This window comes from Oreochromis niloticus, linkage group LG1 (genome assembly GCF_001858045.2).
Source record: "Oreochromis niloticus isolate F11D_XX linkage group LG1, O_niloticus_UMD_NMBU, whole genome shotgun sequence".
Taxonomy (NCBI): domain Eukaryota; kingdom Metazoa; phylum Chordata; class Actinopteri; order Cichliformes; family Cichlidae; genus Oreochromis; species Oreochromis niloticus.
The window spans coordinates 13,464,603-13,571,452 of NC_031965.2; the positions used below are offsets into that span (position 1 = coordinate 13,464,603).

General features: G+C 41.3%; 7 protein-coding genes across 11 annotated transcripts in view; 4 read left to right on the plus strand and 3 right to left on the minus strand.

Moving 5' to 3' along the window:
• The window catches only part of tmod2 (tropomodulin 2), a 14,641-nt gene extending 6,514 nt beyond the window's left edge, over window positions 1-8,127 (minus strand). The window contains exons 1-3 of the mRNA XM_003458189.5: window positions 7,984-8,127; window positions 2,394-2,613; window positions 1,164-1,320 (exon numbers count right to left, since the gene is read on the minus strand). Coding sequence (XP_003458237.1) covers window positions 1,164-1,320; window positions 2,394-2,519 — 283 coding nt within the window. The 5' untranslated portion in view covers window positions 2,520-2,613; window positions 7,984-8,127. The remainder of the gene's footprint in view (window positions 1-1,163; window positions 1,321-2,393; window positions 2,614-7,983) is intronic.
• A 3,033-nt stretch (window positions 8,128-11,160) lies between these two features.
• leo1 (LEO1 homolog, Paf1/RNA polymerase II complex component) lies at window positions 11,161-20,746 on the plus strand. Of its 2 annotated transcripts, none has more exons than XM_005463173.3 (14): window positions 11,161-11,314; window positions 12,575-12,726; window positions 13,055-13,335; window positions 13,542-13,750; window positions 14,013-14,114; window positions 14,224-14,318; window positions 14,550-14,698; window positions 14,803-14,887; window positions 14,984-15,078; window positions 15,178-15,312; window positions 17,525-17,660; window positions 19,831-20,023; window positions 20,153-20,250; window positions 20,461-20,746. In XM_005463173.3, exons 1-14 carry the CDS (start codon window positions 11,257-11,259, stop codon window positions 20,572-20,574), a joined length of 1,902 nt encoding a protein of 633 aa, XP_005463230.1. In that variant the 5' UTR covers window positions 11,161-11,256; the 3' UTR covers window positions 20,575-20,746. The 2 variants fall into 2 exon arrangements, with proteins under 2 accessions (XP_005463230.1, XP_003458246.1); XM_003458198.4 differs by having other exon boundaries at window positions 13,551-13,750.
• A 21,267-nt stretch (window positions 20,747-42,013) lies between these two features.
• On the plus strand, window positions 42,014-56,128 carry mapk6 (mitogen-activated protein kinase 6). Of its 3 annotated transcripts, none has more exons than XM_003458191.5 (8): window positions 42,014-42,227; window positions 46,103-47,009; window positions 47,129-47,446; window positions 51,993-52,137; window positions 52,534-52,698; window positions 52,835-53,030; window positions 53,210-53,327; window positions 53,698-56,128. In XM_003458191.5, exons 2-8 carry the CDS (start codon window positions 46,773-46,775, stop codon window positions 54,793-54,795), a joined length of 2,277 nt encoding a protein of 758 aa, XP_003458239.1. In that variant the 5' UTR covers window positions 42,014-42,227; window positions 46,103-46,772; the 3' UTR covers window positions 54,796-56,128. The 3 variants fall into 3 exon arrangements, with proteins under 3 accessions (XP_003458239.1, XP_025764540.1, XP_005463231.1); XM_025908755.1 differs by lacking the exon at window positions 42,014-42,227 and adding an exon at window positions 43,599-43,808; XM_005463174.4 differs by lacking the exon at window positions 42,014-42,227 and adding an exon at window positions 45,165-45,313.
• An 11,881-nt stretch (window positions 56,129-68,009) lies between these two features.
• Window positions 68,010-73,418, plus strand: LOC102082713 (ubiquitin carboxyl-terminal hydrolase 22). The gene is made up of 7 exons (XM_005463176.4): window positions 68,010-69,577; window positions 70,005-70,220; window positions 70,310-70,505; window positions 70,618-70,833; window positions 70,939-71,081; window positions 71,943-72,078; window positions 73,077-73,418. The coding sequence occupies exons 1-7, from the start codon at window positions 68,364-68,366 to the stop codon at window positions 73,263-73,265; spliced, it is 2,310 nt and encodes a 769-aa protein (XP_005463233.1). The 5' UTR covers window positions 68,010-68,363; the 3' UTR covers window positions 73,266-73,418.
• Window positions 73,419-73,785: 367 nt separating this feature from the next.
• On the minus strand, window positions 73,786-85,154 carry usp8 (ubiquitin specific peptidase 8). The gene is given in 20 exon segments (XM_025908710.1): window positions 73,786-75,118; window positions 76,464-76,596; window positions 76,720-76,862; window positions 77,077-77,313; window positions 78,815-79,025; window positions 79,120-79,220; window positions 79,222-79,260; window positions 79,262-79,343; window positions 80,249-80,547; window positions 80,688-80,762; window positions 81,407-81,886; window positions 81,982-82,268; window positions 82,477-82,618; window positions 82,718-82,880; window positions 83,047-83,218; window positions 83,320-83,362; window positions 84,230-84,371; window positions 84,486-84,571; window positions 84,679-84,823; window positions 84,978-85,154. Coding segments are annotated over 20 exon segments (3,243 nt in total). The 5' UTR covers window positions 85,082-85,154; the 3' UTR covers window positions 73,786-74,959.
• Window positions 85,155-91,508: 6,354 nt separating this feature from the next.
• hdc (histidine decarboxylase) lies at window positions 91,509-95,752 on the plus strand. Of its 2 annotated transcripts, none has more exons than XM_005463177.3 (12): window positions 91,509-91,595; window positions 91,705-91,877; window positions 91,988-92,101; window positions 92,179-92,301; window positions 92,397-92,534; window positions 92,607-92,750; window positions 93,274-93,340; window positions 93,457-93,619; window positions 93,745-93,835; window positions 93,920-94,018; window positions 94,120-94,221; window positions 94,493-95,752. In XM_005463177.3, the coding sequence occupies exons 1-12, from the start codon at window positions 91,568-91,570 to the stop codon at window positions 95,273-95,275; spliced, it is 2,025 nt and encodes a 674-aa protein (XP_005463234.1). In that variant the 5' UTR covers window positions 91,509-91,567; the 3' UTR covers window positions 95,276-95,752. The 2 variants fall into 2 exon arrangements, with proteins under 2 accessions (XP_005463234.1, XP_013121543.1); XM_013266089.3 differs by having other exon boundaries at window positions 91,539-91,595; window positions 91,687-91,877.
• Window positions 95,603-101,557, minus strand: LOC106097780 (very long-chain acyl-CoA synthetase). The gene is given in 11 exon segments (XM_019367124.2): window positions 95,603-95,776; window positions 95,866-95,996; window positions 96,240-96,337; window positions 97,338-97,536; window positions 97,612-97,702; window positions 98,827-99,021; window positions 99,182-99,306; window positions 99,520-99,678; window positions 100,519-100,728; window positions 100,992-101,182; window positions 101,184-101,557. Coding segments are annotated over 11 exon segments (1,926 nt in total). The 5' UTR covers window positions 101,537-101,557.
• Window positions 101,558-106,850: the final 5,293 nt, after the last annotated feature.

The following is a 106,850-nucleotide window of genomic DNA, read 5'->3' on the forward strand; positions in this document are numbered from 1 at the left end:
TCTGCCAAATCAAACGCATGCGGAGCTCTACACTGTTAATAAGGGAGCAGCTAAAAGTAGCCTAATCGATCATACATCGCCTGCTCGTTTTCTACAGATAACACATCGTAGACAGAGGAATAAACAACAGAAAAGATGGATTATGGAGAAGCGACAAAAACAACTACAACAAATTCAGCTGCGAGAGGGTTAAAAACGGTTACCATGGACTCACGCTGGCTGTTTTCCTCAGAAATTAGGTAAAGTTTGAAACTAGAGACATAAACACTCATGACCACATTAGTTATCAGCAGGGGGTGAGTCTAACAATGAAAAGAGAATCAGCTGCATTCCACAGAACCACAGTGATGCGAGTTTTCCATGTTGTCACTGCAAACACAAACACACACACACACTAATTTCCAACAGGCCATGGTTAGGTCAGGGGAAGCCATCAGTCCATATTTCCTCTCTGGTGAGAGAGTAGCTTTCAGATTCATATCTGTGGAGATCCCGACAAAAAGGAGCTGCTTCATCTCATAAAGATTTTCCTACTTTTCCCACTGAGGTTTCTTCTCTACTCACTCGTCTGCATTTCTGGCTTTTTGCCACATAAAGAATTTCACCTTTTGTTTCCTCTTAGAGGTGGATAAGAGTGTCACAAGTATGTCATAAAACCCATCAGAACAAGTTTCACATGAAAAGATTAGGATATATCAGTTTGACATTAAACCCATACGGTTTAGCAGACAATCATACTACTATGCTGTGAGTTCAAGCATAGTGTATACTATATACTATACTTTGTATAGTATACTTCAGGCCAACATGGTTCATAAATATGTTTCAGGCTTGCATATAAACCAAGAAAAAAAACGAAACATATCTATTAAAACAAACAATTAAAACATAGTTTCAAAATGTAAAATCCTTCCTTCCTTCTTTAGTATTAGCACACACTCCCAGCACTGCTCTATGTTGAGCAGACATGCTTACATGTAAGCACATGTAATATCTGCAAACACAGCTGTAGAATAATTACTGCTAGGTCTGCAGGTGCACCCTGAATCTCCATCCCCTGAGTAATACAGCACTAACATATAATAGTACCTTGTTACCGGTGTTATTGGTGATTAGTTGGTCGCATTGTCGAGAAAAAACAAAAAACAAAAAAAACAACGCACCTTTTTTCTCTCCAGTGAAAGGCACTATATCATCTCTGTCCTTATACTCCATGGCTTCCTTCTCCAGGTATTTGAGCAGACGTTCTCTGTTGAACGGTCCGGAAGCTGTCTTAGACGTCTGGTCTTTTTGACGTAAACCTGCTGGGAGAAGAGCATTCTGGGAACAAAAGACAAGGAGCCACATTAGAGCTTAAGACCTCAGTGCACTTATGCACCGTAATGAAGCGGCAGGACAACTCCTTGTCCGGACTTTCATCAAATCCATTTAAGCAGGCTTTAAAAGCCTTTTCCACACATTGAAAAAGCTGCACAATCCAAGCTAAACAATATTTGGCACCATTTGTTAGAAAAAAACCCCCAAAAAACACTTCTGCTACTGTATCCTCTGCATCTTCCGGCCTCTGTGTTAGTTGCCAGAAGCAGGAGTTTGACAGTCACGTGAGAAATTAAAACATGAAATACAAGCTGCTCAAAAAGGAAGTAAAAGAATACCTATACCGGTTGAACTTGATGCTCAGGAGATTAATCAAAAAATGCAGCTTGTGAATATTTTGTTGTGGGTGAAATAAAAAAAAATAAAATAAAAAAACTTGGCAGAGAGCAAACAAGGCCGTGTGTTAATCTATACACACAGCAACAAAACAAAATTCAGTGCTTCGTTTTGCATCCACACCAAATGAGATTTCATGTCTTTACCGACATGAGACCCAGAAATGATTATTTTCCCATTGCTGCTGACTGTTTCCTGTGGGCCCCATGTGGTCGCCATGTAGGCCGATTTGCCTCACTGGATGGAAATTAAAGAAAACGTCCAGGGGCTTGGAAGGGATTTCATTACGCTGTACAGCTCTTCTCACAAAGACTTGGCAGCCTGAGCTGCTGCAGCTTTAAATTATTTTCCAAACCATAGAGACTTTGGAGTGGGGAAAAAAAACACCATTACATGTGAATTAGTGAGGTTAAATGCATTCTGGGGGGAAATTTCCTAACCATTAACCTGTCACAACCAGGTCTACTTTGCACCATTTGGCACTACAACCACAACAAGAGACGTAAAGTTGGAAAAACGATTAGTCATTTAACAAATCTAATGACCCACTTGTGTGTGCATAGAGTGTTTTTTTTATTTTGAGATAAGACAATAAATCCCCTTTAATAAATCCCTTCTCTAAATGAAATTCCTCCCACTGAGGAGCCCTGGAGCTCCTCCAACCTGCACTGAGCCCTGACCTCAGGGTCCATCTCCTCGAGGGCCGTCTCCAGCTGTTTGAGCTCCTCTGCCGACAGTTTGTTGAGGATTTCATCTTCATCAAGATCCTTGTATTTATCCAGATCCTTCTTGTAGGACAACGCCATGGTACCAGCTATAGCTTGCTAAGCAACACCAAACACCAGACCGCAGCCACACTGCTCTTCTCAGGATTACTGCTCCAAACCAGGAAGACACTACCTGAAAACAAGCACACACACACACAAATTAATTAGTGGTGAGGGGTGGATGGTGCATCATTTCATTTTATTAAGCTGACTCACAAAAAGACAATTTTAATTGCATGCTGTTAACTGAGATAAAGATTGTTTATCTCATTGCTGTGAACCAACACTTGATCACAGCTGGGCTGGATAACAAGGCCTTGGGATGATGTAATGATGGGTGAACACACCCAACACACACAGAGCTGCAACAAAGAACTTTCTCAGGCTTGGACAAAACATCTGACCAATCCCATAAGGATCAACTACAGCTCTTTGCAAATAGAAATTTTGAGAAAGTTTATAAAACATTATCACGACAGAAGAAGAAACAAAGGAAGCTTTTTCTCAATAAGAATGAGGAAATGCATGTGTCGCTCTGTCTTTTGGGACTGAAAGGCTGACCATAACATCGCAGTTCAGTTTAAATAAAGCTCAGATAAGCGAAGGAGTTAGTGACTGAGTGTGTATCCTTTCAAATAAAATCAAGAGGCAGTTCCCTCTCCCACGCCACAGTCCGAACACAGAGCGACCTCATGATTTTCCAAACTCCCTGCAGGACTCCACAGATGCTACTTCTCCAAATAATTGGTGTACACTTTTGGAAACAAACTTAAACTTGTATTCTTTCAAAACAACTGATTTTTGTCACAGTGAAAAGAAAAACAGTTGTGCTCCTCTTTTGCAAGAAAAACAACTGTGCATGTAGGTGTATATTCAGAATAGACATTCGTTCGTGGTTGCTCCAGTAGTGTACAAGCAAATAAACCAAGGAACCTCATTGCAGTTGTTACCTATAGATTAGTGCCACATCCATTATTACATTCTGACCGGATTCTCAAGTTTGTAATAAGAATTTATGACTCTGTCACTTTCCAGTAAAAATATTACAGCAAACTCCTGGTAACCAGAAAATTGTTTACAAGTAGTTGTACTGACCAACAGTCACCCTGATGTTGAATGTGCAACACACTCAACTGTACATGTCACCCAGTGGGAGGCAACCTGCCTCCAGACCATCGCAGTCTGACTCAGACTGTAATCACTATCAGGCTGGTGAAGGTTTGCAAATAATTGCTCATGCAACCAATCTGAGTCAGTCTGTGCCAGTGACACGACTCGTCTCTGATGCGTCTCTTTCCAATCGAAGACTCGACTCTCTGGTTGCTAGGTGTTTGCACTCTGATTCTTTTCCTAAATAAACATAAGGCTGCTGAGTGCCTGTGTCATTTTACAATTAAATTGCCATTCTGCAGTAACAATGTCACTGCTTGTGGAGAAATTTCTGAATTCTTTGGATCCACGAAATTCTGGCTGGACTCTGAGTGTAAGCACCAAATGTAAATTTCTGTTTAGCAGACAGCAGCAAGTTTGCAGTTTTTGGCAATCACAGTTAATAACCATATTATCAGAATTCATGTAATTACCAGCTAACTGGCATTCAACTGCAGAATGATAACAGACTGTCTCCATCTTATTGCTGTTTTATTGCCATTTTGACGCACCACAGTCATCCTGAAGACAGCTGACTGTGAGTGGTCTCAGACCTGGTCCCCCATCTTTAAAGTAACAATTTCAAATGCAACACAGGATGTTTTTCAACCTCTGTTTTCCCAAGTGTGACTGAGCATTACAGAAAGAAGAACACATGCGTGCACATTCAAAGAAATTATGCAGTTGCCACAACAAAAATTAGTAATAAACATTCTGATTCAAATGTTGCTGCTTTTGTACGTTTTAAGGATCAAACTAACACTTGAAGCCACATCATTTACAGACATTCCCACTTCTTTTGTTTTATAGCAATTTAGCCAAAAGTCAAGTCCGCTAGAAATATTCAATTCATTTGTTTAACAAAACAGATAGATTCTCCAGTCAAGGGAATTCCCGAGAAGTCCAACAAGGCCGGTGTCTCTCACACCGTTCAGTTCATTGTCTCAACAATCCAGGCTCTGTGCTCGGCTAATTTTTCCCTTCATCTCCTCCATTAGTGCGGTACAGCTACACACATTTATTTCTGAAATGACTGCAATAGTCATCGCAGGGGCATTTACAAGTGCGAGTTCCAGCAGATGAAGCTCAAATGTCTTCAGTGATGACTGGAAAATCAAAGCTTACAAATATAATCATCTACACTACACTGTTATCTTGTTAACAATCCTATGCTAATCAATCCTATCACTGCTAACAGTAAGGTGGTGAAGCTAAGTTAACGGTGCTCCTCAGGTAAGGTGATGAAGTGGTCATGCAAGTTTATAAAGTTCATTTTTACAAATTAAACGCTTAGGGAAGAAAATCCAAGAAACTGCATGAGAGGAAAACAGCAATGTTGTTGAACACAGTTTGCGCGCTAAACTGCAGCAGTAGTTTTACCTTTTAAATTTTATGTCACAGGACAGAAAAAAAAATCCCATGCATCCAAATCATATGAAAATCACACTGCATGCTCCAAATACCACAACAGTCGCCTGGCCTGTGATCATGGAATGGCACTACGATACGTTTCTTGTGACATCATCACAAGCTTTAACTCGCTTGTTCTGGAGGAGGAGGAGGGCTATTGTTCATTTTTTATGATCAACACTGAGTGTGGGGGAAACAGGCATTTCTGTGGCTGGGAGTATAACCTGATTTTATGGCTTTGCAGATGTCTTTCCTTTTACTTGTTCTGGAATCCTAACACTATTTATCTAGCTTTCTCTCACTTTCCACTTCGCTGAGATTATTGAACACATTAGAAAAAAGACAGACAGAAGAGAAATGGAGCACGGAGACAGAGATAATGATGACAATAGGTCAGCTCAGGCTGAGCTGGAGACAATGGAAGGATCCATTAGTCCAATCTGACTGATTCCTTTCTCCTTCACCTCCTCGTCTGCTAATCCTTCAAGAGAACAACAGATGGCTCAAGGCCAACAACACTGCAAACCTGTCTGCATGCTACACTCGCCTGTCCACTCAGGCTACACACAGACCCATATAAATATAACAATGTAAATTCACCTGGAGGTCTCCCCCCTGCAGTAGACATCTGCAAAGTTAAACTAAAGTTTTATTCTTGAGAATCTGTATCACTTCAACCATAGTTTCATGGCAACTACTCTGTGCTCCAATTTTACAGCAAGAATAGTGACCCCATTCTTCAGGATATTAAGTCAGACAAATGGAGAGAGTGCAATGTAAAATATCTGGTTCTACCTTTAGCACTATCTCAGTGTCAGGCCAAATGTGGGGCACTATCCTCTTTCCAAAAGTGACAGCGTCTGATATCTAATTGCGTACCTGCTGTGATACGATATCAGACACCATCCCAGATATGCCTAGAGTAAATGTTATAACCTGATGGCAGCTACAAGAAAACACATGAAGTTCATCTCAGTCGAGTCTAATTCTTGCCAGAGCGGTTTCGATATCAGCAGGCAGAAGCTGCACAAATAGTAATTTGCAGCTCAAAGATGAACAGGAAGCACTGACTGGTATTGCATTATTACAGAACACCACCCCAACTGCAGCACAAAAAGACTATAGTTAGAATGACCCAGCTATGCTACTCATGGGAAACAACTCTTTACTTCCACCTCCCACCTACTCTCCTCCAGTTTTACACTCTGCTGTTCCTCTCTCCACCCTGCTGTTACTCACTTTGTGTGTGTGTGTGTGTGTGTGTGTGTGTGTGTGTGTGTGTGTGTGTGTGTGTGTTCAGTCTCTCCAGGTGCCTGAAAGTGTTTGAAATGATAGAAAACAGATGGAAAGAGACAGAGAGCAACAGCAGGCTTGATCACACTGGTACTGAAATATGTTCATTACTATGCTTATTAAAGTAAAAACAGTCATTGATATAGGAGTCAGGAGAAGGAGAAAAAGTGTTTGAAATATGATACTGCCAGGGTAATAGTTTCATTTTTTTATTTAATAGCTAAAAAGCTAAGTCATAAAAACAAAACAAACTTTACCTTGAGTCATCCACTCACACATTGCTTCCTAACAGCTCCTTTACAAAGCTGACAAGGGTGAGACAGGAAGTGGGGTGTTACTCTAACAACCATACATGATTTGTGTATTCCCTCTGACCTGCCCGCACACTCCAGACACACCACATTATTATATAAAGGGAACGGATTCAAGGAGTGGCCTAGCCTTTAGCTCACGGGGGCTAGAGTATGAACACAGGCTCAAGAAAACTCATCACTTCTTTGTAAAAACTAAAGCCACCATTCATTACCTTGGCTCAGAGCCAGGTTTCACCCTTCAGTGAAAGGTATGCGGGGTAAACAAAACCTGTCTGAGAAGCCAGTTTATCTGCAATACTGCAGTGGTGGCAGTGCAGGAAAAAAAGACAAGTCAAGTCAGCAACCACCACAACATTATTATTTGGTTACAAATCAAGACTTTCAGATCCAGGAAGGAGGCCACCTGCCCTGGGGCTTAAAAGGAAAAAACCACAAGTACCCAAGCTGACGTCTTGGGCCACACCCTTCATTCACCACTGAGTCCTGCTTGGTGAAACTACCATTGTGAGCACACCAATAAATCCTAACGCTAAATCTTGAGCAAAGAATGTGTCACAATACTTGCGATATAGGTAAAATGACTTTGCACTTTAATGACAAGAAGTACAAAGTCTTCCCTTAACCTCTAACAATGGTGTGAGCCATCCCACCAAAGGTATGTCCTTTAAAAAAAACAACAAAAAAACAGAAAACAACAAACAAAAAAAAAACAACTCTTGTCTCGGTCAAATAGAGAGACACAGGCACTATTCATACCCCGTTTCTAATGAATTGTCTGGCTGGCAGGGATGGGCAGCTCACATTATATTGGACCTACCTACATTCTGCATAGCATTAGCAATACTCATACATACAGAAGAAAGAAGACCCCAGGTTAATCTGCAGTTAGACCACATACCACACAGCACTACTAACATAATAAATATCAAATATGCTACTTTTGGTATAAACTTAGCTCGTCATCTTCTGGAGACACAGCGGGCTACGGAACGGCGTTAGCTAACCCGTTCTTGACATGTTTATGATTACCACGCTGACAGCAGCCATAATGATTGTAATTATCACCGCCTAGAAAAATCCGCCACACTTCAGTTCAAGCCAGAACAAGCGGTTTATGGGGCACTTGCTCTGCTAACTTAGCTGCATGTATCGGACGGACTCTACCATGGGAAACAGCCCGATGAAATGTAGAAGCTAACGCGCTAACCTTTGCGGTTCACTCAAGTTGCTAGCCGTTTAGCAGCCACAGTGAACATACTACAAACGACAGCAGGCAAAGCTATACGGTTGTTCATGATGAGTGATTTCCAACCTCAAACAGTCGTCTGTTTCCTTACCTGAGGCTGATGGGACCAAGCTAGGGAATGTCCAAATAGCACCAGTCTTCCCAACGCGATCTCTTCTGTGCTTGACTCCTCACTTAGGGTAAGGGCGGTAACACAGGAAAAGAGAACCGAGCAGTATATGAGTGACGTCTGGTTGAACGAATAGAATGGTAGTATCCCAAGCCTCAACCAATAGCACTAATAAACCCGCCCTTTCTCCTACAAGAGACCAATCATATGAAACATGGAGGAGGCAAACTGAAATAAAATAATAAATAGAGTAAAATAAAATAAAACAAAATAACATAAAATAAAATTTCTCTATTTAAACAAAAAATATATTTAAAAAATGAAATAGAAAAAGAGGGATTATTTTGACCAAATTTGGACAAGAATTGAAATGCACTGAGACGCTGAGATAAGCTCTGGATGATTGCCACTGCTAGTCATCATGATAATTAAATATGACGTCTTTACAATAACTGAGTAAACTCCACCAAGTGTTGTAAACTTTAAGAGCATGTTCATTTAAGATGAAATTCTACTAGGCTGCATTTAGAATCATATTAGTATATTATACTTACTATTCTATATTTTATCATTTATTCTCATTGTTCCACTATTATTAGATTTTGATGCAAATCAAACTTCCTCTCTTTCTTTCATGCAAACACAGGCATTTGCACAAAGCTTACACTGTGTACCAGGGCTGGACTGGGACAAAAAATCGGCCCGGGCATTTTGACTAGAGACCGGCCCACCAGGTATTATAGGAAAAGCCATAAAGCCTTTGAATGAAAAGAAACAGTGTTGTGATGGTGATGTACACTGTCTTGTTGGTATATATGTATGATTAAATTTTACATCAGATGACCACTTTGGTTGTAAGATTCAGTTAATTATTTATCAAAAGCTAGACATATTAAATGAGAATAAGAAAGAAAAGTATTTCTTTGTTTGTGCCCCCCTCTCCCTGTTAATGCCCTACCTGGCCCCCTCGCAAAACTTTGCTCGACCCGCCCCTGCACAGCTGTCAGCTATGTATAAAATGATCCTGGTGTTATTTGTCTCTCAGAAACAGCTCATAACTTCTCTTCAACTCGTTCATGTCACCTAAAAGGTAAACCTGTTTCTCCATCACCTGTTCAGCTCTGATGTTTCAGTAAGGACATCTCCTGGTTTCATCTTCATGTTTCCCTCTCACCAGATTTCCAAACCGATATTGTGACCAGCAGCTTGTACGGCTGTGGCTCCAGCAAACATCAGCTGATACTAGAAAGTAATATTAAATAAATTCACAACAACAACAGCTTATCAAGCTTAAACGTGCTGCTGTTGTTCAGCGGACATCCGCTGTTTTCCTCTTTCTGGCACAAAGTGTGCGATAAACAAACAAGAGAGACGGGACTTGCTACAGAAAAGCCGATCAGCTGATCATTGATCAGTCTCACGATTGAAGGAGCAACTAATTAATTAACTAATTAAAACTGATAAACTGGATTTAAAGGAGGGAGCGATGGACACTGAGTAGCATATGAGTCAGTGTAAAAACAGGCCGTAAGATTCAGGTACAGGGGGATAATTTGCTTGTGATCATTTTTGATCTGATTCAGTGGTGCTGGGTTAACTTCATCTTTCCTTTACATGCAGGTCACTGATGTAGAATAGAATAGAATAGAATAGAATAAGCTCAAAACTGTGGCTTTTTTGTCTCATTGTCTGGGCGTCATAGTGGAGGCAAGTGATGTCCAGATAAAGACATCTAAGGACCCAAAGGAAGGAGGCAGCAGCAGCAGGTCTCTCTCTTAAACATGTATTTTCACCGAATGGTCATTTCTGTCTGTCAGTGTGTCATGCACTTTTCAAGATTAAAGATCTTGGCAAAGAAAAAAAAAGTTGCCGGCTCCAGCTCCTGGAAATGCATATAGCCTTCATATCAATATTATTTTCAGACAAAAATTAATTATGTTAATTCTTAATAAAAAGCCTTCTACCTTGTTTTAGACCTCTGTTCACTCTGTCAGTTTTTTCGCACTTACTGCTGTTGAGGAAATACTACACTAAAAGCCATACCTTGCTAAATTGTGTGTACCTTCTTGGCTCACATAAAACTGTACACGCAGTTTTATAAGATGCCTTGTCCGTAACACAAAAACTTCAGCAAAAGATGAGGGTGCTGAGACATGCCTCGGTTCCCTATTTCCTAAAGCTGTTAAGATAAACAGCTCAAGAATTTGAGCTGCACTGAGGCGCAGAGAGGAACATGACTTTTAATGCAATCAGCTTTTCTTCATTCATCAACACATTGCCTGAGAAAGGGTTAACTGTAAGATGTCAGAGCACTTGGCTGTCGTTGTGATTTGCTCCAGTGGTGTCAGACATGAGCTCCTTCCTCTAAAAAACAAAACAATGCAGGGTGGAGCAGGTTTCACATGGATTTTTGCACAGATGTTATCTGAGAGGAAAATAAGCCTCACTGCTTTAGCATCTGGTAATAAACAAAGGTTAATAAAGGCTTACAGATGCTGTCAGGTGGCTCCCAGCACTGACACTGACACAATAATTCAACCAGTATAGCCAGAAAAAAAAAAAGAAAGACAGCAGCTGGTAAAATGTGCATTCAAACTTAAGCCATAACTAAACATCACTGTAATATTCCTACCGGTGTTTTTGCAAGTCTGTCATATTGATACATTCATGAATTCATCAGACGTGCTTTTTTTTTTTTTTTTAATATAGCTCTCCACAGCATCACAACGAGTGCTGTTATAAAGTGAACAATAGCGTCCAGTGTCACACAGCTGCTATTCCCAGACACAAAGCCACATTATATGTGTGCCATTGCAGAATTTATTGCAAGCAAAGTAAAGTAATGAAAAAAGACGACAGAACAAGGAAAGGAGACCATAAAACACTCCAAATAGCCAGGTTTTAAGTTTAACCAGACTTTACTATCTATGTACACGTTTAAAATAAATTAGACCCTTTCCTTCTGTTATATCACTGGGTATTCAGTGATTTTTATATATTTGTGTTGTGTATTTAGTTATCTGTTAGGGTTCTTTTCTTCTGAAAAATGACTTTTATAAAAACATCTCTATCTATCTATCTATCTATCTATCTTGATACGAATAGTCTTTGGTTAGAAGCTAAGCAGGTGTTGTGTCTCCCCCTGGCGGTTGACTAGATTTATTACATCACTCGAGCTCAGCTTGACCCGGAACCAAAATCCTTAACTCCGGTGATTATATCCTGTAGGTCACGTTTTACTACAGTTTGGAAGAAATGGCGGACATGGATGAATTGTTCGGGAGTGATGGGGACAGCGACAACGATCAGCGAGGTAATGTTGCCCGGAAACCGTTGATTATATTGTTTAATCATCAGTTTGTGCAATTAGATGAGTGCCGCGTTGTGCGCAGCTGCGAAGCAGAGGTGAGCTTTAACGTGAGAGTGAGGTGTGGAACTTGAACGTTTCGCGGATGTTCATTATATCGAGGCAGACGTTAACAGTGTTAATGTGTTTTAAACGTTGGCTTTAATGGAAACCATCGCGGAGGTCTTTTATCCTTCACCTGGTTTCACTTTTCTTTTTCTTTCTTTTTTTCTTTTTCCTTGTTTTAAAGATCGGTTTTCTGTGTTTGGATTCACGTGATGTGTCTGAGACGGAGGGCCATGGCTTAAGTTGTTTTGTTGCTCTGGTGCAGGATGTGATCAGCGCTCATGTTTTTTAGCAGCACGACTGCAAATATAATTTTAAGATCTTAAAAAGAACTTTGAAATTCCCTTTTGTCAAAATGAGAATTGTCTTCACGCACAAACTGGTGCAGCACCTAAGTTCACCTACAGAATCTTTAATTTCCACAGACTTGCTACTAAAATGATTTTTACAGAAAGAAGACCAGTAGGAGAAAACCGTATGACGCTGTGTATTTCAGTACTCACTGTTGATCCAGCCGTACATAAATAATATTGTGATTGCATCAGATGATCCCATACAAACAACTGTCAGATATAACAGTATTTATTCAAAAGGGTCTAAATATCCTCTATGGGTATTATTCACAGACATAAATATATTATATGTCTGTGTGAGACAAAGTGTGGCAAACTATCAAAGCACTTTGTTGTGTTGATGCTGAAATCATCTAAAAAGTCCACATAAAGGAGCTCCTCATGCAGGATCAGTGTTGTTTACAGTGCTGCTGTGCACACAGTGATGTTTAAGGGATCCCACAGTTAAAGATGCATGATTCATTTACTGATGTTAACAAACTGATATCATCTTTGCTTCTTTTTGTCCAAAAGTAGTTGACAATTGGAAGCTTTTTCTGGCATCACTCGTTTTTTCCTTAGAAATATTGTGATTTTGCACCTCAAAGAGACTTAAGGTAGTCATAAATAAATAAATATTATTTCTTTGAAACCAGGATTGCCCCCAGCCCTGCTTTGTTTGAACAAAACACTGGTATATAGAGAATATGAGGATTTAAACAAGCTGAGCTTCACCTTTTTAGTCACACATTTGTAATGTGAGAGGACTGAATAACATCTGTTTGGCACTACAAACTAGAATAAATCGGACTGCTTTATCTCTTTGCAGAGTCTGGTTCTGGCTCTGGTTCAGAGTCAGAGCAGGAGAGGCCCCGTTCTGTCAGCAATGCTTCGGGCAGCGGCAGTGACAGCGAGAGGGAGCGGGATGATGATGATGACGACTACGAAGGCCAGGAGGCCGGCAAGCCCAGCATGAATAAGGTGCATTTTGCAGACATTGTTCAGACAGCCGCCTAATCAGTTGTTCAGCTGTGAACTTAGGCACTGAAAATACTGCTTGAACTTCCACAGTGACCTCAGAGAATTGTATTCCTTTTGTAATGTTGATCTTGCATTGACTTGAGTTAATAAACTGTTGATCTTGCATTGACTTGAGTTAATAAACCTTCAACCTACCTCAAACCATCTAGTGTGTTTATCCCGCAATGAAGGTGTCCTGTGTCTGCAGTAGAAGGACTGAGGCGCTGTCTGTGTGACGATACAGTCATGAGCTGCATCTAAACTTACTCATGTGTCTTCTCCCTAACAGGAGCTGTTTGGAGACGACAGTGAGGATGAACAACACAGCGGCAGCGACAACCAGTCTGAGCGCTCGGGGAACCAGTCAGATGCCAGCATGCGCTCAGACCGCGGGGACAATGATCACTCCGACGCAGAGCAGCACAGCGGCTCGGAGCGCGACCATCGAGATGAGGATGAAGACGAGGAGGATGGGGGTCACCGGTCGGACGGAGGAAGCCCGGCTGGCAGCGGGATGTCTGGCGGTGGGAGCCCTCGTTCTGACAGGGGCAGCGTTCGCTCAGACAGAAGGTACGACGTCTCACACAGGCTGCAGCTCACCGTTGTTTAACTGAGGTCGTTGATGGCATAGAGATCGGGATGCTAAAATATATCTTTTCTAGGTTGAGAAACAACATCAGGTCTTTGATCTGTCATAAGGAAGTGGATGGGGGATTAAGTGACTTCCAAAGGAATTAAAATTGGCATATATGTTTACCGTGTTTGTTCTCATTCAGTATGCACAGCGATCCTGGGACTCCGCAGTCTGGCCCGGGCACACCTCACACTGATGGCGAAGCTTCAGTGAGGGAGAACCAATCGGACGATGAGAAGTGGGGTGGAGGAGCTAAGAGCGACCAGTCGGAGGACGAGGAGGAGAAACGCCACTACTCTGACGAAGAGGGAGAAAATTCTGATGATGAGGGACCGAGGAACAGGAAATCAGGTACAACCCCCAGGATCTGCTGCTGAGCCAGCCTCCAGGGTTAATCTTTTTACACAGTAAATTTCATGGATTGGGGCCATATGTGAACATATCCTGAGCTTAAAACTCAGAGGTTAATATGAGATTCATTTTTCTCACAGACTCTTTGCACGAGGCGATGAACTGTTTTCCTTTACTGTAAGATGTGCGTGTTTCCCGTGCTTCCACTATAAACGCGACACGTGGAAAATGATACATAAAATTTCTTGGTTTTGTTTTTCAGAGTCTCCAAAGGGAAGTGACAGCGAAGATGATTTCTTAGGACGGAAACACAAAGCGAAAGCTGCCTCCGATTCCGATTCAGACAGCGATGCTGAAACAAAAAGTAAGCCCTAACCTTACTGGGTCAACGTAGCAGCAGCGATTTGACTTTTATTTCTACTGCTGAATTTGATATTTTTATGGTACTGAAAGTTATCTGTACTGTTCCGCAGCAAAGAAGACCGCAGCAGATGACCTGTTCGGAGAAGCGGACGACATCTCTTCAGACAGCGATGCAGAGAAGCCCCCGACCCCGGGCCAGCCCCTGGTATGTGTCTGTTCTCTCACACTCTGTTTCTTCTCTGCACTCATCATCAAGCTCCTTTAATCGAGTCCTTTTTATACGAGATCCAAAATCCCCTTTTTCTCTGAGCCTTTCTCTAAGCCTCTCTGAGCTGATCCCTATTGTCATGAGTCACTGAATCATACAGTGTTTGTTGACTTGTTCATGCTGTGTGTGTGTGTGTGTGTGTGTGTGTGTGTGTGTGTGTGTGTCTAGGATGCAGAGGATGGTATGGAGGGGGAGCAGGCAGAAGAGGAGCCTGCGCCTGAAACTCGTATTGAAGTAGAGATCCCAAAAGTCAGCACTGACCTGGGATCAGACCTTTATTTTGTCAAGTTGCCCAATTTCCTGTCTGTGGAGCCGAGGTCAGAGCATGTGCAGTGTAGATAAATGGAAAAAATATTTTCACTTGATGATAAGCTAATTAGATTTTCTTTGACGCTGTCTTTTCTTCTTTTTTTCCTTTTAGACCGTTTGATCCTCAGTACTATGAGGATGAATTTGAGGATGAAGAAATGCTGGATGAAGAGGGGCGGACCAGGCTCAAACTGAAGGTCTGCGTAGGCTGAAACTGATGGATGATGGATTTTGATAGATTTTTTTTTTTTTTTTTTCCCAAGTCACCTGATGTTCATCATCTCCCCCCACAGGTGGAGAACACAATCCGGTGGAGAGCGAAGAGAGACGAGGAGGGAAATGAAACCCGAGAGAGCAATGCGCGCATTGTCAAATGGTCCGACGGCAGGTGTGTGTTACGTCAGGCTGGATGCCGCGTGGTGTGACACTGCGATCAGGACATAACTCTGTACTTGGCACGCTTTTCAGTTTCCCATTCTTTCCACAGCATGTCCCTCCACCTGGGGAACGAAGTGTTCGATGTTTACAAAGCTCCTCTCCAAGGAGACCACAACCATCTTTTCATCCGACAGGGCACTGGGCTGCAGGGACAGGCCGTGTTCAAAACCAAACTCACTTTCAGGTAATGCACTAACATACCAGTGTGGCTGCTATTCATTTTAGGCACAGACTGTGAGTTGCGAGGGAGACTCCTCCTCCGTCTGGCTCCCTGACAGTAGAATATGTTCTAAACAAACTCTGGGCTACCTTTACAAACAACAACAACAGCAGCCACAATGGCACCCTTCATTCAGGCTCCATTTAGAAATGTACTGAATGCTTTAAGTCCCCGGATCACCTTGTGCAAGCTGCACAGGTTTCTCCCAGTAAGAACTGTTTAAGCCTCTTAGCGCCCCCCCGAAGTCCACCTGAATGTTCTGTCTTTCACCCCACATGGGTCTAGTAGGGCAAACCTGCCTCAGTGTGCAACTCCGTGTTCCCAAACAGAACATTATTACAGTTTGTTCCCTTGGAGCATTAACATTTGAGTTTTGATTAGGATTAGGGCTCAAACTGCTCAGCGTGCTGATGGTTACAATGCTTTTTTTTCCCTTTTAAAAGCACCTTTAACTCTTTTAAAGCCAGACAATTCACTTTTTTTTTTTAAAAAATATAAGACTACCTATGTTTCAGAGCAGCTAAAGGACATACTGTATGACAAGACTTCTTCATTCATGAACTTAAGGTTACAGATAAATACATTTTCTTAAATAAACCAAACAGACACATGACTCCGTGTCATTCACAGCTTCGAGTGATCTCAGGGCAGCATCGTGAGTGATTTGTGTTAAGTTTAATGTATTTTTAATAAATACATAGATTATATTTGTGATGATATTTTCATAATAAGTTATCATTAAATGAGGGAGCTGAGGCCAGCGGTTAATGTTTGTATTGTAAAAACATTGGCGGGGATCTAATCATGTGAGACACTCGACAACAACAGATGTCTCTGGTGAAGTCAAACGAACACAGTGTGTTCTTTTAATCAAGCAAACATAATTGATGAATTTGTTACGTCATACCAGGGTTAGAATAGGGGGCTTTTTAATGAGCCAGCATTGTTTACATCCATGTATGCCTACTTAATGAGACCACATTTACACTCAACAGCCAGTTTGCTAGGTACATCTTGCTAGTACCGGATTAGACCTCCTTTTGCCATCAGAGCTACTTTAATTCTTTGTGGCAGAGATTCAACAAGGTGCTGGAAACACCACCACTAGTAGCGTCTTGAACTGTTGATATCAGACTGGATGGATCCATCCTTTCATGAATTTAATGCCAAATTCTGAACCTGCCATCTGAATGTCAGAGGAGAAATCTGGACTCATCAGATCAGGCAGTGTTTTTGTCTTCTGTTGCTCAATTTTGGTGAGCTCAGGTGAATTGTAGCCTCGGCTTTCTATTCTTAGCTCACAGGAGTGGCACCCAGCGTGGTCTTTTGCTGCTGTAGCTGCTGCTTCCAGGTTTTATGTGATATTCGTTCAAAGATGCTCTTCTGCATATTTTCTCTTTTTATAAACTTTCCCAGTAAACTCTCGAGATGGTTATGCGGAAATATCCAGCAGATCAACACTTTGTGAAATAGTCAGGGCAGCCCGTGTTGCACCAACAACCATATCACATTCAGAGTTCCCCTCAGATCACCTTTCTTACTCAGTCTGATGCTCAGATTGAACTTCAGTAGGTCATCTTGACCATGTCTACATACCTAAATGCTCTGAGTTGCTGCCACGTGATTGGCTGATCATATATTTCTATTAGGGAGCAGTCAAACAGGTGTACATAAGAAAATGGCACGTGTTTTGTTTTATATTTTATTGTATTTTATTTAATCCACACCTGCTCTCAGTGCTCGTTGCTGTGTAGCCGTGAATCATTTTGAACAGAGATTCCACAGCAGCAGAGTGGGAGTCTCTTTCTCATTAGCAAGACATCACAGCAAGCCTGTGCTTTAGTTTCCTTCTGCATTACATTATTGGCAGGAATATGCTTAACATGCCCTGTGTGCAATGCGTTTGCCCAAGATAGAAATATAGCGTGCGATATTAAAAACTCCACAAGGTAGATTTAATGAGTGTGGACTAAAACAGGTTTGGCAGTCGATACTGTGTTTTTCTTTCTGCCTGTTTGCAACACGGAGGTGTAATCTATGTGTTCATAAAGAAGAAAAGGGAAAAAATGTGTGAAAACCTCCCACTCAAAACCAACTTAATGTTTAAAGAGATGCACTTTTATAAAGACGTACTGGGGAAATGTTATTATTCAGATTGGTTTTTCTGCACTTCCAGACCCCACTCCACAGACAGCGCCACCCACAGGAAGATGACCCTGTCTCTGGCTGACCGCTGCTCAAAGACACAGAAGATCAGAATCCTTCCCATGGCTGGACGAGATCCCGAGTCCCATCGCAACGAAATGATCAAGGTAGCACGCGCAGTCCGGTGTGAGAATTCTTTTGTGACCACAGAGACCGGAAGGGTTTGGATGAGTCGGATGAGGTCAGCTGTTGACAAGCACCATGGCCGGTTACATAAAGACACAACCTGACATGCTTACATAATGTGGTCACGCAGTGGCGAGTGAAATGGAAACGGAGTCGGCCAGTCTAGAGTTCTGGTGATGCGTTTACTGTCAGCTCAAAGAAAGACTGCAGACTACATTGTTCGTCACTGTGCAGCATTAGCTCAAAATGGCTTTTAAAACATATAAACACACATTTGTCTCTTTGTATTTCTCTTTGTATTTTTAAAGAATCATGTCCAGCATGATGACGTCGAATGTGCGTCAGTGAGGATTGTGCGAGTTTGAATAATTAACAATAGACGCCCAAATACTAGACATTAATTAGGCTTCCCCCATTGTTTGTAGTCAATACTTCCAGTTGGTGGTTCTTAAGTTATCATAATTACAGTTTAACAGCAACAAGGGTCATTGCCTTTTTACAAGTGTATGCCAGTCTCACATTTCCACAGAATGTGGATTTCAGGTGTAACCTCAGTATACCTCATATTTCATTCACTCTGTTGTGCCTCTACTTTACTGGGTTTAGGTGTTTTCCAAACAGGCTGTTTCAGTACCTGCAGCTGAAATCAGGCTGCTTTACTTTTAAGAAAAAGGATGACATCTGTTAGATGTGGTAGGAGCAGCTAAAATGTAGTAGATGTGGAAACGGGTGGTAACTGGTGACAGAAAGCCTTAAGCTTGCACTAAAGTACAAAAACACACCAGTAGCCCACAGCACAGTCTTTGTTTATAGGTTTTAAATGTCTTTTAAGTTTCCACAGTTTCTAATCACCTCTGCAGTACCATAATTTTGACACTGATCTAGCCTTTGGGCATACAGTCAAAGCTAATCATAATGGGAGCTTCAGTAGCTGTGCAATGTGTAGATTTCTAGAGCAATGGTGGGCAGAGGGAGCCACAGGTTGTCATGTACCCACTTAACTGCCCACTCCTGCTCTAAAGACCATGGGGTGTTGAAGCTGTGGCTCTGGAGATCCATGCAGGAAAGGTGGATAAGGAATACTTGTTTGGTTTCACCACTCGCAGGCTTGATCTGCTGTTGGGCTCGAGTCAAAATCAAATTGAAGCTTTATTTTTATTTACTTTCACTATTTACTATCAAAGTAGCCTCCTTTTGATTGGATTCAGGTAAGACTCAAAGTAAACAGCATTGCTATAGTTACTCAAGTCGAGCCTCTGTTTCAAAGTATCCTGAAACAAGCTATTTTTTTGTCCTCTCTTCACAATTGTTTCATTGTTGGTAATAAAAATAAGGAAATTATAAATTTGATTAGATTAGAAAACACAGTATTATTGTAATTAAAATGCAAAGTTAAAGCACTAAATAATCATAAGTGCAGAGTAGTCACATGTGGTAAAAGATTCGAAATATTTACATATATTAGTAATACTGATGGGCTAAGTTATACACAGTAGACCGTTTATTCCATGAAAGCTGGGAAATTCTTTTGTTACCGCAAACGTATGGTGGGTAGCTTAAATAAGTAGGAATATTGAGACTCAAATATGTTTTTTGAGGGTTCAAGAATTGCTTAAAAACGTCTCTTTTGATATTAAAGTTTGCTATAGACATACTGTAGATGCCTAATAATGTTCAGACTGAGTAAGCATGTGTTCCTGTTTAAAGTTAAAGGTTATTGAAGCAAATTTTTGACTAACTGGCACTAGCTGATAGTCAAACTTAAGAGGGGCAGGAGGGTAAATATTTTAGAAAGTAATTACCCTTTCCCTTGTTTGTCCTTACTCTGCCTGGAGTCCTTTTATTGTAGGACAGCTAATTCTTTTTATTCCAGTGGGAAATGGTCATGTTATAGGAATAACAGAACAACAAGCAGGGTAAATGTACTTAAGAGCAAAAATGAATAATAGGCTCATTTCTTTCTTTTTTCCCCAACAAGGCCAGCTTATTGCTTTAAAGGGAAATTAATTAGACTTTTCCTGCACCTATCATAAAAAGCGACCTTTTTTCTCAGTGTGTTTGGGGAAAAAATAATTAACAACTAAGCAGCTAGAAATTAAATGCCTTGAAATGATTTTTGTATAAACTCGCCACTCGGGTCTGTCTTGGCAGAAAGAGGAGGAGCGGCTGCGAGCCTCCATCCGCAGGGAGTCCCAGCAGAGGAGGATAAGGGAGAAGCAGCATCAGAGAGGCCTGAGCAGCAGCTACCTGGAGCCCGATCGCTATGACGATGAGGAAGAGGGCGAGGAGGCGATCAGCCTCGCAGCCATCAAGAGCAAGTACAAGGGAGGAAGTGGCCTGAGAGGTGAGGATGAATGTGTTTCACATTGACTGCTGTCGTTTTGTTTGTGTAATTTTTCCTCGTATGTTGAGACGTGTTTGGGAGTTACAGAGGCCTGATGCACACGCTCTTCTCTTTCTGCCTCACGTACAGAGGAGCGAGCCAGGATCTACTCATCAGACAGTGATGAAGGTTCTGATGACGATAAAGCCCAGAGGCTGATGAAGGCTAAGAAGTTGGACAGTGACGAGGTAGGTGCAGTGGCGTGGTTGACAGACAGGGGGCGGTGTGAGGCAGGACACCGTGGAGGATAAAAGTCAACTTTTCTCATTATCCTTTGTAACTAAGCAGGACAGCAAATGTTAGACTCTTCAGAGCAGGAATGCTTTTCTGCACTCACTGTTGAAGCGTAACGGAACGACTGAAAGTCTTGAATGTACGCTGTATGTACTCTGTCACAGGAGGGCGAGGGATCAGGCAAGAGAAAGGCAGAAGATGACGAGGAAACAGCCACCAAAAAGGCAAAGAAGTATGTCATCAGCGACGAAGAAGACGAGGAAGAGGACGACGAATAATTCAGTTTACCTTATCATTCCACTGTATTATCAGTGCTCAGCCCACATGGCATATAAACAGCCATATTTTTTTGTATATTTTCTTATGACCTGTGTGTGGGTGGCTGTGTCTGTGTGTTTGCTTGTTTATGTTGTGTACAGAAGAGGTGTGAAATAAAAAAAAAATTAAAAACAAAAACGGTTGTTTTATGTAACCAAAGCTTCTCGAGGCCTCTTCATCTTTTTTAACACCATGAATCATATATATATGAATCACGCTGTTGCGATATTATGAAACAAACTGTTACGTTTCGAGGGGAGGCTGTTAATGGCATAATTGCTGCGGGCTGCCGAAAGATTAAGTTAATAGCATAGAAGCAGCATCTGCCATTTCTGTTCCTCTCCCTCATGTGCACACATAATTGACCAGTGTTTTCAGTGCGCTGGTTTAGAGGTGGTGGGGTTTTTTGGTTTTGTTTTGGGGTTTTTGCAGTTCGTGTGAATGAGGAAAGAACCGGGGAGTGTAGTGTTGTCAGAGGAGGAGATGATGCCAAAACCCACCTCATAGAAGACACAAGAGATTAGAGGATTTGGGGTTTGAGACAAAGGAGCTGCAGTTCTGTGGGAGAAGATCCCCCCCTCAATAACCTGCCTGCAGAGGAAGGAGTAAGAGTAGAAATTCCTACTTCTTCCTGTACAAGCAGCTGTAGGAAGTCCCAAGCTTTCACTGGCACCCCCTCTGATTTTCTAACCCATACTGATGCCATTACTACACCTCTGCTAAACATCCAGCCCTTATAGGGCCTGCTAATAGATACCCTTTTAAATTGTCAACCATAGATTGGTGCCATTATTATTGCCAAATCGTCACCGTTTCAACTGTCAGGAAACCAAGGGTTTTAGAAGATGTGAAATCTCACAGGAAACCTGCAGACTTGATTTACATAGTCATTATATAAACAACCAAAACATTTTAAATCTCATATTAAAACCAGATATGACAGCCTGCCTGCAGCTAAATGCTGTAAAAGAAACACTAATTAGTGTTACTATTAGCAAGCTAACCTGGCTTATTATTCTCCAAACTGCATAAACAACCTGTTTGCTTCATTGAGCAATGTGCAGGTTGAGACCAACACAGGCCACTGCAGCCACTAAATGTGGAGCATCACTTCAGTTGATTCACGACTGAACCTCTTGAAACATTTACGGCGTTTCAGGATTTTTTTCTTGCATAATTATTTGGCAAATTATATATTTGCCAATGTACAACTAGAGCCTATCTAGAGCTTGTTAACTTATTATATATGTTTTTTATATATTAAAGGAAAGCATTGCTTTTGCAAAAACTGTATCCTCAAAAAAAAAACAAAACTCGTAATATCAAACAAATGAAGTCAACACCAAGCGACAATGAGCTGGCACTGATCGTTCTAATCATGAAAAGGAAGAAACAGATTCTGGGTTAATCCCATTCTCATAAGTAGTCAGCAGCAGGAAGAATTTTATGGTTTGCTCCAGCAGTTGAAGCTGTACCTTCATACATATTTAAGGATGTCAGTGGGGCAGTTTGAGCTCTGTAACTGTACCTTGTTGTGGACTAGATACTGCTGTGTGAGTCTGCAGTGCCCCTTGGTTTCTGAGTCAGATCCACCCCTCACTCATCACATCTGGTTTCAAAATATGAAGATGGTGACAGTGAAAAGGCTCAACTCAACTCTAACGACTCTTATACATTAGCACCCGCTTGGGTTGGTCATAGGACCTGGTACCAAGTTCTTTTTCAGAACCTACGCCGCCGGGATTCCAACCGATTCAAAAAGGTGACACCAACGATTGGCTGGTCAGAGGGGTCACTCGATGAGTCATGAGAGCATCTCCTTCACGAAAATCCAAACCCGGCAACGAGGGAAATGGCTACAAAAGACAACGCTGTGGTCCTTGAGTCTGACAACAAGCCACAGACAGAGCAGCAGGTATATCGTCTCCTCAACGCCCACCTTTTTGTGGCATTCATGTAGCATACTAATTACGTGACAGGACGCTTGGTCGCGTTGCTATAATGACCATTAGCTGGTACTCGATTCTCATGGAAAACGAGTCGAGGTGAATCGTGCCACTTCGAGTCGCCTCAGGCCGATCCGAGTAGGTACCAATGGAAAAAAGGCTTAAATCCATCTTTTATGTACAGGCTATGATTAGTGTGTCTCTAAGCACCAAGTATCATACCTGGACAAAATTTATAGCGATGTATCCAGTAAGATATTTAATTCTACAACAAGACTGGTGCTTCGACAATAAAACATAACTGTACTAGTATATTTCTGCAGTTACAGTTATATGTAAAATTGAATTAACTAAAATAAAAATTAGCGATACCTATAGCAATACCTGTGGATTTATCTAAATCTTGCCCCTAACTTATGTCCTTCATATAGTAATAATGTAATAATTTAAAAAAGACTAAAACTAACTAACAAAAACTAAACCAAAACTACAAAAATTCAAACTGGAACCTAAATGAAACCAAACTGAATTAAAAACAAAATGTCAGTCACTTTCAATTTGTGGTGGTGATCATTACAGGGTGTCTGTGCTGCCGGTGGCCCTTGGGCCTTGGGCCCTGCTCTTGACCAGCCTCTAGCGGGGTGACTGCCCGTTTCCTCTTGTCCTCACCCTTTGGATGTGGGCACCCCCTCTGGGGCCTCCCTCTTTCTCCTGCTGGGTTGGGCGCACGGATGCAGCCGAGATGTGCGGCCTTGGGTCTTCCATACTTGGGAGCTGCAGATGATGCGGTTGTCCTGGTTCCATCTCTGTGTGCCTCCAGGCTTCTGGGGGGCATCGCTGCAGCTTCCCACCCATATCATTAAGTACATTTGTGACAAAGACACAGGCATTCTCATACACTCACTTATACTCGCTCTCTCTCTTTCTCACACACACACTATAGGAAGATTGTTGATTTATGTATCTGTGCTTTTTCTTTTTGTGTGTGTTCCAGGTGCTGTATGTTTGTTTGGGAGTTTCCTTTGTCTCTTACAGGTGCAGCAGTTGGTGATACATTGTGCACTGGTATTTGTTTTTATCCCACCACCACCTCTTTTTTTGTCTCTTGCCTGTCTTGCCTTAGACATTGTCATAATATTCCACATATAATGTAATATCTGAAATTACACAAAGATAAATGAATGAACAAACAGATAAAAGATGAACAAGAAGAGCCTATAGAGACTCTCTATAGGTGTTCTAGCAAAGGCATAATGTGTTCAGCACCAAATGCAGCATTTGCAATCAGAATTGTGATCTGAAAGATTGCAAACGCTGCCAGACAAGACAGACAAAACAAAACAAAACAAAAAGTCAAAATGAAATAAAAAATAGAAACTGTTTTGGAAAATACAAAACTAATTCTGGTGCCAAACGTCAGCCAGTAGCATTAGCGGGATCATCAGTAAGACAATATTAATCTTAGGCTTACAATCTTTTCAAATTCATCAACTTGATAAATTTTAAAACATTTTTTTCTGTATACTCAAATATGTAACTCTGTCAGATATGCTGATATAGTATAGTCTAATAGGTTTTATTTGAAAATGCACTTCTTTTTAGGCTCTTACTATCAATCTATTTTTAAAAAAATCTTCATTAAAAACACACACCCTCAAGATGAACTTCATGTGCTGCTATTGGCTAATTCATTGGGTAATTCAAGTCCTGAAGCTTTACCAGGACCTTTACTAGGAAAGAGTTCAGTCCAGTCCGGTTGGTACGTCAGTCCTCCAGCTGTTAGAAAACAAACGAGGCTGGCTGAGGTAATGTGACTTGATCCCTTCTGAGCTACACAGTAAGAGGAGAATGTAGGGAACAACAATCCTGGTAACTGATTCAACTTCATCAGCCAGAATGACGCAGAGTGTCGCACACACAAGCATTAAACTGGGTTCCCAGAGATAGATAACAGCCCTGGAAAGTGACCTCTTGCCCAGCTCCATCCAGACAGAACTGGCTGTAGCCAACAAGCCTATACAAAACTGGTAAAACATGAAGTGATTAAGTAAGAGTTGCATAAAATGGGTGCATTCTCTCTCTTGACAACGGCCCCTCTGTGCCACACACACACACACACACACACACACACACACACACACGCACATACTTCTGATGTATCCAGAGACTACTGTCGTTGCAAGAGAACATATCAAAGACCTCTTGAATACTGTTCACATGGCACAGGCTTATGTGCAAGAGGGGGACGGCAGTGTTTAAAGAGCAATGGATATTTTTATGCACCTAAACCACTCATTGCTGTGGGCGACAGCAATGAGTGATAGAAGAGCGTTAGCGTTTTCCATTTCATTTACCAGGAAGAGGCCTGTGAGCATGCAGATGTTTGTACATGCGTGTTTTTGCACACAACAATGGCGTATAGAAACAGTAGCCCTCAGTATACCACATACTAGTCTATGAATGGTACTACCATGAATGTTTAATGCTGCTTCATGCAAATGTTGTGTGTCTTTGTTGCCTTTAAGGAGAAGATGTCGCCAGTAGTGGTGCGCTGCGTTATCTCAGACTGCAGTAGGTTATGTAAACCCAATTTCACACAGTAAGGAGTGGGGGAGCGAGGGAGGCACTGCTACACAGTCAGCACTGACTGAATAGGGGTGAGGCAGAGGGAGAGTACTGCAGCATTTTACCCTCTTTTTTTCTTGTTTTCTCCTCTCTTTTTCTGTATCACGTCTGATGTTTCTTAAAGCAATCTGCCTGCAGCTCAGCCTGTACCTGGAATCTGTAACATCACATATTCTGTGCTTGTGGCAGACCAGCGCAGAGAGGGTAAAGACCGCACAGCAAAACATAAGTCACCTTGGAAGTTGTAATTTGGGGCTAAATTGTGCACCGTTCTGCCAACTAGGACCAAGAGAAGGCAGTGGCTAGGTTAGTATTATGCTAGGTGTTGCTCTAAGTAAACAATGACGTGTTTCCATGTGACTGAATCAGAGACAGTATAAAACATGGGTGAAGCTCCTGGGTCTGAAAAGTGAAGCCACTGTGCAAGTGCCTTAAACCTGCACTCTATCTGTAGGCTGCTGAGTAACCATAGCTGTGGGTACAAACAGACCTCCAGTCTTATAGAAGTCTGTGGGAAAATGATATTTCCTGATGAGTTTATGGGCTTACAGGCTCTATTTTTAAAATCTTGGTCATACTGTTTCAAAATGGGGGTTTATCTGTGATTGGCAATTCTTCAACCTTGTCAATCCAGCTATTTGCAACCAAGACAGTGATAGTGAGAACACTGATCTCAAGGCCTGAGAGCAGGACTTCTGAAACCATTGGATGAAGTTACTGTTAATACTGTCTGTGGTCTGATAAAACTGATTTCCAAGTTAAAAGAGTGCATCTCTCCGACAAATCTATTGCGACGTTCCCAAGTTTGTTTTCAATATTTATGGAGTTAGAACATGTTGAACCATAAAGCAGATGGTCTACAGCAGCAGAAGATCCCACTGGGTCCTGTCAACTAAGAACAGGAAACTGAGGCTAAAATTCATGCACTAAAAGTGGACAGAAGATTGGAAAAATATTGCCTGGTCTGATAAGTCTCAAATTGTGCTGCAACATTTGGATGGTAGGATCAGAATTTGATGTAAACAGCATGAAAATATCCACACACACTGCATTGTAGTACCAGTTCAGTGGTGTTGTAATGGTGTGTGTGTCTGGTTTAGTGTAAAGGCAGAGCTTTTGATTTACTTCTTGAGCCTCACCTATGGTCATGAGTTCTGGGTCATATTATTATTATTATTATTATTATTATTATTATTATTATTATTATTATTATTATTATTATTATTATTATTATTATTATTATTATTATGACCTCACTGAGTCCAGTGATGGGAGAGTGTTCCAGAGGGTGGGAGCTGGCACACTGAAGGCTCTGTGTATGGGTGCAGCAGGTCAGACAGGTACTGAAGAGAAGAAGAATCTTGCAAGTAATGCGTGACTTGAGCGAGAGCCAGTGGAGATTTATGAGGGTGGGGGTGACATGTTCTCAGAGCTAGTGGGTGTTAGAAGCCTGGTGGCTGAGTTCTGGACATACTGGAGCCTGTCCAGGGCTTTGGTGGAAATCCCAAACACGACCCCATTGCAATGATCCATCCGGGTGGAGACAAAGGCATGGTGCAGAGTCAGTGAGTGATGGACAAAATCGAGAGATGTTCATTAGGTGGAAAAAAGCTGCTTTGGAGAGAGATTTGATCTGACCAAGGGAGAGCATATACATTGTCTAGAGAAGAGGTCCAAACAAAAAACCATGAGCATACCGAGTTAACTGGAGCAAAGTGGACCAAGAGCCTCCCATGGTGGCAAAGTGTATTCTGAAAGGAGCGTACAGTAACAGTGAGGCCAACATAGTTGGCTTAATAACAGAAAGAAGGAGATTGTGAAGACAAGCAGGTTACAAGCAGGTTACAAGACGATTAGCATGCCTCATCTTGTGGCATGCTCATAAGGATACAAGCCGTGCCCGGAGCACATCGTGGCTCTGGGACATCCCTGGGGTGAGACCCAGGACATGTTAGTGAGATTATGTTTCTCATCTGGCCTGGGTATGCCTAAATGTTCCCTCGGATGAGCTGGAGGAGGTGGCTGGGGAGATAGAGGTGTGAGCTCTGTAAAGCACTTTGTAACAGATACATTTTACTTACTTACTTTTGTGTGTAGGTTGCCTGACCCCTGACCTGAGCCTGGATAAGCAAAAGAAAATGAATGGATGGACAGACGGATGGATGGATGGACTCTAGGCACCTTAGTACCAACTCAGCATCATGTAAATGTTGCACCCAACCTTATTATTGTTGTCCAGCTATTTATGTCCACAGGGTACCCATCTTCTGATGACTGCTTCCAGTGGGATAACGCTCCATGCCACAAAGCTTAAATCATCTCAAACTGGTTTCCATAACATCACAGGAAGTTCATTGTGGCCAAATGGCTTCCATAGTCACTGCACAGAGTAGTAGAGCACTTTTGTAATCTGGTGGAATGGGAGATTCTCGTCACTGATCTGCAGCAACTGTGTGAAATTGTCATGTCAAGATGGACGAACATTTCTGAGGAATGTTTCAGGCACTTTCTTGAACCTCTGTTGAATCTGTGAATTTAGTCAGTTCTGAAGGAAGAACCTTCTACTGCAAACATGATACTTGCGAGATATTATTACTGAAATAGCTGGTGAGTGTACAGCCCTGTGTTCCTTCATGTCTTTGAGGGTCTCTTGTCTTCATCTGTCTCTACTTATGCATGTTTGGTTTATAGTTGTTGTTTTTTTCTTGTATTTTGTTGTTGAATTTGAAGGTTTGTTCTGTGTTTTTTTTTTCATCTTTCCATCTGTTTGCTATTTATTCCTGCTGTCTACTATTTATTTTTTATTGTGGCACAGTTGGTGTGGTTCACCTACAATTTCATTGTAAATGTACAATAACAATAAAGGGCTATTCTATTCTATTCTATTCTATTCTATTCTATTCTATTCTATCTTTCTCCAAGATGATGAAATAATTGGTCACTAAGGTTACATGGCTTGGTTATAGTCCATGATTTGTCCCACACAGTTGTAGTAGTCATTTCCAGGGCTGAATAATAAAGCCAACATGGATGTGCAAAAAAACAAACAATTGAAATTAAAAAGTGGCCAATTGAAGCTGCCTTCCATAGACATAAAATAAAATGTGTTCCTTCAAAATAAAATAAAATAAAATAGCAGAGTCTGGTTCAGCCTGTGTTGTTTGGTGTTGTTGCCTTTTCACACCAGTTAGCATACCTGTCTCACGTATACAGTCCATGGCTGCAGCCCGATAACTCATCTGGTCACTTAGGATTCCAAAAACCAACACGGCAGTGGACACAATTCTAACATTAACGCTTCAAACTTGTGGAGACTATAACAAGTAGGTAGCATCACTTTTGTTTTGCTGGTACGGATTGGGTTTTAAGTAACAGTTTCAGTCTCTGAGGAATGTGGAGATTATCCATTCAACTATTTTCTTAACTGTTTATCCAGTTCGTGGTCACAGGGGTTTGGACACTATCCTAGCTGTCACAGGACGGCACGTTACACCCTGGACTGGTCGCTAGTCCATCACCGGAATAACACGGAGCCAAATTGTTTTCAAAGAATACACATTTTAGGAAGACTCAATAATTGGAATAAGTCTGTGTAGTGAAAAGCCTTTTTTCTGCCGTCTGTTGACTTAATTCAATAACAGCTCAACTCTATCCACTCTGATTGTATTTCATAGCTCGGTGCCCTTTTCCCCTGTCTCAGTATGTCCCCTCCCCCTGCTGGTGCTTATATAAGAGGCTAATAAATAAAATAGAAATACAATACCCTACCCTCACTACAGGATCCTCAAACACTCACAAACACTCACACATGACACTGGCCCAGAGACCACTGCAGGGGTCTTAACACTAACATTTTCCCTTACGCACAAGCAGGTGTGTATTATTCACACACACACACACAAACACAACTGTAACAATCCCGTATCATCTGGGTTCTTTTTTTTTCTTCTGACCTTAACGATTTAGGTCAGCCTGTTCTGTCGAAGGATCGTGGCTTAATCTGTAAACAACGGGTTACCTTCAACTGTGAGCTGCTCCGTATGCAGATTACACTCGAGCTTTTCCAAATGAAAAAAAAAAGAGAAGACTTAAGAAAAGCAAGGTGACCCTTTGTGTTACAGATTCTCTTCAGTCAGAGTCACTTTTCTCCCTCATTAAACACAAAAAGTAGTGGACCATCGATAAATGCACCAGTATCCGGAGTAGCTCTCTCCATAGTGCTGTCTGGCCTGGATAGCTGTTAGTGTTCATACAAGCAAAGCATGGTTAACAACAGGTTTAGCTGCAAAGATCTGACCTGTGTGTTTCATACAGACAAGTACAGATGTAGTCATGCACATGCATATAGCATGGGCTGCTCACAGTGATTTATACTATATACTAAGTTTTGTAACAGAACTTCATACCACTAATCACTTCATCACCTTCAGAACTATCTTTTGGGCAACATCTGGGCAGAACATCTGGGCCATAGCTCAAAACGGGAAACCACCAAACCAAGCTAAACTTTATGTATTGTAGCTACAAATACTGCAGATATAACTAACAAAAACATCACACAAGTGCTGCTCACACATTTGCTCATGTATATTAACATCCTATGATGTGGTTGTTTATAGAAAATGCATTTTGAGCAAAATTGAGACATTGAACACTTTTTGGCATTTGAGCTACATTTTGCTGAGGAGTAACTGTTTCATTTAAGTCCTAAACATCAGCATTTTTAAATGTAGGTAGTTTTATCAAGTAAACATGAGTTCTGCTATCATCTCTGGTTGTTTCATATGCGAGAAAGATGGGATGTGTGATTATCAGCTGACATGTAGACACAAATGGGTCAAATTCATATAGAAAATACAGTATTTTGCAAAAAACAAACAAAAAAAAGTTTTAAAAGGTACAATGAAAAACTAAGTACCCACTTATTGCTTCCATAGAAATAAACCAGGTCAGTAGCATGTGAAATACATCTGAAAAACCACAGGACTTCTGGTACAATGTTTTTTGCACACATGAGAACAAAGTGGAAAAATGTTTCACCACAATGCGCAGCACTATATTTGGCAAAAACAAACACAGCACAAACACCTCACACCAACTTTCAAGCACAGTGTTGGAGGGCTGATGATCTGGGTTTCTTTTGCAGCCACATGACCTGGGCACCTGCTGTCATTTAAACCACAATGAACTCCTCTGTGTACCAAAGTATTCTGGAGTTGAATGTGAAGCCATCTGTCTGACAGCTAATGCTTGGCTCATGCAACAGGACAATGATCCCAAGAAAAAAAGCAAATCTATGACAGAATGACTGAAAAAGAAAAGAGTCAAGGTGTTACAGCAGCCTAGTCCAGACCTCAACCTGCTTGAAATACTCTGGCAGGACTGTGCATAAGTGAATGCCTGAAAACCTCAATGAACTGAAGCAACGCAGTAAAGAGGAGTTGTTCAAAATTCCTCCTTGATGTGAAAGACGGACAAAGTAATGTAGTAGATGTTTACTCCAAGCCCATCAGCAGATCATACGTTTAAGCGGATAAAATAGAAAAAACTTAAAACTAATGAAAGAATGCATGTCTTGCCCACCAGGGAGAACGAGAGGAAAATTGAGAGAGAGAGCTTAGGCATGTTATGGAAGAGAGTGGAGGAAGGGAGAAAGGTGCTGAGGTCAGGTGTGGGCAGAGAGCTCGCCCAGTCTCCCCAGCCTGCAGTATTTCAGAGCCCGCTGCGACTCACTGCACAGTACATTCTGCCCCTGACCTTCAGTTATCTAACCACCCTGACAGCACCAAGCCAAGCCAAGCAAACTCTCTGTCTTTCTCTCTTCCCTCTTGACTCATCCGTTGTCTACCCTCTATCTTACCGCCCTGATTTTGATAAGCTAAAGCACGCCGAGTGGGATGACAGATGACTAATGTACCATCTCTACATTTGCACACACTAGTTGATTGGTTGTCTTAGTCTAGTATAATCTGCATTGCCTGGAAACCAGTTTCATTTTACCTTTAAGTTTGAAAGAACAAAAGTTTTGATGAAACTTTTTTTTTCTGCAGCTGAACCACCCACAGTTTTTCATAACTGTCATAGTAACAGATATTTAGAGTCCCTGAAGAGATCTGAAATACTTACTTTGTCACACACTGTGTCATGCATTCGATAGCTTTAAATTAATGTCACAATAACGTGATGTCCTCAATCCTGCGACACAACGCTGTAGCTTTAAAGCACCAGAGAAAACCATGTCAGCACGCAGCACCAAGGGTAATATTTAGATTCCACTTTGGACACTTTAATATAAATGTCTGCTTTGACTGGTTGGTGACTGATGGTCTGGTCTTTGTTATCTTTATCGTTACTGGACTGCTGTTATGAAATCACCCCACAGTGAACTTCAGAGAGAAGTAAGATGAGCAATGAGCTTGCTTCTGCTGAGTGACACTTTTGTCTGTCCAAAACAGCCTCCCCGATAGAGCGGGAATTATAAAATCAGGTTGTGATTCTAGGTATCACTCTCAGGACCTGACCTCTGCGTCAGCCGTCAGAACGCTCTAATTTCTCCGTTCCTCCGTGTCATTCCCTCATTTTATCATCCAGGATTTTCAGGAACTTCTTAAAAAACACCCTTACCCTCATAACCCGTATAAGACTCTCCCAACGTTTGTTTGAGCGGGTAAATAAACTGGCAGGAAGAGCAGAGATCCCATGTGTGCCAAATAGATGCGTCCACTTGTCCATCCACCCTTTTTTCCATGACTGCAAATCATTATCACCATGGATACTTCCACAAATAGAGCATCAGTTAAATAAGAGCAGCCAGTGCATTACGGAGAAGCCACACACACACACACACACACACACACACACACACACACACACACACACACACACACACACACACACACAAAACAGCACATGCATGACGTTAGAAAATGCTGACTTACAGTTATTCCCCAACCCTTATCCTTTTATCCCAAACATAAAACCTTAAATGTTTATTTACATCAAGGTGGCTTGTTTGTAGTCCATATAAGGAGGGCACACTTTTGACTGTTTTAATATCGGGACTACACATATTTATCATACCTTCAGTTAGGAGACAATGATCTAGCCTGCTGGGTAGCCCCTTTTTAAGGGCCCCTCACATATTCAGTCTGACCTACTTTTATTCCCCTCAACTGTGACACAGCGGATAAGCGTGGACACAAGTACATAGCTGGGTGGCTGAAGTGGACAAACTGGGTCAAAATTGAGGTGGAGAAAATAAAAGAACTTCAAAAGATAATTGGACCAATGACATCAGGATGGTGTTTATTGGAGTAATGCACTGTCATTCTAACAATACAGAATTAGACTGTTTCCCTTGTTTGAGTACTGCACTCAGTTTGAAAGCAAATGAGTCTAATGGTCCTGAAGCCCTTCATTCTGCACTTTCACCTGTTAATCTTAATTGTTTTCATGAAGATAGCAACGGTCTAAAGATCCTAATCAGTGTCGATACCAGTTTGTTCCGTAACGGCAGGAGGCTGACCTGCAAATGGCTGCAGGGAGTGCAGCCTGTGGTAAAGCTTTAATCAGTTAAGAGGATTGATCTGTGAGGTTACATACCTTTGTGAAGGGATTTTCTCTTTCACCATCATATTAGCGTTCTCGGGTCATTACAACAGGACTCACACATACATACAAGTTGCATTCGCTTCATGAAATCTACATTTTAGCATCATGTTAAAAAGATAGATTTTTGAAGAAGAAACATCTCAAATAGTTTCATGAAATCTGTACATGTGGATTTCTGCTGGTTTGCACAACAGCAACAAAACGGCACAATATCTGCATTAACAGGTTAATAGAATTTTAAAAAGAAGCACTGATTATAGTGTATACCATTTAGGGGGCATGAAAGGGGACTGGCTGAGTGACTAACAAATGCAAGCATGCTCTGGTCTCTGTCTTAGTCGAGGAATCCTCAAGGCAAGCCTGAAGCGGAAGAGCAGCACATTTTGCAGAGGGCTCAGTTTCCACTATTACTTTTTGCTTAATTTGATGTTCACATTTATGTAACAAGCACTTGAAAGCAACACAGAAGCCTTGTTTTCTATTTATAACTGTTAGTGTCATTGTCAGTATGAACCAGGACCAGGATGTGCTGGTCGTTGAACTGTGCAGAAAACGTAACCTTTCACTTTCTTAAAAAAGCCTTTTTCTTTGCCTTTTTTAGTTCACGATTATCTAAACAACCACATATGCTGCAGGTTGCCACCCGTGTGACCTCTTATGGACTCTTACAATGTGTTGCAAATGGGAAATTGTTAAAAATATACTGTATACTGTTTGTGGTTGCAATTCTTAGAAAGGATATGGCAGCCACACCTTTTATTTCATTGTCTACAATAAACAATTTATTTAATTCTTTTCCTTCAGTCCTAAAATGATTTTTTTTTTCTTTGTCGTCTTTGCTCACTAAGAGTGCCAGTACTACCCAGCAACTCCTGTCTCAGCACCTCTTTCTCTTGGCTGGTTACCAGATTAATCAGACAGACCACATTCTTGCCAGCAATGACATGTCTCCTTGGCTAAAAACCCTGTCCTCCACCATGATGCCCCCGCCCGCCCCAGTCTGTGCCAGTCTGTCCAAGTCTGTCTGACAGGTTGGTAATTATACTTCACTTTATTCCACAGTATACCTCGTCTCCCCATGTTCTCATGGTATGCTTCTGCCTAGAGAGAGGTCCTAGAGCTATGCTGTAGTAGACAAAGCTATCGAATCTGTGTGGCCACATTTTTCTGGGAGAGAGAGTGATGGAGAGATCTGCAAGTGCCCACGCCCAAGCCAAAGACAGAGATGAATGTCCTTGTTACAGCTACTGTATGCTTTCTGTTGTGTTTATGCAGGTCCAGTAAAAGATGACTTAAGCAGGGTGCCAATGCAAATATATGACTTACTATATGACCATGTAAGAACAGCACGACTGTAAAGTGGAATTCATGGTAGTGAATTTGTGTGCATTTCTGTGGGTATTTGGCTACACAAAATGAAGGATTATGGGGAAATGCAAAGCCTGATGAATGTGAATTCTGAAAGTTGAATCCTGATTGGTTAAAAAAATGAACTGGAACACTGGCTGTCACAAAAAAACCATCAAAGACAAAAAAGCAGGACATGAAATGCTGTCCTGCCTGTTCTGAAAGTGTTTCTTTAACTTCTTTAACAGGATATCATATGAGATTAATATGAGTTTGTGTAGGGGATGTATAGTGTATAGTGCTTTCTCTGTAAAGGTCAGTCTGTAGGCATAATACACTCCACATAATACACTTTGCATTAGACATGATGGTGAGGACTTAGATGTTGTTGATGAAGTAGACTGCTTACAGCTTTTAGCTCTGTTTCCAGCTAAATCGACAAACTGGACATTCTGTAAGAGCGAGGATGTTTGTCTACAAGCAAAGAGCAGTGCACAGACACGGTGCGCTCACCTCAGTCTCTGTTGTCTCTGATCATTCGCTCCCTCGGGCCCTCGTTAGTACTCCTGAGGATATGTTTGCTTAACACTCTGGTAAATGGTCTCGTTACACTGCGTAATCTGCTGGTGTTATTGTTAAACAACATCTGCAAAACAGATGCAGCCAAAATCCCACTTGTATCTCATGTATGTTCACGTATTGTGGACGTGTTGGGCTAAAGCAATGTGTTGTAATGGTCTACCTATTCTTTCGTTTAAAATATTTTCTTTGCTTTTGCTTTATGAGATCAATTTCCTGTAAAATATGTTAATTAACATGACGTTTTGTTTGAGCAGACATGAAAAAGATGCTTAAAGATGGTGAAAACTTCTTAAAGGGGCAGTTCCTCATTTTTGTTCTGTGCATAGTAATGAAGTCTGTCTCTAGGTCACAGACTCTCACACTCTCCTCCCACACAAGCATTAGAGCAAGGTAATAGTTGTTTGCAAGAGCAGAGAAGCAGAGCTGTGCTAAAGAAGCCTCAGGCCTTCACATAAACCTAAAGACAGGCTCTCATTGGCCTTTTGATGAAAGACTGAATCTCAAAGCATCACCCTGAGCAATTTGCACATGTATCTCAAAGTGAAGAAAGTGATGATCATTCCCTTCTTGGATTCCTCGTCTGTGTCTGTTTCAGCTTTCTACACAAAACGCTGCTGCCACCTTACATCACATACCTTTGTTGCCTTCCTCTCCTCTGCACAGCCTACAGAATTCAGCTGCTCATGCATGATTAAGGCCAGTTATGCAATGAAACAAAGATGGATGGATTTCGTGCTCTCGGTTGGGGGTTTTACCTTTCCGTGTGGAGTTTGCATGTTGTCACTGTGCCTGAGTGGGTTTTCTTTAGATTTCAGCTTCCCACACATTAAACGCATCCATGTTAGCAAACTTGCAATTGATAATTGCAAGTTAGCTATCTAAAATTGATCTAAAATTGCTTAGCTGTGGCTATGATTGGCAGTGGTCATATGCTTCTCTGTGCTATAAAGAAATGCGCAGGACGTGCCCCACTATGCCCAGTGTCAGAAGGGATGTCCTCTGACCCTCAACTGGATTAAAAAAAACAAATCATTGTACTGATGGCAACAAAATGAAATTATTGGATTTGGATTACTTAATAAAATCCTATCCTAGAATAAATGTGATGTTACCTCTGTCTGATAACTAAAGTTTAGATAACAGTACTTCCCACCAGAAAATACAATGATGTTGCCTGGGTTGCCTTTTTCATTGCTATCATTACTATCATTTTTATACTACCATTTTTTATTATTGTTATTATTTTTACACAGATTATACAAACAAGATTTAAATGTTAACAAGAAGCACTGTGAGAGCACAAACCTTTGCCAGGGCAGCTCACTGTCTGGGCAGTGTTTACTTTTAAGCCAATAGCATTGTAATTTTTATGTATTCATTTTGCTTTCTTTATTGTTTTTAAAGCAGTTTGTCATGTAGGAGTAAGTGATGAATAATAAGTACTGATTTGTAGGTAACTGGATATAACTATCTTGGGCTTATTCTATAGTATTATACTACAGCAGGTTTCTAACTAACCAGGTAGCTTGTATTCTCCCGACAATACTTTCTTCAAAAATATAACACATTTTGGTAAATGTGACGTGATATTTTCAATCTCCGACAAGCTTTTAGGAGAATTCTTTCATTTTGTTTATCGACAGAATGACACATGCACAGGCAAACACTTTCAAATACATAAACTCCTTGCTGGAGGTAATAAGTTCTATTCATTTACTAATTTATTTAACCCTTGGGGAGAACCAGACTAGCTGTGTTCCTCTGCTTAGCTAAACTATCAAACTGCTGGCTTGAGCCTCACACTATAACCACAATGATTTGAGTGATACTGATCTTCTTATCTAACACTAGGAAAAATCCTTTTAAAAAAAAGACTTGATGCCCTTGGAAAGGCAGGATTTTCTTATTTATTTATTTTTTCTCTAAAACCACCTGAGCTCTTCTGCAGGTACGCAAAACCCCACAATTTAAATGTTGACAAATAGAGCGAAAGCATTTATAATATGTCTGCATTGCCTGAGGGTCTGTGGCTGGATTTACCACGGATGATGGAATCAGTCCTCACTTGCCACTTCAGCATTTGATTTGTCTGTGGCACTTGATTTATCCACACAGTCACCTATTCATTAGCAGCTATATATAGAACACATCCAGGCATGCATGACTGCATACAGCACATTCACATAGCAAAAGCCTCTCTATTGATCTGTCCGTCATTACCGGGGCATTTACGTCAGTGGAGGTTCGCTTATTTCAACAGAAAGAGAAATGGTTCTGGTGAATAGAGGGGAGCACTGCAGGGTAGGCAGGGCACTTGCTGTCGTCTGGCATTATGTAACTACTGGTCTATGCTATAGCCCATCTAACCCAAATCTACTGCAAACTCATATGAGCTTTTAAATGGATTTTTGGGTGAACTCTGCACTGCCTGATGGCCTCATCTAATCCTCCCTGATAAGAGTAAGGCAGACAAGGGTTCAACATTTGCGAGAAGAACCCCAATCCTTTTTCACTTGTATTTCTTTAATTATGCAATATATTCCTCAGCAGTGCAGAGGAACAGAGATGAACTGAACTGCAATGACCTATCCACTAAAAAACCTTGCACCAAGCTTTCAGCCCACACTAGGGTGTACTGTGGAGCATGTAGTGCAGCTAAGAAAATATATACGCACGTAAAGCACACTCTCAAGGCTCTAAATTACCCAATGAGCACACACCTCAGTTGGTCCAAGAGCTGTGGCATTCCATGGTACAGGATTACATGTTATTGCAAAACAAACCCGAGTTCAGTGTCCTCTGATAGACAGGGATGCAGTGCAATCGACCTGAAACAACAGCAAGGTGTTTTTCCACCTTCCGGTCACATCGTGCCATAGTAGTACAAGTTAATGATCGACGATTTACACAGGCCAATCAATCAAATGTCACAGACGTGCCTGTTGTGCCACTGGAAAATCCCACTTGCAAGCCAGTGTTTACGGTCACAGGAGAACGAGCTCATACTGACTTTCAAACCCGAACATATCCTTGGAGGATTTGTCTCGGACAAGGACCCCTAAGCATTTTTTGCAGCACTGGGCCTGTGATGTCATCCCAGCGATGTGAATGGCCAATCCCAGCAGAGCAATGTGAAACCCTTTTATCCAATAATTTGTATGTGAGGGTGGGCTGATGCCAGTGACAGTCTGGCTAGGTCAGGCCAAGACTGGCCAGACGGGCTCCCCATTAGCCCTGCCACTCTGTTGATAGAAGTGAATACTCTGCCCCCCCCCCCGATGCTGCATCGATCCGCAGTGACAGACACACAGAGCCAAAGCAGGGGGGCTCAGAAAGCTGGGCAGTAAGAGCAGCTGCAGCGTTATTCACTGACTTCTGTCACAGCGAGGTGTGATCATATGCTAGTAATCTCAACACTTTGGTTGGCTTCATAGCCCAGTATTGCGTCTCATCAACACACCAGCCACTCTGCCATGCCCCTGAATTTTGAGATATTATAAGAGAGGGTTTAGTTGATGGGAAAGCTGAAGTGAGATTCAGGCTCATCTGGGATCAATCTTTAAAGAGTGCTGGTGTGACAGAGGGAGCTAATCAATCCCATGCTCATTGCTGGTGTGACCCCGATGTGTGATAAGAAGCTTGATGCTGCGGCTGCCGAGGATTAGAGAGAATTGCTAAAGTCAGACAATGGAAATGCGTCTGTGTGCTGGAAAGTCAGAGAGGAAAGATAAGGACGATCTTATGTAATTATTCAAAATTAAGTCTTCTAACTGCACTATAACCCCTTTGTGCATAAATAAGCACAAACACATTTTAGATAAGATAAGACAAGAAAGAAAAGACAAGAAAAGATAAGATAAGATAAGATAAGATAAGATAGATGAGTTTAGAAAACCATCTGATTCAGCTCATAAACATGAAAACATCACACTGAAGGAGATGAATGCAGAAGTTTGAGACAGGAGAGAGTTGATACTGATGGCACAGGATGTCCTTGGTCTTATTTTAAACCCAAATATTATGAGTAATAAGACCTTGTAGACAGTAAAAAGACAGTGACGGGACAGAGGTGTGTGGTTGTATCATTATCACACATCGAGATATCTGATATTAAACGCAGCTTTTTCATTCGCAGGTGTGTCATACTTCATATCGTTATCACAGTCCAGCTCTCCCTCAGTCTTCTGTTGTAGTGCTGTGGACAGCATGCTCTGGGTGGACTTATCTCGGCTTTATGATCCCCTTCAGGATTTGTTCTGGCACTGCTGTGGCGTAAAACATGTTCAGCATCTGACTTTGACCTTGTTTTCTAATCTTTATGCTTTTATTGCCATGAAAAGAAAAACAACAAACTGTCCACTCAAGTGTCATCAAACGTTTAGCAACTTACCTTGAAATGAACCACGTATCAGGTTTATGATGTACTCAGAATCCCGGCTCATTTAGAGGAATTATTTTAATCTTTTAATAATCAACATGCTCTTGCTCAATACAGCGGTTGCTCTTTTTATTTGCTTTTGATTACGATTATGCAATAATATCCTGCCATACAGCTTCAGTGTTTGGACAGTGACTTTTATTAATCTGTCTCACCTGAACCTGTTGAATAGATTCAAACTCATAAGCAGTGAATGCTTTCTGCATTAGTGCTGTTAAGAAACCTCCAGATTCCAGAGCCTCTGATCCTCTTACATCACCACCAAACACCCAGTTTTATCTCTGACCCCACACAAACAAATCCAATCACATCAAGCACACAGAACACACAATACACACAGTGTACCTGCCAGATCACTTAATCATTTCACTTCAGAGTATCCCAAGAATGTACTATTTTGTCATTTGTCTGACGGGCGAGGAGCAGACAAAACAGGTTATATCACATCAGAGAGGCGGACGGATCATACCCCCAGCAATCCTGCGAGTGAGGATTCTCCACTCACAGATGGCGAGAGAAAAGCAAAGAAAAGGCAGATGGTCTATTCCTCTCCTTGCATTTCATCTCACTGTTTGCTTCCAAAAATACAGCAATGAAAATATGCTGATAAAAAAAAGAGATTGCACATTTATAATCTGCAGACACGCAGTTCTGGTTTCTGACTTATTCAAAATCTATCTTTCGCGCAAAGCAGAGATTTCATTCTGACACACTTTTTGGTCATGTGGTTGATATGATGAATGAAGGTTGTGTTAATTTAAAAATCACTAGAGATATCATTCTGCAATCTTTTAATTTCAAAAGTGATTTGATACTGAATACACGCTACACATGGTGTGGTCTCATCTTAGAATTGAACCAAAGTACACTATCCCAAATAAAAAGAACAGCCTGATTTTCATGCCAGTGGTGGTGGCACTATTGTGTCTTGCGTAATCGTACTGTCACATCCCACTAACAACCTCCCGCTGGAGTAAATCGTTTGAACAGCTGGATGTGAACTCATCTGTCCTTGACATGAACTTAAGTGTCGTTAAATACGCTCCTTCAATCCAGACTGAAGACAGACAGACAGTTCACAAACACTTGGATTTTCTAACATCAGTGCATTATTATTTTTATTGTTCAGTTTTATATAAGTATACTCTTTTTATTGTGCCCCCATGTGGTTTTAAGTTGAACTTTTTTCCTTTTAAATTCAAAAATGTGCACTTGTCGACTTGTTCTGTGTTGTTTTTTTTGTCTCATACAGCACCCCGAAACTACCTCTATGCATGAAATGTGCTTTTTCAATACAGTTGGCTTGCTTTACCTTTGAGCAGCAGTGCAGCAGTGAAGTCCAGTTCAATTTAAACACAACAAGCTTTGGAAATAAAGTGATCATACATGAAAAAAAGTTTTTAAAACACAGAAACACTACCTCATCTGTCAAGATATGCAAGTCATGCCATTGCATAAACACATTTGCCCCTTGCACTGGAGACACAATGACAAACACTTCACAGCCTCTTTCACAACACTGTGAAATACCCGACTAGCGCAGCATCAGACAGAGTGTGTATGGATTATATAGCTGCTGTACACGTCCTGTGGTCATATGGTCATTTACAAGGGTGCGAGAGTTGAAACTCCTTCGTGAGCCGTTCTGCACCTTAGTTTGAGCTCCGGTGAGGCAGACTGTTATATAACAGAGGACACTGTAGTGAAAAGCATCAGAGATTAGTGCTGGTCATTCTACCGAGAGCAGGACTTATTGCTTCTGTAAGCTGTGCTATGCAACGGTTTTTCACTGCACTCAGGCAGGGTAATCAGTGATTAATTAATTAATGCTGTTTAACAAGTGAGCGCAGCATTGCTTGCACAGGCAATGCTCATGGCAGCGCACAAGTTTATAGCATAAGCACCGCACTCCATTGATTAATCCCTTGCAAACAAGTGACAATTTAAAAAGCAAAATATAGGCAAACAACCCCAAACCCGCAGCTTGACCTCATGTTCTCACATGCATATTTTGATAACATACAGCTGGTCCAGACTCTGCAGCGGTCTGGTTTGGATATCAAACAAATGTGCATGCACGTCTTTCCTTACAGTCCAAACATGCCAGCCTGTCAAGCCTGTCAAGACACTGGGACGTGCTGCACGACAAGTAGACAGGACAGAGGAAGGAGCACCGCCAGAAAGTAGCAGACCCAGTGAGATGCTGTGATTAGGCAGAGAACAGACGCAGGTTTCAGGGAAGGCAAAACCAGATTTGTGGGGCAACAGAAAAACTGGAAATGATTTTTCCTATAGAATCAGCAGAAACTCATGTCTGGCATTTGTAAATTCACAAGTTCACGAACACCCTTACTGAAACAGACAATGAAAGAGAGCAATAAACCCAGAGGACACCCCTTCCAAGGATACACCACATGCCCACACATAAAAGGGTCTCTTTGTGCAGATGTATCTAGTCTGGTTGTCTGCAAACAATGACTTGATAGTCAAGTTTCGAAATGTGTGACCAAAAACTGTTTTCTCCCATTTAAGCAAATTGATTTTTTTTTTTAAAAAGAAAAAAAGACAAATAACTCCTGAGTGTCTTACCTAGAAGCAAGAGTTTATTTCAGGACAGGCTATAGATAATTAACTCTTTTTCTTTTTACAAAATAAAAGTGAGCAAATCTGAAAATAACAGGGTTTTTTTAAGAATGAGAAAAGAGTACGAAAAGTGGCAGAGAGAGAGAGAGAGACAGAGAAAGGTGGATTCTATGTGTCTGACACACTGCTCTGTCTAAGGCCAAGCCAAACACAGTGCAGTCTCCTCCCCTCTCCGGCTTGGCCTATATTAACTTTCCATGGAGCTCCACCTCACAACCAGAGGCACATGGAGTAGGATAACACACCGCCAAGGCTCTGAGAATACATTCACACACATATAAACAGACAGTGGAGTGCACTGGGTCTTTCAAGCTTTCTGCCTTTCGGACTAGGAGTGACGGACATACAGCATACTCTTCTGAATGGACTATTAACTCAGGCACCATGTTGCTCCATTCATCACTGGAGAATTTCAGCCATGGTAAGAGACCAGAAGATTTTTGTCTTTCATAAAGGTATGAGCAAGCTTGAGAGTGAAAGGAGCTGAGGACATTTTAGTTTTTGTGCAGACTTTGAATAAATGAAGAACAGGTTCAACATAATAAAACAGGGGATGCATGCAGGAGGATAGCAATGTCCAGAAATGGAGCTGAGATAAACTCGGATACTCTTTAAAGGTAAAAGTGCGCGCTTTGGTAAGAGACTCTTACCACTGTGACAGGCAGGTTGACAGCATGTGCACACACTCATTTTCCACACATGAGACACTCTGTGCACAGCAAACAAGACTGATGAACTGCAATAGTGCTGTGTTTGTGTTGGGCCAATGATAAAAAGACAGTGGCAGAAACAGAAGTAAAATACCAACATCTCAGTCAGATGTTTCAGTGTAAGACTTGGTGAAACAGTTCTCTTATATCTCATGATAAAAGAGAGGAAGCCCGGAGCACAGAGTGTAATGACTCAGAGTGGTGGAGATATATCATTAATGACTAAGTAAGAGAAGTCAGGATCTTCTGTCTCCAACGTGATCAAAACGTGAGGGCAGGGTCTCATGAAAGATAAAGTATGTGACTTTATCTTCTGACCTCCATTCTTGACTCTACAGAGCAAAGAGCACTCGTGGGGGCGAGGGAGCTCTATATCACATCCCGTTATTCTCAGTGGAGCTTTTTTATTGCACACAATCAGTGAGTTAAGTGCAAAAGGACTAGATGCCAGTAAAGAGAAGTTCTCTCTTTCTGATTTCTGCCCGATCAGCTCAACAGAAGTGACTTGGAGCAAAGACAGTGAAGCTGCTACCGGATCTTTTTGTACAGGATGGTTCAGAAATAAAGGATCATTTTGACAACATTTGCATCACTTTTACAAGCACAGTCAATCAGGTTTCTAAGGGCAGTTTCACTCATTTCTTCTTGAAAAGCCCCCTATAAATAATAGATTTACCAAACCAACAAATAATAAATAAATAAATAACACCTCAGCTGCATCTTTATGCTTTTAAAATATAGCTCATAAAACTGCGTTTTCACATAACTCCACGTCTATGGGAGCATTAATGGGCGGGATAACATATAGCCCAATCATAATCTGATGTTAAGAGCAGCGGTGAACTATATCAGGTCCTTTCCCAACATTTCTCTCTCTCCTTCTCACTCGTAACCGAGCCGCATCACGTTCCGGCAGCATGTAGTTTCTCTCTGTCCTCCATCGCAGAGCCCACCCCGGCCCGTAAGAGCCAGCCGCATTGTCGGACACATGGGCACTCACATGGTCTGCATGCGGATGCTGATGTAGACTTCTGCGGCTATGATGCTCCTTCCTGCCCGCCCACCCGTTCCCTCTCCATCCCTCCATCCATTCACAGCATCCACACAGAGAGGAGGGACCGGACGCTCCGCGGGACCATCCGTAGAATGAGGGAATCAAATCAGTGCCGTATTTGATTTCTTCACTTCTTTTCCTTGGGATGTGTAATCCTCGCGGAGATCTGATGTGACGTCGGGCCGCTAAAAGAGAAACACCTTGTCGGTGCCAAAGGGAGTAAATCCGCATGGCGCATGTGAGTGACCTGTCCGGATTTTTTTTAAGTCACTGACAAGACCACTACTGCGCGTCACTAAAAAATAATAATAAATGAAACAAAAAGTTAGAAAACAGCTTCGTTTTGCAAAGAAAAGACAAATAATATCATTCTTACTATTGATGCTGCTTTTAATAAAATTTAACAATGGTTGGAAAATAGAGGGATGACGCGTTCTCAACAGAAATTCTGAGAGGCAATAAATAGGCAATCATTTTCTATTTGGAGGACAACTCAGATTTTAAATGTAAAATACTAAAGAGCAAAGTGTAAGCAAATGATGCACTGAGGTGTTTCAACTCAAATGAACAGCTGTATCTGCTCTGCAGGTTATAATGCAGTATTTCCACCCCCCAGATTTCCAGATAGGAGATAAAATAGGATGGGTACAGAATGTTCTTCCTGGTCCATTATCTTGTGGCATCCTCATTTTATGTTGCATAATAGAACAAGTGACAAAAAACAAAAAAAAACAAAAAAAACTGTTTCTAGAGGTTTGTTACTTCTGGGGGTTAGTCTATTATAAAATGGCCTGCAGTTACGGCTGGTTGAACTTTGCATGCATCAAGAGGTGATAATGAGGATGGTGATGGTGAGGTCATATTTCCTGCAAGTATTATTGCCTGTGGTACAGTGCTGTTATCACTTGGTCTATAAACACAAACACTGAGCTGGAATGAACTCCAACTTCAAATGTTTTGAATGACTCCTGCTGTATTCAAGTACTGCTCGAAGCTTACAGCTCCACAACTCTCTATTTGCATGATATAATATTTAATATAGAGATATAAAGACTGTCAAAGGTCTGGGCTGGAAACAATAGATTGTTTTTTGTGTTTTTATTTTAACCAATTCAATCACCAGTTGCTGACATTTTAGTTGCTTACCAACTTAATTGTTCATTACACTGCTAAAATATCAATACATGTATTATGAGTAATATGACACAGTTGTGTTTCTGTGATAATAAAAATGATCAGAAACGTGAGGTGATTAATTCGTGATTTTTAGAAATAATGCAAATAATCTAAGTTAAATTTCATTATTTATGAAGCAGTGCCAACTCACTGCATCTAAACTAGGGCATGTTATTGTCTGAATAATGAACCCAGTGAACCCAGAGTGGGGTTAGGGTATTAGAACTAGAGATAATTACAGAATTCTATCTATGTAATAGTGGGTTGATAATAATTTTAAAAATAAATCAGGAATATTTATTTGCAAATATCTGCTACTATGCAACTAAAAGCTGGGGAAAACAACAAATAAGTAAAAAGAAATTGTTGTTTGTTGAAGACTCGTAGTCGTAGTAGACATATTTCCGACAGTCAGTGAAGGTGGCCTTGTGACGTCGCTGCTGCCTTTCTCTACCTAGCCTAAATGGCGATTGCAACAGATCCGCATAGCACCGGGAGCGGATCGCAGTCAAACCTCGTCTGGGTTTGATTAAAACTATAGCCTGCCTAATGCAACAAACAGGGACCGTGAGTAACATGTTATATCTAGATTCTGATGATTATTTATATGTTATGTTGGTTTCGCTGAGGATTCGCTGTTATTTGAGCCGTTTAATCGACGTCGGCTTTGTGCTGCTTAGCGCTAGAAAAGCTGTACCACGTAGTCAGAAGCCTCCGCCAACAACGACCCCTTTGTTCGCGCTGTCGGCACATTTCTCGCTGGCTTAATGTTTTTTAAGTATAAAAAATGAGTGATGTAGTGAGATATTTGTTTTCCACATATAATTTAGCTCATGTTAACGTCAAAGGGTTGTCGTGGTTATGTTCAAAATTAGATCGACGGCGGTCTCTCGCTTGCTTGCCGTTACTCTGCCATTCTTGGCTTTTTTTTGTCCCCCGCAAGCTAGTCACAGAGACCGGGCGAGGGCCAAAAGTAGGCGCTGTGAACACGGTTATTCGTCTTTAATGTGTAGTATTCGTGTACTCTCGTGGATACTGATCTTCGTGAAGCTTCTAAATGTTATCTCTTTAATTTGATCGATACCTAGAAACTGGACTAGCAGGCGTTTCACTGGAGCTGGGAGCGGGGGAGGGGTTAGCTTCTCGTAATGTCACCGCGTTCAAAAGCCGGCCGAGCGAGGCAGCTTGTTGCTTAATGGAAATCCCTAACACATGTCAGCCTTCCAGAGTGAGACATTTTCATAGAAGACGGAAACAATGTGTCAAATGATGGGCTTAAACCCAGTTTGCTCTGCCACCGTACATGTGTTCTCGCACTTATTTTTCTTGTTTTTTTTTTTTTTCTTTGTCTTTCAGGTTATATCCAAGTAAAATGGAGGATAGTTTTGATTGCGACTGTGGCGAGCTTGAGCCACCTGATCATTGAGGCTGAGAAATTACTTTAGAGACTTAAAAGGCCAGACTCATTTCAATTTTTATAGACGACGTGACTTGACAGGAAAACTATACAGACAGATATATATACATATATTAAAAAAGGGAAAAAAAAGAAAAGAATTAGCAGTGCGTTTAGGCACATTTCACATGAAGCTGCTCAGGACCAGTCATACACTGAATGTATTTGCACTGTGAGGATGCAATTACGTGCTTTTATAGTTTAAGATCGTGCCAGTGCGCTTTAATTTGCCTCAAAGACCATTCCATTTGCCGTCTACAAACACTAGTTTACATAGAGCTATTCATTTAAATATATCCACACATTCAGGATTGGAGGATGAATTCGACTTTAAAATTTTCTCTCCTTACCCAACATGGAAGGAAACTTTGACTACACATTAGTACCTTGCATCTGACAGTGACAGCTAGAGGGGGTGACTTGGTAGTCGTCTGTACAGGGGTCAGCCGAACCTCTGAAGCAAGGGGGGGGATTCCTCTGTTAAGTGTGAAAATTGGGCTTGAAACGGGCCAGAGGACTAACATTAGAGATAGCAGAAGCTTGGTGTAGAAGCCCACAAAAAAAGTCATTATGGCAGAGAAGTTTGAGTCACTGATGAACATCCACGGCTTTGACCTGGGTTCTCGCTACATGGACTTGAAGCCTCTGGGCTACGGAGGGAGTGGCCTCGTGTTCTCAGCAGTTGACACTGACTGTGACAAGCGTGTAGCCGTGAAGAAAATTATCTTGACTGACCCCCAGAGCGTCAAGCACGCCCTCCGGGAAATCAAGATTATCAGACGCCTCGACCATGACAACATTGTCAAGGTATGTTGGCAGGTTCAAAGTTTAACAAAAGAAAAGGTTGCTATCTTTTTTTAATCTGGGTATGACAGAAAATGGGAAGACTTCATGATCAACATATACCCTCCTTTTTATGGCACTAGGTGTTTGAGACGTTGGGCCCCAACGGTTGCAGGCTAACAGAGGATGTGGTGTCTCTTACGGAGGTCAACTCCGTCTACATTGTGCAAGAGTACATGGAGACTGATTTGTGTCAGCTACTGGAGAGGGGCCTTCTCTCTGAGGATCACGCCCGGCTCTTCATGTACCAGCTCCTCAGGGGCCTTAAATACATCCACTCTGCCAATGTGCTGCACCGTGACCTCAAGCCTGCCAACCTGTTTGTCAACACGGAGGACCTGGTACTTAAAATCGGGGACTTTGGACTGGCACGCATTATGGACCCTCACTACTCTCACAAGGTAAGCCCAATCGCAGAGTTTTGCTGGTCTGCTGTGGTTTATGATGGGTGGTTATAATGCAGCACAGGCTACAGCGCAAAGCAGAACAAATATAGCAGCGTTGGTGAACCCTTTGCCAATATACGAGTGCTCTGCTGCTCTGACACGAGATGTTTATTGCCCAGTAATGTGGTACTCCCCAGGGTGACACAGTTTTTCGAGCAGGAAGTAAACTAGACAGGATGTGGTTCCTTGAGGTAAGGCCTCGCCTTCCCTTCTCATAAGTGAGGGTTGAAAACAAAGCCATGGGAAATGTTTTTTTCCATTATGTAAAAGTATAGACGATAAGAATTGGAGATTAGTTTATGATAATGTGGCTTAATTAAGACGTGCTACAATAGGATCTCCAGTGGAGGGCTGGGGGGGAGGGTAATGTTTTCAAAATGACACAAAACCGGAAGAGTTCAACGTTACGCCTCCATCAGCTTTCAGAGAAAACTGACGAAGGCTTGAGACTGCAAAAATTTGTTGTGGACAAAATAAATAAATAAAAATTGAGTATTTGTTACATCTGAAAGGAGAATGCCTTGCATGAGTTCTGTTTGCATGAGGTCATTGCTCCAATAAGCAAATTCTCATGCATGAGACTACTAGAAGTGAAGAAATTTGTGTCCCTTGCTGTTTTCTTTGTTCCTGGCTTTTCACTTGTTTCTTAAAGATGCTTACTGTAAACACACTCTTAGAAAGCCAAATGCTGGCACGCCATCTGTTGAATGCACACATTTTAATGCTTTCTATAAAACCTCCTTTGTTCTGTGAAGCAATGTAATCGTAGCAATAAAGAAGCTGTTTTTGTCTTCAGTGTGAGAAGAGTATAGATCAGCCTGTGTAATTGCAGCCAGGTGGGAGGCCTGTGTACCTCTTGTGTGTTGCTGTCACCTTTATAAAGGGATGAGGAAATTCCAGTTGATGGCCATATGGTGGTGTAATGTGAGGAAATCTAGGTTGGGAAGCCTGTCCCTCCCTCTGTGTCTCTCCCCGGATCTTCTTGAGGTGCTAAGGTAGTCAGATGCTTGCATGTGTCTCGGATTAGTCCCAGAAGGGAAATGGGGCTCAAGTGATGGGTGATCTCTCTGGATGGTACAGTCTCATTCATATCCCTTACACATCCAGGCTCCTGCTCCACAATGGATCCCTCGAAATAGACTTACGCACCCTTGTTTACCATAACTGGCTTACTGTTACTGCGTTTTGGTCATGTAGTCACATTTACAGCTCTGACTGTTCTCATATGAGTCATGTCTTTCGAGACAGTATGTCACTGCGCGTGAGGAAGGTAATAGTTGCTGGGGAGGAATGAGAGCTTCAGTTTGGTGTCTGTAGCAGGCCAGCTGCTTTAGAGAAGTTTTTTTTCCTCCTTAAGCTGCTTGCCTGGGGTCAGAGCTCCTGTTCTACTATTGTGTGCTTTAGTACTGCAGCAGATTACTGCTGTTTTTGTCAAAGATGGAAACACTATAGTCAGATTGACTAACTGGTTTTCCATGAAGCTCTCCTTACTGTGTTTTGGTTTTGGTTTTTTTATGTTTTTGTGATAATAGCTGTACCAAGGGGCAAAGTTAAGCTAGTATCTTTACCAACCACCTTTTTATGGCTCCTAGACTCATTTAAAGTGAGTGTCTAAGAGCAAATGAGGCGTGTTTAAAAAGGAACTTGGCACCCCCAGATAACACACCAGTGCCCAGTGGCACAGCGTGGAGGCGTTAAAAAAAACAGCTGGTTTTACTGTTGACCAGACAGTATGCCACATTCACTGGGGGGCAAATGCTCTTTCACAACCAACCTCTACTTACAGCATAGGGTCTGAGACACAGTGGTTGGGTGCTGGAGTGCAACATATTTGAATAACATCATTTCTAAAAAAAGCAGCTCTATTTTTCCAGTGAACTTCAGTTTCTAGTTTAGCTTCGGTAATGTGATCTTGGATTCATGCATCAGTGGTGCATTCACGAGGCGTTTGTTTAATCCTTTCCTCCCACGCTTTTTCTTTCTTATAATGACTTGGCTAAATGACATCAACAGCTCATTGTTCCCTTTTGGCCTTTTAATAATCCTACATAGCTTTGTTTTAAGCACAACTACCTGTTTCTGTGGGGAAACAGTTTCTGTCTCTGTGAGCTTTGAGGTCTCGCCTAATAGTGGCCCATACTCAAGAATGACAAAAATTCACGTGCACTCATCCATTTTTTCCAACCCCAGTTCCCCTCCTTTTCCCAGCCAGCCCTTTGTCTCGTTGTGGGAGCCTTGCTCAGAGCCTTATTTGAAGCTGATCTAAAGCCTGCGTTCGCTTTCAGTCTTGTCCCACCCTTTAGCTAGGGACTAAGCTGAACCACAAGTCAGTCAAAGAAGCTTTTAACAGTTCTAAACAAGAATTGCTGAGGCTTTAACAATTTTTAATGTGTGTCTAAGCTAAGCAGTTTCAGTGTGTCAACAATACATTCTCTAGAAGTGACATCCAGTCTAGTCTTCGCTATTCTTGTGATTTATCACTGAGAGATCGTTTGGCTTGGCAAACTATTTAAAGGTTTGTCTTTTTATGACGCCCAGAAATAAGTGGCAAACTTGTCAGACATTCGCATAATTTTGTGCTGTGGAAACAGTTGTTTGCCTGTTTTGTGCCAGACTATTGAATATTGAAAAAGTGGGATCCTGTGCTTGCCTGTGGCTTGATGTAAAGTTCAGTAATTTGAGATGCTATAGAGATGATAGCCATGACGTTGTTAGGAATGTTATGTAAAAACCTTCACAAGGTTTGTTTCTGCCACACATTCATCAAGTGAACAATTCTAAGCCACAGCTGCAATAAAATGCATACTTGACCCAGTTATTTAGCTACCACTGGGCCTGTCTGGTGCCAGACTTCACAAGATTCAGAATAAATGCAGCAAAGTTGACTTCAGGCTCAATGACTTTTAGAGAGCTGGTTTCAATTATTCCACCCTGTACTTTCTTGATTTTAAACAGTAGTTTAATTTTGTTCTGCAGCAAGCAGATCACAAATTATTCCGAGAAGCCAAAGATCCAGATGGAAATGTTTTTTCTTATTTGTTAGGCCCACATCCTCCTCATTTAGTACTTGACAGTTGAACTCTGAAGTGAATCTGTCTTGGCAAGAAAATTGATTACTCATTTTTCAGTCAACAGCTTTATCCTGGATAGGGAGGTGGGGGAGGATCTTTCTGATTCTCCAGAAGCCACCTTTACTGACATCTGGTTAAACCTGCTTGAGGTTGCTCTAACTAACCGCAGCCTGTCACATGGCAAGGCCTAGTTGTGAATCATTAAATGTCAGCTTGAGCTGATGTAGATCCGGTGGTTAAGTTATTCACCAGCTGCTGCTGGAGGTACTGACATTGTTAATGCTATAAAGCCTGCTTGTCTGTCTTTATGGTGAATGGCCCGCTTTGAAATCTGTAAAAGAATTGAGCTGGAAGGTTCACCTAATGCACTTTATGCACTTAGCTGGTAGGCAAACTTTAATCTGTTCCTTTTAGTTCAGAGTCCATTACGCATTGTCCTTACGCAATGACTCTTTCAAGCTAACCTAATTTACATTCTCTGTTAAGCTGGTTGTGTGTGTTTCTCCCCCATAAGCACAATCGCACAGGTCGGCTTTACCAGCTGCTTCTCAGAATGGGTTCTGGTCCTAGTCACTAGGTATGACCTGTTTATGTGCCGGACTATCTCTTAATTCCCCCCACCTCTTTACAATCTTCTCTCAGACAGACAGATTAGCTGGTTACCTGTAGGAAGGAATACATGTCGTGTCGTTTATAGGTCCCAATCAAAACAAGGGCTTGCAGGCACTTAAGGATAGCATGACATCAAGTATTTGTGGCTAAATTTGGGCAGAAATGGGAGCCTCCCTCGGTGGTGAGCAGTCCATTTTGGTCCCACAAACTACCACTGCATGTGGGGGGAAAAAGAGCGCAGCAAGGGTGTTGTTTTACCACTTCCCCTCCCCCCAATGAGTGTGTAGACACACATACAGAGGTCAGCTTCCTTTATGCTTAGTGCCCTCCTGGCCTTGTGACTAGTCAGGCACTGTTTGAGTGCAGGTTAGTGGCAGTGGGGTATTATCCTGCTCAGACTGCTGACATGGCCTGCATGTCTGATCTCCTCTCTTTTCATTGGTCTCTTCTTTTTTGGGCAGGGGGTCTTTGTATGCTGGGTGGTGTACGTGACCAGCACAGAGTACAGCTGTTAAGGAGATGGCACAGGGCTCTGAATGTTTAGCACAGACTAACATGATAGTGTCACATCTCTTGTTACCTGTATTGTGTGGCAATACAGGAGGTACATGAAATAAGGGTAATCATAGCTTTTACTGTGAATCACTGCAGACTTATGAGCATCTTATCTGTGAATGAAGACAAACTGAATGTAACTGGTCAATCATCATCATCATCATCATCATCATCATCATAATGATGATGCTGCACACTTTCCAGTACTGTAATGTATGTTTTTTAGGGGGTTACAATTAATCTCTGGTCTCCCACCATCACAGGGCCATCTCTCTGAAGGTCTCGTCACAAAGTGGTACAGATCTCCTCGCCTGCTGCTTTCTCCTAACAACTACACCAAAGCCATCGACATGTGGGCTGCTGGCTGCATCTTTGCTGAGATGCTCACAGGGAAAACCCTGTTTGCAGGTAAATGTTGACTCAGTTTGTTATGTCAGACTCACTCCTAACACCTTGTTTAAAACCAGTCTTTAAGGTGGCTCAAGTGACGGAGGTAAATGTCAAGTATAGGTGTGATGACGCATATGCTAATTTTGTTAGTCATTAAGTCTGTTAAACACATGGTAAACCAGACAGTCTGGTTTTCTTTCTGTGTGACTTTGCGTATTCGGCCGGTGCAGGGAGAGACTGTTCTTGCTAAAACAGCCTTGAGCTGACCACAAGGCAAATGAAATCTCAATTCCCATGATCTGAAGCAGATCATGGGAATCGATGCTGCCTCACTCAAACTCCCTCAGTCATGCAGAAGTTGAGTCATGGGTTCTCTTCTAAGAAACTCCATAATATTTCTGTTTGCTGTTTCAGGAGCCCATGAACTGGAACAGATGCAGCTGATCCTGGAGTCAATCCCTGTACTACGAGACGAAGACCGCCAGGAGCTCCATAGCGTAATTCCCGTCTTTATCCGCAATGACATGACCAAGCCTCACACACCATTGGCCAAACTGCTGCCTGATGTCAGTCCGCAGGGTAAGTACCACTTTAAATAATCAGAAGTACTTGGAGCCTTATGAAGTGCTCATGAACCCAGGGTCATGGTCGTGTACTTCATAGATCACATCTCGTATTTCCAGCTTGATAATCTCATTGTCCTTCTCCTTTACAGCCCTTGATTTCCTGGAGAAGATCCTGACCTTTAACCCCATGGATCGTCTGACTGCGGAAGAGGCCCTGGCACACCCCTATATGGCTGACTACTCGTTCCCCCTGGATGAGCCTGTGTCTCTGCACCCCTTTCACATTGAGGATGAGGTAGATGATATCCTGCTCATGGACCAGAGCCACAGCCACACTTGTGACAGGTGTGCCTTCTCACTTATTTCCCTCTCACATATTCTCTTGGGATTAACTTCAGCAGAATTTGTTTTGCTGTACTTGCTGCAAGTGAGCAGCTCTTACTGTTCGACTAGAGTTTATTTGCAAACTTACAGTCTGTTTATGACTGCTGCTAATGAAGTCTTTCTCTTTCTTACTCCATTAGGTATCATGAGAGCCAGTTCTCAGAAGCTGACTGGCACTTGCACAGCACCCATGACCCAGACGAAGTTCAGGTTGACCCAAGGGCACTCTCTGATGTAACGGACGAAGAGGTCGTCCAGGTGAGTTATATTTGACAAACCTTTTCTAGCTACTATCAAAACAGTTTTCACTGCTTTTTAAGAACCTTAAGGATGATTAAACGCTTGGCAAAGAAGCAAGTATTGAGTTGATCTTAAAACGGTACACATCAATAAAAGCCTTAAGGCCGGGTTCCCATTCATGGATTAAGCTTTATTGCTAACATAAATAAACATTATTTCAGAGGCGGCCTTCCTTGAATTTTTCATGTATTTTTGTTTGGATAGGCTTAATCCATGTCTGATAAAAGCTGGGTGCAAGTGTGCTCATTCCTTACTAATTTAAATTAGATTTAAATCAGTACTGACTTAAATTATCAGATGCTGAAAGGTGGCTGTTGTCTCTTTCTAGGTGGATCCTCGTAAATATGCTGATGGAGATCGAGAGAAGTTCCTGGACAAGCCGTCCTTCGACTACTCAACCCCATTCCCACTGGAGCGATCTTGGCAGGATGACCACCACGAGAACAAATACTGTGACTTGCAGTGTAGCCACACCTGTAACTACAAGGCTGTGTCGCCCTCCTACCTGGACAACCTCATCTGGAGAGACAGTGAAGTCAACCACTACTACGAACCCAAGCTTATCATCGACCTCTCCAACTGGAAGGAGCAGCAGAGCAAGGAGAAGGCAGACCGCAAGTCCAAGAGCAAATGCGAGAAGAACGGGCTGGTAAAGGCTCAGATCGCATTGCAGGAGGCAGAGAAGAGCCCTGTAGAGAAGGACAAAGTGCAAGAGAAACACCAGACGGAAAAGCCTCAGAGCCAGCAGAACCAGGGCTTTGACTTTGACTCCTTCATTGCCAGCACCATCAAGCTGAGCCTGCAGCCGGAGCCCTGTCAGGAGGTGACCCTGCTCAACGATGTGGAGCTCCTGAATGAGGTGGGCCTCCTGAACGAGCTCAACTTTTCTGTCTCCCAGCTCGAGGCTCCTCGCTCAACCTCTATGTCCAAGTCCATAAGTCAGGAGAAGGAGGAGAAGTGCCTGGTAAATCTCGCCCAGCTAGGTGGCGGAGGGCTGGGAGTAGTCGGCGGGGACTGTGTCTGGCCTGCTCGCCCCTGGGAGAGCTCTGGGGACACGGTCGGAGAGAACGGCATTTTGATAGATGAAGCGTGCTGGGACATTGGCAAAGAGGACCACCTCCAGAAGGAAAGCCCTTACACCAGCTACCTGGACCACCTGTTCAGCCGGAGGGAGGAAGCCGTCTCCGAGACTGCCAGCCCGCAGATTGGGTCCCCGGTGGTGAGAGAGCTAGACGAGAGCTTCCTCGACAGGAGCACGGAGATTGTGCTCAATATGCAGCTGGACTCTCTGGCCCTTCCTGGCTTTGACAGCACTGATGACTTGCCTCTAAAATCCATCCAGGCGTCCCTCACCCCCTGCGCTGTCAAATGCTCCCCACAAATTGCCCACAAAACATACAGCAACATCTTCAAACATCTTAATTAAGGAAATGTATATCTTCCTCACAGTGCAAAATCTAGGCAGTTTTGTTTTTATGTTGCTTTTTTTTAATAATATGGTATACTGTACTTGAATCATTTCATACCTTTTTTTTGTTATTATTATGGTTATTATTTTTTTTTAAGAGTCGAAAAGGGTGATTTTATTTAAAGAGTTTTGATCATCACTCTGAGCCTTGATCACCAGGCCTTCATGGGTTAATGTCTACACCCTCATTGCTATACTGGCATGTCACTCGCACATTTAAGTACTGTAGATGAAAGGAGAGCGGGAAAGAAGTATCTAGAGGAGGGAGGATGAGGATAGAGGATTTAAGAGATGAAGTTTGGCCGTTTTGGGTGTGACATAAAGAAGGAAGGTAGACGCTAACATTGCTGTGGGGTTTTAAAGTGCTCTCAAACAGCCTTTCCTGGGATGGGGTGTCTTGTTCGTCATGTTTTTTTGTTTTTCCTTCTTTTTAAAATATTTTTTGACCTTCTGACATTTTTTTTTTTTTCCCTGAAGAAAGCTTCCTTGAAAACCCTTTCATACTGTAAATCTGACACATGATGCCAGCAGCAACCATTATCGTAGGCGTTAATGTAAATGTGTTATCTACCTCAAGGTAACAGCCGCGAGAGACACTCGAAGCCGCACTAGTGCTTTACACACATGACCATCCTCATACCATGAAATGAAGTGGTCGCGTAGATGAAATCTGTCTCACTTTAGCAATTAACATAGTGAGGTGTTTCAGTAATCATTTATTTATTTCTAGCAAAATGTGCGCTATTTATTTTATCGAAATGTGTTATTTCAATGTGATTATTGAAGATTTGAGGAGTTGAGCAGACTTCCATTTTCATTTTTGGCACTATACGGGCGTGCAAGTGTTCTTTTGTTTTAAGGTAGGATGCATATTCATGTGTTATGTTGAAGTCGAGGCTTTCCATTTTCCATCAATACTGTTCTAATGGATATCTTTTTTTTTTTTTTTTCTTTTTTTAAAAAATGGGTGCGTTCTGTCTTTAGTGGAAAAAATAATTTTATGGTTTAAAGAAGCGCCTAAAAGTCTTAATTTTTTTTTTTATCCAGATGTAAAAAAATAAAATAAAATTGCGTGCATGGAGGCAAGAGAAAGGTACAGTTAACGGTGAGTATAATGTACGTCAGTTTTAATTGTACTTTGTTTTTTGTTTGTTAAATTTCTATGTACTTTTTCCAGGCAAGCATGATGAAATTAGGTTAAGGTGTAGCATGTAGAACACTTACGGACTTTTTTTGTAATCATTGGTTCCCCTGTTCTACAAAATATCTCAATAAAAATTATTGGCAGAGAGTTTGGCCTCCTTCTCTTCCTTGTTCTTGATTGGGATGGGCCCCGTCAAAAACCTGGTTCTTGTCGGAGAAGACGTGCCGCCAAATCTACGTGCCACTTTTAAAGTCCAAGTAAGCAGACTGGATTTCACTGGAAGTGCTGGGGACACGGGACTTGAATCACCAGCTAAATGTAGCTCTGGTTGAGACCACCATATTTCAAAGCTGCCAACTTGGTTTCCACCTGCTTCTCATATAAAATGCTACAGAGAAGCGAGTGGGATTACACGACGAGTACTTTTCCATTCTGCAGTCCTGTTCTGTAACACTGACGCAGCATAACTACATTTCCAAACTTCCTGTTAGGGAACAAGTTGATGAGATGAAATCAGACTGTGGAGAAATAATAGGTTTTTGTAGGGTGTGGTGACATTGTCAAAGTCACTCTGACAGTTAATTTTCACATCAATCATGCAGGATAGTAGGGTGGTTTGGATTTTTGGGGGGTGGGTCTACTAAAATGTGTCCAGGAATGCATGTTTTTTTAATCGTGCTTATAAATGGGCAAAAACAAGCTTGTCTGGCTCACATTAAAGGCAGTGATACTAAGTGAGGTAGAGTCAGTTTTAATCAACCAATGGGCTGATTGGGATGCTTTGGTTCTTATTCTTGGATGGCATGATTTTGTCTTAAAGCCAAATCTTTTTAAACAAGTTAGTACTTGTGCACGAGAATGGGCATTTCTCTTTTAGCATTGGAAAATGTTTTAGTCGCTAAACACGGTTGTCTACAGCTTGTAGTCATCCATTTTCTTAACTGCTTAGGCAGTCCAGGATCACAGTGGAGCTGAGGCCTATCCCAGCTGCGCAGGGTACTTCCAGTTTATTGAAGAGCTGAAAACGGAGACAATTCACATCTTAATTAAACTACCTGGAGAGATTCTGTGCAGGCATTGGGGACTGGGAGAAACCCCGCCTGGAGATCCTCTTCCTGTGACAGCGCCTCCCAGTTTTTATTCATTTATTCTCTGGCAGTAGAAACGCTTCGTTCTCCAAAATATGGCAGCATTAATCCACTGTGTATGTCATCACATGCAGAACAGTTTATCTAGTTGTCAAAATCTGCCGATGCCACTCCGTGCCAAGTCATGAACATGAACATTGTAAAAAACAATTATAGAACTTGAGCACAACAGTTGGATGAGCATATCACAGGGAAACTGCCTGTCTGTGGAAGAGGAAGAGGAGTGTGGTGGTGTAGCGAGGGACAGATAAGAGACGTGAGGGATGCTGCGTAAACGGCGGTTCTTCCTCCATTACACTGCAGAGGGAGAGCACTGGGTGTGAGGTTGATTGAGTGACAGGCTGTCCCGTGATACCCGGCACTGCTATGTTACTGTAATACACTATTGCACACACATAATCTCTGTGGGTTGTTCTCAAAGTGTGTTTTTGGTGTTGATATGAGTTGTTCTGTGCAGTGCTTGTGTTGCTGGTTTACAGTACTGAGTCACCCTTAGAGGGTAAAAAGCCCCTCCCAGGTCACAGTACACACCAATACACTTTCTCTTTATAAAATCAAATGTAAAACCTTTTACTTGAAATCCCCATTTGAACATTGTTAAATGTGATCCACAAAGTGAAGTGAAGAATATAAAGTCTGTTCACGCAGAAGCTGTTTTACCCAGTTAAGCACGTCTCTAACCCAGAGCTCATGAGCCTCTGCTGACTCTTGGCTAGAATGCGTTTGTTTTGAGTGGCAAGGCTTCTCTTAATATGTTACTGTTTGCCTATTGAGGGCAAACTGCTTTAATACTGCCTTACAGTGTGCACAGTCCTCTGAGCAGGCGAGAGTCTGTATTTTAAAGTAATCTAACTATTAGAGAGCGAGGGGGGGAATCGTGGTATAAAGGTTGGAACCGGTTGTCCCTCAGTAATCAGCTACAGCTGGGCTTGGATTTTTCACCGCAGCTACTTCCTGCTGCGAAAAAATTAGGCCAGCTCTGTCTTGTTTTTCTGCCTTCCTAGTAACGACACAAGACGCAGCCACTGTGATTAAACCCTGCTTGAATACTGAGATGAAAGCCAACACCTGATTTGCATCAAGTGCAAGAGTAAGAGGCGTGCCCAACAACCAAATGTAGGCCAAACACTCTGAGGAAAGCACTCTTTCCACTACGACAGTACTTATTCCACATCTTCCCTCTGCAATATTTTTTTTCTTTATACTGCAGCTTCATATTTGCCTAGATTTATGTGTTGATCCTCTCTGTTGTCATTCCCCACCCGAGGTCTTCCTCATGCCCTGGGCCTGTCAGGTGCCACCAGGTTAAAAATAAAATCCAGCAGCACCAAGATAAGCAGCTCAACTCACCACTCATCAGCTGACAGTAGCTTACCACATCGCCTCTTAATTCAAGGTCATGAATGCTATTCTCTTTCCTGGGAGGCCAATTAAAACTCCTAGATGAGGAACTGCTTAAGCTTCCACAGAATTTCCTTCAACGGCGAGCCCTAAAATACCTCGTGTAAAAGCGGTGACCTGCTTGGCACTGGCTGCAGGTCTTGCACTGGGGCTGAACAAACGCGGGGACAAAGCTTCCGGCAGTTATCTGCCACAACTCGAGACTGCTCATTATGGCTGCACGGTGTCAGGATGTGTGTCCATATTCAGACCAGAGCTGTGCGGAGCACTGGTCACTAAAGTTAGAACACAAAGTGCCTTTATAAATATAGACGTCGCCACTTTGAAAGCTTCGACTCTGGCCAAAATTACAGCCTGTCCCGACCACTGATATCAATGTGTCGTTTCTAAGCTTTGACATCACAGTTACAGATTCTCCTCAAACTGGGAGACACTGTATGGAGGAGGGGAACAAATATTTGCAGTACTTCTGACTTGAATCATGCACTTCATATTAATACAATCCAGCTTGGCTGCTTCTCCAGTAATGGAAATTAAAGCAGTCATTGTGTGGCTGGGAGGGCGGGGGGGAGAAACGAACCCTTTTCTGGCCTCCTAAAGGAGAAACGTGCTGGAGAGACTGCTGGATGCACAGCAGCCAGTCTTTCAGTGTTGTTTAAAACTGGAAATCCAAACTGTAGAAAAAGTCAGAGTAAGCAAAGTCAAAGTCATATGCTCCTCGTCATACTCGTCATACTCCTCGTTTTAAGAAGAGAAAGAAAACGCACCGGCACTCACTTTAGGACTCGAAGCACTTTTGGGGCTGCGGTGATAAACAACAGCAGCTAACATCATAATAATGTGCCCTCAATCAGAGAAAAACATCCTAAAAGCCCATTGATATTCACAGAGTCCTCACAAAATGTTCCCTGTGCCTGCAGAGTGGCAACAGCTGTTCCCAGTGAAGCCCATTTATTACACAGAGACAACCAATTTAGCTGAAGAGGGTCCATAATGAAACAATTTTCTTTTGTGTGCATGTGTGTGTGCATAAGCAACAGAAAGGCCAAAAATATGACATTTTGTCGTCTTATACAATCAACATGTTACATTGTACTAAATTAGACTGTAGTAATAAAGTGATTTATTAGGACCAAAGTGCTTCTTGAAACTAGTCTGCCACCACTGAAATGCTTCCCGACACTTACTTGAGCAGTTATGCTAAAGCTTGATCTTAATGAACTTTAATTTCAAGCATTAGTAGAAACAGTTTAAACAGGTTTGCAGACTTTGGCCCACAAATAAGGTTTTGAATATATTTATGTTCTTTTTGGACACCATCTTTGCTGTTGCACAGTTCTCCCAGAAATCCCAATGTTGGATTCTTTAGGTGCCACCATGCTCTCTCTCTCTCTCTTTCTCGCTGTTATAATATCTCTGACATGCATTGTGGGGAGAGTTTCCTCACTTCCCTCTCAGCGTGTCTGCAAGGAAAACAAAAAGAGTCCCTGAGAAGAAATCACCTGCTGTGTGCAGGACTAAAGGTTCAGGTTTTAGAAAGTCTACAGATTCTCACCATGTCGACTGTTCGTTCACAATCAATTACAGTCGGAAAAAAAGACGACGGCGATGCTTTAGATGAGGTACGCTGAGTCATAGATGCTAAATTTGTGTTATATGCACACCCTCTTCTGGCTGGTGCTATTTTAAGGTACCTATGAAATTTAGACCACTGTTATGGAGCAGTGTTAGGTCAGCGCTCTTGGTATGTTTTTTACTTTCTTAGAATTGTGTAAAAAATAAACAATTCTGATTAATACACAGTCACTAATTAAAACTTGCATAGTTCATATTTCTGTATAGCTTTTTTTATTTCATATTTCTGTATAGTTTTCATATTTATATCCTGTTCATAGCCTGTACATAGCTTGTACACCCACTACAGCCTGTACATACTTATAGTTATAGCATATTCATAACATACCGTGTACATTGTAACATACCCAAAATAGACCTATATTTTGTACCCTCAGACCTATAACAGACCCATTTCTGTAATATATCTATATATCTATATTATTGCTAATATAAATTTTGTAATATATCGATATCATGGCTAAAGCACTTCTGGATGGATGCAAACTGCATTGCGTTGCCTTGTACTTGTGACATGTTCAATGACAATAAAGTTGAATTCTATTCGATTCTATTCTAAACTGTTTATGATATTTAATGGAATATTGCACTCCTGTGTTTCAATGGCACATTGTGTTATGCAAGTTTATAATGTTAGACGGCTAGTTGATCATTAAACCATCAGGCTGTATGGTTTATGATTACAGTCTCAGAATAGCCGCACAACTACCTCCTTCTGAAACCACTTAGAGTGTTAAGAACTTGCAGGAAACTAATTAAACCTAAAAAGACTGAATTTGATACAGTGTTGAAAAGTTGTTAAGCAAAAGAAAAAAGAGAAGTGGGAAACCTTGAACCACAGTTGAGCAAGAAGAAGAAGAAGTAAGTCTGAGTCTCTAGTTTGAGAAACAGGCACCTCAGAGCTCCTCGGCTGGGAAGTTCATTAAAACGCACCTACAAAGCAGCAGTCTCAACGTCAGCATTCAGCAGTTGCCTACAAGATCCTGTTCTTCTATTCAAACTGCTGAATATAAAGGCACATCTTCCTCTGTCCAGTAACCGTGTTCTTCTGCCTGTCTTGATCTTTTAATTTTATTTGTCAGCCTCAGACGTGGCCCTGGTTTTTGCAGCTCTGTCTCTGCTGACTCTCTGACTGCTGTTTTGTTCAAAACATTAAATACTGTGTAGGCCTCCCTGGTGCTCTCACCCATATGCACATGACCTGTGGAGTTTTTCTGTGGTGTCCAGCTTTGGGGCACTGTGGTCTGTGGGATGGGGCCTCCATGGATTGGGTTTATTCCAGCGCATCCCACTGATGCTTTGCATTGACATCTGAGATGTTTGGAAGCTGGGTCAACGCTCTCCAGCTGGGCAATCGGGGAGCATGATTACCACAACACTGCAGGCTCGGTCTGTTTAGACGTCAAAGAGACAGGGCCCAAAGTTTCCCAGCAGTAAGATGATAATCACTGTTATTCAAGTCATCTGTCAGTGGTTTTAATGTTGTGACTAAGCTGTGATTCCATTAGGAATTCATTGTTATTTACACAATTTCTAATCAATATATTGTTCCATTAGACAATAATAAATGTGCTTTTCTATCAAATAAGGATATTTTGGAGTGATCTCAAGCCTTTGACCAGTAATGGCAGATCTGTATTTATGTGGCTGAGCATGACTGAGAAAAAAAAATGGAAGTGAAAGAGTGAGTCAGAGAAAGAGGGAGAGAGAGAGTCTTATCAGTCCTCATTTTCCACACAGTGGCCAGTTTTCCAACAGGGCTAAAAAAAAACAAAAAAAAAACCTGCACACATTCCTGCCACATTAACGATTCCTTATTTTTTCCAAAACAATGTTGACCTTGTCCAGGAAGTGGACTTTTTTCCACTGCAGTGTCATTACAGGCACACAGAGAGCTCAGTTTACAACAGAGGTACACAGCTGATGCGTATCTCGGCAGCAGACTGCCACGCACATTACACTGTATTATCTGGCTGAAGCTCAGCATAATGCATTTTCCACCACAGAAGGTACAAAAGAGTACTACTTAAACATGCATACACGCTTACGCACACTCGTGCTCACTGTGCTGCACTTTGCCTTTTTATTTCTGTATATTTGCAAGGCCCAAAACTTTATGATCACCTGGGTTAAAGAGTACAGCAACGCAATTTGTTCCTTGTAAAAGAATGCGTGCGTCTGTGTGTCTGTGTGTGTCTGTGTGTGTATGCATGTTATAACACCTACCAGGGTACACCTGCACTGTACAGAAAAACATAGCGATGCAGTGTTCTCTGCTGACTCGTCCAGAAAAAAAAAGAAAGAAAGAAAAGAAAAAAATGAGGAAGCATCACAAATGATGTTTCACTCCAGTGTTTACGTAATTTTACTTCTGGTAAATATTTCCATCCAATCTTGACCTGAGTCGTTCTCACGCCAGTTTTCTTAAATTAGATCAAGGATCATCATCATCAGTTTTACTGCCTTCTTATTGACAAAGACATAAACCCATCTTCTTTCATAACAACTTCAAAGGACAGTGCCTAACTATTTCTGTAATTATTATGATAATTATTAATAAATCTTTTATTTAAACAGGTATTCTCAATGAAATCAAGATGTCTTTTTTCCAAGCGAGAGTTGTTTACAAAAAACTGAAAAACTGAGACAGACACATGTTAAAATGACACAACAGCAATTAAGAAAAACACGGGCGAGAGTAGCCGCAGATAAATACATATAATCTTTTAGATTATCTTTAGACAATTTGTTACCAACAGCCTGTTGCCAAAAAAACACATATTTTGCTCTCATTCTTCTATTTCAGTCCATGAGGAATGTCAAAGATAATACAGTCTGGCAGACATGAAATTTGCCGAAATCTTGGCAAGTGTTAGCATGGCATCCTAAAAAAAATCTGAGGAAGTACTGAGAACTATCTACAGCAGAAGAACTGAAAATCATGTCCTTAATAAATAGAGAAAATGTGGGAAACACCAGATATCTCACCAGGATGTGAGAGATGCATCTGGCTCTTCAGTTGATCCGTCTACTGTTCACTGAAGCCTTGCCAGAAATGGCCTCAGTGGAAGGGTGGCTGTCAAGAAGCCATTCTTAAAGAAGGGGAAACAGGAAGAAAAGTTAGATTTATAGCAAATTACACAAGAACTGGACTGAAAATTTGGTGGCAACAGGTCTTATTGAGGGATGTCTGGAGGTCAGGAGAGAGGTATGACAGAAAACTGATGGAATTATGATCACAGAAAAGTGCCGTCAGATGATCCCAGATCCACCATGCAGTAGAAAAATCACACAGTAAACACTATCAGTCGTGGCCTGGCCTCCCCAGAGCCCGGACCTCAACATTACTGAAGCAGTGTGTGATCATGTTGAGACAAAGTAGAAGAAAAGGCAGCCAAAATCCAAAAAAGAGCTTTAATATCATACCAAGTATTGACTTTCAAGATTTTACAAACTCTGTTTTTGCAACTTATTTTCCATTTTCCTAAAAAAAATACTTAAAAAAAATAAAGAACACAATTTCTCTTCTTCTGGTCTAATTTAAAATGAGTCAGTCCTGCAAATATTTAACTGATGTAACTAGAAATTAAAAGATCTCATCTTAATGAATCTACACTATAAGTGATGTTGGACATGGGCATGTGTGAAAGAGAACTAGCCTGTCATTTTCAAATGAAGAGACAACTCTGGATTATATTCACTTGGTTTAAAATCTTTGTTCATGAATTTTTCAGACAACAGAAGAGTTTCCAGAAACACGATGTGCAGGGTAGCCAGTTTTCTGACCTGTCTTCAATCACAAACAGAACAAAGGAGAAGCAGAATGGGGTCAGGAATAATGTCTTCAGAAGATAATTTAAGGATCTGAGTGGTACTACGATGCAAACTATTGCCTATCTTCAAACTCCTACATGAAATAAAATCATCACCTTCTGGGGGAGTTTTTTCTACTGGGTGTGTGGGAGACTTGAAGTGGACACTTCAGACTGAAACACATTTTGTAAACAGTGGCTATTTGATTATGTTTCTTTGGGTCTAAATGAATAGGTTCTTAAATTAGAAATTAGACAAAGCTCAAAGAGTGTGCTGAAGGAGAGACGATGCCCTTTGATATTAATGGATTAACATATTTTAAGCGTAAAGTGGATGTGATTTATGCAAGAGAGCTTCCCGAGCCCTCGAGGTAATTGTGCGATTCTTCCACCCCCGGTGACAGAAGGCAGGGTATTATCACGACACTCGGCATATACTTTAGATCCGCTGTGGAAAAAGACCTTTAAAATTCATCTCATGAGTTAGAATTATGCAGTTTTCCTACAAAAAAAAGAAATGTGCCAAATCTCAGAAAGAATGACATCATTCAGGCTACAGGTAAAAAAACAGGCGAGCTTTAATCGTGCTGTGAGCACAGAAAGCAGGATTGCAGTGAAATGAACACGGGCAGTCGTGAGGCTCGTTTTTGCAGTTTAGATGGAGATGCGACGCCCTCTTTGTTTTCGTCCTCTCTGCCAAACTTATCTGCATTTCACAGCCAGATCGCTTGTGATATTATCTGTGATTAGTGTTTCGAGCAGATTATCTGTTCACATATGGCGAATGTTGGATCAGCTCTAACGAAGGCAAATACGTGTTTTGTCAAAACATAAAATGTTGGCTGAGTAATTTGGCTGGAAGTGAGCAGACTTAATTTCTTGAACTGATCTGGTGCTGTTGCGAGCAGCTCTGTGAAACAACAGCACCAGTGTCACTGAGGATGGTGAACTCAAATCCATCACACTGGAACTCACAGGTTCACGTCTGCACTTCTGGAGCCAACCTCGCACCACCTACTGATAAGAAAAGCAGCAGTAGAGACAGTTTACACAAATGCACAAATGCGTGACAAATTAAAGGAAAAGCCTGAACCATTAAATCACTATGGAAAAGGGATCTGGTGGCAAAAAAAGAGCAAATCATCTTCATCCTGTGATAAAACCCTTCTATCCTAATGGGAGCTGTTTCTTCTAGGATGGAAATGCCCCCATCTGTAGTGCAGAATCATCAAAATAAATAATAAGGGAACATCATTTGGAAAAAGGTGTTCCATTCGTCAAATACATTACTAGAAACTCAGTCACAGCGTCGTGCCAAGGTGCAGTAAAGTTGTCCAAGTGGCACACTGGAGCACTTCCCAAGAAACTTCACATTGTTCTTTGTTTGGTTTTTCCTTTAATTCACCACCCATGTGGAACTTGGTACATTTCAGATAATTCACCAGGGCAATCACTGCCACTTGTGATGCAGTTAATCTTTTTCTAGTTGCTCTTGATGGATTTATATGTTAAATATTAAATCTTTGTTTGATTGGGGACATATTCAACAGAAATGCACCTGCCAGGTTTGCTTTTTGGATAATAAAATGAGCAGTCCATTTAATGTTTTACCAAAACTCAATCCTGAAAAAAATTTAAGCTTTTTCAATGACTTACCCAGAATTGGTAACTGTAGACTTTATGGCTGCTTACTATGTGGAGAAAAAAAACTATTTGGAGTAACATTTTTCTCTCCCACAAGGGAGGGAGTATGCGATCGGTTGTGGTTTCTTTATCTGGTTGTTAGCAGTCTAGCAGCCACAGACTTCAAGATGTCATTTTCAAATTTTGTGGGGGAAGGGGAATCACACTCTCTAATATCAAGTGTCACAGTTGAGGGAGCTATATTTGATTTATTTGTCCGTAAGAAATGCCATCCATCCAATTTAGGGTCACAGAGCCTCGAGTCTAGGTGGATACGCACCGGACAGGTCACCGGTCTCTCACAGGGCTACCACAGAGAGATGACCATTCACACTCACGTTCAAACCTATGGGCAATTTAGAATCACCAGTTAACCCACTAACTGCATGTCTTTGGACTGTGGGAGGAAACCGAAGCACCCGGAGAGAACCCACACAGACACAGGGAAAACATGAAAACACCACACAGGAAGGCCCTAACTAGATGGAGGATTTGAACCCAAGACCTTCTTGCTCTGAAGGAGCAGTGCTAACCCCCACACTTTTCCTCAAATCCTTCTAATCCAAAGTGGTGTCACCTTTACCCAACTTTCCCAATTCCTGCTGTAATTGATGCAAGTTGTGACCCTTGAGCAAGGCACATGAACTTGAGCTGTTCTGCTTGTTGGGAAACAGATCAAGCTATTTGCAGCTTTCAGGTCTGTTTCTCCAGGCTGCTGTGTGGATAAGAAAAACAAAAACTGAAATCATACGACCAGCTTTCACAGCTAAATGAAATGTGTATTTTTTTTCCTATTGCTTGGAGCCACAAAATAACTAATAAAAAAAGGTAACAAAACAGAGCTCTGCTACCATTAGTTCTTTTAAGAGCTCAGTAACTGAGTTTTAATCACAGGTAAATTAACACATATTTACACTCATAGTTTGTCTCAGGTTTAAGAAGCATTTTGGTTGAACACCCCACCCATATGATCCATCAAAACCACAAAGCTTTATCTGCTTCCATCACTGGCCCTTTCACTGTTTTGCAACAGTAATCCAGACCTAAGATCATACCTTTGCAACTCCAACCGCAAAACAAAGCAACAATTACCAGCACACAAAATGAATGGGCCAACTCAATACTTAAAATGGATTCAACTGCACCTTTACTGCAGAGATCTGGGTACAATCCTGGATGCTGATCCCTTTACCTTTGTGCATATAGGTTGACAGTCTTTACTTTTAATATGCTACATGGCTCTGTTGGGTCTGCCACAGGGAGGAGGCCCCGGGGCAGACCCAGGACACGCTGGAGAGATTATATCTCTCGGCTGGCCTGGGAACGCCCTGGTGTTCTCCCGGACAAGCTAGAGGAGGTGGCTGGGGAGAGAGAGGTCTGGGCTTCTCTGCTTAAGCTGCTGCCCCCGCGACCCGGCCCCAGATAAAGCAGAAGAAGATGGATGGATGGCTCTGTTCAAAACAGATCTTCGACATTTTTACCTGAAGGAGGGACTCCTGCTCTTTTCTTGCACCTTCTGGGGTCTCTTCCATTATAGAAGTTTTACCGGCAGTGTAGGGGTTGTTTCAGGAGGTTATGATATAGGGTGGAGTTAGGGACCTGTTGGATGCCGTCAGCAGTACATAGTACCAGTGAGGACACTTCAGCGGAAGAGAAACTGCCACAACTGGTCAGGTGTTTTTAAAAACTAAATTATTAAAAACAGATTAGAGCAGGGGTGTCAAACACAATGCCTGTGGTCAGAATTGGCCCAGCAAAGACCCCAGTCTGGCCCACAGGGCAGCTTTGGAAAATGTAACGCAGGGGATTGAATTTGGACTTTGAACTGTATTTTCAAAGGTTTTACAACACTTCCTTCTGCCATTCAAACTACACCAAAGTAATTAAGTAATAGATAAACAACTACAGAAAAGTTCCTGTTTTGTTTTTTTTCCTTTAAGAAACAGAAATTTCAGTTTTTTTTACAACGGATTCGAGCTACCTGATATCTGGGATAACCTCCAGGCCCACCTCGATCCTGAGTTGGTTACACGGAAGAGAAAGGAATAGATTTATTTGTGCTGACAGATTTCTTTAATTTACTACAGCATCATTTCTTTATCGTGTAGAAAAACTGAGATATGCTGTTGAAATTGCACTTTTCATATCAAATGGGGTTTAGTGTGTAGTTAAATATCTTTCACTTGTTCGGCCAACTTACGACCAAAGTGGCTGTATGTGGCCCACGATGAAAAACCCCACAGTTTAACGTCCCTGAATTGTAGGTTCCCAAAAGCCGCACTGGTTCACCACAGAGCACCATCTAGTGGAGACTCTGAAGAACTGCATGTAGCTCAAATGATACCCAACAGATACACTGTAAACAAATTCTCCATGAGCTAGTTCTTCTAAGTGTTTTGCTAAATGACAAGTTAAATCCTGAAGTCACGCGCACCAGAAGCCAGAAGCGCGTCACGAGCGCTGTGTTTACGTTGCCAGGACACATTTGTCTGGCTACTGCGGATCCCAGGTGAATTACCTAAAAGCGGATTCTCCTGAGCGCTGGTTTCACCTGAGGATCAGATGAACATGAACAGCACACACAGTTTTCAGGATAGCACACAGGATATTAAAAACACCGTCGTCTGAGGCTATCTCCTCCTTTCGCTCCCAAATAAATACATATTTTGAGATGGCTTTTTCTTAGCGCGCACAGGTTGAAAGATGAAGGCCAAAGCTCTGTCAGTGAAGGAGTGCGCCTGGATGTCAGAGGACTGCCACCTGGTGGACATACCGCGCGAAGATACCCAGAGGGACAGCCTTTGCTTACCGAATATCTTCCAAAAGTCCAAAAAGGTGAAGCCTCTGACAAAGACTCGGACCAGCCCCAATTGCCAGGTTTACTACACAGCCAGGGAGCTTCTGCTGGAGGTGCTGGACAGAGAAGCGATCCGGGAGCTGATCAGGAGAGCTGCCGGTGTGAAGCCAGGGCCAAATCGGCAGTCACACTGCCAGAGCAGGGAGCAGAGCACAGATGTGTCTGAGGAAGGGTATGCTGATGCAGTGACGTGGTTTTCTGTGGTCCTGCAGAGCGGCCTGTCTTTGGGGGAGAACTGCAACTTTGGGCATGATCTGAATGTGAAACTAGACGGATGGCAGGGCGTGCTAAAGAGAAACAGCATCCAGGCCGACCTGCTGTCTCTGACCAGACTGGAGGATGGAGACAAGCTGGAAGTCCTCTCTGCTTTCTGTGGCCACATAACCCAGCGCTACCAGGCCCTCCATACGCCAGGGCCAAACCTGGCTGTGAAGAAATACAGACTGTCCTCTCAGCAGGAGCACTACTCTCTTTATCTCGCTCTCCTCTGTGACCCAAGCTCGGGGTTTATCTGTAACACGTATCTGTACTGTCCAGAGCAGCTCCAGAGGCAGAGTAAGAAATCTGTTGTGGAGCAGGTGGTCAGACACCTGCTGAGACCTTTCTGCAGCCACAGGTGTGTGGTTCAGCTGGATAGCTCCGCCTGGATGGAGGGAAGGCTCACACATATCTTGTCTAGATTAGGGTTCACCATTCATTTTGTTCCCGCTGTTAAGAGGCCACCATCTTCACCACCTGAGGGCTCCATGATGTCTGAACTTATTGCCCACCTGCAGGGTTGGACAGGACCTGCCCTCGTTCCCCTGTCTGACCCGAAAGGAACAGCGACCGATGTATTCCTCCCAGGCCTTTGGGTGACGCTGCATGTGATCTGCATCAACACATTTGTGCTCCACACTCTGCAGAGCCAGAGCTCAGGAAAGAAGGTCAACCTGACTCAGTTCACCAGGACTCTGGCCTCTCAGCTGGCTGTGAACAGCAGCACCGCCGTGCCTGTTCTGCCACGACTGAACAGCAGCTCATACCAAGAGAAAAATGTCTCAAATATTTGTAAGCAAAGGTTAGTCCCGCTTTTTGTCACAGATCTTCTGCTACATCTTATGGCTGCTGCAATGTTTGATGAATGAAATAAGCCAAACAGAAAAAAAATGAAATTCTGAAAACTTTATATTTAGCTTAGTATTTAATTTATAAGTGTGTGTTTTAGATATTTGATCCCCACACTCATCACTGAGCCTTGAGCACCCTGATTCTGACTTTCAGTCTTCCTTCCTTGCTCATCACCCCACTTAACCTGCCATAGAGCCTTACCGCTACTTGCAGCTGATTTTTAATTTCCTGTGTTATCTATCCCACCACTTGACACACCACATTCTAATGTGATAACCAGGGTTTTTAATATTGTGATCTTTTTATGTGAAGATTTGAACAAATAAATCCTGTCATTGATATATTTGATATTTTTGCTTGACTAAATTCTCCTGCAGGACAAACACCAACATCTGTGGTCAGGTGACGGTGAAAGGAAAACACAGGTGCAGCTCTGCAGTGAGGCTGCAGAACAACTGGAACAGACCGGGAGTGTGTGGGTTAGACAATTCTGGCAACTCTTGCTACTTAAATGCGGTGTTACAGTGCCTGTGCTCCACCGTGCCGCTCGTAGAGCACCTCCTGGATCAGGAAACACGCAGAGAACTGGAAAAGTAAGACTGAGCATCTTCGTTTTATTCTCGGACTCACCTGAGGGTTGGCAGTCATGTTTTTTCCAGTAGTTTAACCTCTTTTCATGTAGGTCCAAGTGCCGGGTCGCTGAGGTGTTTGTCCGCCTGCTAGAGGAGATGTGGCTGGGGACAAACTCCAGCTGTGCCCCCGTAGAGGCCAGGTCGGTGCTGTGCTCCATCCTTCCCCAGTTCAACAACTACTCCCAGCAGGACGCCCAGGAACTGCTCCTCTTTCTCCTTAACGCGCTACACGACGACCTGAAAAAGGTGCAGAGACACCTGCGCATCTGCACCATCACATAGCCTGTTCCTTTCGGTAATATAAACCCACAGAAAGCATAACTGAGTGTGTTTCTGTGCGTATGTGATTGTTTACAAGGTTGCAAAGGACCAGATGCGCTGTTCAATACGACAGCCGAGGCAAGAACACAATAGGAACTGCGCCACTGAAAGCACCATTGTGTCACAGCTGTTTGAGGGCCAGCTGAGCTACATAACCCTCTGCATGCATTGCGATCAGCAGGCATACAGCACACAGGCCTTTACTGTGCTGTCACTGCCGATTCCTGCCGGCATCCTTAAGTGCTCCATTCAGGCAGGTTTTTTTTAAACACCTTGCAGACTGTTTGCATTTGATATACTGATGGCCTCGCCCCTGCAGTTCTGTGCTTGTTTTTTATTTTCATTTCATGTTGTGCAGGACTGTCTGTCGCTGTTCTTCGAGCAGACCGTCCTAACTGGGGGAGAGCAGCTGCTGTGTTCAGTGTGCAGGATGAGGAGAGAAACGGCGGTCATCACTAGTTTGGACAAACCTCCAGAGATCCTCATGTTGCACCTAAAACGGTGAGAGGGAATGGATCGTCATCTGTTAAGATACTTTATTTACAGAGTATATGTTCAGTCGATAAAATCTTTAGATTTTATGAATGGATGTGTAACATTTAGCAGAGTATAATCTCACTTTAAGGTCCACTCAGGAGTGTAGCTGCTCTTAGGCTTTGATCTTTAGAAGGAGATGAACTTCAGCAGGGTGCTTTGTTCGAAAGCAATTAAAGGACTTAGTCGATGCTGCCTAGATTCAGTGTTGACCGTGAAAACGGCAGTGCACAAGACTTTCACATTCACGTCACATGATACAATTAATATCATTATGACCAAAATTGAGCAAAACCAAGAAGGCTTTGTAGGCTTGAGGGGAAAAAAAAAACAAGATGCTTAAATAAATCGTTTCTTCCCCATTTGCAATTTTCTAGGTCTGCCACTGCTCTGGAGACATTCTTTTTTTAGTGACCAATTCAGTCTGTTTTTGGTCTATTTGAATTACAGCAACAATGGTCATGACAGTAACAGACAAGCAACAATATGCATTCGAATAATTCAAGGACTGAGTTTGTTAAATTATTAGACAATAAAGACTCAAAAAATTAATTGATTTCTAATAATGATCTTTTTGCTTGTAAGTACAAAAAAACTAATAGTGCCATTTATCAATATTGAGTAACAGACCTTTGCTACTAATAACATGTATTCATGCATGCATTAATTCAGCAGGCATCATGAATATTTAATACTCTTTCTATTCTATTATGAAGTGTTTCTGCTTCCAAATACCCCGGCGATACAGGAAGGCTAAGACAAATCAATAACCCCCACTGTTTTTTTAAGAGTCAGTGTTTTAAACTAAACTTGTTTCCTCCGCCGCAGGTTTGGCTGTAAGGGGAAGAAGCAGGTGAAACTGAGGACTAATGTTGCGTTCCCCATGAAGCTCGACTTGACCCCATTTCTGTCGAGCTCAGTGCATAATGTCTCGGATTCTTCATACCACCTGTATGCTGTTGTGGTGAGTGAACATGAAGAAGATCGTAATATGAATTTGTGAGGTCATGTTTGTGTTTTGCCAAAAGATATTTGAGCGCACTGCAAACATCCACACTCGTAGATTCAAAGACTTGGAGATGCATGACTGCCAAGACCACGAAGGCTCAGGGCTGTAAATGAAATGCATGATGCCACTTTAGCAGTCAGGGGTGTGTCCAGAAGGGGGCCATGGGGTGGCAACAGCCCCTTCTGAAAAATGACTGCCCTCAGGGGCTGAGGGCAGTCATTTTTGGCAGGTTGGACTGGAATACTGTTAATCTTACAGTCCCCAACATTGTTATAGAAGAGCATGAATACTACCAGTAGGAATGTAACTGAGTACATTTACTCCAGTGATTTACTGGGACTTACGTGTTGCTGCTTTCTTCTGTTACTCCACTATATTTTGGATGCAATTACTGTATTTATACTATTTATTTTGCAGCTTTTTAAATCTTTAGTTATTAATTTCCTGATGAATTACATTATTATATAATTAAAATAATCAACAGCTTCAATAATAAAGAGACCATTTTAAAATTCCTAGGAACACCCCTGGTGCCAGACTTTTCCTTAGGCAGGGGCGCAAAACTCATTTTCCATCCTGGGCCAGTTTGATCTTCTGTGGGCTGGAGCAGTGAACCAACCCCTTCTAACAGTGTGAAGTAGTTTAATAATTTAATGTGAGATAACTTAGTATGAGAAAATGAAGGGCAGCTTCAATAAACTGTCTCAGTTTTAATACGTGATAAGGAAATGCTGCTGCAGTTCATGAAACAAACCCAACTTTTTTGGGCTTAAATAGTAAAACACAAAACTGTAACATTACAGAAAAACTTTTGGCATTGCCACAAAGTGCTTTACACCAATTTAAGATCACCCAGGCAACACACAGGGTTTAATGTTTAGGACTTGGAACCATTTCATGTAAATATTACAGCTGCATCTGTTTTTTTTAAATGTATTAATGTTTTTTAATAGAACCACACAGGTCATCTAAACATGGGTCACTATACGGCTCTGTGCCACAACGCCTCAGCCCAGACCTGGCACTTGTTTGACGACTCGCTTGTCAGAGAGGTACAGGACACCCTGGTGCAATCTCCCAACGCCTACATGCTGCTCTACAGCCGTAAGCCTTTCCAGAAGCCAAAGATCCAAGGACTGTGAGCTTTGCAAATAGAAGACCAAATCCAGTTTCCCTCTTGAAAATGTTTCTTATCATCTGCATTTGGTTCAACATCTCTGGTGCTCTTTGTACTGTTAGCATCTCCATAACAATTAGAAATAAATTAAAAGCTATAACACGGACTTGTGAGTTCAGTGCTAATGTATAATGTTTAACTATCACGCTATCTCACAACCACAGGAAGACAGGGAAATCATGTTGATAAGGGCTTTATGACAGTACTTAATACATATGCTGAAAATATCTTGGAAAATTTGTTCACAAACACACACAGAAACTAATTTGAAGCAGTTTTAATAAATAGACATGAGTTGTTTGAGATTAATATAATCGTTATATCTGAAACACTTTCAGAACATTGAGGGGGGGAAAAAAAGTACAAGTGAAAAGAAAATAGCACATGATCTCATGCGAGGCAATAAAAACAGTCAGGAAGTTCAGAGTCTAATCCTACCCCTTAAGAGCTCTGGTCCATTCTAAAACAAAAAATAATAATCAAGCTTACTTTGTGCTTGCCCTTGTCAGTCGGCTGGTCAGTCAGGCAGCGTGTGTTGACCCTATCACACTCGTGTAAGTGGCTAAGGGTAATTTCTCATGTCTTCACATTCTCCAGCTCAATACTAAACATTAAAGTAATTAAAAAAAAAAAAAAATCTAACCAAGCCTCAAACAAATAAAGACCAAAAATCACTAGTATGAACCAAACAGGATGTCAATCTATCCTGATACATTTGCCTCTAAATAGTGTTTGAGTATAATCATGTAAAGAGTAAGTATGTTTAACTGACAATAAACTTTAAGAAGACCGTAGGGTTTCCTTTCATTAGCTGAACCGAGCAAGACAGACAAGATATCAGCATCAGCTTAAAGCATTCTGAGTAGAGCGCTGAAATCGGCTGTTAAACAAATATGTTCTACATAAACAACTTAATGTGATTGCATAAGTGGATAAGTGCAAGAATGTGGCTAATATGAACAATCAAAACTCCCTCCTTTACCTCAGGAAGAATGCTAAAAATCAGTCACAGTCTCTTTAACACCCCCTCGTTAATAAACAAGAGAAGGCTCTACAGGTAAACCCCTAAAACATATGCTTTGCCTTTATGAATATGGAGATAATATAATGGCTGCTACTTTCACGAAAAAAAATAATAATAATTTGGTCACTTAACAGATAAATATTTTGCCCTAAAGTATTTACATTTTTAATGTGCAACATCAGCGTCGGTAGGTATGTACATGCCACCTAACTGTTAATCCTGTGTATGCACAGTACAAGAAAGCTGAAAATCAGTTCTGCGATAGTGCTGTCCACACCGAGTGCGAAAGAAATGCGAGTGAAGAGCGTCTGGACCAGCGGTCAGCCCTACAGCACAACTATGGTAGAGAAGTCAGATTTAAAGGAGGATCCATTTAGTCTCTAGATGATCAGTAACGTGAACAGATGGCATATTTTAAACAGCTATGGCTCCTCTAGTAGCTGAAGCGTTGCACAGTGTGCCTGCACCGTTCTCCTTTCTGGGACAGACGAGATCTCATGGCCACTCGCTCGAGTTATTCCCCGACAAGTTACCCGCAGCTTCGTGCTCCAGGTCCTCAGAGCTGTGATTCTAAAAAGAAAAAAGCATTGCTGCTCTGGTGTATTAGTGTGCCTCCTTTATGTCCCACAGCACCATCACAGGGTGGAGTAAAACAGGATATAGGCTGCAGAGGACTTGACGGAGGAGGTGGAGATGTCAGACACCTCATGGTCGTCGAACTTGTACCAGCGCTGTTTGGCGGCGTTCTTACAGTAGGCTGTGTAATGGCCGCCATCTAAACCCCCATAGTGGTTCTGGTAGTGGAAAAGCAGACGACAATCAAATGTTACTTAAGCATTACAGGCTGCTGTTTTCAATGTTTTAAACTTCTTCTTTTTTTTCCCCCAATCTTGCCTGTATAAATATTTTACTATCCTGTCTTGCTGTTTAGGGACCAAACACATTTATTTACCAAAGCTACTGAGCCAGTACAGCTCTTGTGTTGCCTATTTGCCAAAAGACTGGCTGTAGTCCCCAAGTAGATCCAACTCATTTTTTTTATCATTCAGACAATTGTTGATGTTACTTTAATAAGTTGATAAACTGTACATCAACCTTGCTCCCTACATTTGTTATATTTGGGAAACCAAACAACCCATTAAAAAAAAAAAAGTGTTCTTAAAAAGCCCAGGTTTTCACAGATTGATCATACAAAACTAAATGGACCATGCTAGGTCTATCGATTTAACGTTTACTGAAGCCTGAGTGGGACCACTGATTTTGCACCATGTCAAAATAATTTTTAAAAATTCACCAGTTTTGTTCAGTAAGCAGACTGTAAACTTTGCATGTAGCAAGTTTGTAATCATTGCTCATCTGCTGATCTTACCATAGATGATACCATATACAACATTAGATTTTGACTATGAAGATATCAGAATTGGCATATATTAATAATTTGGTCTAATTTCACAATAACAGCTCATTCAGCCAGACCTTTAACGAATCCTGGGTCTGTCAGTAGAAGCAGCTATACTGAGACCAAACTACATGCCAACACTTCTTTCTCACCAAAATAGAGAAATGGCATCATTGTGGTACCTGCTGAATTTACTGCCCAGGACACAGGACCCGTTGGCATTATGCCTTAACTTAATACAGTTCAGCAAATCATATTTATATAGACAGGCTCAGAGGGTTCCTGAGCAGAGTGTTATTTCAGAATAAAATGTTTATGTTAAAATTTTGTTTAGTGCATAAATTTAAAAATATTGGTAAAGGGCCAGTGATTTGACCTTGAGGTCAAGGTCACTGAGATTGAAAGTCATCAAAGATTTTTAGTAGACACCCTGATGGTATCAGTTTGAAAACCCTAGGTGACTTACTTCTCAAGCTATTGCAGATGCAAAGATGTTCAGAATATGTGAGCTCTGACATTTTGGTTGAGGTCACTGAGATTAGAAGAGATTTTTTTGCAGATGTTCCCATGTTATCAATTTGAAGCTACTGCTCACTACTCACAGCTACATTATCGAGTTATTGCATTCACACATTTAGGTGTCCATGCAGCCCACCCGCCTGGCGGGATGACAACAATACTTCATCAACCTTTTACAGCAGAGTGGTAAAAACAGCAGCAGTCATTTCAGTTTCACTTACAGACACTCCGTAAAGATTGTATCTCTTCAGGCTCTGTTTGGGTCCAATGACGTACTGGGCCAGGTCCAGATTATCTAAAGGGAAGTCTACAGATGTCTGCAGTTTCTGCTTCCATCTACCCTCATAGGAGAACCTGCAGGAAGAACCCCCACAACAGAAAATAATGTTAATGTCAAAAATAGCACTCCTGTAAAGCTTATAAAGTGAGGAGTGAAAATAGACAGATAAAAACTGTTTTACTGCATTGATTACAGACCGTTTCAAGTGCACCAGGAGGATGGGTGGGACCTTCCAGATCTCCAGTTTCTTGGTGGAGTCTCTGTGGGCTTTGCAGTGTCTGCAGAACACCTTGTTGTTGTCAGTCAGCTTCTCTTCCTTGGAGAATAGCCTCAGACAATCCTACCCGGAAGTAGAAGAATCACTAATTATTAACCATAGTTATATCTGCATTTAATCAAGAGTAATATGATCTACACAACCACAGTACATTCAATTGGCTAGTTTGTCAGAATAATTAATTCAGAGAAATAAATGCTGTTATGATGTGAATATATTAGATAACTATATGTGTGCTTGACACGAGAGAGAAAAACATGCTTTGATATGCCCTGACCTGTAGGGAGCACTTGCTGGTGGAGGCCAGTGGCAGCGACAGGTACATGAAGGTCTCAAATGTCCGTGACTTGCGATGGCAAGTCAGACATTGCACAGTGGACTTGAACTGCCCCTGGAACAGTGCTACGATGATGGACTCGTTCAGAAGCTTGTGTTTGCTCCAGGCCAGGTCAGCACCCGTTTGATCATCCAGATGGTCATTTTCTTCTTCCTTGTACCGCTTCCTGTTGTCCGCCTGACCAGAAGTGAAAGAAAATAAATAATTTAAAATGACAGATGCCCAAATTAACGGTTAGAGACACCTGCCTTTGTGATTCAACTAAAAATCGATGAATAATGGCAGATGTTCACTATACCACCTATCAATATCACATTGCAGGGAGAAGTGAAAACTCACTAAAAACTACATGAAGAATTTTCAAGCCATAATCTCTGTATTCATCTCTCCAGTATTGTTCAGCTTATTAGCATGCAGTTCAGCCAGTTCACTCTCAGTATGACAGGCAGAAAGATATGACAGGTTAACACTTGCTAATTAATACCTTATTAATTAGTATGATATTTAAAAAAGAAAAAAGAAATCAATTGTCCCAGAGAGACAGAGTGGACTGGGACTGGGCCAGCGTGATGGCACACAGGTCAGAAGATCACACAAAAGGGACATGATGAGATGGAGTGTGTGATGACAAATGCACATCACCAGCTGCTACAATCGAATCGGCATCCTATGCTCAAAAAGAAAATGGGTTGATGTACTTCTGCAACTTAACCCCAGGTGGAGACATTCGTCACTGTATCACTCAGCTGATACTCTAACAGCATAAATAAAAGACCTTCAATAGGAAAAATACCTCAGAAAAAAACCCCACTACCTTTGTGGTTATAGTAAGTTTAAAAATATAAAATACTGGTGACCCGTCAGCCTCCTAGTAGACACCCCTACGGTATCCTAGTAGACACACCCATGGTATCAATTTCAAAAAGTTATTGCAGTGACAAGATTTGCAAAAATACAGTTATCAGAAGTACTCTAACCTTGAGGTCAAGGTCATTGAGATTCAAACGTATCCAAGATTTTTAGTACATAAACATACGGCATCACTTTTAAGAATTACATCACCTCGTTCTTGATCTATCGCATTCACAAACGTAGGTGACCACAATATCAGCCTTTTACAGCTGAGTTATAAAAACATAAAATCGCACTAGGGGATTTTTTTTTTTTCCTCTGTCTTGCCTTACCCCCCGCCCCCCGATCTAAATGCACATGAAGCCAGTAAAAACAAAATAAACAAAAGGAAAAACATCTGTTGATACAGGCAATGAGCATGTCTTGGGTCAACATGCACAGAGGTTCTGACAGAGCATCAGACCAGACAGATGCAGACACGTCACACGCACACTGCTGCAGGAGGACCAAAGACACACAGCTATTTACTTACTCTCTAATTTGCCATCAAAATGAAACCCAGTGAAAAAAAACAGAAAGAAGGAAAATGATAAAAAAGACTAGGACTTTATTGTTAACAGGCAAGTGTGTAACAACATACAGGGATACTAAACGCAAACCTGAGAAAGCTGTGGTTCAACAGAATAAATGATTCACTGTTAATTTAGTCAATATTTAAATAAGAGTGAGACTATTTAGATGTTAATGGTTCTCTTTTCATGAAACCATTGCAAGACTTTGCCTCACTGGTGGCTGTGGAATACCCCTTATTAAGTTTTCACACTACCTTGTTGAGGTCCTCATGAAGCCCATCCATGAGGAACAGCAGCAGCTCCTGGGAGTCTTGCTGGTCATAACCAGCAAACTGCTCATTGATCTTGCCTATTGTGATCTTGAAGTCACGTGGACTGATGCACTTGTACAGACCAGCCCACAAGGCCTTCATGATTACACCAAACTCCTCGGCCACCTCCCCTTTGTGGCCAAGAATATTGTGCCTGGCAGAGAAAGAGAACAGAGGCCCCGGTGTTATACATTCCCCCTCATACAGACCTCATTATGACCAGCAATTCCACTTATCTCGGATCTAACCTGTTTATATCCTCTAGGTAGCAATTGTTGTTGAAGTATTCAGCCAAGGCAGGAGTGTTGCAAAGACACTGTAAAATTGAGTTCATATAACATGTGTTGCCCCAGGTTACGAAGGCCAGTCAGTGATGCGCCCAAACCCCCCGAATGTGGGATTGAGGTTGCGAATTTTGGCTGCTGAAGGACGCGCAATCTCCACTTTAGAATAGACTTTGGCAGGTGCAGGTCTGAAAGAGAAAAGAGCAAAATGAGAGAAAGCCAGAGTAGTTACTACAGATGAATCATCAAAGGAAGTACCACAGTGTAATATATACAAAGAATACAGGTCATACATACTATTGTTGCTTTAACAGCACAAAAAGCATAACTGTGGCTCAGGGGGCTCAGGGGAAGCGCATCTGCAACCGGAAGGTCGCCAGTTCGATCCCCGGGCTCTCTGTCCTGGTCGTTGTGTCCTTGGGCAAGACACTTTACCCTACCGCCTACTGGTGTTGGCCAGAGGGGCCGATGGCGCGATATGGCAGCCTCGCTTCTGTCAGTCTGCCCCAGGGCAGCTGTGGCTACAACTGTAGCTTGCCTCCACCAGTGTGTGAATGCGAGAGTGAATGAATAATGGAATTGTAAAGCGCTTTGGGTGCCTTGAAAAGTGCTATATAAATCCAATCCATTATTATTATTATTATTATTATTATTTCACTGTAAAACAGGTTCAAACTAAACATGAACAGTCACTGAAATTACTACCTTACCATCCAGGCATCTTTTAACCCTACAGTCTCGAACCTCAAACTGTTTAGAACATGTTAAACAAATCTATATACACGAAGTGACCAGAAGAAAAAGTAACAAGAAAATTGTAACACCCTGCAACAAAAACCCTGTAACCATTGAGACCTTTGATTTTAAATCATCACACATTTTCTGCTCACTTAACTGAACAGCCTGAGCAAATACTATCAAAAAACTACTCTTCTATGCACACAAACACAATCTGAATCATCTTTATGACACTCTGACACACCATCTTTATACCAGAAGAAGTATTTTGCAGGCTTCTATTATCCTTTATAATATGCAGCTATTATCTGTTCACTGTCACTTCACATATTTATAGGTGCACAGCATGTCTTACTTGGTTTCTCTGTTGATTGTGGGTATGACAGCAGTAGCGGTCGGGGCAGTGGCCTTCTTCTGTGCCTCCTCTCTCAGGTCCTGACTGATGTCAGGGGAAGAGTAGGAGCGTTTCAGTTTAGACTGCTCCTGCTCTCGTTCACGGTTGGTGTCTGGCTCAGCTGGTCGTGGTGTTTTCTGTTTGACTGTTGGTGGTGTCGATGGTGGGGTCTGGGGAATAGTGACTTCAGGAGGGTACAGGTGGACACGATTGGTTGGCGAATGGTAGTATCGGTAGGTCCCCGTCACTGTGTCAAGGAACTAGCCAAAAAAAATTAAGCAGAGGAAAAGAAAAGCATTTGGTAAAAGTTAACCATAAACCTTTAAACTTTTTTTCCTTTGAACTTTCACCCTCAGTTATTTCAAATGAATCACTTATTTCAGGTTCGGGTATCTGGTACCTTCATCCAACCATCAGGAAGGCCCGGTACACTCCTACCCATCTCTTCACTCCTTGCTCGGGTCAGAGGCTCCCTCTGTGAAGACACACACACACAAACACACTTTATTTAATAAGGTCATACAAAAAAATAATAATAAAAGCTGTGAGAGTCACAGTCTCTCACAGCCCTGCTGAAATCTAACAAACGCAATAAATTTGACAGACAACACTAACCCCAAGTGTCCAGGAATTCAAATTTAATAAAGGACAAACTACAATTGTTTAGCGGTGGCTTCACTTCTCTATCAAACTGTTCCTCCATTTTGACAGTGACAGGTTAAACTGAAGGAAGCGATCAGCCTAAACAGGACTAGTTAGTAAAAATGGGGGGTTAGAATTTAAAGTCTCAACATACACATGCCACCTTTATATGAGCAGCATTACACTATTTGATGTGTAATCTTTACAAATAATTGTTATTTGGGCTCTAATTGTTATACTTTAGCTCTAGGAACCAAACTAGGTTCTAATCCTTTAACTCATTAAAACAGTTTAGTGGATTGTGTGTTTAAATAAAAAAATTAAAAAAAAGTACATTGTTTAGGATGTGCAATTATGACGAAGAATTTTTAACATCTTCTTTTAACCAATGATTTAAGACACTAGGACCTTGTGGGATGACCTTAAACTTTCATTTGTTTGTGACAGTAATTATCTCTGACAGAGAAGAGGACTCACCTTAATCTCACTAACAATATGGTTGGGAGCCGGGGAATCCAGAGACATACTCTTAGAGGGTGTGTCAGAGTTCTGCTCTTTTCCTCTCCTGTCTTTTTCGTCCCATGCTTTGTTTATTTTATTTTCCTCATCTTCTGCCTTCTGCCTTTCCAGTTTCTTCTTCTCCTGATGTCTTCTCTCTTCCTCTTCCTTCCTTCTCTTCTCACTTTCTTCCTTTTCTAGCCTTTCTTTCGACTCCTTGTCCCGTTTCTCCTCCTCTAAACGACGCTGCTGCATGCGTTTCTCCTGCTCCTGCTTTGCTTTCTCCATCAATGCCACTGCTTCGGAGTGTATCTGACTTTGTTCTTCTTTAGAAAGAGAAGCATTAGAAGCAAAGGGTGGTTTAACTGAACGGTCTGGGACAACTGGGCCATTCTGGGTGGAGTCCTTTGCTGACCCATTTTGGCTGGGCTTAGGTTCAGGTTTCTTGGTACGGTCAAACTGGGACAGGAGAAGAGTCATGTTTAGACACATTTGGAGTCCTTAATTCTTTGCATTCTCTAAAGGTTTAACAGTTATCAGGGTAAATATAATACCTGAGGGAATGCTTTGGGTGTTGCAGGTGACTGGCTGGATGTGCTTGCAGCAGGGGCCTTCTTACCCAAGTCCTGACCAGAATTTGTGGAGCCGGTGACAGAGAAATCAACACTGTCGGGCAACCTATCAGCAACTATGGAAGTTTTAGATGTTGGAGGTTCTGCTGGTGTGACCCCATTCACAAGCACAGGAGCTGATGGTTCCTGAGGCTCAAGTGAAACTTCAGGCTCGGGTGGAGGTGGGGTTGGAGGTTTTGGTTCCTCAAGGGATGGGTAACTAAAGTTCACTGTTCAAAACATCAAAGAAAATGTCTACATGTAAGACAAGAGTCCAGCCACAATTAGGAAGTAAGTGAGTAATATGTATATTTTATATTGTAAACAACGTACATATTGTATAGTAAGTATATTGTGGTTTTTATTTTCTATCTCATAAAATGACAAAACATAGCATTAAAGGGCCACTTTTTAATAAACTGTACTACTCATACTCACACTGAGGGAGGGTGTTGGTAATGGTCTGTCTAGGTGGTCGAACTTTAGCATTGGTCGTATACATGGGGTAAAACAACAGCCAGTTCTCATAGCCACCCTCCAGCACCAGCGGCTCACTACGCAGGATGGTGATGCTGTCCCACTGTGTAGTTGTCAAACACAACATTGTAATTTTACATGACACAGCTATTGATATTTACAAGCTACTGGATAAAGTCAACCACCCTCCAGACACAGTTACCTTAAAAAGAGCATCTTTGAGGCTCTGCAAGGTGGTCCCCAGTTTAAGGTCAGTGACAGAACTGAACCAATCCAAGAGGATGACATAATCTACAAATCCCCGCCGTTTCCAGTGCTCTTTGGAATCTTCTGGCAGCTTTGCCTCAATCTGATTCACAGTGATTCTGAAAAGTCAAAACATTTCATTGACCAAAAAAACCCAAAAACACAGACACAAAAATAAATAAACGAAAGATAGAAAGATCAGTCCATTCATATTATTATTCGATAATGAATCACACATGCTGTGTTAGAACAAACTTCAATCAAATTTGAAGCTTCGCTTCTCACCCTGGGCTAATGGCCTCCTCAGGCACGCTGATGCAGGTTTGAGCCTGGACCTGAATATGAGACTCCTCAAAATCTCGATGGCTGCGTGCATCCATAACAATTATTGCGATAGTCTGGTCCTTCATCATGTTGTAAAGTTTCTCAGCCGTGATCCCACCAGCAGGCAGCGCAGCTGTCAGACAAAATTCGTAACTCAGCACTAATAAATAAACTAAATTCAAATAAAATTCAAAGATCAAAACAAAATGACTGCTTTGAGGTTTTCCACTTTACCTTTTGAGGTTACATTCTTCAGTTCATTCTGTTCAGCTTTCACCTGCAACACACATCCACAAACACTCATCTCATTAGCATGTTAACATAAATTGAACTGGAATTTTTGCCTTATACTAAAGATACATAAAAGAATCATTGCGATTTCAATACAGGCATTCAAATATTAATTAAGCTACAAGTGTTTGCATTATTATTATTAAAATCCACTGTAATGCCCAATAGGGCAAAGAAAATAAAACATTTGAAGTCTTTATTTCTCACCTTATTTTCCAAAAGGCACAGAAATGCTGTGTGTAATAAATATTTCAATACCTGTAACCACCTGCAAAATTCAACTCTTATACTGTGCTTTAGTTTAGATCCTTTTGGGAGGGTTATTTATCGATGCAGTTCTTATGTAAGTGTAAATTTGGTAAAATATCGGAAAGTTGCATATAAGACAGTAAAATACTCCTTTTGAATTTGCAACATATTTCTAAAAGTTGGGATAGTGGCAGATTCACCACTTTGTTGCATCACATTTCATGTTTAAAAAACTAATTACAGCTGAGGAGATCATCTACTGTAGGAAAAAGCTTTCCAGTCACTATCTGAGTTCAGCTTCATACTGTTCAGAGTCTCCTTTGGTCTGTGTTGTTGTCCAAGTGTTTTCAATGGGGGACAAGTCTTGAATGCAGGCAGACCAGTTTGACAGACTCTATTATCTGAGCATTCCTTTTGTGATGTGTGAAGAATGTGCAGAAGGTGGCACATCTATGTCATCTGAATGGAAGAATATTCCATTGCAAAGCCTATATATCTTACGCAGTGTAAATGGGGGCTTCAAAAATAAGTCCAAAACCAGCAATATACTTTGCAATGAGTATACACACAGGCAGCAGTGTGTATCCTCATTTCAAACCTTCACCTTTTTGCTGTCCTTCCTGTTTGCGAATGACGTTTTTGGAGAGCCCCGTTCGCCATCCTTCTCTGTCATTTCCTCCCTCCTCTTCTTCTCCTCTTGTCTCTCCTTTTCCTCTAGTTTTTTTCTCACTTCTACCTCTTCGTACCTGTTAAAAATAGGTAGGAAATAAAGATCAGTTAAGTGAAACAAAATCAATATCCTATTTTGCAGTGTCTGAATTAAGAAAGTGACCATAATCATGACAGCTGAAACCTCTAACCTGAGTTTAAGACTTTCAGACAGCTTTTCAGCTTCTTCAATGGCTTTCTTAAAGCTGTTTGTCCCAAGCATAGTGATGTAATACTCCTGTGCACATCAGAGAACACTTCAAGTAAATAATCTGCCTTCATGTGAAAAAAACATTAGGTTAGCAATACAAAAAGAATGAACAAATTTATAAATATTAGGTATACCGGTTGCTGCTTGAACTCTGGTCTCTTCTTGATGATGTCATATACTGTCAAATACTTCATGTACAGTACATAAGCTTTCTCCTCATCTCTGTCCAGACGGCACTCCTCTGCCGCCTTGAATATTTTGCAGGCACTCTGGACATAGCTACAAACACAAAAAAATGTATATGTAAGTTAAAGACTTTCATCTCCACATGACTGCAATGTGCTTCAATCACAGAAGCCAGAAAATTGAGATCAGTGACAAATGTCTTTTTATTAGGTATTAACTTATGCCAAAAAAAATATAGTAATATTACTTTCTAGTGCTCGTCTTGTCTGGCTTAATTTCAGCTTTTTTATTGAGGTCCCCCAGAGAGGTGGACAAATACAGCTCTTTGACCCCGGTGGAAACTGCAGGCATCTTGGCGAATGTGTTGAGTCAGAGGTCACTGGCAGGCAACAGGGTCAGTGGTGTAGACAAGCTCCGAACATCTCTGGATAAATGTTTGTGAAAGAGAAAAACACAAACACACGCTGTTTATACTAGAACAGCTGGTTCAGTCTGCTAAAGAACAGTTAAGCCACGGTTAGCAAAAACGTCTCAAAAAGTTTTCCCGTGCCGTCAGCGGTCGTGTAGCATTTAGAGATGTCTAGAATTAGGACAGGTTAAGCCGAAACGACGACACGTCGAAGATAAATCACTTATTAGCTATGACACGGCGCTTGGCCGTAGTCAACAGACCCAGGACATGTCAACACTGACGACAACAACATAGTTTTCTCGCTAATGTTAGCCGCTACCCACTACTCGGCAGGATGCTTTTACGAAGCAGTTAACGGTCAACTAAACTGACAGCATTCGGGTTAAACTTTAAACCTACTACTTGGCTGATAAAAAACCTATTTAGCCCCTTAAACGTGCACTTGGCGTTGTTACCTTCCTCGTTAGCCTGCTAGCTACGTCAGTTAGCAAGCTGCGCATGGAGCTCACGTAGTTACGCGTTAAGGTTAGCTTATGAGAGCTATTTCCCTACAACAGAGACAGTCGAGTACATAACACCCCCCATATCACTGAGGTCTATATTACCGTCTGACAGTTTGACAATATACATTTAGTTTTAAAAAATACCTCTTTCTGATCCGTTGCTTACACTTTAGCCACTTTTTGACAGCTGATTTCTGATTTCTTGTTCCGCTTCCTCCTTTTTTCCCCAACCCGTTCTCTTCTTCCTCTTCAGCTAATTCTTAGACGTCGGCATCCTTACTATCACACTACCGCCACCTTCTGGAGTCATTTTTTTCTTTCCTGATACCCGTTTCCCACATCTTTGCTGCCAAACCACATATTCTGTGGTGACTCCTGTATTTTATCTGTATTGCTCTGTGACTTTTAAGTGTACGTACTTACATTGTTTGCTGTTATAGTCTATAGCGCTACTCTTCAACTGCTGTAGATATATTCATAGCACTCTGTAGATCTGTTTACCACACACTGGTACATCTGTACATATGTAGCACATCTGTATATTTGTTCATATTACATCTGTATATCTGCCCGTCTGTATAGCAATATAGAATATCTGTATTCTGTACACCTCATCTGTATATCTGTACATATGTATACATCAGTACATCTGTACATTTGTCCGTAGAACATCTGTATATTTGCTCTCTGTATAGCTATATAAACATCTGTATACTTAATTTATTTGTACATAATCTGTACATAACTATTTCCACCTTTCATACTACCCTTATCTGTATATAATCTGCTCTTAATGCACTTAATGCACCTTGCACTTCTGATTAGATGCAAACTATATTTTGTTACCCTGTATTTATACATGTTTAATGACAATAAAGTTTGATCCTATCCTATCCTATCCTATCCTATCCTACTGCCATAACTCTGTATAGTTAAAACAGTTTTATACTGCCCAGTGATTAATATGTTTTTGGTTCTTTTGTTTATATATAGAGGTGTGTGAAAAAGTGCACTTCAGACCCACCCACGCCGTCAGACAAAAACTCCCAAACAGAAATGAAACAACTTAGTATTTGTTTGCAGTGCAGCAAGGAGTACTCAGACCTCTACATTCTAGAAACTACAGCTACTCCACCTCAGCAGGATGAGACTCAGCTCACTCTTTTGAGGATGCCAATGTTCACATTTTGGACAGACAGGACAGATGGTTTGAAAGATGAGTGAAAGGGGCCATCTATGTCTACTGTGAACCACCATCTTTGATTAGAGGGGGTGGCTTATGATACCAACTGTCTGTAACCTACAGTGCAGATTTGAGAACCCTTCCCAGGCACCTTAACGTCGACTCATACCTTGCGTCAGTTGATCTCAATGAGTCACATGATGGTTTCACCCAAAACCTCTGCTGATAATGATCCACACCCCTTTTCACACTTTGGTTCGTGCGATGAGGCACGTGATCACTAGTGGGTCAACAGCCCTCTTAAGGGACAACTCCCACTAAGGTTTAAATACCTGGGACTCTCCACCATTTGGTTTTAGAACTGAAAAAGCTTCTCAGTTGAAAGGCGAAAGGTCTCGAAGAGACTTAAAGAAGTCCTGTCCCTTTCCTAAGATCTTTAGATTACCATTACCTGGATGACTGAGAAGCTACACTGACATATTCTGAGTAGTGGCATCCCAGTAAATTCACTCAAGATCAGATCATGCAATGCACAGACAAACCAAGGGCTGCATGTCACGCTCCATTGGTTTGTTAAATGTTGAAAGCTGCTTCTCTCTAAAAAAGGAAACAACAGCACAGATTAGGTTCACAAAGTTGCATCTGGACAAACCACAAGACTTTGGACAGACAAAAAAAAAGTTGAGATGTTTGCCCATAATGTACAACACCACATTTGAAGAAAAAAAAGCAAACCCAGCATGTCAGCACAAGCACCTCATACCAACTGTCAGTGTAGCGGTAGAAAGGTGATTATTTGGACTTACTTTCAGCCACAGGACATTGGCACGTTGCATTCACTGATCAATCATGAACTCCTCCGCATGCATATACAAAGTGTTGTGGAGTTAATAATGAGATTATGATGAGTTAACAATCTTTCCAAACAGCTCAAGCTTGGCTGAAACTGGTTCACGGATTAGAGCAATTGTTGGTGTTGCATGGCTCAGTCAAAGTCCAGACGTCAACTTGATTGAAATACTCTGGAGGAACTTTAAGAGCCTGAAAATAAACATTTGTCCGCAAACATAAATTACCCGAAGCAATGCTGTAAAGAAAAATGGGTCAAAATTCCTAAGAGACCGATAAAGTCATACAGAAAATAGTTATTCCTACCAAAGGGGGCTCTGCAAGCTGCTGAATCATGGGGTCTAATGAGTTTGTCACAGGGCTGCATAGAGACTCTACCTGCTCTTCAAATGGACAGCTGAGGTTGATACAGAAGGAAAATGATGAGCTGTTGAAGTCAACACAAAGAAAGCTTGTTTCTAAGTTGGCTCTGACCTTCAGCTTCTTTTCTTTCTTCTCCTGTGATGGGCTTCCCGTATATACAAAGGAATATATTCACATCTATATACAGTATGTAATTCCCTTTTACATCAAGGATATTGTACATCATGTATTGTATTGTACTGTAGTAATAGTTAGTCTTGAAACTGAAAATGAATCTTTATTTTTAAAAGCAGAGTGTACTTGTATTTTCTTAGGACTGCCCTATTAACAGTAGCTCACAGCCATGCCAGGCTGGTCTGCAGTTAAACCAGTCTGATCTGTTGTACACACAATGGTTCAAATGGAACGGATGAGGGCAGATAAATGCTGCTTTTTTCACATTCATACAATGATTTAATAAATCAGCTGTTAAGTTGTGAGTTTTACATTAAAGTGATTTTAAAAAAGTGAAATAAAACAAAAAAAGTAAAGCTGTTATTAGATAAGTGACTTTCTGCATTACATTTTTTATTTGGTTCATTATTTTCTACCACCAAAATTCCTACCATGCAAGGGGAACATGTTTAAACTGACACTTAGTTGCTTTTCCCATTTTTTTAACCTTCATTCACAGCCAGTCTCATCATTAGTCATTAGTTTTTCCTCTCTGCTCTTCATGCTGTTGTTTTGCTTTTTTTGGTTTGCATTATCAAGCTCAAAGTTTTCTTTGTGACGGGCTTATGTCGCATGGCTATTTTCAGCTTATTTGAATAAAAGCAGCAGAATCAGACCAAATAAGAAGCACTCTCACTTTGATGTCACAAGGCAGCGATCAGGCTTCATTGCACAATAATGCTTAAATCCGCTTTCATCAGGCTCAGCCTCTCAAATTTAAAAGCACACAAGGAGCACAATAGTCACAGTGTGCTATGCTGCATATCACATAACACTTATTTCTGTGTATAGTAACACACCCACTCCTGCCATCAGTCATTGCATGCTACCAGTTTTCCTACATAAAATCAAAACTCTTTGTTCTTGATCAAATTTAAATAACCAGTTTGGCTAGTTTAGAAGAATCATTAACCTATGTGACGGTTTGGACACCAGATGTCAGATGTAAATATATCTACATAAACTCTTTAACCATTGTAACAGTAATAAACGATACTTACGAAATTGTTAATACATGGTTTATAAACTGTCCATGAACACTTCTTTGCAACTGAAGTTAAGAAACACTGTAATTCATCTAGTAACACTATATAGATCATTTTTATAAATGTATGTTTTAATAAACAGTTACTCAAAGATTAGGCAGATAGTTGTGCAGCAACGTAGATCACAATGCAGCCAGTCCAGAGACCATGTTTCATGTCCTGTGTCACTCTCAGATTGGTTAGGCTCAGGAAAAGATTGTGATTTTGGTTAAACTAGACCCATTCTCAACATTAACCCTGCAGACTGGAAAAGGTACGTACCTACTAGTACCTACTTAAATGTTGTAGGTAGTACCTATAGTACCTACCCAGTTCTGACTCTACCATCTGAATGTGACAGGAGAAATCTAGTCATCAGACTAGGCAACACTTCTCAAATTTTCTGCTGTCCAATTTTGGTGATCCAGTACAAACTGTGGCCTCTGTTTCCTGTTCTTAGCTGACAGGAGTGGAATTCAGGATGGTCTTCTGCTGCTGTAGTCCATCTGCTTCAAGGCTTGATGTGATGAAATTTTTCCCAGAGAAGTGCTGCTCACTGGATATTTTCTCTTTCAGACCATTTTTCTGTCAACCCTCACACTGTTACTTAAATCACTTTTCTTTCCCATTAGATGCTGTCATGCTCATGTCAAATGGAGTTGTTGCTGTGTGACTGGCTCATTAGATACTTGCATTCACAAGCAGACAGTTGTATGTAAGAATTAGGAAGATCCACCTCACCTTTGCCACTAAAACTGTGTCACAGTACCTACAGCAAAGAACAGCCTGTGTGTATCTCTGGAACCACGCTGTTTTGAAACAATGTCAGACTCTGACATCGTGGGAATGTGGAGAAGTTCAGTGATGAAGCCTTTTCCTGCTTTCAAACCAGACAGGCACATTTGATTAGAAGCTTTCATGTGAAGTTGCTTGTTCGCAACTTTAATGAAGGAAATGATAGAATAAACACTCATGCAAGTGCATTTATGGATTTCTTTAACTTTGTGTGGTTCTTTTCATCTTATGTGACAAAACTAATTACATTTTAATTGAAAGAATTATACTATTAATAGAGAGCAGTAAATGGTTAATGGTAAAATAGCTAAAGTTTAATCAAGTACAAGTGTGCACAGTGTGTTACGAAAAATAACTACAAATGAATTAAAATAAATGAAAGAGTAAAAAACATAAACCTTCTGTTGTTGCTGTCCGGTTATTCATTTTTGATTCATGAATTCATTGATTGATTAGATATGTTTACATATGTCTTAGATAATGTGCTTTATTAATTTCAGTGTGCTTGCTCTCTCTCGGTGATTTAACAATAATGCATGCTTTGTAGGTTTGAATTGCGGCTCGATTGTCATCCAGCGACTGGTTTCCCCAGAGCACCACATGAGAGCTATCACATGCTGAGCACAATGCTTAGTAAACAGTGCAGTGTGCGAACAGTCCAGGTGCTGCTCAGGCTTTTGTCAGGGTTTAAAAGGCTGCAATAAGCTAATGACATAAATGGTTTTCCCTCATCATCTCAGTACCTTTTACTGTGTTTACATTTATTGTTTGTTTATTTTTTTTTTTACCTATTACTTTGTGAAGAGTCATCATGCATTGAAAATATTGCTCATCATGATCCATCATCATTTGTAACCCGCTGGGGTAAGAAGAGGCGAGGAAATAAGACTGAAGATTAATTGTATCCAATTGTGTTTCCCTAAAGATTAAGGGTCAGAGAGATGTCACCGAATATATAATTTACACACACACACACACACACACACACACACACACACACACACACACACACACACACACAGAAAAAAAAGCATAAACCTTGTAAGGGGGCCTGAACACCAGTTTGAAAATATAAGGATCTCTGTATAATCTGATTTGACACATAAATTAATTTTTCTCTATATATTGACTGCATTACAGAGGGATGAGGTGTAATGGTGAAAAAGAATTCTTCATAACTTTTATATAACCTATCAATTACACTATTGATTATATTGTTCTAATCCTGTATCATTTCACATGGATATGAAAAAAATCAAATCAAATCCCTGGCTGCAAGAGGAAAGTAAATATTTAGTGCAAATGTGAAGCCAGTGATGGAAAAAATACATGAAAGACATTTGCCTTGTGGTTCAAATGCGTCACCAATTTGGGGCGTGTTCTTCACAACAGGATCTATATAGTGGTGTAATCTCTGCTCCCAAATACACAAAGCCTCACTGCAGTCACCTGTTACACACAACAAAGTAACTCGAAGAGGTCTCATCTCCGAAAATGCAAGCTGAGGAATACAATCGCAGAGGTAATCATGGACTCATTTTGGATGATGTTGATATTTAACTTCAAATGCCAACAAGCACATAATAAAGAAAATGAATATGAATAACTTGCAGTGATCTCTTACTGATCAGGTAAGGAGATGGTGGACTACATCACAAAGTACCTGGGCTCCATCAGGGAGAGGAGGGTCATTCCTGATGTGAAACCTGGCTACATGAGGCAGCTTCTTCCTGAGGCTGCACCTACAGAGCCGGAGGACTGGGAGAATATCTTCAATGACATTGAGAAGGTTATCATGCCAGGGGTAAGTGTCACAGCAAAACCCAATTTGAATTCACCTTGCTTGCTCAGTTCACTGAAATGATCATGAAATACATTTACGGCGAGCAAGTGTTTTCCTATCTCTCTGCCCAGGTGGTTCACTGGCAGAGCCCTCACATGCACGCCTACTATCCCAGTCTGACTTCATGGCCCTCTATGCTTGGGGATATGCTGGCAGATGCAATCAACTGTGTTGGGTTCACTTGGGTAAGCAACAACCAAAAAGACAATCAATCAGATGCTACCATCTGCTTCAGTGATGTCCTATTTGCTTGTTTTTTCAGGCCTCAAGCCCAGCATGCACAGAGCTGGAAATGAATGTGATGGACTGGCTGTGTAAAGCACTAGAGCTCCCCTCTTTCTTTCTCCACTACCATCCTGACAGCAGAGGTGGAGGCATCCTGCAGGTGTGCAACATCCTAATCTGTTTGCTCTAAAGCCATGAAGTTTACAGTCTTTCGGGGCCTCATTGTGTTTCTGACCTGCTTGGCTCTCTCGTCAGAGTACAGTCAGTGAGAGCACACTGGTTGCTCTGCTGGCAGCCAGGAAAGACAAAATCCTGCAGCTGCGGGCCGAGCTTGACCAGGACGTGGACGACTCGGTCATAAACTCAAGACTAGTGGCCTACGCTTCAGATCAGGTAAGCTGCACAGCAGCTTCCTATCAGCCTGATAAACTGAACCGTAAAGCTGATCAGATGTTGCTTTTATAGGCTCATTCGTCAGTTGAAAAGGCAGGACTGATCTCACTGGTGAAGATCAGGTTTCTGCCCACCGATGACGAGTTGTCTCTGAGAGGAGACACTTTGAAACAAGCCATACAAGAAGACAGGGCAAGAGGACTTGTCCCCTTCCTGGTATGTGTGTTTGAAACCTCAATGGGACATTTCTGCAGAGAATTTAAGAATCCAATATTGTTTTGAATCTAGTAGCTTACACCGAGTACCTAACATGTGCCACAATACCCATCACATTTTTAAAAGTATATACTAATGAGGTGACGCTGCAGTATATAAAAATCAGAATCGGCCGACTGTAGCATCAGCCAATCAGTGCCTTTGTTTGATTTTTCTGCTGCATGGCAAACACAGATGCATGCAAAAACTGTTTTACAATCTATTTACTTGATGGTGCATTTAAAGAAAATCAAATGTCTGGAAGTTGAAGTTCAGCTTTATTTCCTTTAAAACTGAAAAATTGTCCAAATTTTTTTTTTTAAACTTAAAAATATGAAATAAGTAGCAAAACTTTGTACATCAATAATCGGGACACTTGTATATCATCTCATATCATGAGGAAACTGTGATTTTTAGCTTCAAAAGTACACAACAAACCCGTGTTGCATGTTGGATCTCATCTGACCCATTCTGTCATTTTCAGCTGTGTTCAACTCTGGGAACTACAGGAGTGTGTGCCTTCGATAAGCTATCGGAACTGGGACCAGTCTGTGTGTCTTCTAATTTTATAATCTGATTTCTTCCAAATCATACTGCAGAGTCAGACTTTTTTTTTTCTTTGCATACATAAGATGAAGTTAGACGTGAAATAGAAATCTTTTTGCAGGTGAGGAAGAGGGACTCTGGCTCCATGTTGATGCCGCGTATGCTGGCTCTGCCTACTTTTGTCCGGAGCTCCGCTGGTCAATGAAGGGCATTGAATTTGCACACTCTTTTGTTTTCAACCCTTCTAAGTGGATGATGGTCCATTTTGACTGCACAGCATTCTGGTGAGTTGAGACGTTTAAGCCATATCTCAGCTCTGTCTCTATAATATCTGCAAAATTAGATCTAAGTGCAAATTTAAACAGAAGAATGCTTTTAAGCTGGTAATTTAATTAACTGTTGATCTCAGGGTAAAGGATAAATACAAGCTCCAGCAGACCTTCAGTGTTGATCCTGTTTACCTCAGACATGAAAACTCACAGGCAGCCACCGACTTTATGGTTCGTCATCATCACTTATTCACCAGTTCAAAATGTTACAGCCTCATCTGAAGCAATTACACTACTTTTTTTTCTTTGGTTCAGCACTGGCAAATACCCCTCAGTCGACGCTTCCGTGCTCTAAAGCTCTGGTTTGTTCTGCGCTCCTTTGGATTGAAAAACCTCCAGGCTCATATCAGACATGTAAGTGGCTTTTTTAAAAATAGATATCAATATTAGACTTCCATTATAGAAAGTGTATTTAATGTGAAGTTATTTTTGTTTGTTTGCTTTGGTTTTTTTAGGGGATTGAGATGGCAAAACTCTTGGAGTCTCATATTAAGAGCAACACAGATTTTGAGGTTCCTGCTAAGAGGCACCTCGGCCTGGTGGTCTTCTGCCTGAAAGTATGTAATTTGTCCTTGTACCTGAATTGTGCAGTAAACTATAAATATGTTGACCTTATAGCTTTCACCAGAAAATCATTACTGACATGTGCTAAGAAGTCCCTATTACACCTTGTTCAATGGTGGTTTGTTATATACCTGAATGTGGTCAGCTAGTTCCCAGGTGAAATGGCAAAAATAGTAGGAAAAGGGTAAACACAGATGTGTTAGTAAGGGTTTTGTGGCCTTAAACAAACACTTATGAACATTTTATTGTATCTTCTTTTTGTAGGGAGGGAACGCTTTGACCCAGGAGCTGCTGAGGAGACTGACCCGGTCGGGCACCATGTACCTCATCCCTGCGGATATTTATACCAAACGCATCATCCGGTTTACGGTGACCTCACAGTACACTACTGCCGATGACATCCTCAGGGACTGGGGCATTATCTGTAAAACAGCTTCTACTCTCCTGGCTGAGACACAGGCTTTGAATTATGCAGACCAGTCACAATCAGGGGAAGATGATGTAATAGGTGATGAAGAATACCAAGACCCGGTCTTACACACCGGGTCTGATGAGAAAGAGGATGCTGTTGCCAGGCTGGAAAAAGCTCAAGTGGAGTTGTGGATTGACAAGGCTTGGAATCGGTCTAGAAGACCAATGCGATCTCTTAGCTGCAACAGCGAGCCCCTGCCTTACACTTATATCAGGCCCCTGTGTGGCTATGATTTTGAAACGAGGCCTATAGTCGAAGATGCTGCCGGTGGTCTTCCTGTGCCTTCAACAACAGGATCTGGCCAGACAATAAATATTGAGGAGATGCCTTCAAATGATCTGGGAAAACAGGTCCTGAAAAAGCTGACAAAGTTCTACAGCGTTCCCAGCTTCTGTAACCAGTGGGTGCAGTGTGGTCGGCACCAGCTCTGCTGCCCTCTGAATGTTTCTCCAGCAGCTCAAAAGCACTTACCCTCCACCTGCAGAAGAGTGAACTGTATGTCTTCCTCTGCTGTAACAAACACAGCCCCCCCTCCTACGCCACTAGAAACTTCCACTGCTCCTAAACTCCTCTGATGAGCCCAAAACCAGCACAAAATGTACCTCACATCCACACAATAATTCACCTATTGATTGATAAGCAGTTTACTTCAGCACACAGTCAACCAACACAGTCACCTCTTGACAAACTGATAATCTCCAAATAACAGTGTCAGCGATATGGGATTTACTCATATAAAAATCATTAAAAAAGAAAGTATTTCAGTTTAAAATGAGTTGAAATATTAAAAAAATGAAATGCATGCCATTGTATGTTTGTATATCCACAATGTAAAGGTTGGTTGTCATAAATCAACACTAATCTTTTTGAGACTGACAATAAAATATCAGCACTGAACTCATTTAAAGCCTGAGTCTTCCTTCTGCAATGCAGTTGAATATCTCCTGAGTCATGGGTATGTAGCCCTTATTGTCTTCCAGGTAAAACAGAGGATCCTTGATGAGAGCAGGGTTAAAACCTTCCTCTGCCAGCTTCACCTTCATCTGCTTAAAGGTGCTAGTCACCACCAATGCATCCTGCCAGAGAATAATGAAATGGTTACTGGATTATTGCTAAAATATATGCAGATCATTTTTAATGTGATCATTCTTTGAACTTTATTTACCTGTATGCGAACGAAGCGTGGTCTCGCGTAGCTGGGCAAGTAGTTTTTGACATGCTGATAAAAAGCTTTGCCATCAAAGTCCATATTTTCTTTTAGTTTCAGTGCTGCCATTCCAATTCTTCCCTCATGTCCTATTCAGTGAAGGTCAAAGTAAAAACAAGAAAAAATACCCCTCAGAATCCTGACGTTAATCCAGAAATTCAGAGTTTTTCCTCAGTATGTCAGAAATATGCGATTCTTAGAATTCCAAGAAAAAACTTCAGAATTTTGAATTTTTCTTAGAATTCTGGAATCAAATATTTGTAATATTTATGAGACATACATCACAATAATCTTGGTTAATCGGAAACTATTGCTTTTAGTGTCATTATTACCTGGCACCTTCACACCATAGACATTAGCCTCTTCAACAAAGTCAACTGCGAGCAGGTGGTCAGCCACCTCTGTGGTTGCCACATTTTCTCCTTTCCACCTGTAACAGATATAATACAGAGTATTTGCAGAACTCAGCTGCAGTGTATCTTTTAACAGCAGGGACACACAAAAGCAACAAACTTCCCTAAAACACTGAGATAATAGTTCATCAAACATGTTTAACTATAAAGAATAAAATACTGAAAGCAATTAGATTAGACTCACCACAATGTCTGTAATTCTGAAATTATATATGATATATCCTAAACTTGAGGGTTTTACTGTTTTTTCCATAGCTTAAATTATATTTCAAGTGAAGAAGTAAAATTTCTGGCCTTATTTTACAACTATAACCCCAGCCTGGGTTAAAGGGTTTGTAAGCAATCTGTTAAACATTCATCCAGCCGTTCCAGGACAGAAGGACAACTGCTGCCTAAGCGAAAACCCGTAGTGATCCCGTATGTGTCAGGAGTACTGGAACAGTTGAGATGCATTTTTTCTAAACACTGAGTCTCTGTGGCTTTTAAACCCCTAAACACGCTGCACCAAAAATTGGTCCACCCAAAGGATCGGGTTCCCCAACACAAACAGAGTAATATAACGTATGCTGTAAAGTGCCAGGAGGATTGCCAGGATTTATACATTTACAGGCCAGTGGACACTCTTTCATTGATGAGGATGTAAACATCCTGGACAGGGAGGAACACTGGTTTGAGTGCGGAGTCAAGGAGGCCATTTACGTGAAAAGGCAAAGACCATCTCTGAATCGAGGAGAGGGCCTAAGGGTACATCTTTCACAATTTTACAATGCTGTGATTGCAGCCATTCCCCAGCTCTCTGTCAATGGTACTCATGGCCATTGATCAGTGGGCCTTGATCAGTGGTTGTTGATCAATGGTCATGAGAATTTGCATATTAATGATCAAGGAACTGACCTCCCGCCCATTGTTCCTTCAGTGGTCACACTAAGTTGTGCTTTTAAGACAAAAAACACTCTCTGGTACTCCTTGTCCTGGCCTTTCACCCAGATTGTCAAATTCATTTAATGTTTCACAGACCTGAAAGTGTCTCCAATGCGGTCTTGAAAGAAGATGAATCCCTCGTCGTCAATCTTTAGAAGGTCGCCACTGTTAAAGTACACGTCGCCCTTCTCGAACACATCTCTTAGCTTCTTCTTGTCTGTCTGCTGCTTGTGCTTGGCGTAGCCGCTGAAGGGTGTTCTTTTTCCAATCTTTGCCACAAGCAGACCAGTTTCTCCTGCGAGTAAAAGTAACAGTATATGTTTAAATAGCAGCTTAAAAGGCAAGACGGCACTTTAGGAAACAGGCTCACCTCTTGGGACTTCAACACAAAATCCTCTAGAGTCTCTGACTGGCTCCTCTTTTTCTGTGTCAAACCTTATGAGGGCATATTTGCATGCCATCTGAAACGAAAGTTTACAGATAAGAACATTGAAGAGAATAAGCAGTTAGTCATATAAATCATGCTACATCTCCATATACAGAGGTCCAGTTAGGCTCCCTGGCCTCACAAAGACTCGCAGCCAATTGTCCACCAGTGGCACTAGTTTCAGCCATTATGCAAATGTACTCTTTATAAGGTTGGGTAAATCTGCATTCAGCTGAGACTGAAGTTACTTGAGTGACAAAACGTTTCTCTCTCTAAAAAAACTATGACCTAAGCCATGGTTCTTCTAAGCATGGCTTAGGTTTGCAAAATTCATCTGAACAAACCACAAGACCTTTGGGAAAATGGACACAAGAGACCAAAGTGGAGATGCTTGTACACAGTGGCATATTTTGTGAAAAGCAAGCACAGCATAAAAACTGTGATGCAGGATGGTGAAGAGAAGATGGTCTGGACTAGTTTTGCAGCAAAAAGACCTGATCACCTTGCAGTCATTGAGTCGACCATGAACTCCTCTGTATACCAAAGTATTCTAGAGTCAAATGTGAGACCATCTGTCTGACAACTGAAGCGACCTGAAGTGACATTATAAAGAAAGGTGGACTAATGTTATAGTTTTATAATTATGTAACTTTAGAATGGAAAGAGGGTGTGCTTTCTTTTTCACATGGCTGTATCTACCCATCTTCATAACCTTGCTCCTCCATATTTATCTGATTTTTCCATACATACTCACCCCCTTGTACACTCCGCTCTTCTTCAGCTTCCCTTCTGTCTGTTCCACCTGCTCGCCTGACTACCATGGGACTCAGAGTCTTTAGTTGTTCTGCCCCGAGACTTTGGGATGCACTTCCACCAGATCTCTGGACTACAAACTCTCTCATTAATTAGAAATCACGTATCAAAACCCATCTATTCAGAATTGCATACCCTTGATTCCGTCTTAGTCTATTTTTACCTCGCTTAGCTTTTATACTTTCATGCTTGCTTTTTTTCCTCATTTACCTTATGTTTAAAGTTTATTTTGCAATATTTTATTATATTGTATTGTTGCTACTTTTTTGTACTATTGTAAGGTGACCTTGAGGGTCTTAAAGGTGCCTATAAATATAATGTATTATTTTTATTATTACGTCTTACTTTGTAGAGAAAATGTTCTCTGCCAACAGCTCCAACTTTCCCACCGTAGTTGAAAAAGCCAACATTCCCTTCAGTTGCTCCGTAGCATTCACGGATACAAATGTTCCCAAATCGCTCCAGGAATTCAACCCAGGTGTCTTCCCTTATTCCGTTCCCTACGGCCAGTCGGACCTTATGATCCTTGTCATTATCTCTCTAAAAGAAGGCCAAAGGAGAGGTGAGAACATAAACAATGACCATAAGAAACAATGCACCTCACTGAAGCAGGTTGGTAGAACTCATTAAAACAGTTTGAGCTTCTAACACATATCCCAAGATTGTCATTACTAAATTATGACCTTAAACTTGTGTTTACCTTCGGTGTGTTGCAGAGGTAGCGCATAACCTCGCCTATGTACTGGATGACAGTCACATTGTACTTTCTACAGTCATTCCAAAAGTTGGAGGCAGAGAACTTGCTTCTCAAAACAACAGTGCTGCCTAAAAATGGAAAGATACAGAGTTCAGCAAATATGCCGCTTCATGCTAAGAGTTCAGTGTTGTAAACTCTGCAAGGTGAACTTTAGGACTTCAAAGCGCAAACAATAGAATCGGGTGTAGTTTGAGGTCATGTATATGTTGGTTTAACCTGCAATAAATTCAGTGGAAATCTTGATTTGTGGTATTATTTTTGTTACATGTTTCATGTATTACCTCTTTCTATAACTCCACAAAGTCCCATAAGAAAAGCAGCACTGTGATACAGAGGCAGATATATGTAGATAACATCATCTGAGCGCACACCAACAAAAGTCAGGAGAAAACTTCCCATCCAAACCCTCTCGTGTTTAAGCACAGCTGCTTTTGGAAGCCCTGTAAAAACAGATGTAGCACAGTTTGTCCTCATTCTCAGGTGTGCCACCAATTTACTGTGAACTGTGAAAACTCTTAAAATATAACACCATGCAGACATGGGTCAATATTCTGCTTAGATAAATAGATTTTTTTATTTTTTTATTTTTAATATTTTTCATTATAGGATTGTTTCATTTATTTATTTTTATTTAGTTTGGGGTTTTTTTAAATTTTTTTTTACATTAACTGGTACCTTACACCCAATACAAATAAAATATATGTTACCTTTTTGGATATACATGATTTCACTTCTTATCTATAGCGTATACCTATGTACAAGGAGTCTGGCTGTATCGCTTACATGTTGGCTAAAATAACGCAAACATATTATTTACTCTTATAAATGAAGTAAGCTAACTAAAACAAGAAAGTCAGGCAGTTTCTTTCATGTGACCGTCGCTTTGAGTTTCATTTCCACCTGTCTCTCTTTTCTTTTTAAAATCCCAGACATCCCTCTTACCACCCGCTCTGGCGCTCAGCATCAGTTAGGAGCGCGTGCACCTGGACATAACCAAATGATGAAATAATGAGGGGGGTAACTGGATTTTTATTCTTTGTTGCCAATAACAAAATAAAACCAATGCTTGGAAACAAACACGTCTACCTTGGGAAGCATTTTTTTTATGGTGATAGGTTAATAATTTTCATGAAAAAAGCTAAATGACTGTTGTGCTGTTTTCATGGGATCCTGTCAGTCATTAGAATCGTCATCACTTTTCTCCCCACTGCTCCTTCAATGACTCAACCTCTGCGCGACAGTTGTATATAAGTCAAGGCCAGATAAGCCTTTGAGGTTACCTGTGGTTCCTGATGTGTAGATGTACACGGCAGGACTCTTGATGTTAATGCTGGCCCTGAGCTGACGGGACAGGGGCTCGTGTGACTCCATCTGAATTTTGTCAGAGAGGCTTTCGATGCCGTCCACATGACAGTGGTCACGGAGGATAAACACACGGATACCCTGCTGCTTCAAAGTGGGCAGCACCTCCTCTATTGCTCCTTGAAGGTCTGAGAGAGAAGGAGGTAAAAAGAAAAGAGGTGCTGATCAGTCATTACAGGGTTACGTAAATGTCTATTTGATGGTGAAATTAATAAGATATACCCATGCAGTCCAACTGTCCCAGTTTAAAAAAAAGATACAAACAGATACTTTTAAATTAATTAGACAATATGATCACGTGATATTAAAAAACGAAAGATATTCAGCACGTTTAAAGTTAAGTTCATTAAAACAAACGCCAAAAGCTTTCTGCAGTATTTACACAGCTTACCAGCGCCAGCGATCAGGACTTTGGCTTCACAGCAGGAGAAACAGTGCAGCAGGGATTTGGATCTTATGTTGACGTTGAGGAAGGACGCTGTGCATCCCAGCTTGGACAGTGCGAGCCAGATCCATACAAACCACGGCTCGTTGCCCAAGAAGAGGGCTACTGTGTCCCCCTCCTTGAGGTGGGCATGCGTTAACATGGGCCACTTTGTTGCTTTCTCTGTCGGCTTGGCTGTACGTGTAGGAGCTTTCCTCGTAAACTATGAACTTCTTATGCGGATGCTCCGCCACTTTGTCCAGAAAACGATCTAAAATACTGTAAAACTTTTTCTCGATTCTGCTCAAGCGTATACCGACATAAATGGAAAGAAATGTGCAATGTAAATCTTTCAAAAAATAAGGATTCCGGAAGTAAATTAGTAAGGGTAAAACCGCCAACGCGGTGCACAAAATATATGCAAGCATTTCTTTAATCAAGAGGAATATGTCAGACCTGCTGCTGGATCCAAACGATCGACTTTCAGGAGCCTCCAGCACCTGTTGGATCATTTCCGTTTATTCCTCCTTAACTTTCTCTCCCTCTTTCCTCTTTTCTTTACTGGGGAGGAGTCATGGGAATTTGATGAAGTAGTAATAATTTAAAAACCGAGGAATTATATTCTTTAAACATAGGCCTGTATTTCGCCTGAATTTTTTTTTCTTTAATGTTATTCACCTCGTTACTCGTAACAACAAGTTTACATTAGGGCATTCAGGGGCCATTCTCAGGTATTAATAGCTTATGTCTCATATGACCTAGTTACTTCAAACCAACACTGGATTTTGTTACTACACTACACACGGTACACACTCGTAGACATTTATTTTTATTTTATTTTTATTATATTTACACTTTCTATTCACACTTTAAAGAAAGATTTGCCACAACTTAAAGAACATGTCATAGAAAAACTTTGTTTGCACAAAAGAGGTTCCTTTCTTGGTCTTTTTTTTTTATATTAAACCATCTTCCACCATCACTGGACCTGTTGAAGAGAAAAAACAAACTATTAATTAATAGAGGGTTTATCTTTTTCATTGAATAGTACTGCCACAGATACTAAAAACAAACATAGGAGACTTTATAACTCTGTGTTGTTTCTGAATCTTAATTACTAAAGAAGATCCACTCTAAACATTTATATCATAATTTTCAGAAATACCTTAAAGGTGTTGCCAAATTCTTTAACGAATTCCGTTTAACAGATTCGTTATAAAGTATGTGGTCTAAAAGAATAGATTTTCAGAATATCACAAATAAAATCTAAAGTAAAAAAGAAATTTAAACCTAATCAAGTCGAATTACAAACACCACCAAGTGTGTTACAATTCCTTAATATCAAAATCCCCAAATTACTGTCTAAAATACATAGGACACTCTCTAAAATAGATGAGTCAATATCCCTTCCCATTGCAAAATGGGAAGCGGATCTATCAGTCAGCTTAGACCAAAACATCTGGTCTCAAATATGCTTAAAAACCTTTATATTGATTAGAAATCCCAATCTAAAATTAATACAATACAAAACACTACATTGATTGCACAGTAAATGTCAATGGATGTTCAGGGTGAGTTTTACATCTTCTAACAACTGCTCACACTGTCAAGGCAATACACCTGACAATTACATCCACGCTCTTTGGTTCTGTCCACCACTTCAGATGTTTTGGTGCCTGATATGTGGAAACTTAGTGTCTCACTGACGGAATGATTTAACCAGAATTATTTAGTTATCTGACATCTAATGTATAAAGTTCTATGCAATATGCACAACAATTACCTTAAAGTAGGCTATTAGGATATCGCTGATGTTGAGCAGCGCAGCATCAACAGCGATCAACTCGAAGGAAAATGACAACCAGGGCAAAAATATCTTTATTACACACTAACACACATTACATCCTCTCTTCACGGCTGACCGCTCACACCACGGGTGTCCAACTCATGGCTTCGAGGGCAGGTGTCCTGCAGGTTTTAGATCTCACCAAGGGCGTAGATTTGGTTTTGGCATTGGTGGGGACGGGTGTTTCAACCACCGAACCCTGCCCTGTTTCTTTTTTTTTCCTTTTCGTCTTTGCTTCTTGATAAAAAAGGAGAAATATACTTGCCTACATATGCTATTGTACATGCTATTAAACCGTTTAAAATTACAAATCATAGTTTTATATGTGAATTATATAATGTTAAATTACTATTAAACAAATGACTGACTAAGTATTTTAGACTTTAGTTTACTTCAGCCATATTCCACATAAATCAGGTATCATACAAAAATAAAAATAGCTTCAAATACAGTCAAGACAATAAAAGAATATAACTTTAAGGACTTAAATGTGGAATGGAGCGATTTCGCAGGTCTTTCCTCCCCAGACTCCACAACAAATACTTTTGCAGCTGATCAAACACACACATGTGCAATAAGACGTTGTAAGTTGTATTTTTACTCAGTTGCATATAACATTTGTATTCTATTTTTATCCTAATGTATATTTTATTCTATTTTATTCTACTATTTTATTCTATTCTGTACAGTTGTGTACAGTATATTATTCTTATTGTATTCTAATTTTTGCTATATAACTTTGCACTGTCCACTTTCTGCTGTGACAAAACGAAAGGGAATCTTATCTTAACACGATTACTTCAGTTATAGTACACCAACTTCTCTTATACATTAGCACTGAGGGAACACTAAATGAACTGGTGGTTTTTGTCGATAAAACTCATCTAAGATGACCACAAAATTATTATTCTGTGCTTGATGTGCCTCACCTTTGGCCCTGGCTCCTCCCCTCTGACTGCACTAGGACATATTGCCTCTTGATAAAATAACACATTGATTTGTGCCATATAAAAAGTGAGACATGTCAATTCAGATTCTTTGTCAAATCTACACTAATCAATCAATTTACATCAGCAGCCTAACAATTGTAGTGCAAACTGCACTACAAGGTGGAATATTTGCAAAATCATGACTACCTCATGATATTTTGTCTCAAAAATTATGAATATGTCAGTGCCACTAGGATGAAATTATTGTGTCACCAACATTTTAACGTTAGACGTATAATTTTAACAGCCTCTTTAAACTAATATCCTGGCTTGCTCGAGGCTGCAGTTTTCTCTGACAGTTTCAATCAAAATTAGAAATGTTGCTCTGAGACTGGGAGAACTAATAGTGCTGCCTGTTGTGCAGTTAGTTTCCAAAACACGTAATTCATGGTTACACACAATTTTAGGCTGATGTGGGCCAAAGCCTAGCATAGCTTGTAACGTTATTATGATGGACACATTTTATGAGTGAGCTTGGCTTTAAGTGACTTACAGGTTTCTTTGAAAAATACTTTCTTATATGCACGTTCTTCCTCTTTCCTACCGTCCTCCTCGCAGCGCAGGTTTGCCGCTGCTAAAACTAAACAGAGCTCCCTGAAAGGCACAGCCAATCACATTGGCCATATTTGTCACATGAGGTCGGACTCCAGTAGAGAACGTAATTTAACTCTTTGTGCACCGCTGGGTGAATGAGACGCTGACAGATCTTTTTTTTTTCTCTCTCTCTCTCTCCCTATCGGGTTTGTTGTTTTTTTTTACAAGAAGCGATCAAATTATTGGTGGGGACATGTCCCCTCCGTCCATGCCAAATCGACGCCCTTGGATCTCACCCTGGGTCAACACACCCGAATCACATGATTAGTTCATTACCAGGCCTCTGGAGAACTGCAAGACATGTTGAGGAGGTCATTTAGCAATTTGTATCAGCTATGTTGGATCAAGGACACATCTAAAACACTGCGACACCTGTGGCTCACACGGTCAGCGGCGTGCCTTCACAGCGAAACTGTGCCCCCTTGTGGTGACAACTAAAATTCTGCGTCTCTGTTAACAATAATGCAGTCCACAACTTGAGTACACACAATGAAAATCTCAAAACCCACTCTTGTACTCAGGTACTGGAGTCTAAAGAAGAGAGACAGACACTATCTCTACTTTTAAGATTAGGCTTAAAACTTTCCTTTTTGCTAAAGCATATAGTTAGGGCTGGACCAGGTGACCCTGAATCCTCCCTTAGTTATGCTGTAATAGACATAGGCTGCTGGGGGACTCCCATGATGCATTTTTTTCCTTTTCAGTCACCTTTTTCACTCACTATGTGCTAATAGACCTCTCTGCATTGAATCGTACTTGTTGATAATCTCTGTCTCTCTTCCACAGCATGTCTTCTGTCTTCCTTCTCTCACCCCAAACAGTCGCAGCAGATGGCCGCCCCTCCCTGAGCCTGGTTCTGCCGGAGGTTTCTTCCTGTTAAAAGGGAGTTTTTCCTTCCCACGTTCGCCAAAGTGCTTGCTCATAGGGGGTCATATGATTGTTGGGTTTTTCTCTGTATGTATTATTGTAGGGTCTACCTTACAAGATAAAGCGCCTTGAGGCGACTGTTGTTGTGATTTGGCGCTATATAAATAAAATTGAATTGAATTGAATTGAATTGAATTGAATTGAACTGAATTGAATTGAATTTTAAAAAATTGTACAGTAAACTTCCACTTTTCCCTTTGTCCTTTTTTTCTTTTCAAGCACCAAACATAATGTCTGCAAACTTTCCAAGTTTTAGCTTAGAAACAGGTTTGGTCATAACATGTGCAACCATTTCTTCAGTAGTGCAATATAACAAACACATTTTTCCTCCATTTACATTGGACCTTACAAAATGATATTTAATGTCCACATGTTTGCACCTCTGTCGATTCACAGGGTTTTTAGCTAAAGCAATCGTTCCCTTGTCCTCGTACACTACTGTTTGTGTGTATTTGTAGTCATCTATACCTTTCAAAGGCTGCTCTAAATATATACACTCTTGCATCGTAGAAGCCAGAGATATATATTCTGCTTCACGGGTAGAGAGCGCCACAGTGGGCTGTTTCTTTGTCGTCCATGAAACTAGAAAACTGTTCTTACATAGGCTTACACAGTAACCTGTAGTACTGTGTCTGTCAGTGGTGTTACCTGCCCAGTCAGGATCACTGTAGGCTACTATACCTAAAATTTCATTGTTGTTCGTCCCAAAAATAAGTTCTTATCCTTGGACCCGCTGAGATATCTCAACACATGCTTCACAGTTACCTACAGTTCCTCTGCTGGCTCATGGAAATGTTGTGATAACTTGCTTACCACAAAACCCAGGTCTGGATGGAACTGATTTGAGGTAAGACTGTCTGCAGCCTCTCTATACATCCTCACATCATCCATCTTAGTAGCACCTTCTGTGTAGCACAACCTCTGATCACAGGGAGTTTCTCTGGGTTTACAGTTCTGCATGTTAAACCTCATCAGTATCTTGTTGGCAAATGTTTCTTGTGACACTGTTACACATCCATCAGAATGAGTGAAATCAATACCCAGAAAATGCTTAACTCTACCCAAGTCCTTCATCTTAAATCTGGCTGAAAACATTTCTTTCACATCCTTCATTACCTTTTTATTGCCAGCTGCAATTATCAGGTCGCCCACCCAGATGATCATAACTATGTTCTGTCTCCTTCGTATAAACACACTGGTCTGCTGGGTTTTACTTGAAACTGTTCTTAGTTAGGAAATAATGCAAAATCCTCTTCCAGTTACAACCAGATTAACTCATACAAGGATTTTTCTAATCTACACACTAAACCTTACCCCTCTTCATAACCTTCTGGCTGATGAATGTAGATTTCACAGTCGATGGGAGCGTGTAAACATGCTGTCTTCATATCCATTTGATTGAGTAACAGTCCTGCGCTGCTTTCTGTAACAGAAATCTTGTGCTTGTTAAGTTAGCTGCTGGTGATGATC

What these genes read in the sequence shown, in the direction of transcription:
- LOC102082713 (XM_005463176.4), top strand. Translation starts at nt 68,364, where the DNA reads ATGAAGGCCAAAGCTCTGTCAGTGAAGGAGTGCGCCTGGATGTCAGAG. An exon ending in CTCATGTTGCACCTAAAACG is followed by an intron (nt 71,082 to 71,942) that starts GTGAGAGGGAAT and finishes CCTCCGCCGCAG; the next exon opens with GTTTGGCTGTAAGGGGAAGA. An exon ending in ACCACCTGTATGCTGTTGTG is followed by an intron (nt 72,079 to 73,076) that starts GTGAGTGAACAT and finishes GTTTTTTAATAG; the next exon opens with AACCACACAGGTCATCTAAA.
- leo1 (XM_005463173.3), top strand. Translation starts at nt 11,257, where the DNA reads ATGGCGGACATGGATGAATTGTTCGGGAGTGATGGGGACAGCGACAAC. An exon ending in ACCGAGGAACAGGAAATCAG is followed by an intron (nt 13,751 to 14,012) that starts GTACAACCCCCA and finishes TTTGTTTTTCAG; the next exon opens with AGTCTCCAAAGGGAAGTGAC. An exon ending in GGACCAGGCTCAAACTGAAG is followed by an intron (nt 14,888 to 14,983) that starts GTCTGCGTAGGC and finishes CTCCCCCCACAG; the next exon opens with GTGGAGAACACAATCCGGTG.
- mapk6 (XM_003458191.5), top strand. Translation starts at nt 46,773, where the DNA reads ATGGCAGAGAAGTTTGAGTCACTGATGAACATCCACGGCTTTGACCTG. An exon ending in AGGGAAAACCCTGTTTGCAG is followed by an intron (nt 52,138 to 52,533) that starts GTAAATGTTGAC and finishes TTGCTGTTTCAG; the next exon opens with GAGCCCATGAACTGGAACAG. An exon ending in GCCTGATGTCAGTCCGCAGG is followed by an intron (nt 52,699 to 52,834) that starts GTAAGTACCACT and finishes TCTCCTTTACAG; the next exon opens with CCCTTGATTTCCTGGAGAAG.
- hdc (XM_005463177.3), top strand. Translation starts at nt 91,568, where the DNA reads ATGCAAGCTGAGGAATACAATCGCAGAG. An exon ending in ACTGTGTTGGGTTCACTTGG is followed by an intron (nt 92,102 to 92,178) that starts GTAAGCAACAAC and finishes TTGTTTTTTCAG; the next exon opens with GCCTCAAGCCCAGCATGCAC. An exon ending in TGGTGGTCTTCTGCCTGAAA is followed by an intron (nt 94,222 to 94,492) that starts GTATGTAATTTG and finishes TTCTTTTTGTAG; the next exon opens with GGAGGGAACGCTTTGACCCA.